Source organism: Harpia harpyja, chromosome 13, assembly GCF_026419915.1.
Source record: "Harpia harpyja isolate bHarHar1 chromosome 13, bHarHar1 primary haplotype, whole genome shotgun sequence".
NCBI lineage: Eukaryota > Metazoa > Chordata > Aves > Accipitriformes > Accipitridae > Harpia > Harpia harpyja.
In genome coordinates this window covers 38972348-39109524 of record NC_068952.1, presented here as the reverse complement: position 1 = coordinate 39109524, position 137177 = coordinate 38972348, and the positions used below count along the sequence as shown (strand labels likewise).

Genomic DNA, 137177 nt, shown 5'->3' with positions numbered 1-137177 from the left:
ATCTGTTCTGTGCCAAATGCTAATTCCTGGGGTCATGCACCATGTCTTTATTAATCACACATGCAGAGCAACTGGCCTTCCAATCGTCCCGACATGCAAGTCACAAGTCACAGCACCCAACAGCCGACTTAACAGTCCCACTCCCGGTACCTCGGTACCCGTGAGAGCTGCCCATCACCTGGGTAACTTCCTTTTCCAAAACCCTAACGTGCAATTGCCACTTTTACTGTCTCAACTTAGAGTGACACAGGCAGAAGCCAGCCTTTGGGGACGCAATGACGTCTCCAACACTATTTTTAAAATCAGCAGTCAGAATATTTCCATCCAGGCTGCACATTTAATGAGCTCATGATGAGGGAGAGGGGATGCTCGTAGGAGGGTGACAGCCCCAGCGGTCTGTCTCTGCTGCAGTGCCAAGAGTTAGTTACTGCGCTGGGGACCACCCTCAGGAACGAGAGGGGGTACCTGCCATGCATTAGCTCATCTCCAACCAACCCAGTGTGCAAAGCACTTCAATGTGCCTCAGCAGCCAAAGTGCACGCTAGGAGACTGGCCGAGCCCACGCGGGCCAGACAAACAATGTGAAAGCCACCGCTGTGTCCAGTCTACGAGCTTTCCAGGCAAACAAAGAAAAAAAAAACAACCCCAAAATGGAAAATAAGAGTCATTGTTCCTTGTTTTAGCTGTGCTAAGGCAGCCTCCGGGACTGCTCTGGCACACCCATGGTGGCAGGGACCCTCGTCTCGCTACGGCGAGAGCCCAGAGCCAGCAGCCATCCCACGCGGGCTGGAGCCACTGCAGCCGCCCTGGGCAGCTCCCACCGGCCACACAGCGCATGTCTGCCAGCCACGTCCTGCCAGCCCTCTCGCCACGGAGGGGACGTTCCCCTGCGGCTCTGCTGACGCCCCAGGCAGGGCAAGCGCTGCCAGCCGTGCGGCGCAGCACGAGCAGCGGCCTCACCCGCACACGCATCCCACGGCCAGGCTGCCGTATCCCTGCGCTAGGGTAAACCCCCCCGGCGTGCCACCCCATGCCGGGAGGACCCCCGTGGCCTGGCGAGTGGCAGTGGGCACCCGGAGCTCACTTCAGTGCCAGGCGGCTCCATGTGCAGGGAGCATCCTCCAGCCCTGCCTCCCGCAGCCCCATTGCGGCACGGACGTGCCTGAGACTATGCCATGCCGAGGGGAAGGGAAATGCTCCTCTCCTACGGGAAACCCCATCACGCCAAGGTCAGGAACACAAGTACCAGGGGCCTGACCAGCTCCCACACAGCTCTGTGCCCCAGGAAAACTGCCGCTTCGTGGAGCCACAGCTACCCCAAAACTGCCTGCCCTCCCACCCCTCCTGAGGCATCATGGCCAACGTCCTCCAGCCCACAGCGCTGCCCAGCACCTCACCTTCCCCTTCCCACACGATCCCAGGCTGAAGGAGCCAACAAGAAGCCCAGCCATGATGCGGTTCCTCCCGCCTCAGGCGGTCCCCGCTGCGGCGGTCCAGCGGCAGCCATGCCGGCACATGCCGGGCCAGACTGCACCCCACGGCACCCCGCCACAGCTCGCAGTATCGGGCACAGTCGCCCGTCTCCTAACCTGCTGCAGTTCAGCTGGGACCCATCTTCTGCAGTTGACAACTCTACTCCAAGCGCAAGCTTAGCCTGCTTCCAGCTCGCTTTTTCCCTGCTGACCATTTTCTAATCCTTGGCTTTAGAGCCAGCTTACTCCAGGGGCAGGAGAAGGAATGTGTAATGCTATATTAATCTGCAACTCCCCTGATGCATCCTGTGGGCCTGCAGGCTTTACCGCCTCGTGCTTAAGGAGAAAGGAATTCAGCAGGTCAGCTCTTTGAGAGGCAGAAACAAATTCCAATTTCGAGGTGTTAATGGGGAAAAATACTGAAAGGGCTCGTTCTTACTAGTGCCCAGAGAAAAGGGGGGACACTGCTGGGTTCTGACCCTCTTTGAATCAACAGGAAACACACCCCAGTGCCCGAGACCGAGGGGGCTCCAGGAGCCGGCGCTCGCGGAAAACGCACAGAAACTGCGGACAGGGTCTCCCGCGGCACAGCCCCGGGCAGAGGGAAGGACCCGGGACGTACGGGGGCAAGGGCTGAACCACAGCAGCACAAGCGTGCTCACCCGGAGGCACCCCTCGTCTGCACGAGGTGGCAGTGCCAGCAGCCGATGGACAAAGCACCGCGCACCTCGCCGGGTCCGGCCCCTGCCGTCACTGGAGACCACTCGTGGATCTTCTGCAGAGCGCGGGAGCAGGAGCACCAGCGCAGGAGACCTCGCCGCGTTGGTTTACATTACGGCAGTGGTCACGATTAAGTTTGCTCTGTTCGCTCGAAGCTGTTTGGGGCAAGAGCATCCCAGCACACGGCGTAGGCGGCACGCGGATCTTCACCAACCAAAGGTTATTCGTAGGAGAACACACGCCAGATCCCTCTGCCACAAACCAGCGTTAACGCCATGAAAGCTGGTGCATCTAAGGGCAGCAGATCCAGCCCAGCAGATTACCGGGGAGCCTGGCCTTATCACCTTGAAGAAGCGTTTTCTAGCAAGATTGCTCATCCCCTCAGAGGAAAGTGCCCCAGCCAGTGCAATGGGCACAGGGAGCTCGGCCTGACACCTCTGGAGCTGCTGCGGCTCAGATACAGCACATGCAAGAGTTTCCTCTTGAAATACTTTCAAGCAGCTGGGGGATGTGAAGATGGCTGCTTATACTTTTCCACTGAATGCTGAAGAGAGTTCACATTTGCACAACAATTTTAAAGACTTACTTTCCATAAACATCCTTGCAAACAAATTGCTCATTTAAAAGCACTTGGGACATAAGTTTTGCAAAGCCATTTAGCAGACAGTGGTTTATCTGAGTGGCTGTAATACTTCCTTGCAATACTCACCCAGCTCCGATTTACAGTTCGCTCAAAGAACAAGTTCATAAACCCTAAAGTTTGTGCAGAATGAGGCCTCTCTGCACCCCAAACAGGATCAGCAATAGGTCCACAAAGGACTCAAACCTGAGCTGCTCTAATTCCTTGTAATAAAGTCAATTTAGCGATGCCTGTGAACGACAGCAAGGTGCCCAAATACTGTTCTGATGGGCACGTTAGCAGCACCAAAAGAAAGCAGTAACATCCCACCCCAATACTGCTCTCAAGACAGGTCTGAAAGGTGATCAGAAAGTTAGTTGTTAAACTACACAAGGGAAAACTTAGCAGATGCTGCTCATCTAGAAGACTGTTCCCAGGTCTTGGGTCATTAACGTCTCTAAAATGAATGACCTGCAAACAGCTCAAACTCTGTTTTGGACCTTGGAAGGGGCAGTTCTACGGCAAGCAGCTCAGACCCAGCTGCCCCAGGAGCATTCTCAGCTGCAAGTCCCTGGGGAATAAAAGCGACCTTTGTACCCGCAACACAGGACGCAACTGCGGTCTTGACCAAGGGTCTAGGTTCACACAGGACAGATGACTTTAGAGCCTTCCTGGAAAACAAAGAGCTTCCTCCAGCAATCACACCAGTAAGCTCATGCCACAGCGAGGAAGCCAGCGTGACTGCACTGCCCTCAGTGCCGCACAGGGAGAGGCTGGGTGCCCGGGAGCAAGAGCAGCCAAACCTCACCCCCCGGCACGGGCACACACTTCACACCCCACCCGCCTCTGGATGCCACTGCTGAGACACGGCAGAGGTTCCCTGTACAGCTCCGGCGGGTGTCGAGCTCAGGTGTCCCTCCCTGCCCACCCCCTGCAGCGACTGCCCCATCCTGCTCAAGCCATCGCTCTCCGCTGCCCTCCGTGTGCCCCCACGCTGGCTTCTGGGAACACCCCCAGAGCGTCACCCCTCTGCTGCAGGATGCACTCCCTTCCTCCCTGTAACTGAAGGGCTCCCTGAAGCAGGAGTCCCGCTGGGATGAGCGGGATAAAACACCGCACAGTCCCCGGCAGGCTGGGCGAGGGCTCCCAGCCAAGCACAACATAAAGCCTTTGTCTGTAAAGGTAACTGCACACGAGCGGCCACTGCACAGGGCGACCTTCCCTCCAGATGAGCTCCGGACACAGCGCAGAAGCCATGGCTCAGCCCCCTGCACAGCTCCCCTGTCCCCGAGTTCCTCCCGAGTGCCTGCACTATCCCGCTGTGAAATCGGGAGCGCCCATCCCTTTCAATGAAGCTCCGGACACAGGAAAGCACTGCAGTCTTCTACAGCCCTCTGCCTTCTCCCTCTACAAATATCCCTCCTGCCAGCCTTTCAAAGTACTCCGATGCAGAATACCGAAGCAACACCAGGATACTTATTTATTTCAAAAGTTTTCAGCAACAAGCTGGACTCACTGCAACTCGCACAAACAAGCCAGTCTGGCACCAGACAGACCTGTCGCACGTAATGGAAACAAACAAGAACCACGTCCGCTTTGCCCAGTTGTTTCTTGATAAGTCTCTTGCCCCCTTGCAAGCACACAGCTCACCTGAGAGGGCATGGCTAGATTTCCACTGCACGCGCAGCCACCGGCTGCTCAGCCTCTTGCCCCAGGACTGCTTGGGAAACGGGGTACCCCACCAGGATTACTGTCACTGTTTACTCCAGTCAGGCAGCCCTTTCTGCTGTGGGGGACCACGCGTCCTACTGCTGCCAAGAACAGCCCTGCTGGAGTCGGGCTTGGGAGAGAAACCGCTGCCAGGGTGGTGCAGCACCTGGAGGATGGAGGGTCGGAGCCCTGGTCCACCAGGGGCTGAAGCCCAGCCCTGGTGCCAGTGCGGGGATCGGAGCAGTCACGCACCCGCCATGCCCCGGCACCGTCTGCCCCCGGGCTCGGCTTCGGGACAGAGGCGAGGAGCTGGCGGGGAGTCCTGCCTTCCTCGGGACAGGAGTACTCGCAGAGTGCTCGGAGGCTGGAGGAGGACTGCTGCCAAGAAGCAAAGTTCAGGTGAGCCTCCTCCTGCTGCAAGACCCCCTTCAGTCCCACACGGCCCCTCCTGGGCTAACGCCTGCCCCATCAGCTCGGACAAAAGCGCCAGGAGCAGGGCTGCAGCCCCGGTCACGCCTTACCTTTGGGCCTGGAGACCTCGGTGGCGTTGGGAGCCGTCATGGCGATGCAGACGTCGTCCTGGGGAAACTGGTCGCACTTGAGCATCTCGGGCCAGAAGAAACCAAAGAACTGCATGACGGGCTCGCAGGAGTCGCGCACGGCCTCGCAGAGCCAGCGGCACGGGTAGACCGGCCGGTCCAGGCAGACGGGGGCAAAGAGGGAGCAGAGGAAGACCTGGGTGCCCATGTGGCAGTTCTTGTTGAGCAGCGGCACCCAGCTGCTCGCCTGGTGCTTCACCTCGGCCATGGTCTCGTGGTCCAGCAGGTTGGGCAGCACCATCTTGTCGTAGCCCACGCTGTGGCAGAGCCGCAGGTCGGCGGGGATGGCCACGCACTGGTGGGGCTTGGCGTAGAAGCGCCCGCCCGGGTAGGGGCCCAGGTCGGACTGGTAGCTGACGTAGTCGTACTCGCTGGCCCCGCCGCACGCCAACAGCCCGGCGGCCAGCGACACCAGCGCCCGCAGGCCGGCCCCGCGGGGCCCCCGCACGCTGCCCATCGCCGCGCCCGCCGACGGTGGCCCCGACGGAGCCGCCCGCCGCTCCCCGCCGGCCGCCCGCTACCGCCGGCCGCCCCGCCGGGGGCCCTCCCCGCGGCCCCGACCCGCTGCCCCTCGCTCGATGCCCGCTGCCGGCGGACCCCCACCCCACCCCCCCACCCACCCCGGCCCCCGCGTCGGACGCCGGGCGCCGGCAGCCGCCGAGCGGAGCGGAGCGGAGCCGAGCCGAGCCGCCCGCTCCCTCAGGCTCAGCCTCCGCCGCTCCCGCCGCCGCCCCGGCCCCGGCCCCGGTCTGGCCCCGCCGCGCCGCGCCGCGGGTTTGTGAGCCCCCCGGCAGCCAATCAGGGAGGCGCCGCCCGCCGCGCGCTCGCCCGCCGGTGTCAATCAACGGCCCCGGCAGCCAATCCCGCCTAAACCCGGCCCGGCCCGCCCCGCCCCGCTCCGCCCGGGCGGGCCCCGACGGCGCCGCGCCTCCGCGGCCGGCCGGCAGCTCCGCGCCCCCGGGGGCGGCCCGGTGCGGGCGGGGGGGGGGGGCGGTCCGCGGCGGTTCCGCGGGCTGCCGCACGGCCCCCGACGCGGCCCCGACGGCGCTGCGCAGCCGGGCTGGCCCCGGTGCCGCAGCGGGCGCTTCCCCGCGCCACCTGCAGCGCTGGCCCGACGGGGTGCCGGAAAGGTGCCGTGGGCGACCGGCGGGGGCACTTGGGCGACCGAGCGCACCCCATAGGTCCCCGCGGCCGCTTCCCTCCAGGGGGGGCCGAGCCCTGCGGGGCCGTGGCAGGGAGCCCACCGCCCGCCTGGCACGCCGGGCACCGGGGCCAGGGCAGCTCCGGGAGGCCCAAGCGTTCCTGAGCGGCTTTTCCAAGGTTGCAGATGTTTCTGAGAACCTGGACTGGACCGTGCAGACCTCATTTCCCTGTGGACAAATTCCAACAAAAACTAAGGTATTTGCAAAAAAAAAAAAAAAAACAAAAAACAACCAGGAGAGAGAAAGAGTCGGTCTGTTTCTTAAAGAGGTATCGCGCCTGGGAAACCTGGCTCCAGTCCTGCCAGGGAAGCAGAAGCTGTGCAACAGCAGCATCCACTGTTCCCCCAGCAGCAGTGCCAGCCCCTCACCAAGCACCCTTTGCAAGGAAAGGGCACGCGTAAAGCAGACCAGCAGCGCTGCTTGCCGCGGGTCCAGAGCTCCGTGGAGGGACCGCTCCCGGCAGCTTCTCAGAGCAGGAGCTAGGCCACAGCAAGCCCGAAAGCTTGCAGCCGCAGCCACGCGTCCTGCTCGGAGACGAGCGGGAGACGCTTGGCACAGCACGGCTCAGCTGAGGAGACAGGACGGGAGCACAGGCCAGCCCTGTTCACCACAGCGGGCAGGCACAGGCTGCTGCGCTCCCGAGGGCCTGCAAAGACTTGCTGCCCTCCAAAGCCGGGAGCTGGACGCGTTGAGGATGGCGGCTGTGAACCTACCCGGGTGCCAGCACAGGCGTGCAGGCCTGCGGCTGCTCCGTGGGCAGAGCAGGGTGCCCCTCGGCACGAGCCAGGCAGAAGGGGCTGTCTCAGCCCCCACGCGCGCAAGATCTGGCCGTCGAGCAGCTCTGCCCCCCGTGTGCCCACGCATCCACGTCCGAGGGAGCTCTCCTGAGCTCCCTCCTTCGGACTCGTACAAAGCTGTTACTGCAGCTGCCTTTTGCTTAAACAGCTTGTGCTGTTTAATACAGGAACTACACCTCATTGAGAGGTAAATGGAAGAGGCTCTGCAGCCTGGAAGCGTGAAGGAGCCACTTTCACCTGAGGGCCAACAGAAGAGAGAAGCCAGTTAGCACCGCTAATGAAGTGGAGAATTCAGCAGTAAACAAGAGAAATCTTTGCCATAAGGTGCCAGTAGCTGAATGAAAGAGGCAATTGGATGGAGCAGGCCCTCTCCTGCTGCTTGGGCTCAGGAAACGGTAGGAAAGCACTGATCACTGTTTGCACCAAGAAACAGCTGCAAAATGGACTTCTCATCCCTTGGGAAATTCTGACAGCCTAGAATTTGCTTTTACCAAACTCAGTTTAGAAACACTGAAACATCTCGTTTTGAGAATGTAGAAAATACTGCAGTGTCCCAGTAGTGTGGTATAATGTGGTACGCAGAACAGAGCACTGATCTGCTCGAGGGCTGTTCGGCTGAATTTCTCTCAAGAATCTTTATTTGCACCCAAGTGTTACATCCTCAGGTATGAGTCTCTGGTCTGGAACGTGACCCCTGCTCATCTGGAGCACTCAGAACCAAAATGTGCAAGTAACTCTCCATTTTCGCTTGCAAGATCATAAGAAAGTCTCTGCGCCTCTCCATTTTCAGGGCGGCAATGGGCGTGTTTTACTTGGCAGTGCTATAATCTTTCTACTCCAGGCTGAGTAGTGTGGCAGAAACATCATAGGTAGGCAGGCAAGATGAGGACTTAAGAAACTCTTGGGGAGCTCTCCAAAGGCAACAGCAGTAACACTGCGGTAAAACTACAGTCAGGATTCTGGTTATCCCCAGCTCAGCAAATACCACATGGAGCAAGGTGAATGTCCTGTCATGGTCACTCCAGAGATGTGTGCCACCACGTACGTGGAGCATCCCACGCTGATTACTGGGCTGGCTGCAACCCTGACACACCGTACAGTTAGTCGCTGAGCTCAAAGGGCTGCCCGCCACAGTTCAGCGCTCTTGATCCAAGCGGGAAAGCTACAAGACAGCATGCCTTGGCTGCTAAATCCATCCACACTCAAAGCCTGGACAGTTCTTGAACTCAGCCCAGGGAAGATTGTTGCTGGCTCCTTTTTCTCTGCTGTATTTGATACCCCCATTCACAGCAGCAGTGCCTGTATGGGAATCCAAGAGTGAATTGTAAACTGAAATACAATTGCCCAGAAGACCATTTTTTCTTAAAAAAAAAAAAAGAGAGAAGGAAAAAAAAAGAAAATAGCCAACAGCTCTGGTCTAGACCACTAAATTGCTTAATATACAGCGTAAGACCTCTTAAATAGCAGCTGCCCCAAGAAGGGCTGCTCTTCCAACAAACGCCTTCCAAATTGGGCATTAACTTTTCTGAGTGAAGCCTGTGCAGCCATTTCCGTTCATAATTATGTAGCCCACTGCTTCTTAAATCTCTGCATAGTCTCTAATGTCATCATTTAACTTTGCTTTATAGCCATTTATTGCTGCCTCTCCCACAGGGGCTAACATATTCTTATTGAATAATGAGATGCTTTGCAACATGCACAATTTCAGCTATCCCCGGTCCTCTCCTACCCTTTCAAAAGCCCAGCCCAATTAACCGTGCTTATTTCTGGCTCCATTGTTCGTCCCCACAGCCTGCGGGACCACGCGCTCTGCCCCCCACCGCCGCTTCCTCTGCTCGCTGCGGCTGCTCTCTTCCACGTCCACCCGCGGCGGGCACTCGGCATCGAAGGGACGGCTCGAGGCGGACGTGCCCCCGCGCCATCGACGCCCACCTCGCCTGTCCGCAGCAGTGCCCTCCCGCCCCGTCGGCCGCATTGCCCGCCGGGCAGTGCCGCGGGGCCGGCAGGGCACGCTCTGCCCCGGCCGCCCAGCGCTGGAATGTGCGTTTCCCTCCACGCCGCCCCGGGGAAACAGGCAGGCGTGGGATAATAGAATATATTAGCCCTGAGCCCATTCAGCCCCAGGCTCTTTACGAACAATGCCTGCTAACTGAGCTGATTTTTGCCAAATGACTGGCTTTCGTGCATGAGCAGCAAAGTGGAGCCCCCAAATAGTCCCACGCAACAATCGGGCAAGCGCTATTGCCCAGGGCCCATTGTTTTACTGCTGCGTTTGAGGGCATGGAGGAGTCATGGCCTTGCCTGCCCTGGCATTTCTTCCCCGGTTTCCCACCGCTGTGCTAGCCCCGTCTCAGCCCCAACAGAGGCAGTAGTGATGGGGGCGATGAGACCGGCGATGAGGCATCCGCTGTCCCTGCCCCAAGCGGGGCGACACGAAAACCACCACCAGCTGCGCCGCACCGGGGCTCCCGCTGCCCCTCGGTGCCCGTGCCCCCACCGAGGAGGGGATGGAAAGTGCCGGTGGAGGCAGCCCACCCCCACGTCCCCACACGGGGAGCCCACCGTGCCACCCCTGCGGTGGCACCCCGCTCCCGCGCCACCTCCTGCAGCAGAACAGCTCCTGGACACCCCCCAGGGAATATTTGCTTTAGATTAGACACCCCCTCAGCCAGCTGAGAGCTGATAGCCCCTGCCGGGGTCGGCCTGCCGAGGAGGATGTTAGTTTTGCCGTGTTTGTTTTCTGGTTTTCTCAGCGGATAGCTCCGAGGTTCCAATAACACTGATGCAGCCAGGAACGCTCCCTTGCCCTGCGACACGGGAATCTGCAGGGGGAAGTTCTGCAGCTGCGGTGACCCGCTCTGCCACCCCCAGCCGGGTGCCCGGCACCGCCTGGGCTGCAAAGGATGCTTACACCAAGAGCCAGCCCGCAGCAGGGCCGGGATCAAGGCACGCAACAATTCCAGCCGATGTCTCCTGTTAGGGTGAAATTAGCACCATTAAACGCTATAACTAAACACAATCAACAAAGGGTTTACTAGCTGAGATAACATATAAAGAACTACAACAGCTAATGCCTTCAGCACTGCTGAAACTCTGACCGTCTGCCCCGAGTCCCAGGAGGGAACTGATGGCAAATATTTACAGGGGCTTATAAATATTTATCCTGTAATAACTTGCTGCATTACAGCACATTCTTCCTTATGAGGCTCCGCTTTGCCCTGGACCAGGTGCAGGCTGCTGAGAGGGTCTGCAGCATATATAAAGTTTGTCTGAATAACACACAGCGAGCGCTGGCGTTCAATAAAGTAGCCAGCAGCTGAGCTGCTTGCGTGAAATGCTCTGCAAGTCATTTCTTACCCAACAAAAGAAAAATGTGGCTGGGGAGCACAGGTGTGCAGGCACCTCGGTGTGGGTGCAAACCCCTTCTGTGTTGCCAGAGTAACCTGGGGAAGTGCTGCAAGTCACCGGGGAGCTATAAATCACACCACCGGCCCGATGTGATGGGGGCCTCAGCCCAGCAGCAGCCCCGCGGTGACACACAGGGAACCTTGGCTGCTTTGGTGAGGACCCCAAAGGAAGGGAGCTGGAGACCGGCCGGCCACAAGGAAACGTCTCCTCAACGCTTCTCGCTCTGTGGCAATCCTCTCCCCAAGGAACCAACCTACCGCACCCCAAAATCACCAGAGATCACCGAGATCTGCTCTGCACACGGCAGTTGGGCAGCAGCTCCCCGCAACGCTGCGCATGGAGGGCTCCTCTCCAGTGGCCGAATCCTGCAACATCAGCAGGAATCACAGAGGGACCAGCCCATCACGGCTCTTCCTTTCGTCCTGCAGACCTGGCAGACCAAACCCCAAGGGGACCACAGGCTCCTTAACGGGGACCCCCATCAGTCACTGTGCGAGTATGTGAATTATCGGGGGGGGGGGGGGGTCCTGAGAGCTCACTGCGTCTCTCAGCCTTGAAGGAAAGCCAGGCTGTTGGCTGAGGTTTTGGGGAGTTCTTCTTTGGACCCTCCGTAAGAAAAACTAGAAAATAAATGGGTTCGTAATTTTTCCCTGGCTGTCCCCAAATGAAAGCCCCTCTCTGCTTCCTCCCAGCCCTCCTCTGTGCTGCGTACCGAAGTGCAGATGGCTCTGATGCAGGCGTCCAGAGCGCAAGCCTGGAGCCGGCGATGCAGCAGCACCCCAGGAGTGCCAGCCGCCCGTGCCAGGCGCTGCCCAAGCGGCACCACGCGACCAGCAGCGCGCAGCATCCCTTCCCCAACCTGCAGGGATGATTTCTAGCCCTGCCACGAGCACTGCACTCTCTTCATTTGCTGCCCGGTGCAAACTTGACTTGCTCAGCAGTGAAGAGAGCCTGGAACCAGCATTTTGTCGTGGTGTTGTTTCATTTGTTTGGAGGCCAGAAATTTATCTTCCCGCTAATATCTGTCCACTTATTTATTTATCTTTCTCGTGCTTAATGATTTGCAAGAGCGTAAGCAGCCTGTGGTTTGGAAACCATGCGACAATCTCCAAGCAGCACCAGAGATGGAGTTCTGAACTACTTTCTACCACGGATAAATAAACAGCGTGGAAAGGCTCCATTGTGTATATTCTAGGTTGCTATTTTCTTAACCCTGTCTCATTAAGATGGATGGAGTTTCTGCTTATTAGTAATTTGGCAAGTTCCTCTTTGTGTACACTCTGCACTTCTCACTAATGACGCTTTGCTTCAGTGATTAACAAAAGAGACTTCCAACATAGTCAGTGAAAACACAGCCACGCACTTGGGGCACTGGGATGGAAACCCAATGTTCTGGAGATGCCATTTGTGGAAGACAAGAAACTGCAGGGAACCCAGAGAAGGAGAAGCTGCTGGTCATAAAACCTTTCCTGACATTCAAATAATTTTGACCTAAGGACATTGGTTCTTTGATTTACATCCACAATTGCAGAGCTGACAGAGCCTATAACAAAGTGATTCAGAGCCCTTACACTGCTGTTCCTAAAACACGTCCGATGGAGATGAAGCTGGCACTGCTACTGCCTGGATTTACAGCTGGCCATTAAAGTATGTTTACAAGCCTTTAGTACAGTGTACACATCTGGTAAATCATTGATTGAACAAATAGCTCCTGGAGTCATGCTCCCTCTGTCAACTTTTTCCACTACTATGTTACCCAGCACAGAATCATCTGCTCCAGACCCTGTTTTCTCCGGCATCTGCCAGCATGCAGGCAGGCGTGTGTGCACGTGCCCGAGCAAGCAGCCATGGACATACCTAGATTTGCACGTGTAGCCTGGATTGTCACTGGGTTCTAGATGCCATTGGACAAACACCTACACAACCCCCCCACACACAGGTCTTTGGCACACGCAGCCGATCTATACCTTACCTACGCGCAGGGAAAGTGGTACCACCTGCACAGGACAGAGTCCCAGCTAGCTACGCGATGGGCAAGAAATCAGAGAGAGGAGGCTGTTTCTTCCTAGGGATATGCATGAGAGAAGGCAATCGGGAGTGCCTTTGCCAGCCTGGCAGCTGCCTTCCAGCAAGCTGGCCAGACGGCAGGCGTTTACCGGCACCGGCACACAGGACGCGCTCAGCTCCTCAGCACCGGCCGGTGTCCCGGCCGGCATCGGGCTGGGCTGGCGGGCACAGCTCAGCGGGGCGAGAGGGATGTGAAAAGCATCAAGAGAGTAATCCTGCAACTGGAGACGCTGCAGGCACACCAAGACTCTGGAGCCTCACCAGCAGGCAAGAGAAAGGTCCTAGACGAAGCCAGACCCAAGAGGACAGCTCTTCTCTGCCTGCAGCCGCACGCCAGCCGAGCGACACACGCCAATGTCCCGTCAGAGCCAGGCTGCACCAGCAGCACAGGCACCATCCTCCCCACGCCGGCTGAGAGCTGCCGGATCCACCCCGGCACCATGGGCTCGCACCAAGGAGTGAAAGCCAGGGCTGGCAGGGCCTCGGGTTTGCTGCATCAGCACAGGCACAGTGGAAGAAAAGCGGGATGGAGATGGGGCGCAGCGCCAGGAATGCGGTGGGAAGCAGCATCCGTCTCCCCTGGCGCTGGGGCGGCACCACGCACAGCCCGTGCACAGGACCCGCGCCGAAGTCTTCCTTGCAGCGGGAGAAAAATGCCGTGTTTGGTGTTTTACCAAGCATGCCAGTGCCCGGGGAGCGGGAGGAGCTGCGAGCCCCCACCACGGCTCATTGTGCTTCTGGGAGAGCATCTGGCCAGCTGTGCAGTGATCTGTGGCCAAACCCTCACTCCCCTGGCCACGGAGCTGGGCAAAGGCCAAAGGGTAAAGGGCAAACCACGGGAGCAGAAACAAAGCTAGATCAGCTCATTCATGCAAATCTTTTCAAAAGCTTTTGGGTGGCTGGACAGACAGACATGGGAGAGCAGGACTTACCATCCGTGTGTGAATCGCCGTAGGGACACACCGGCTGCCGGGTCCCGTGCAGTCATTTTGCAGCGGTTGAAAAGGAGGTGCGGGATCCTGCACTCACAGCAGGCTTTTAAGCAAAATGAGGGCGCAGGGACTGTTCCCAGCTAGAGACAGAGCTCAGAAAAGCAGGGGGAACAGTAAAAAACTGGCTCTCCGCAGTGAAAGGCACTGCATCCAGTCCTGTTCCTGCACAGTTGCGGGGCAGCTCCCGCAATCTGCTCCAAGGACAGCCCAGCCCTCCTCCTTTTTCCTTGGAAAAGATGACCCAGAAGGCAAGCAGGGGAGAGTTCCCTGCTGTCATCCCACTGCGAGCAATGACCCAGGGGAACGTAGCCTGGAGAAGCATTTAGCCAGCTTCCACCCTGCCCGGGTCACTCCTGCAGGCAAAGTCCCCATTCCCCATCCTAGTCTGTGCTCACGGACACTGGGCGACATGGGGACCGGGAAAAGCCAGCGCAGAGAACTGAGGCAGATTCGCTCCTGGGCTTGTTGAAATTACATACGGGACAAGCACAGCTGCTACAAACAATTTTAAAACAACAACAAAAAAATGCAGTCAGATTTCATTGTTAGCAATAACCTCTTAAAATAGCAGCTCATTAGCCCGAGTGCAAACAGCTTAAAAGTGTCGGCATGATTTGTGGGATCCTGTGGGGTCTTCTGGGATTTTCTGGGGTTCCTGTAAAACTAACGCGAAGAAGAAACACAGCCCCTGAGTCCTGAAGAGGAAAAAATGTATTTCACTTCACATTAGCACATGAAAAAGCGGCTCTGGTACATGGTAGGCTGCCATGTTGTTGCAAACCCAGGATTCTCAAGGGCCGCGGGGATGGCAGTGCAGAAACACCAGACACCGCAAAACAGGACAGATCCTTTGTGCCGTTCTCAGCTGGTGAGGAGGATGCTCCGGCACCCGTGACTGTGCCAGGCCCTGGAAGTGGAGGAGCAGCCCCAGGAGGGTGCGATGCTTCCAGCTGCTCTCGGCAGCCAGGCGGGAGCAGGAGGACGAAGGACCTCCTGGCTCACCCGCCCTGCGCCCACGCTCTCCTTCCACCCTGCTGACCGGAGCTTCCCCTGGGAAAAGCCACGGGACCTGCCCCGCTTCCCGCCGTGACCCCGTTCAGCTGCCTGCGTGCAGCGTCCACCAGTGCCTAAATCCTGCCGCACCAGGGGACTTCGGAGCATCCTTGAAGTTAAGGTCTTGCTTAAGCCCTTTCCTGAATAAAAATTTTTCAATTCGCCCAAAAAGTGCCTGCAGGGCAGGAACAGCCCTGCTCCCGGGTCCTCTCTTGAAGGGGTGGGAAAGGGAAGGCAGCTGTGCCTTGGGGTGGGAAGGGAAGAGGCTGGGCACTCTCCCTCCATCCCTATTGCACCCAGCTGGTGCCGGTGCCGGCTTCTGAGGGACACTGGGAGACGTTGGCTTGAGGTTGATTTCCTGGGGCACAACAGCCCCTGAACTTCAGGTTTTTAATGGGCTGGCAGGGCATCTGGGAGGGAGGAGAGGGAAGTAGACTTTTCCTTCCCCCATAAATAGTTTTATGGAAGATTTTAAGAGAGATTTAAAGAAGAACCTCTTCCCTCCCTCCCCCCCTTCTGAACTGTACTGTGCATTTTAAACCTTTTGCGGAAGGGAATTAATTAACGCAGGCAGCAGAGCCCAAAGCTCTGCAGCAGCCCGTCCTCTGCACAAAGGAGATCCTACTTTTTCTCCACTGCCTGAGAAACACATGCCCAAATTCCAAGTACATAAATTTTTTGTAACCTAATTCATTTTGTAGATTGATGGAGAAAATCCATAACAAATATTTATGACTTTGCAATAAATAACCCTCACAGAAGTTACAAAGAGCTCTGGTGAGTCTCAAGGTAACTTTCAGCGGGTTCCAGGGGTCAGGGCAGATCGGGATACTAAGTCTATAGTGTTCGAGCCTTTGGCTCATCTGTTTTGAATTATTGGTATTACTCAGTTGAGCAGTGCTCTCAATGGAGTAGCTGTGCTGTGATTCCATGCCATATTTTATTTCTATGGTGGGAGAGAGGCTTCAATAATTATTAGTTGTACTCTGTTGCAGCCAGCAAAAAAACAGGCCCCAGTGAGCACCGGTTAGTCCTGCTGGTATTTGCAGGCTGAGCTGTACAGGCTGGAGAAGGAAGGTGCCCGTGGCCAAGCAAGACTTGCCCGGGATGCGATTCGGGGCTGGACATTGCGCATTTTGCTGCCAATTCAAAACACGGACCTGCCGAGATGCTCACGGGTTGTCCGGTGCAAATGGGTCTGGTGCTGCCTAAAAGGCGCTTGGGCAGCCACTTGTGTTTGCACGGGCAGTGGCCGATGCTGCTGGCCAGGCTGGCACCAGGCAGAGCTCGGGAGCACCAGGGGCAGCTCTGCCCCGCGCAGGGCTGACCGAGGCAGCCGTCGGCCCCCGTTTAAAGCGATGTTAACGGCAGTTCAGCCGCAGCCTTTGCCGACCGCAGCGATGCCTGCCTCGGGAGATGCTGCACCTCAAACTGCTAAAACCACCGCTCCAAAGCGACGGGGCTGAGGTGCAGCAGTGAGACCGCATAGCCGAGGACCACGTTCCTCAGCCCTTCACACCTGGCTTTCCGTTTTCCCCTGGGATCCTCACCTTTTCACCCGTGCCGACCCCAAAGCACACCCAGCGCTGTGCCGGGGCCCACCGCCCACCTTCACCGCGGTGGGACGGAGCCATCGCCGGGACCGCGCCGCCGCAGCCGCGCACGCTCGGCCAGCGGCGGCCGGCCGATGCATCCGGCACCGCCGGAGCTGGCAAGGGGCAGCGGGCGCCGCGGGAGAGCTCGCCCTGGCCGCGCGGCGTGCCAGCCCGTGGCACCGAGCCGCCGCCGAACCCCGGCACCCGCTTCCCGGGAGGCAGGACTGGGGCGAGCAGGGAGCAAGGCCGTCCCTGCTCCATCTTCGTTAGCTCTTAATCATCACAACGGAAAGAGAAACCGCCGGCAGCGTCACGCTGCTCTCCCGGGCGCAGGCTCCTTTCAGGGCTTTCAGAAAACAGGGTCAGACGTGTCTTCTGACCTGTGACCTGTCGCTTCCCTCCTCGCCATAATTATCTAATACAGCGCTCTCCCTGCCAAGTACAATGAAACAATTTGTCACTTCAATTGTCTGTCAGTCAACACTGGGGCCTTTTCAACAGGCCAACACATGTTTTTTGAGAGCTTGTCAGCAAGGGCTGTCTGGCCAGGCACATAACCATGGAAAATGGAACCTTTGTTAATTCTGGTTCTTAGAAAAGTAAATCCATTCACTTGCTTTTTTCAGGCCTTCAGTTTGGAATTTGCACAAGAAGCTGAATTGCCCCTGATCCCTAAATGATTGGTCAGAGGATTTGCATGAGGAAGCAGAAATTAATTATTCTTTTCTTTTCTTTTTATTTTCTGTAATTGTGTGTTTAGAAATGAGATTACATTCTACACCAGCACGAGGGGCTGGGGGGGGGGGAATTGCTTTGCATTTGTTTAGCTCCTTAGAGTTAAGATCACCTAATCGTTTCAAGCATTTCCTAAGATTCCCTCTCTCCTTTTCTGCTTTAATGACCAAACAAAGATTGTGCTACTTCCCGGGGAACTTTTCTGGCAGCTGAGCTCAGCAGTGGGAGCCAGGGGCTTATCCCTCTGCTGAAACGGTCCTCTTGCTGCTTTTGGCTTGCAGGGCACAAAATGCATCCCAGAGCTCATGGGCTTGGGAGCCATGGTGGCTCCTCACGTTGGAGAAAGGGTGAGGTGGATTCCCACCGGCCCAGGAGGAAGATGCTGGTCGCTCGAGTCGCGTGGCCGAGCAGCACGAGATGGAGCGCGCAGGCGGTCCTGGCTCGGGGAAGGGCGCTGGGAGCATCTCAGTGAGTTCGCCCGAGCTAGGACTGACGCTGTCAGGACATGGACCCGCTGGCCCCAAGCCCTGCGGTCAAGCCCCTGTTCAGACCACCACCAAAACACTGTGGCCCCTCACGAATGCTCCAGGGCCGTCCTTCCTCACAGGCGACAGGAGGAAGGAACGTTGCTGCGGCTCAGAGGGACACTGGGGAGATGGTGGAAACCGAACGACAACGAGCCATCACCAGGTCTGCGCGCGGCTCGTGCTGACGCATCGGATGCGGTGGGTCCCGCGGGAAGGAGCACGCTGGGGATCCACAGACAGCACAGGCAGAGCAGTGGCCCCGTTCCCCGGGAGCTGTGAAGTGCCAGAACCATGACGGCAGCGGAGCTGGGAGAGTCACTCCGAAGCGCGAGGGATGTAAGGGAGGAGGGCTGAAACTGAAAAGCCTGTGGTGCGTTGCGCTGGCACGCCGTATTTTTGCTGTACAAACCGGTAGAGGGTCTGGTTCTTGGGCAGTGGCTGCATTGCACAGAGACAGGAGCAGCCAAAACATAGTACCAGAATAAAGTGGCTGCGCTCCTAATACAGCCTGGGGGACCGTCTTGCCTTGTGGACCCTGCAGTCTGCCCGATAAAGCTTTTTTCCACTGCTGATGTTTCACACAGCAGCTCCCTACAGCTTTTATGTTTTGCAAAGTCACAGACAATAAAACTGATAACCTTGTTAATAGCACAAACTGGTAGAGAAAAAAAACTTCATTAGAGCTTCCTTCTTTTTTTTTTCTTTTTAAAGCAGCACCCCTTGAGATTCCCACTTTGTTGATACACATGTGGAATCTTATTCCTAAATATTTAATATGAGATAGATACCTCCATTTTCAGGTATTCATCATTTTCTTAACCATGCGGAAGCTTGGTTTTTGTGCAGACATGGAATATTTTATTTGAAAGCATTGCAGAAATGCTAGATGGCCCCTACTCGATTACAAACGCCCAGAGTGAAAACCTCTCCAGATCTAGCTTTCCAGAATACCGCTATCCAAACCTAATTCAAACCATACAGGGCGCCCTAACTTAGAATCTTTCAAGCCTATAAAATGAAACAAATTGGCTTTGCAAGCATATCTCCCAATCTAAGCTATGCCTGTAAATTCGATTTGTCCTCTTGGATCTATACTGCATTAGGTGGCCTGAAAGCCTCTTTGTTTCAAAGTCCTTCTGTCTCCTCCACGAGCCCCAAGTTTTGGCGTTTGGTCACGTCAGGCTGGAAAATTCCGTGCTCAATAACAGCAAGGACTCAGTGGCCCTCCGGCATCTCGGCTTCGCCCGCAGGTCTCGGCGGGAGAGGAGCGGGACCGCGCAGCCCCACGGCACGCAGGACCTCCGCCGCGAGCATCCCACGCGTCAGAGCAGCTGCAGAGGGTGCCCAGGAGCACCCGGGCACCTTGGCCGAGGAGCCAGCACATACCCCTGACTTTTCCCAGGGGAAGAGAGATCCCTGCCAGAGCAGGGTTAGAGTCAGCGCCTGGGTCAGCCGGACTTTTCTGAGCCTCGGGCTTTTGGGGTCCCAGCTCATCTACAAACAGGCCCTGGCAGCATCCCCTTCCTCCGGCAGGTCTGCGGCACGCGGGGCTCCCCGTGGCAGCGGTCCCGCCGGGGTCTGGCGATACCCAGCAAATGGGCACCTGGGGGTTAGAGCGAGGGAAGCCCAGCCTGCAGTGACGCGAGGAGAAAAGCGTCCGCAGGCAGCAGTGACGTTCGGTGTTTCTCAGTGGCAGGATCTGCAGCCTTCAGATCACAGCTGGTTTGACTTACAAATAACAAATACAATCCTGTTCTTTGCGCTTGTTTTTTCTTTGCGAACACTGAGGGAGATAGATATCCACCAGCACAGGTTCAAATTGCCTTCCCCAGGCAGCACCAGGGCAGGAGCCTCACTGCCCGCACTGCCCATCCCGCGGGAAACCTCCCAGAGCGGGGCCGGGGGCTCCTGCCAGCGGGGCTGGGGATGCCCCCGTGGCTCTCGGGACCCTAGTGGGGCTGGGGGGCTGCATGGGTTTGCTTCGCGGACCTCTGCGCGCTCCCCGGAGGCACTTTGCCTCCGCCGGCTCCCTGACCTCTCCCCAGCGCAGGGAATAAGCTGCCGCCCTGTTTTGGTGGCCTTGAAGCAATCACCGCGACACTGGGGGGCCGAGGGTGGGCAGTCCCTGAAGACCACCACCACAAGACAGATGTATGGGCAGATAGGCTTTCCAGTCCCCCTAGCTTTATGCATCACTGTTTTCCCTGGAGGTGTGTGAGCTAACGCGACTGTTTAAGTTTCCCAACTTGCAAGTAGACTGCTGCGTGACCTTCACGGGGTGTCTGGGCGAAAGGTCTGGCTTCAGTACAAGCGCGAGACAGGGTTTCCCTTCCCTCTGTTTGCAGCTGCAGTGCAGGCAAGGATGGGTTCCCAAAGGTGCAGCCCTCGACAGCACCGTGGTTTTGTGGGAAGGAGCTGAGCCACTTTGGGTCGGCTGACAGTGTGCAGCTTGGAGACAGAGCCTGGTTCTCTCTTTAACAGAGTAATTTACTACCTTTCTTTATTATTTCATGTACGCTTGCTATATAATTTTAACAGGCTTATTCTAATTCAGCATCTTTGAATAGGAATAAGCCTGTTAAAATTATGAACTACTTATGCATAGAATCATAAAATGCTGTAAGGCAATACATGGATCTTTCAGAAATGGACAGATTACATGATCAACATTTCCATGCTTAGCCTTCATGTTCACATGACAAACCTAAAAGATTCCCAGTGATTACAGTGTTTGCCATCTTTTCTATTCCAAAAGCACAACAGTAGATATCTTTAAATGAACATCCATTAAATTCCATTTATCTCCTTTCTTGATTCAGGTTTTCAGTTAAGCCAGGGAGGAAACACATTCTCACTTAACATCTCTGGAAGCCTGCCTACAAGAGGCTGAAGTCGCCATGCAGGACAGGAGAGATCTATTCTTACACTTGCTGGGAGATAAGCTAAGCAACTTAGTCCATTGAAGAGTTGCCCTGAGCTCTTAATTTGTATTTTTAGTATCTGATTCAAATCCATTCATGTCTGCAGAAGCCAAGCCTTTAGCCCCCAAGAGAAAGCAAAAGAAGGTTTTGGTGCAGAGATGGAACATACTTATTATTAACTGTCCCTATGTTAACCGTTTCCAGAGGTGACCAGATACGGGACTGAAGAATTAGCACATTTACCTAATCATAAAAATTCCAGAGACATCTCCCGTGTAGTAGCAATTACATTCCACTGCAAGGGCTTCAGAGTTTACTACGAAGGCCAGCAGTATCTCAGACATCCTGAAAACATATTTTTATGTTTTTATAAACTCTAGTAAAATTGTAATTGGATAAAACCGTGCATTCAAAAGCACATTCTTTGAGAATATTTTACATGCACATAAAACATCTGAGAAAATGTTAACATTATGATCTTAACTGTTTGCACATTGGAACCAGCTAAAGGTTAGGAAAACGCAGTCCATCTGGTACAGTATTTTAAGCAGAATATTTCTGAGTGCATTTCCTTCAGAGCCTGGGTTCATAATACTGTACGAACCCAGCTATGACGGACCGAGGACATATTGTGACACACAGGCCAAGATGCCGATCACAGCATTCCCGGGAGGAACGAGCCCAATTTGTCTTCACCGCACTTACGACCCGGGTGCCCAAAGAAGGGACAACACCTGACGACATCACGGGGTTTCTGCAGCTTGCACTACGCCGTCCTCACCGGAATACGCAGCCCCGCAGCGTGTCCCCACCAGCCGCGGGTCAGGGCAGAACGGGGAAGGTCTGCACAGCGCAGAACCCCGCTCGTGCTGGGAGCGAAGTCCTGCTGAAAGCACAGTGCCCTGCCAACAAAGCCGGGCGGCTTTCGGAGAAGAGCTGGCTGCCGCCCAGCTGGCTGGCTGGCAGTGCCCCGCAAAGCGGAGGTCCCCCCGCCACCGGGAAAGGCACTGGGGGGGTAAGCAAGGTGTCCTGGCACAACTGGCAAGAGGAGCAAGCACGGGTCTGCAGGGTTGGCGGCAGCCTCGACTGACGGTTTGCGAAGCAGGAACCCCCTTCGGAGCAGAAGCCCGGCCAGAGCAGGGAGCCGGACTGCGGAGCAGCCCAGGCACAGCGGGACGGGGCTGGGGGATCTCGGGCTCAGGTGGGCAGGAGGGGAGAGCCAGGGGCAGCCCCAACCCCGAGCTCCCTGGTCTTCCCCTACACCGCCGGACCGGGGGTTTCCTATGGCCTGTGTGGAGGTTGTTTGTTCAGGCAAACCCATTAGGTGTTTATTAGCCTTCATTATGGAGTGCTAGAGGGTTAATTAGTTCAGGCTGTTCCTGTGGGAGGGGGTGGGGGGCAGGAGGGTGAAGCAAGATCAGCAGCAGCCAAATATCCAGGTTCCTAGGGCAGCCCACCACTTAGCCTGGTTTCTTTCTTTTCTTCCCCCCCCCCCCTTATCCCTTCCCTAAGCAAATTAGGAGTGTCATTATCATATCTGCAAACTGCTTAGCACAAGAAAGAGTGCCTGGGCAAGAGGACACTGGGGTGCCCAGCTCCTTTGCAAAGCCGGGGGTAGGGGATGGGGAGGCAGCACGGCTCCATCTCCCACTGGGGTGGTCCGCAGGCAGGCAGGCATCAAGGGCTGCGGGGGTCCACATCTAGGCTGCGGGCTTGAGCCTGGCTCCAGCTGCCGAAAGCCTCGCGGGGCACAGCTGGTGATGGCCGCGGCCAGCCAACTTTGAGACTGGCGAGTAGCTCTCCTGGACGTGACGCCTGAGCAACCAGGGCATCCTTCAGAGGTGTCCCTTCCCCAATTTGTGGTGAAGCCTGGCCTCTGCCAGCCTGGGCACAGGCCTGGGAGACCTTCCAGGGAGCCAGACGGCGCAGATGTGTCCCTGGAGCGTGTGTTTGGGGACAGTGACAGCACTGTTTATCTTATTATATTGTTGCAAAATTGCTGCTTTTGTCCAGAGCATGACATGGAGACTGCTTATTATATTCTGTAAAAACTGAACTAAACAAATCATTCTTGTGTTTATTTCTTCCCTGTTGAATTGTGGTGCGGTTGGCAGAGGACAACAAATGATTCATCAATCTCAGCACTGGACGGGATTTAAGGATGTTGAACCCTTGCAGATCAGAGCTCACACAGGGCTCCTGCACCAACCCACCACTTACAGCCTCTCAGCCTGGAAAGAGGGAGACAAAGCGTGATGGAGAATGCTTGCTGGCCACCAGCAAGCTGTTTTGACAGTTAATCACCCTTCCATTAAAGCCTGAGTTCATCTAGCTTCTGCTTCCAGCTGACCTCAGTATATATACATGTTTTTATCAGAAACCTGCTCCCTCTGTAAATACTTACAGACTGCGGGAGAGGGGTAACTTACAGCCTCACAAATCCAAATCAGCTATGCTGTCCTGACACCTGCAAGCCCTTGTGCCAACTCTTAGCCAGGCGTAACAGAATCGATGCCTCCTCCCCAGGGAAGGCTGAAATCGACTTCCAACAGCGGAGAGAAATCCAAACCCAGAACTGCTTTGCTAGAAAGACAAGCCTGGGTTCTTCTTCCTTGCTTACAGTAGGGGGCAGTCCATCACCAGCTGCACCTTGCATCTCTCTGAGGTGGCTGGTGCTGGACACTGGTGGGGCAGCAGATCTGGAAAATGTGTCCCTGAGCCTGGGACCACGCACCTTGGGCTGTGCCGGTCTTCACACAGGGACAGCCAAGGGGGGAGCTGTAGACCCCTCCCTGGCAACAGGGAGTCCTTCCACCCCGACCAGGGTCCTCTTACTCCTCGGTGGCCCCCCTAGCCGAGGATTAAGGGTTAATGTTTCTTGCTGCTCCACCGGCATTGAATTCATCTTGGCCATCAAAAGTCCTCTTGCAGAGGAAGGACAATGCTGCACCAGACTCTGGTGTGATGTGAATGAAGCAGCCCGGCTCGGCCAATGTGCAAAGGGAAATTGCAAATGCTAAAAACGTAGGGTTCATGGAAGTCTTAGAAACTCCCAGGCTGGGCCCCCCAGCTCTCTCAAGCCGTGCTCAGCATATGACCAGAGAGGGACGGCGATATCCACCCCTGCTAGATGCATCCCCTCCCAGTAGCCTTCCCAGCCTCCCAGATGAATTAGCGCGGTTTCCACTTCAAGAGCAAAAAGACAAAGGTTAAATGCAAACAGAAGAAGGTATCTTTAAAATGGTGTTGTGCTGCTTCCTTTCCACACACATGGAGACACCCACGGGCCCAGTCTGCCACCCCTCTGTATATTCTCTGTTTAGCCTAGCAGCCAGTCCTGGGATTTATTTGCCCACAAACTCCACAGCCTGACTTGAGGTGCAAGAGCGGCTCCTCTGAAAACAGATTTCTGTATTCCTTGTGATGGGAGGAGCAAACGTTATCAGCTTTTTAGCAAAAGAAAATGAAAAACTAGCAGAAGAGCACAATGAAGTAACCCCTGCCAGACAGAACTCTGGCAATCAGGTACAAGATAACAATGGCTGTGGCCCTGCTTAATTATTTCTGCTCCACCTAATTGTGAAAAAACAGTCATTTCCACTTAAAAGACACTCTGTGTGATCTTTAGGAGGGCGATTCCCCTGTGGAGCTGCAGCTTCCCCAGAGGAGTCAGTGCCGCAGCCCCACGAGGGCTTTGAAGAGGGATTCCCTGGAGGGTGGGCATTAGGCATTAGCATTTTCCAATTACTGTGAGGAGAAGTCTGCCTCGGTAGGAACTCTGCCCTGAAATCAAACCGCGGCTGGCCCGTACCCGAAGAGCTGCCAGCAGGAAGGGAGACATGCTGCGACTGGATCCGTGCACCACCAGGTCTAGGCTCAGCATGTCTCCCTTGGAGTGACCTGGTGGGGGGTCTTGGAGTCCCAAGACCTCCCAGAAAAACTCCCATGGACCTTGGGAGGGCTGGTCCGGACCTTGCTAATTGTACAGCTATTATGCACCTAATGCGCAAGCGCTCAGGCATCCAGCTCCCCTGATACTTCCAGCACAGTTTAGAAACGGCGTCTGCATTTTTGGGAGTTTAAAGGAAATGAAGCTCCCAAGGGGATGTCCACAGAAAGTCCGAACTGTCTGCTCCTCTCCAAACCCCGGCATTGCAAATCCAGCTCCCAGCACGTGGCCAAAGCACAGTCCCCTCCTGCTCCTTCCTCCCCTGGCTAGGGGTGTTCAGAGGTTTATCCTCCTAGAAGGGATAAGGACGATAGCGCAAGGCCATTTACAGCACTGCCTCCAATGAACGTACAAAAGCCTGGCACATACTAGCCTTGTGTTGCAACACACTTTCTGCCACTGCTGTGTTGTATTTTTGAACAATGAGTACAGGTGGAGGTACCATGGTCGTGCAGGCAAAAGCTCAATCCCCATAACCTGAGATTTACCGTTACTACCTGTGTCCAAATTTGTAACCAGTTTACATAAATCCTGCAGGAAGACAAAGCGGTTTTTGGCAGGTATGAAAAAACAGAAGATGTCCAGGGAAGCTGTCAGTTCCCTGCACATCAGGGAATGCCTGCAGTCTCTATTCAGGGGTGGCACTAGGGGACACGCAGTAAGGACAAAAACCATCTGTGTTGACAGGAAATAAACTTAGTCCTGGTTAGTCCGAGTCTGATGTCTGGGATCTCCGTAGCCTCCATACCCAGAGAGACCTATTATCTGTTGTTTCCCTTCATCATCAAAATGCCTCTGACCTGTCGATCTGGCACTGCCGATGCTCCACACTAATCTTTTCTCATCAGCCAGCCGCCTACAACAGCCACCTGCACCACAGTACCTGTCTTCCCCTGTCTTTAGCAAGTCTGTGCTTTCTGGGGATGTTCAGCCCTTACTCCTGGGATGATTTAAATCAGCTTTACCTACAGCTAGAGATAAAGCCACAGACAAAAATCTGGGCTAGGTCAAATTTCTCCGAACAGTTGCAGAGTTGAGAGGCCATCATCACTGAAGGTAAATATGATCAAATGGTTTTCCTCTCGCAGCAGTGTTGAGGTCTGCAGCCCTGAGCCAGGAAAGGCCACCTCACACCACGGGGGGAGAGACGTTTCAGCTGGTCTGGGACTGAAAAGGCATCAGCATCCCTGCAGGCTGCCAGAGCACTAGTGGTAGTACCAAACATGAAATGGCACCTCAAGTAAAAGGCTTTTTTGAAGCGCACAAAGGAAACAAGCAGTGAATAGCAGGGGATAGAAGAGCCCTGAATATGCTGCCGTTATTCTTCTTCCGACACTGGCCACTGAGATCTGTGCAAGTGCCTGCACCCGAGGGCTCCGGAGCCCTTTGCTCTGCTGTGTACAGGGCTGCCCAATTCTGCAAGCCGTTGGTTTATTACCTTCATAAAACAAGTACAACATTGATCTGATGTGCTTATAATCTCACTCTTAGCCACAAAAATGCAGAAAGTATGCTCAGCAAAGGAATAAAGTTGAACCCTACAGTTAGATACTGCAGCTGCTTCTAAACACGGGCCGGCCTGTGGAACAACACACAGCCACACTAAGCAGGGCCAGGTTACCCAGCCGGGAGCATTTTCTGTTTCTAAGAGCATGAATTAGAGACCACATTTTACTATCAACATCTGGAATTTCAAATGCCCCTGCAATAGATAGCATCTGGATTGAATTCTCCTTCTATTTTTTACAGGGCCTTCTTATTTAATAAATAATAATAGTTTATTACTGCACTGTAAAATTTCATAATCCTTTTCTCAGCAAGAATGAAAAAGATTCAGAAAAAACAGGAAGTGTTTTAAACAGGATGATGCCAAGCACTAACGAAGACGGAGCATCTCCTCAAGAGAGGTAGGTCAACTCATTTTTGCATTTGTGGCACTCGGCTCTATGTACATTTGCAGATGTGCCAACAAGTGCACCAACAATTCCTAATAAAATCTTGGCTCACATCAGTTCAGAACAGCAGAATGCACTCCACGCCTGCTTCGCTGCAGGACCAGTACAGGCTGGGTTGCCTCCAAATGCGTCTCTCACATACACATGCTGAAGAGGGACTCACAAGCAAGTTTTGAAACATTGGACATTTTTTATTTATTTCCCAATTCGTAATAATTTCAGACCCACGCTGAAAGTTATTAACAGAGCTCCCATCTACTGAGACAGCAAGAGTTTTGGAGGTAAAATGGAAGACTGACTTAACCAGTAAAATGATGTCTTTTCTCCCAGGCCTTAGTCTCCTGCTTAACCCAAAATCTTTGCTCTCTGGAGATGTGCTCCGTCCCTTACCAGGCACAGGCACATCTGTGTCTTGCTCAACAGCTGGTAGTACTGCTGCGAGAAGGAGCAGGTAGAGCAGTGCTGTGGCTTATGAGAGCCCTAGACCTCAGAGAGACCTTGGCTCTCCTCTTCCTTACGTGCCAGCCCCAAGGCAGCTGGACACCGGGAACACTGGGGCGAAGCCACGCAAGGACTGAGAGATCCTGTGAGCTGAGAGATCCCCGGGGTTTGCAGCTTTATCGCTTCGCTCAAGGTTAGTGTTCCAGGGCTGGGAACTCTGTCATCCCCTTGCAAGAGGAAAGAGGTTTGGGGAGAAGAAGTAGTCTGTACAAACCGCAGCAAGGGCATGAAGGGCACAGAAGGTGAGCCTGTGACCCACAGACTTCACCACAGTGTGATGGGTGAAAGCCGTGCTGCTCAGTGAGGGACAACATGGGCATTGGTTTCTTTTTGGCGCTTGGGCAAAGGAAGACACCCATGGACATCCCTTTCTTCCCCTACAGCTTTGGCTCCAGAAAGGCAGGACTCTCACGCCCACCAGCACTCTGCGAGCCCCATTATGAGTTGAAGTGAGACAGTTTTCAGGTAATGCCTGCCAAGGCAGCCAGGGAATTTGCATCCATGGAGAGGCAGACAAATGCCAGCAAAGCAGTGTCTGAGCAGCCGGCTGGGGATGCTCCACAGCCTGGCTCGGCCCCACACGCCCGGTCCTGCAGGCAGCAAGCCCAGGAAACCCCCTCCCTGCCTGCACGGCTTCCCGGCAAGTCCCGCACAGCCGTGGCACATGGCCTGGCAGCGTGTCCTCCCTCCGTGAGCCTTGCTGAGGTCTGGGGACGCCTCCTCGTCCGGTACAGCAGCCTCAGTGCCCGGGTTTGTGGGAAGCAGGTCAGGCCCTCCAGTCTGCTCTGACACTGACCCAGTAGAGATGGAGCATCGCCCAGGCCAGCGTGTCTGCACTTGAGTTCATTCCTCCTTGGGATGCCTGGGAACTCTTCTCCTGTATATCATCTTCTAAGTGGAAGCTTCAGCAGACTGAGAAGGAGCAGCTGCAGTAAGCAAATATAATGAAACTGAATGTCCCAAATGCCTTGCTTCCCTTTAATTTTTGTTCACCAAGTGATGGTTTCCAATAATTGTTTAAATAAACATGTCACTGATTAGCTAACTTCTGAACCTTGGAACAGTATCTTCTGATCATCTATGATTTCACAACTTCCAGATGAGACAAAAACTCTCAGGAATGCTGAAGGCAAGAGATCAGCTTCATATGCACAAGTCACAGAATTAGGAACAAGGATTACACAGGGAGGATCCAACCAAGACATGTTTCCCAATTCTGGCCGATGGTGTGTCTGTAATACTTTGCTGCCGCTGGACATCAAGCTCCTGCAGTACTTCTGTGGAAGTACTTCATTAATTAATGCAGACACACACTAAACAACTCACTGGCGGCTTTTGCAGAAAGGCTTGCTCCTAGTATCTCTCATTTGTGACCTCAGAAAATACTCGCTGAGGACTGTGCTGAAGCCCAGGCTCAGTAATTGTGCCCATAATTAGTGTCTGCTTTTTTTTTTTTTAATCCTGTGGGCACAGCTTGCCGTAGAGACATCAGAAATCTTCAATTAGTTCCCCTGGTCTCTGAATTAGCTGAAAGGGTACTGGCATTTTTCAGGGGTTTTGTGGAGGCCACGGCACTTGTTATACTGAACAGAAGCATTCCACCTCCCAAGGAGGTTCACCTTCGCCTTATGTTTTTGTTCATTTAAAATGTTTTTAGATAATGTCATTAGATCCAGAGGCCATTTAGCTGCAGCACATGAATTTTCCCACTGTCTAAAGAATTTTCAAACTGAACTATCTCTTTGCAAATCTCATGTCCTGTTGCCCACAACACACTCCGCTGGGCTCCCAAAGGCTCTGGAAAACGTACCGTGCTCTTTCAAGCCCATCACTGCAGCTCTGAAGCTGCTCAGCAATGCAGTGCTCTACACGCAAATGTAAAAGACCTCAGCAGAGGGGTGCTGCTCACGCAGCCCTCGTCTTGCTGCTCCACACCTCAGATCCACGAGTCCAGCCCTGTCCCATGTAGTCCCCAGGCGGGAGGACAAAGCAGCTTCACAGAGTGTTACGTGGAGACAAACAGGAGGAGGCAGCAAAACTCTGCGATGACCAAGGGGCAGGTCATCACCCCAGAACAGTGTTTGGCCCAGAGGCCCAGGTTAACGTGCCAGCTCCCGTACAGCCCTGCAGCCCCCTCCCCGAGCCCCGGCCAAGAGCAGCCCAGCAGGGCCCGGTGCCGGCAGGGCCGGGGACAGCAGGGGCTCGGGGCGGCGGGGTGCAGGGCTCAGCAATGGGGCCGTTTCCCCCAACCGGCTGCCCCCCCCCCCCAGCCCCGTCTCACAACGATGGACCTCAAGCCGGGGAGAAGAGAGAAGGCACAAAATTCTGGCTTGAGATTGTCCGTAATTTCCCCGGCTGCTCGCCTGGTTTTGCTAAGAATGGCGTTCAGGTTTTCCTTAAACTGAACAATCTTCGACCTGGCTTACGCCTCGCAGAAGCAGGACTACCTGAGGTCAACGGTTAACGGGCCTGGAAACGAGATCCGGTCTTTATCAGCACAACCAGGGCGGAATCAAGCTGGCGTGAAGGCCACTTCGTGCCGCCGGTTCCAATTCCTACGAAAACATCGTGAAATTAACACCTGGGCCAGCAAAGGCCGAGGGAGCGGGTGTTCTCTCACAGGCTGCCCCCCCCCGCTCCGCACCACAGGGCCCGCCGGGCCGGGCCGGTGCCACGTCTGCGTGCGGGGGGGGGGGCGCGGGGGGGGGGGGGCACGATGGTACCGTCTGTCTAAGGGGGTCGGGGCTGTACCACGCGCTGTGCACGTGGGGTAACCACGCCCGCGATGGGAGGGGACGGGGGAGTGGCCACGCAGCCAATGGGACGCAGGAGGTGCGCGCACATGCGTGGGCCCCGCCTTTCGGCCGCCTCGCGGAGCTGCGCCTGCGCACTGCCGCTCCCCGAGGGTGAGTGAGGCGGCGGCGCGTGCGCCAGACGGCACTTCCGCCCTTTCCCCAGACCGGAGTCGTCCCGACGCTTTTGCGACAGCCGTAAGTGAGCGGCGGCGGCCGGCGGAGCGGGCGGCGGCGGCGGCCGCGAGTGGCGGCGGCAGCGGCGCGATGAGGCCGCAGCAGGCGCCCGTGTCGGGCAAGGTGTTCATCCAGCGCGACTACAGCGGCGGGACGCGGTGTCAGTTCCAGAGCAAGTTCCCGCCCGAGCTGGAGAACAGGGTAAGGTGGGGCGGGCCCGCTCCGAGCCCTCCGGGCAGCCCGGAGGCCGGTCCCCGCCGCCCGCCTCGCCTCGCCCCGTGCGCGGCGGGAACGGCGTCTTCGAGCCCGCTCGGCGGCGGGGCGGTGGGAAGGGCTGGACCCCGCGTACGCCCGCCGGGCCGTTGGGTGTAAGGGCGGGCGGGGACCGGCTGGCGCCCGGCTGGCGTTCAGGAGCGACCTGACGGAGTGGCGTGGCCGTAGGCCCGTTCCGCGTCTTCCTGGAGCACGTGGGAGGTCTCTTGCACAAACCTCTGCTCCTTTACCTCGGGCCGTCCTCTCGGGTGTGGGAGGGAGGTGGGTTTCTTCCCTCGTGTCCCTGTCCGGGGAACAGTTCTCCCTCCAGTGCACCCCAAGGGTGCTATGCTAAGGTCTCATAGCTGTCTTTAAGTTTAAGGCGGCTAGTGCTTTCTAATCCTCTCTTTCTGTTACAGCCCTATGCATAGTGTGAGACAGGCTTGATTTCAAAGTTTAAAGGCATATTCTGCTTTGGATATTGCTTATTTTTTGGCATAAAGCATTGTTTGTTGTCCAGATGGCATTTTTGATCAATTGCGGTAAGCAAACACTTTTAATTTGCAGTGAAAAGCCACAGGAAAAATAGTTAAAAACGCTTCTCTTCAGTGTTTATGAAATTGCTGGTGTTTTGTGCTTTCTTTAATCCTGAGAAAGGCAGCTGTCTTTTGTAGCAGTAAAATAGAATGTGTTCATTATGTCTGTGAGAATAAAGCAGGCGTTGTTGTACTGTCATGCATTAACACTGTCCTCTCTTGTGGAGTCCAGCCAGTTCTGCTGAGCCTGTTCAATAGCCTCACAAGTACCGTCTCAAGTACTTTCATTTTGTTTAATGCTGTCAGATGTAATATCTTCAACTGATAGCAAAACAAACACTCCCTGCTAAAGCCTTTTCTTTTTCTCACTGCACTTCTCTTCTTTGTTTTTTTTTGTTTTGTATTGTTTTGTTGAGACCTTGTTTGACCAGCACTGCAGCAGCAGCAGCAAGGCATTACTGATATTAAGAGTTAGCTCTGTCAATCCACTCCCTAACTGCTCTTTTTAATCTAGCAGATCTCTTTGCCTGTGAATTAAGCTTCCCCCTGCCCCTCTCCCCCCCCCCCCCCCAGTTGAATTGCACATTGGTTTAGTTATGTTACTCTTATTTGGTTTGTATTCACATTGTGTTAGAATTCAGACTTGGTCTAATCACTTGGCAGATATTTAATGAAGAACTACCGGTCTGTAACTCAAAGTGCCCTTCAGACTTTGGCTCTAAACACAGTGGCTGCAAAGTGTCGAAGTGCAAATAAGCAATAAGTGAAGGTAGATATCTGAAGATATCAGTGAGTTCTGAAATGTGCAGGGCATGACAGCTAAACTTGACTTCTCTTGCAGATTGATAGGCAGCAGTTTGAAGAGACTGTCCGAACACTGAATAACCTCTATGCAGAAGCTGAAAAACTTGGGGGCCAATCTTACCTTGAAGGGTGTCTCGCCTGTCTGACTGCCTATACCATCTTCTTGTGCATGGAAACACATTATGAAAAGGTGCACTTCTTTTGTTTACCTTGTTACTTGGAAGGCAGTATGTCTTACAGACTTCAGTCAAAGACTTATTTCTTGGTAGGTTTTCTGTGGCTTGCAGTGTTGTCGTGCAAATTCCATATAGACTCTGAATCTTACTGCAGAGTGATTTCACATATACATCAGACAGACTTGTCTATATTAGTCAATTTGAGTAATGTAATGGTTGCTTGTACTTCAGAGGAATCACGGAAATTCTGTCTCTGGTTGCATGCCAGGTTCTCCTAATGTTGCTATATCTGTGATATTGCTGGGGCTCTGACTCTAATGTTGGGAAACCTGATGAAGGAACTGTGCCTTCTGTGCTGTTCTGTTACCAGGTTCTAAAGAAAATTGCCAAGTTCATTCAAGAACAGAACGAGAAGATCTATGCTCCTCAGGGCCTCCTTCTGACAGACCCCATTGAAAGAGGACTAAGAGTTGTATCCTTCGTGGTTTCTTACATTTGTCTCCTGGTTTGTCCATCTATGATGTGCTACCTCTTTATCTCAGTGTAGCACACTCTGGTCATGCTTGATCTGTGATACAGCAGAATATGTGATTAGTCTTGTTACTCTCCGTTGTGTACTGTTCTCTGGTCAGATTTTAGTACATTCAGATTTGTCGCATCGAAAGACAATGAAAATGCAGTATTGGAGTCCATCCTTTGAGACTTCCTTGAAAACGCAGTATGCATAAACAGAGTACTCCCAACACTTAGATGCTTCCTCTTTTTCAGTGACCTCTAAAAATGCAGTTTGTCTGATTGGAAAAAAAGTGACCAGCTTGGTAGGATAGAATTTGATGACGTGAAAGCAAGAGATGGCTGTTGTTTAATGTGCAACCCTCAGCTCAGGTTCTGGTGAAGATTTCGCCATATGACATCACTGTAAGTTGATACCAGCCTAGCACTTGCTCTTGGTTCTAGCGTGGCTTATTTCAACCTTTCTTCTTCAACTCTTGAACCACACTGCAGGCATTTTATCTAATTATTACCTTAGTAGTTGTAAAGACCTTGCATCGCAAATCTAGGGGTAGAATGAGTAACACATATAATTTTTTGAGAATATTGAAACCGGAGCAACCTGAAACACAGAATGCCAATTAAATGTGTGCTAAGGCTGATTCCTTGCAGTTGGGTTATCTGTGTATTTGTCTAAATAGCTTATAGCTGTCACCTACATGACTTCATTGTTCTCCATATGTTTTCTGCATTTTTCTGTGCATACGCCTCCTGGAAAAAAACCACTCAACTTGAGTAAAAGCACTTTCAGTTTGGTTAGTGACTTAGTAGCTGAACTGTGGAAGTGTTAACTTTTGTCTAGTGCATAGCCTTTCCTGAAATTTAACAGAAGATGGCAAGGCTCACAAACCCTCCATACACAGCATCTTGTGGTCTTGTTGTCAGAACAGTCCTGGGCTGGATAGACCATTGATCTGACCTGACGGGGCATCTCTTATGTGTACTGTTCCATTTGCTTTGTAGCTCTGAAACTAGCCTTGAAAGAGCAGGTATGAAGCAGAAGGATCAAAGGTTCTAATATCTTAACATTTTTCCACTTTTTTTTGTTATGTTTTCATAATCTTTTTAGAGTATGTTTCCCTAACAGCTTTTCTGTGCAGATTGAAATTACCATTTATGAAGACAGAGGTATGACCAGCGGAAGATAAAACTGTGGAGTCTCAGGTACATGTTAATCTTATCCTAGATCAATCCCAACCTGTTTTTTATGCTCAGAGGGGTAGATTCTGTCATACTGAGACAGAATATTTATCCCACCACTGTATGTAATTAAAGGCTGTTCACATAAATCTTGTGTGGGCTAGCTTTTCTGAATAAGTAGAAATATCAATATTTGGCATTATGCTACTGAGTGTTAATACAGATCAGGTGATACCAGATTTACCTTTAGAGAGATTCAGGTCTTGATTGTGTAAATATACATAAACCTACTTGTGCTCTATTATGTCCAAAATTGTTCTCTATTCTGTAGATAAAAGAATCTTTTTTTATTCTTGTGAACTTTGTCATAAGGTTCCAAGCAGACAAACTTAAGACTAACCCTTAAATCTAGGCTTCAAAATAGGTCACTATTTAAATGCTTATTTTGGATTTCCAGTTTTCGTACTAGTAGCATGAGAGAAATATTCAAGAAAAATCGTTGATGGTGCTATACTAGCACCTGCTCTTCCTATACTGCTGTGAATGATACAACTTTTCCTTTCTAATGTTTTCTGTGGTACCTCAAACCAGGGTCTATTTTAAAAGCCTCTGTGTTTCGAGCACATGTGAGATCAAGGTCATAACAACAGCATGTTAAGGATCCCCTTGTATTTTGCCTAGAAGTCAATATTATTAGCCCCAGAATCCTAAACAAATCAAAGTTAATTGATTTTACCTTATTGGTTCTAAGTATGTAGAAGATTCGCTTCTATATACTGTTGAATGGCAGCTTTTCTGTTCCAGAAGGGACTGAACAGTGAACTACTGTTGCCTGGGGTGACACTTCAGTTTCATGTGCCAAGTGGTGGGATTCTTCCAAACCTCTTCTGCGCCGAAACACTTGATAAGATACTGTATAAATACAGAATATCTTATCTGTTGTCCTGAATCTTAGAATATGGCATATTCTAAGAGTCAAACCTTACACAGCCTAAAGGGAAAATGCAAGTTACTATACTTGGTAGTATTACTAATTTCTTCCAGTGCTTTTTCTAACCTGCCTCTGCTACCTGTCTTTAGGATTTCTCTTTTGGTAGTCTGCTTATGATTGACCCATATTTACAGTGCATATAAACCAGATTAATCTACTACAAGCTGGAGCAAACCATGACAAGAAGTTCTGGTAAAGCAAACCAGTGAAGATTCTTGCTGATGCATACCTCTTTCTAAACAACTCTGGCTTGTAACTTGGCATCACTTGTAGATGCCAATTCTGTCTCAAAATATCCTTCTTTCCCAAGTGCTAATAACCAGATAATCTGTTGTATTGCATGGCGCTTGTGTTCTGCTGTTGGAATAAGTTTGTGTTTTACCAACTGCATCTGCATATATTTGGCACAAGCCATTTGTCATGACTCATTTCACAGCAGTTCTTGCAGGATGTTTTCCTAGGTGATGTGGGTTTTGAGCAATTACATAAAAGCTAGTTCTGTCAGTGTTCAAACAACTGAAATTTCTAAAATGAAGAAAGACTTGTATCATGAATTTCTGGATAGTTTGATGAATTGCAAGTATTTGTGGTCAGTAAACATCTGTTTTGAAAGCAGTATGAGTTACCCAAGTAAGCCTGATCTGGAACTGAAGCTTTTATCAGGTATTCGTCTCCTCCTAGTCATTTGGAGCCTGCAGACTGTCCTGGATGATCTGTTCATGAACACAGCCTACGTGGGCTCTACAAAACGTGGACTGTCTGGCTAGGAATAGGTGGCGTATCTTAGGACTTCTAATGGTCTCTGCAACATCTGTGTAAATTCAGAGGAACTCTTAAGATTTGCTACTGTATTTGAGACTTTATCCTACCCAATAGTTTTAAGGGGAGAAATCTTTGCATGACTCTGTCTCCAAGTGTATTCTAGCATACAAAAACTTCTTATTGCAGTTTTTCAGCTGGATGCTGTTCCAGTTCTCACTCTGGTATCTTTACTCATGATGCTTTCGGTTAACAGTGGCCAGCAACCTCTAGCTTTTTGGTAGCTTTAACTTGAAAAAGTTGCTGAAACACACTTAGTTTTCGTGATACTGTGTGGCAGAGTCACAAAGTGAAAAGAGTGCTCAGGGTACTTGAAAGAGAGAGGCTAAAATAAAGGATCATGCTAATTGCATGCAGTATAGAACTGCAAAATTACTATCCCTAGATTTTCCAAAATACCTATTGAACTTTCATGAATCTTTGCTTTTGAAAAGATCAAATTTGGACTGGCTCCTTTGTCTTAGGTACTCTGCAGATCCTGGGATGGTAGTCTAAGTCTAGGTTGTTGGCAACGTGTACAGAAAAGAGATTGGAAATATTTATGCCTGTTACGCAGAAAGAAACAAAGAACTAAAGGTCTTTATTTCCTGTTAAACAAATGAAATCCAGAGTGTTGGTTTCTGTTCCTGCTACTCTCGCCACAGCACGTGGTAACCCTACCTTTCCTGCTACATACCTCCTAAGATAACAAAATACAACTATGTAAAGGTTTGTGTAGGGTTTTGTTGGTCTTATCTAGTAATAGTTTCTAATGATATGAAACTTCTTTTCTAGCAGATAGCTCAACAGTGGACTTGCTGTATCCCCTACCTCCTACTTTAGAGCATCATTCCTTTCTCTGCTGCCAGATCCACAGTGCCATCTACTACAAGGACTAACTTCCTAAAACTGCTCCACATGGGGTGACCTAGCTGGTCAGCATCCATTTTGTGGCAAACTTTTAAGCAATGAGATCACTTTTTAGTTTTTTTCAAGAAAAAGCAGAAGTGGTAGAGCTACATACACTTCTGAAAGAAACGGGGCACTTAGCGCAACAGAAGTCTAGTTTTAGTCACGTAAGTGCAGTGCTGTTCCTCCCTAGTTCTTAAACCCTTCTGTACATCAATCGGGCTTTGGAAACCTGCAAGTCAGAGTGGGGAATTTTCCAGAAACAAGGCCTTCCCTCCAGTTCGGTATTGGAGTGAGGGGATACACAGTGCCTCTGCCTGGCGAGAAGTGACTCAAGGCAACGAGCGTTTTGTGTTTCCTGTGCTGATTCTCGTGGAAAACCAGAAGGCAAAGTGTTACTTGTTTTAATGTTTTGGTTGTTCCTAGAAGGGGGAGGAACAGCCAGACTTTAATACTGGTGTTTTTTCTACTGCTGTATCTGTGCTGTTATTGCATCTGTCAATGCTCACCAGAAGAGGGGGTCTATTCATTCATAAAACAGTAAGTACAATAAAATGGATGCTGAACCAATAAACATAACAATTCCTACTCTACTCTGATTAATATGTGAAGTGTAAAACTGTTTCTTTATGGATTTATTATATATAATTTATAGGAAAACATTGATTTGACAAACTGTTAGATGTTGTGTAAGATGGTTTTTTAATTCTGTCTGCTGGCACACCTATTGAAGAGTAGACCTGTGCATTATTTAGTATCCCCCATGCATCAACATTCCTCGGCAATACCTGCAAAAGTAAAGTTCCTACAAACCAAGCTGGCTTAATATTTTTCTCTTACATCCTTTTCCCTTATCAAAGCGAGGATGTCCTGGCTTAGGTTCTGAGCGTCATTGTCCAACTGTAGAAGGAATTCCAAAAATTTAGAAAAGGAGAAGACTTACACAGAACAGATTGAGTGTTTTGGCTTTTGGTGGTACTGTAGGTGCTAATACTGGATCTGAAATTCCAGGCTTATTACTCAGCCACTGATTTTTTTTTTTTGAGATTTGTTTAATATTTGAATTGTATAAAACTTGTTTTTTCTAAACTGTAACAGTGTTTGCCTTTCACATCTGTTGCAATATTGGCAGAAGTACTAATGGATTAGTAAATTTTTTCTTAAACTGTGTCTGTGTCATACTTGATAGCACTGCTTTGCATACAGTAGCACTAGCAGTGAGATTTTTTTACTCCTACCGTAGCAGGGTCTCGGTTGTGAACAAACAGAGCCAGCATCGCTTCAAGATCAGTTGCTAAGCCGCAACCGTTTTGTCCGCTGTTAATATAGCTTTGTTTTTCAGCAGCTTTCCACGGCTCCTGACCGCACGCAGCTGTGCTGTTGTCCTCCACCTCAGCGCCCCCGCCATTTTCTTGAGGTTGGGCGCGTGCGCGGTGGGGCTCACCCGTGCCGCGCCGGGCGCCTGCGCAGTGCGGGGAAGAAGCTAGGCGGTGCCGGGCGCCTGCGCAGTGGGGGCTCGCCTGGGCGGCGAGGAGCGCCTGCGCGGCGAGGAGCGCCTGCGCGGCGGGGCGGGTCGCGCATGCGCGGAGAGCCGTAGCTGTTGGCGGGAGGCTGTGGCGCGATGGCGGCAGCGAGCGGTGAGGGGACGGAGGAGGACTCGGATGGCGGCAGCGAGGAACTGGTGCTCACCCCGGCGCAGCTCATCCGCAGCCTGGAGCAGGTAGTGTGGGCCGGGGAGAGCGGCTGAGGGGCGGGCCCCTGGGCTCTCTGGGGAGATCTGGGGGCGGGGGGTGGGTGACTGAACGCTGGGCTCTGTAGGACAGATGTGGGGTGGTTGGGGGCCGGGTCCATGGGCTCGCCGGAGGAGGTGGGGAGGGCTGAGTTTCTGGCCTCTCTGGGGACGGGCGTATAGGAGGTGCATTCCTCGCTTCTGCTTACAGTGTCTTCTTTCAGGCCTGGCTGAACGAGAAGTTTGCTCCAGAGCTGCTGGAGAGCAAACCTGAGATCATCGAGTGTGTTGTGGAGCAGCTAGACCATATGGTAGGTTCTGCTGGGCTAAAGTGGTGGTAAAGGCAGGCCCTGGTTGCAGGCCCTGGTTGCAGATACATGCATAGGTCCCTCTGGGATTGCCAGGATTATCTGCTCCTCTGTCCCTGAGATAAGGCTGTTCTGAGTACCTTTTTTGAGCTTGTCTTGGAGGGGGGACTGGGAGATACAAGGAAATAGCATGCTTGGTGTCCCCAAAAGCAGTCGCAGTCTGTTTTTGTGGGCCCTATGTACAAAACCTGTCTTCCTCTCTGTTTGACATTTCAGTCATTTAATTTCTCATTGCCTTTTGTTGCAGGAGGCAAACCTGAAACGGGCAAAGAGAGGAGACTTGAAGGTCAGCGTTCACCGCATGGAGATTGAAAGGATCCGTTACGTGCTCAGCAGCTACTTGCGGTGTAGGCTTGTAAAGGTAATACTTGCTTCTGCTGCCCAGGGGGTGAAAAAGGGTGACTTCAGGAGTGATTTTTACCCATACAAGGCCTCCTGCTTCAGCAAGGCACTTAGTTAAAGCCCGTGCTCTGTGTCCTCTGAAGTCCAACCCAAAGGAATTCATTCCTTGGACACACTTTTCTGTTGTTTTGAAGGAGGATCACAGCATTGCTATGAGTGGTTTCTTACCTCATCTAAGCCCAGGATGGCACAATTGAATGCTTGCATGTTCTGCCTGGGTCCTGCCATGTACACATATGGTTGTGCAGCTTGGAGACCCCAGTTGGCCATATTGCTGTTAATTCAGGAGCAGGTATTTGGGCAGGCCTGCAGCTGCTGCATACACCCATACAGCAGTGGACTGCTGCTTGCAGGGGAAGCCTCTGGGGAGTGGGGGTTGTAGGCACTGACCTACTGGGAAAAGTCTGTTTCAGTCTTTAGCATTGTGTTCCAATATCAGATAGAGAAGTTTTTCCCCCATGTCCTGGAGAAGGAGAAGTCTCGAGCCGAAGGGGACCCTTCCATTCTGTCACCAGAGGAGTTTGCTTTTGCTAAAGAGTGAGTATGTTTTGGATGCATCTCCCTCCCTTTTTATAGGTTATAGAACTCGGGTTTTACCAGGAGGTTTCCTTATGGACAAGGAAAGAGCTGAAATAAAATAACTCTGGTAACTCTGAGGCAGTTACCAGGGCAAGCCATTGGGCTTGTCTCTGGCCATGCCTGTGGAACCAGGAGGTGTCACTTGCTGGCGTTTTGAGTCAGTACTCTCCCCACAAATTTGTATTTGATTAAACCAGTAAATGCTCCAATGATTTGTTTCAGGTACATGGCAAACACAGAGACTTATCTGAGAAACGTGGCCCTAAAACACATGCCGCCCAACCTGCAGAAAGTGTCTCTCCTAAAATCAGGTGAGTACATCCAGACTCCAGGGCAATCTGAAAATTGCAGCAGGAGGGATGTGGGGAAAGCTCTGAGGAGCATGAAATGTTATGGGCTAGTCCTCCAGCTGGTGCTCAGCAGAAGCAAAGATGACGTGATAACAGTGTCATAACGCTGCTCTGCTGTGTGGTGTGTGCCTTGATGCTGCTGTCCCTTGGTGCTGCTGTCAGAGGATCGTGCTTGCCCCTGCCGTTGAGTCTTGTCTTACGTTGAGGCAGCGCACGCTACATCTGATCAGAAGTGTCTAGCGTTCCCTTTACTGGCCATGAGTTTGCTGTCCCTCCCACCCCTCTATTAGCTCGGTGTCCTGCAGAGGAACATAAACAAGAGCTGAGCTTGTGCTCCGAATCCGTTGTTTGCAGTTCCAAAGCCCAACCTGGACTCCTTTGTGTTCCTGAGGGTGTTGGAGCGGCAGGAGAACATCCTGGTCGAGCCAGAGATGGATGAACAGAGGTAGGTGGGCGCTTCCCCGTGCGGTGCACGAAAATAAGCTTGTTTCACAAAAGCATCGCGGGTTACAGCAAAGCAGGGGAGGCCGTTTAACTTGACATCCATCTCTGGCAGAGAGTACACCATCGACATGGAGGAGGGCTCGCAGCATCTGATCCGGTACAAGACCATTGCCCCGCTGGTGGCCTCGGGAGCGGTGCAGCTCATCTGAGCGGTGAGCGGTAAGTGCAGGGCCAGGACGGCCGTGACGCCGGGGGGCGGCTGCTGCAGCCGCTGCGGACCCCCCCCCGCCCTCCCGTGGCCGGCAGGTGGCGCCGGGGCGGAGCGGGCCGGGGGGGGGGGGGGTTTGGGCCGTGGGGGGGGCCCCGGCCGTGTCCCCTTCGGCCGTGGCGTGGCTGGGCAGGGCAGCAGCAGCAGCAGCGTCGGAAGGGGTACCCTTGAAAGCACGCAAATAAACCAGCAGGACGTCTTTCTCTCTCTGCTGATGCCGAGGGGCTCGTTGCCCCCACAGCTCATCAAACTCCTAATTGGTTATGACATGCCTGGAATATGGCCAGACTCCTTTCTCTGGTGCTCCTGAGCAAGGGCAGTCTGTGTCACGGAGCGTATCCTATCCTCTAAGGTGAATACAGCCTTTGTAAATAGTAGGGTGCTCTCTTTTAAACCTGCAGCTGTGTGTTCATTCCTGTTCCAGTTTAGCACTATTCTTTAAATTAGGCCGTTGGGTGGAAACTGACTGACCGAATGGTGTGGCAACCAGCTATGTGAACTCCGCCTTCCCCGTCAGCTTTGATCTCATCACAGGGTCTGTGCAACCCTGGATGTTGCGCAAGTGGCCTGTTGCTCTGAGGTGAATCAGGGGGATACTTCTGCACCATATTTGGCATATGGTCCATTGAGCAAAAAACCACCACACGTGAAGATATTTGATGGCAGAGCAAATCTTAGTTCTTGCAGAAAGAGCAGGAGGGGTTTGGAACACATTAAGGATGGAAACTGCAGTTCAGAGCAAAGGGAGTGTCATGAGCGAGCAGGGGAGAGCCATAGGGTCCTGTGTGTGGTGCTTAGCACCAGCTCCTTACCTGCAGTGGGAAGGGAGGGTGAAGAGTTTATGAAGTTTGTTCCCTTTGTCTTTCTGACTATCAGCTGGGAGACGGCCATGAGCTTAGGAATTCAGGGTTTCTACTAGCCTGGAGTTTCTCCCTTGAAGCATTGTTATGCGGACCAAACAGCAAGTCTGCCCTGCCTTTGGGGAAGGCAAGCTGCACAAGCTTTGTTCTGCCTATGCAGCCTGTGTCCCAGTGTGGATACAGCTGTGTCAGTACAGCCCTTTCTAATATGGCCAGAGAGGAGCTATGCTGCTTCTTCCTGGCATTTTGGCAATAATAGCCCTATCCTTGTAAAATGCCCACCCTTGCCATTACAGGTGTCTGAGGTTTGCCTGCAGAGTAGGCCTGGATTTGGAATTGCTACCTGGACCTTCTGCTGATAATGGCATTTCTTGCCCTGGGCCAAGGAGTGAGTGCTTCCAGGAGCCATGGGCAGCTGTGTTTTCTCTGATCAGATTGTGAATGCTGCAATCACGATCAAAGCTTTGGAAATGTCAGACAGCATTTGCAGGCTTGTCACAAACCTCCTCTTAACCAGAGCAACTGGTTCATGCTCAAGGGTGTTTGTGCCACAGCCATGGGGTCTTTATACTGCCCATGTAAAATTTGTGTTTCAACCTGCAGTTCTGCTACATGCGCAGACTTTGCGTAAAGCCAACACTAGAGCGGGTCCTGCACAGAGGGTTTAAGTGCTGCTATTTCATCTCTTGGAATTCTGCATGTAGATCAAGTCCAGCGAGGGGGGTGAGAAGCCTTGCTGCTTTTCCAGCCTTTTCCAACCTGCTGCTTTGGACTGGCTGACTTCAGGGACATTGCACCACTATTACAGCTAATCCTCAAGCTCAAGGCTGCCTTCGAATAGTTTCCTTTGTGCTGGTCACGCAAAGGAAAAGCTCCTCTGGCCCTGGTGACCCGTGCATGCCTCTTCTAGTCGGTGGAGAAGCCAGGGTGTCCCGTGCTACTTCAGCTCAGTGCCTGTCAGGTGCGTGGACTGACAGTGGCTCATGGACAGACAGTGGCTCGTGTTCCTTCAGGGCAGGGTCTTCCCTGCACGGTGGCCTGTGTGAGGAGCAGCCTGGTGCTCCTCTGACACTCCCCAGCCAGGCAGAGGGTAACACAGTGCATCTTGTAGTGTGAGTGGCTTTGCATGTGTGGTTTATAGTGTTCGTAATGAATCCGTTTAGATAAAGAAGATTCTTTTAAGTATAGATGTTAAGAGGAGGCTGGGTTTAATCCTTTGGAATCAGTAGCACATACCTCTGCACAGCCCCCCAGGAAGGGCTGTGGATTGTGCCCTGCCTGTATCTACAGCCCAGGCTGCTTCACAGAGGTGACTGAAGCTCCCAGCCAAAGTCATCGTTAATCCGCTGCTGCAGAAACGTGCTATAGAAGGGCTGCCTGGAGAATGTCTAGGTGGCACGTCTGAAGACTTTCTCCTTGGCCCTATTAAGTTTGACTGAAGAATTGTCCAGACAGCTAGTACTTGCCTTACCGCTGCATCTCATGTGGCTGCAGCAATGTGGGCATAAGGGGCACCTGTCCTCTTCCAACAGCTGAATCTTAACTGGATCTGATTGTTTCCAGACTGCCTTCAGTACAGCTCCTCTCTGGAGTCTGACAGCTGGCACAAGGCAATGTTCATCACAGGCTGTGCAGGATTTTTGAAGGTGGCTAGTAGGCTGAAATCAGTCAGGCTCATAGTGAGATTCAGTTTTGGCATACCTGAAAATGCTGCTGTCTGCTTTTTGTGTCCTTCCATGACTAAATACCGGGACACTTTTGGGACTGGCTGCAGCCTTAGCTAACACTGTGCCTCTGTTCTGTCTGTGTTGGGAGAAGGGGAAGTGTCTGCAGCTTTGTCAAGGAAGTGATGCCTTTGGCTTGTACTTATAGGTGGAGGAGAAGACCCAGCAGTCCATCCGCCTTAATCTGTGCCTCTGGAAGAGAATGTGCAGAGTGGGAACAGTTTTTCCAGCTTCCATGGGGTCTGCTGCAAAGCTTGGGTTCAAATACATCCCCTGTTCTCTGCCCCTCCAAGGTGGAGATAGCTTGGGTTTACTGAGTGATTAGCGCTAAACGCTAAGTAGGTGGATGGTGAAAGAGGTCGCAAGGAGGGCACTGATGGTGAGCTGTGATTTCCCAGCCTGAGCCGGATCTGCTCTCCTGAGTGCAGGAGAAAGGTGGGGCAAGTGGTTTCATTGCTAGGAAGACTTTCATGTCTGTGTCAGTTGCCCAAGTCACTGAAGTGGGGGGGAAATGCACTGTCAGCACGAGAGGATGTGATGAAAGGATGGTTCTCTGAAAGCAACTGCTGAAAATGGACTCATCGCCAGCATTGTATGTGCTGGAGGGCATCTGTCCTTGTAAGCATACGTCTAGTATGCCACCCATCACAACAGTGCACAGGGGGACTGTCTTCCATTAGACCCCAATCATGTGTGAAATGTGGAAAACCTGTTGAGGGATTTTTCTGCAGGCTTTCTCTTCCACTGCCCTTGTTAACCCTGGCTGCAGGCTGCTGTGCTTCTGGGTGACAGTAGCTTTCCCAGAATCGAGAAATATCTGTGTTAGAGCTGGTATCAAGGGAGTTGTTCCTCTGAAAGTCCTGTCTAGGAAAAGTAATCCAAAGGTGGTTCTATTTCTTTTCTCCTGGGTATCTACAGGAAAATGATCTCAAATAAATTACATGTGATCCAGTGAGGATGATGACTACCTATACAAACTTTCCTACACGGTGGGGAAACAACTGGAAGTTCTGCGGGGAAAAGTTTCAAGTGTTCAGAGGTTCAGAAGCAGACAACTTGCGAGACCTTGAGCAAGAGCCCTTAGTTCAAAACGGGGCGGGGGGGGGGCAGTTTGCTGTCATGACCTCAGGAGATGTCGCTTGGGTTTGTAACTTGGGCAGTTGCAGCCACAGTTAAACCTTGCAGGGTAGCTGATCCTCCAGCTGACCTCTGCAGAAGGATGTGGTGCTGACTGTCTCCGAGGCTGGCCTCAGAAACAGGGAGCGCTGCTTCCAGCTCGGGCCTGAGCATGGTCACCAGCCAGGGCTTCGGCCGCAGCGTGCAGGCTGCGTGCTGACAGCGGGACGTCTGGTCTAGGCCCAGCAGACGGATCTGCTCTGATGCTGGGGGTACCCAGCAGCACTGGCCACCAGCAGACACCTCCAGCTCCTGCAGGCCCAGCCAGGCAAGTGCGTCTGGCCCCTGGTCACCCACAAAGTTCTCTGTCCTGCTCCTCCCCAGGCAGGAGTGTCTGGCCAGCAGAGACACGAGTCCCACACGTCCTTCTAGGGAATGGTGCTGCTTTGACTCTCTTGCTTCTTTTTCTGCTGGTTTTGCTGACTGAGGCCGGGGCTGAACTGCAGGTTTTTGCCAGCCAAGCACTGGGTTCAAGCTCACTTCTGGCCATCCTGTGAGAGGTGTCTTGTGTTATGCTGGAGACGTTCAGACACAGGGGTGAGGGAAAGCTGTGTATAAATACTTGATAGGTTGTGTCATGAGCTGATGAAAATCTGTACTGTCAGCAGGAGCAATCAGGGCTGCTTAACATAAATGGCTAGACAGCTCTGGAGAGATTAGCAGGTAGTACAGGGCAGGGGTGATCTGATTTAGGTGACGGTCTTTTCTGTCAAGGAGTCACATGTGAGCTGAACAGAAGGTGATGTTGAATATAGGTGTCAGGGACACCAGTGTCTCTTGCCTGCTCAGGTGCAAGTGAATCTCTTTCTCAGGCAAGGAACTGGGGTCAGAAACTTCCGAGTTAGATTCGCTTTTGGTAGAGGATGAGCCTGGAGTCTGGGATTTTCTTTGTGCTTAGACACCTTGGAAGTAGCTGGTTTTGGACCTGAAAAGGGACATAGAAAAAGAGTTCAAGCCTCCCACCACTAAAGACAATGTGAGAGGAACGTGCTTCTCCCTCTAGCTCCCGCTGGGCGTTGACAGTTCAGTAAACGCCGGTCTTGTAAAAAGCACTCGCCTTTTTCTGGCATTCAGAGCTTTTTCTGTGCTGCTCCTCCCGTCAGCCCGCTTCACAGCTGAGCTCCGTAGCAGGGAGCTGAGCTCCCGAGGAGAAGGCCGCAGCCAGGAGCGTCGCCCGGCAGAGAGAGGATGGTCGCCGGTACCCGGGTCGCGGGGCCGGCTCGGGCTCTGTGCTCGTTAATCGGCCTCGCCCGAGAGGGCTCCTTCGCGGCACAGCGTGGGGGGCAGCGCCGCCCCCCTCCCCGGTGTTTGGGGAGGTGCGGGGCCAGCGGGCAGAGCCCGGCCACGGTGGTCGCAACCGGGCCGGCGGGTGGTCGCGCTCGGCGGGGCCGGGGGAGACCCGGGGGCGACCCGGGGGCGCGTTCTCAGCCCGTCGGGGCGGGGCAGCCCCGAGCCCCTATTGGCCGCTCGGGGGTGTGTCTCCGGCGCTGATTGGCTGTCGCCGCGGCCGCGGGGTGTCCCGGCCGCCGGCGCTCCCACGGCTCCATTGACCGCGCGGAGCCGCCGGCAGCGGGACCGGAGCGGGCGGGACGCGATGAGCTGCGGCGAGTGAGAGCGGGGCGGGGGCGGGCGGAGGGAGGGAGCGGGGGGGGGGGGGGGCACTCGCCGCGGCTGGAGGTCCGGCAGCCGGGGGCAACGCCGCCTGACCCCCTCTTTGCTTCTAGGCTTTTCCAGGTGTATAGGGCGAGGGCCATCGCCCCCCCGGCCATGCCCGTGGACCTAGCCATGCGGCTCTGCCTGAGCCACTCGCCCCCCATCCGCAAGCTGCTGAACTCCTACGAGGAGCTGCGGGGCAACCGGGGGCGCAAACCCCTCCGATCCTGTCTCAACCAGAAGCCGAGCGCAGAACCCGAGCCTGAGCGGCGAGATAGCACCAAGAGCTCCAAGGGCCAGAAGAAGAAGAGAGTCGTGTTTGCCGACACGAAGGGGCTCTCGCTGACGGCCGTCCGCTTCTTCTCAAAGATTGAGGAGGACCTCTGTGACTTGCAGCATGCCCTGTCTGACCTCGCCTGCTTCCGACCTAGGCTGTGGGACTCATGCCCAGAAGCGTGCAGGTATGTGCTGGACTTCCCACAGCCCTCTGCGGACTACGTGACTTTCCGCAGCCGCCTACACAGCAACCTTGTCTGCCTGGAGAACTGCCTGATCCAGGACCGTGCCCTGTCAGGGACAGTGAAGGTCAGAAACATCGAGTACGAGAAGAAAGTGATGGTCCGCATCAGCTTCGATGGCTGGAAGAGCTTCCGGGACATCTCCTGCCAGTACATGCATAGCACGTACGGCTCGGCCGACACAGACATCTTCTCTTTTGAGCTTGCCCTGCCCAAGCCATCCGTCTCCCGCAGGCCCACAGAGTTCTGCATCTCCTTCCAGTGCGGACAGAAGACCCACTGGGACAATAACCACGGGAGAAACTACAAGATCTGCCACGTGGGCGTGATCCGCCCTCCCTCCCATGCCGTGAAGGGTGCCACTGGGGCCTGGGAGCATCTTGGCACCTCTCGGGCTGCTGCCCTGGTCCTTTCTCACCTGCAGACCTGGCGGCGCTCAGAGACCCAGGCTCCTTATTGGTAGGAAGGCAGTGTGCGGAGAGGTGTAGGTCCCTTCCATGTCCCGACTACAGTACAAGGGTCTTTGGGGAGGGGTCAGCTGCAGAAGATGCTGCTCATGGTTTTGTTAACTCCTCCATGTGTTGGGCCTGCTGCTGTACAAGCAGCTCCTGCTCTCCACGGAAGCTTCTTCACTGCTGGCTCCTGCCGTACAGGCTGGAAGCCTGCGTAACTCCTGCCCATAGGTTCTCGAGGCAACACTATTGCGAGAGTAGGGGAGTGACAAAGGGACGGCTGCGGCCTGCGGCCGTGTCCGTCGGCCGCTTCGGGTGGGAGCCAGCCCTGTGAGCCGCGGGGGTCCCGGTGCTGCCCAAGTGCCTTCGGTGGGGTCTCAGCAGAGCTGCCGCTCCCGGGCTGCGGCAGCAGCCGCCAGCGGGGCCTGCTGCCCTGGGGGCGGTCCCGAGGAGGGCTCGCCGTGGGGGTGACCGAGCGCGCAGGCCACCGGGCGGGGCCGCCTCCGGTCGTTGTTGCTGTAACGGGGAGTTAATAAAGTGACGGCGCTTCGCGAGTCCGGGCTCTGCCGCCGCCGCCGCCGGGGCGGGGGGGGGCGGGGGAGTGGGCGGGGCCGGCGGGCGGGTGGGGCTGGGCGCCCTCTGCCGGCGGTGCGCTCCTGCGGGCGCGGCCCCGCGGGCGGCGCGCTGGCGTCAGCGCACGCAGCGCGGGGCGGAGGCGCGCACGGCACGTGGCGGGGGCGGAGCCGGGGCCCGGCGGCAGTGGCGGCAGGTGAGTGCGTGACCGGCCCGGTTCGGTTCGGCCCGGCCCGGCCCGGCCCGGCGTGTCCCGCTTCCCCGCCTGGGCCTCGGGCTGTTGTCCGCTTCCCTCTCCCGGCGCGCTCGGCGGGGTCGGGGCGGCTGGGCAGGGCCCGGCCCGGCCGCGGACCGTTAACCGGGGAGCGCGGCCTCCCCGCCGTGGTGCGGGCCGCGCCGCAGCGCCGCCCCGTGCCGGGTGTGATGCGGACCGGACCGGCCCCCCGCCGCTCGGCCCGGGGCGGAGGAGCGGAGCCGGCCCTCCGGCGGGAGCATCCCCCCTCACACACCCCCGCCGCTGCTTGGCGAGCCCCCGCCGAGGACCGAAGGTCGCCGGGCCGAGCCCCGGGCCCTGCCGCGATTCGCTGCGGTCGTGGGCCGTGTCCCGCCGCGTTCCCGGTGCACAAAGCTGGGAACGGCGCTCGCCGCTGCCGCCCCCGGCCTCGCCGCAGCCGTCCCCGCCCTGCGTGCGCTGCGGGGCGAAGCTGCGGGTTGGGGCGGGGAGGGCTTCGCCCGCGGCCGCCGGGCGGGAACGCGAAGCTGCGGCCCAAGAGGCAGCCGGCGGGGGATGCGATCGCTGTGCCCGCCGGGGCCGCGGCTTCGGCTTCTTTGGCCCTGGGGCATCGGCAGCATCGTCCTGGCGTGAGCCTCGGAGGTTGTAGCCAGCAGGCAGGGCTGCCTACGCTTGCCCAGCGGTCATCACGCGTGGGTGCCGGCCACGCGTGCTGCCCGGTGTGTGGCCTGCCCTGACGGGCCACAGCTGGGTGACACGGTGAAGGAATGCAATAACTGAGCCCCTCTTAGGGCAGGGGCTGCCAGCTCAGGGGGCCGGTCAGACCAGTTTGCCGGCACGAGACCTGGTTCTTATGGGTGACTGCTCTGGCATAATGGGCAGTTACACGCGTGGCTGTAGAGCTGCCTCTCCCAGGACGTGGTTTATGCAGGCATGTGCCTTCCTTTGAAGCGCTAAAAATGTTCTTGGCGTTACAGGTGTAGCAGTGCTAAGCCAGCAGCTGGAACACGCTGTACAGGGGAGCAACAGGATCTTCCCAGACCCTCTTCTCTGCTCCTGTGTGCTTGTTGGGTACCTGTTAAATCCTATCCTCAGGTTGATACTCCGTAGCCAGGTGAAGGCGGTATCCCGAGGGAAGTCTCCCCCGAGCAGACTGGTCTCTTTTTACTAGCCTCAGCTGGCCTTGCGCATACCTGTGCTGCGGAGGGCATCCTCCCCCAGAAGGGCTGTAATGCCGGGTGTTTGACCTTTGACTGGTCCCCGTGCCCCAACAAGTTCCACTTTGGCTAATCATCAGCAGTAATTTGCCCCTTGGGCTAACTTCCTGTCCTGAACTGTTTGTAAAGCTGCCCTGTGCGACAGGGAGGCGAGATGTGTGTATAGTAGTAGAGGAAGTGATGCCTTCCCAGGAATCTGGGTACCTGGCTAGCTCAGTGCTCTCAGATGCCTCTGAAATGAGAGAGGCGATAAGATCTTCGTCATGAGGAAGGGTTTTCTGTCACTCCATTGGCTCCTTTCCGGTACTTGGGACCTGATTGCAGTGTCCTGTGCTTAGGTGTGGTTCTGGATGAGTCTGCTCAATCTGAGGTGTGGATGGTATGAAAATACAGGACAAGTGGCAGCAGGGGGTGATTCCCAAGTCTGTGACAGTGCCAGGCGGTAGCTGGAGTGCCAGTCCGAGTCTGCTGTGTTTCAGGAGCTGCTCTGAGTGATGTGACCTCAGCCTTCCAGGTTTCAGAGCCCACTGTCCCTGGCCTCCTGCCACCCTCTGAGTTGACGTCTCTCCGAGCTGCCTGACTTCCCTGACTTCGGTTTCTCTTTCCTCCACTAGTGCTGGTGGCATGTGAGTGCCTCGTCTGCCAAGAAGCCAACTCGCTGTTTGAAGAGCTTTCCAGGGACACAGGCTTCATTCGTGTCTGTAACGACCCTTCAGCGTGGATGGATGCCAGGGGCCTCCGGAATTAAACTTGTTCCAGGCGTCATGCAAAGATCTGTGCTAGTGCCTGTGTCCTCACGGAAAGAACAATAATAGCTCCACATACGGTAGGCTCCGGCAAGTGCCAACTCCCTCGATCTCCTCCAATGCAGGCTCAGGGATGGACTCCACCTTGTCCCTGTGAAGAGACTCTGCATGCTCTCAGCAGCCAGAAGGGGATTCTGCTGCCAGCTTCTTCACAAGCTGCCCCACAGCAGGACTTGCTTAGCGGCGCCTTGGGAGGATATCCGTTCACGCAGTTGTGTCACTGCAGCGCCCACTGCACGCCCATGGAGGAACCTGTGTGCGTGTTCCGTCGTCTTTGAGCTCCTCAGCCCGCCCTGTCTGAACTCACCTGGGCTCCTGGCAGACTGTTTGCTTGCTTTCCCAACTGCTCTCCCTGATCCCGTTGCGTTCCCTCTCTTGCAGAGCCCAAAAAGGATGTGAACTTTGGAATGGGGTCTGTGAGCAGGCTGCGGACTTGGTGCATGTGCAAGACTGTTGCTGAATAACAGGAGGACTGGTTAATCGCTGCGGGCAGCCCTTCTGTCTGGCTGCAGGGCACCAGCCTTGCCTGGCCCTTCACCATGTTCCTCCTTCTCCCCTTTGACAGCCTGGTTGTTAATCTCTTGGGGATTTCCATAACTGTCCTCTTCACTCTGCTTCTGGTTTTCATCATTGTGCCAGCAATTTTTGGAGTCTCCTTTGGCATCCGCAAGGTTTACATGAAAACTTTATTAAAGGTTTTTCAGGTAAGTCAGTCGTGTTTTCAGAATTTTCTGTGTGTTTACAGGGGTCTTGTCAAGCGTGGTCGTGCTAGGAAGAGAAGCTTTTGCCCCTCAGCAGAGCATTGCAGATGACTGGGGTGGAAGGTTGGTTTGTTGGTGACGTGTGGGTGCCAGGTGACCCGTTTGGGTCATCTCAGCTGAATGCAGTTTACTAGATCTCTGTTCCTAGGCTGTTTTTTTCCCTGTAATTAATCCAGTAAGTCTTCAAGTAAAGTAGTAGGATAGTGTGGCCCGTAAGTATGCAATAGTACAGCAGGATCTGTAGATGTGCTGAGAGGAGGTGTGTGCTTGGATGGGTTAATGTCCCAGGCAAGGCAGAGTGCTGTTACAGTTCGATGTGGAAAGAAGCCAAAAGGGGTGTAGGGTGTGATGGGGAGGGACAAGGCTGCAATCAGCAGCCTGCTCCTCTCCAGGACATGTTTGGATGAAGCAAAAGCAGGAGGTAAGGCAGGACTTCCTGTACTGCAAGCCCTGAGCAGTCTGTGGCCAGAACCCAGAGCTCTCAACACCTTTCTGTCCCAGAGTGCCGCCTGCTTATCTGCTGAGCCCAGCAGCCATGTCTGGACCTGCAGCCTCTGAGGATGACCAACAGCCCTTGCTGACCCTCTTGGCACAGAGAGGCCAAGTGGAATTTTCCAGCTTGGGGTCATGCTGTTCCCTTGCCTGCCTTTGGCAGACTAATTTTATGGGCTGTCTCACAGCCAACGCCTCTCCTTGAAGCAAGCCCCTGGTGAGACCAGAATTTTTGCCAAACTCCTAGTAGATACAGCCTACGCCACCTTACCCTGGCAGATAAGCAAAAGGAAAAGGGGCGTCCACTGCTTGATAGGGAGGTTTTAGGCTCTAAAACGCGCAGTTCAAGCTGCTAAAGGATTTATGGTACAGCAACTGCTGTCTGAACAAGGCTGGTCTTCCTCAGGAGTATCTCTGTACTGACTGGCTTGGGAAGGCAGCCCTGGAGCTTGCAATGTTCAGCTCTTTAAACTCTGAGTCCTCCCCAAAGCCTGAGGTGTGAATGGGAAGACCCTGGGCTTTGTGAGGTGCTTCATTAACACAGATGTCTGAAGACCTGACTTCAAATTTAGTGACTGAACTGGGAGAAAAAAATAAATTTGGTTTATCTGAAATGGAACTTTTCACCTTGTTTTCATTTTTTTCTTTCTTCAGTTCAGGAACATTTAATCTCAACACCTATTTTGGTGTTTAATCTTGAAACTTTTTCTGACAAGACTTTGAAGTCTATTTCAGCTTTTATCAAAGAATCTTTGTGGTGGGGGAGAGGAGCACTCTGGCACAACGGCTCACAGATTTGGTGGAAAATTCACTCACTAGGTTTGATCATGCAGAATTGTATTTTTGGGGAGCGTTACTTACCCGAAAGATTTTCCCAGCTCTAGAGGCCAGTGTTGTGAACCTCGCCCGGAGGGGCAGCACTCGAGTCTGGCAGCTTGTGGGACACAGCCAGAGCTGCGGGCCCTGGGATGGCAGCTGCACATCTCCCTTGGTGGTGAGGGACACCTGCCTGGTGCTTCCCAGCTGGGAGTCTGGGTTTTCCGCTACTGCAGTCAGGATAGAGACGGGCTGGGCTTGCGAGGAACGCCTTCTCTGTGGGCTGCCCAGCTCCTGCTGGGTCAGAGCTCCTCTTCTGACTTCTCCTGGGATGGCAGTGTCTAGACAACCTTCTGCAATCCTGCAGTTCCTTCTGCTGGCAGAGGAGGCTGCTAGATGAGCCGGACACTCTATATGCAATTAGCGTTCCCACATCGCTGCTTCCTGATCTGATGCTGGCATGGGCTGAGACCGGGATGCCAGGAGTTCCCAGCGGCTTCCGCTTCTTCACAGATCCCTGATGGAGCAGGTAGCCTGGAGCAATAAGCATGTTGCACCTTTAGAAGCTTGTTCTCCCAGACCTGTATAGTGCAGAAGAGCATGAGGCTGAGAGGGTTACTTGGAGGGCAGGCAGGAAGACTGGCCAGAAATCCAGCCTGCAGTTTTTGCTGTTGCCCTTGAGAATTAGCTGAGAGAGATTTCTGTGGATAACAGGTAGTCCGGGCATGGGATTTGGCAGCCGGCTGCCAGAGTGCTGTCTGAGGGTGCTTGCTGCTGCTGTTTCGGACTGACTGGTGAGCTGAGAAGCAGCAGCAGCTGTTGGCTGAATCGGGGAGGGAAGGATCCCATCCCGTCATCAGCCTGATGTTTTTAGCAGCAGCCTGAAAACACAGTCTCTGCTTTGAGCTTGGAAGAAATGAGGATTGAAAAATAGCACCGGTCCCATGATCAGCTTCTTGCGTTGTGATGCGGACCACACCAGCAGGATACACGGTCCACCCAGAAGCTGTGCAGTGGCAACCACGTGCCAGGTCCAGCAGAGCCTATAGGACATGGAGTCTGCAGAAAATCTTGCTGTGCCATCTCACCACTGAGCACTCTTCTTCCCTCTGGCACTCCCTGCTTCCTGCTGGGTCTCTGCTGTGCAGAATGGCACACAAACTTGTGCACGTTGTGGCCGTCCTGTGCCTGTGCTAGTCACCTCCCCATCAGTCTTCTTGTCCCACTGCAGGCAGATCTCTGCTGTAAAAATGTTCCTCCCAGGCCAGTCTCTGCTTCCACCTCAGTTCAGTTGTGTTCACTCGCTCTCTCAGTTCTGTATGGAAGCCTCCTGCTTTAGCCCCATTTTCTCCCCTTAACCATGGGTTCCCTGGAAGTCAATTGTAACATAAGGGTAGTGTATGACACAGAGCTACCTACAGGCCTTGTGAATCTTGCTTGTCATGTGTGTCTCTTGCAGTGGGCGACACTGAGAATAGAGCGTGGTGCCAAGGAGAAGAACCATCCATTATACAAGCCCTATGTCAATGGTGAGATCCTGCCCTGCATGGGTACATATGAAGTTCGAAATTCTTTTTGGGAGATGGGGTAAATGTGGTGTCTCTGAGCAGCTGAGGTATGCTGGGAAGCCTTTTCCATGTAGGTGGATTGGGGGGAGCTATGGAGAGGTCCATTTCCTGAGGAAGGGGAAGGAAGCACCCAGGGAGTGCTTCATTTCTAGATAGTTGGGAGGACTGGTTTATGCCCATCTGGACTGGAGAAAGGAGGGGGGCCCTGTGGAGGGCAGGCAAGTAAGGGCCCCAGCTCTCAGCTGTCTTTGAGCGGGCAAGTCGCACTTTGCTCAGAGCTGCCTGCGACGTGTTGCAGGTATCATTGCGAAGGAGCCAACGTCACTGGAAGAGGAGATCAAGGAGATCCGCCGGAGTGGCAGTGGCAAAGCCCTGGACACCCCTGAGTTTGAGCTCTCGGATGTCTTCTATTTCTGCCGCAAAGGCATCGAGACCATCATGGATGATGAAGTGACCAAGAGGTTCTCAGCTGAAGAGCTGGAGTCCTGGAACCTGCTCAGCAGGACCAACTACAACTTCCAGTATATCAGCCTGCGCCTCACTGTACTCTGGGGACTGGGTGTGCTCATCCGCTACTGCTTTCTTCTGCCCCTCAGGTGAGTGCTGCTATGGGAATCTGCCTGCTGAGACGGTGCTGATGGCCTGTTCCCACTGCAGCAAGTGCAACTGGTCTCCAAGCCCCACGGACCCTGTTCAACATGATCAGGAGAGACAGGCTACTTGATGAGTAGGGCCTGTGGCCTGGTTTTGCTAGCGTGTAGCTTCCCTCTTTCTGCAGGATAGCCCTGGCGTTTACTGGCATCAGCTTGTTGGTGACTGGTACTACAGTGGTGGGATATTTGCCAAATGGAAGGTGAGTTTGTCTTTAAGGGAAGAGGGGATGGGAGGCCCCTGTGCAGTTTGAGACCTGATAATCCTGAAGTTTTCCTGCAAGGCCTATCTGTTCTGCCTGCTGCAGACAAGGCAGGTGGTCCTGGCATCTGTAGCCTCTCAGGAACAGACACCCTGTAATTGTAAACAAAGAGCCTAGATGTGAGCACTAAGCCTGTGGAAGAGCGCTCAGCCCTGGGCTCTGAAAGGAATAACAACAGAAAAGAGCAAAGGCCACATTTCGTTCTCATGAGTTAAGAATCAGTCGTTGTAAGCTGATGGCAAAACCCAGGATGAGATGCGTTTCTGTGGGAGAGATCTGAAGTTTCGGTTGGATCTCATGGCTGGGGCAGCTGGGCTGAGTGGCATCATTACAGGGGAGACTGTAGAACTGGGAGGTGATGGTCTCTGTCCTGGGCTGCAGGTGTAAGGAGTTCCTGAGCAAGCATGTCCACCTGATGTGTTACCGGATCTGTGTGCGTGCCCTCACAGCCATCATCACCTACCATGACAGGTAAGGAGGCACTGTCTGCTGCAGGGTGTCCCTTCCCACTAGCTGCTCCATGCCATGCCTCTTGCAGGCCTCACGCTTCGTTCCTTTGTCCTCATCTGTACCTTTGTTTTGCATTCAGAGAAAACAGACCCCGAAACGGAGGCATCTGCGTGGCCAATCACACATCTCCCATTGATGTGATCATCCTGGCCAGTGATGGCTACTACGCGATGGTAAGGTCTGCACCCCAGCCCCAGCTCTGCCTGCTGGGCCTGGCCACGTGTGTGGTGGGAGCAGCAAGCCTATTGCATGCGACACGGATTAGGCAGCAAGAGGCTTTTGAGCATGCAGAACTACTTTTCCCTGCATGACATCGCAGGGCACTCTCAGACCCTGTGCACAGATGCCCTGTTGTGCATGGCTTTCCAGCAAGCTTGGCCTGGGACTCAGAGCACCGGGGGTCTCTGGGCACTGCTTTGCAAGTAGAGCTCTGGGCTTTGCTATCCACGGAATAGCAAAGCACTTCCCCAACTGCACCTCCTGCAATGTGGAAAGCGCTTGGGGCTTGCTACATCTGTCCTTCCAGTCAGAGCCTGGGGCTTTTCCTCTCAGCCTTTCCAGGGCAGGGCTAGAAAGACGAACCTCAACTTGGTTGTGAAGCTAGGAGCTGCCTTGGCCTTCACGTGTCCCCAGGTCTTGTAACTTGTGTCTTCTTGCCCTGTTCAGGTGGGTCAGATCCACGGAGGGCTTATGGGTGTGATACAGAGAGCCATGGTGAAAGCTTGCCCCCACGTCTGGTTTGAACGCTCTGAGGTCAAAGATCGTCACCTCGTCGCCAAAAGGTGTGACAGTTGCTAGCTGCAGCGGGAGGTCTGGAGGCTGGGAAGGGGGAGGCTGCCCACTTCCCTTGGGCGAGGACACTGCCTTGCCTCACGGGTGCTGGGAGACTGCGTCACTGTTGCTGGCACCCAGACAGTCCCCAGTGACTGCAGGATAAGGACTGTATGCTGTGGGGATTGCTAGTAATAGCTTCTGTGCCCTGTGCTAATGGGTGACACTCTTCTGTTTAGGCTCACAGAGCACGTCCAGGACAAGAGCAAACTGCCTATTCTTATCTTTCCGGAAGGTGAGTTGTGGAGCAAGGCCAGACAAGCACCTGGTGGAGAGGGCACACTGGGACAGCACCACGTCTCTGTTCCTTCCCTTCTTACGCAGCCAAGGGCCTTGAGACCCTTCACTGAGGCAAAGGGGACTTTGCATCTTCAGAGCTGACTGAACCCAGAATGTGGAAGTCAGATATATGACGTCCTGGTGACACATCCTATGCACACAGAGAACAGGGTTTGGAGCGTTAGGGGACAGTTGCTGGGTGCCTGTGGCCTAGCCCTTAGGTATATAGCTTAGACTTCTGAACTGACTTGCAAAGGGAAGCTGAGAAGATTGTGCTTGCCTCTTACAGGAACCTGCATCAACAACACATCTGTGATGATGTTCAAAAAGGGGAGCTTTGAAATTGGAGCCACGGTTTACCCTGTAGCCATCAAGGTATGAGAAGGCAAACATTCTTACAGCACAAGTAGCCCTCTGTGTGTGAGCTTAGTCTTGGCAGCCCAGTCTTGGCACTGCTGGGTCAACAGCCTGGTCTGAGGGCCTGGGGAAGCTGAGGTCACTCCGTGTAGTGCTCTGGGAGGGCTGGCCTATAGCTGCAGTTGGGGTGGAATTTGGAGCCTCAGGGAGGGTGCAACCACCGCCTGACTTTCATGAGCTCTTCTGCCTCTCTAGTATGACCCACAGTTTGGAGATGCCTTTTGGAACAGCAGCAAGTATGGCATGGTAACCTACCTCCTTAGGATGATGACCAGCTGGGCCATCGTCTGCAGTGTCTGGTACTTGCCCCCAATGACCAGGCAGGTAAGTAAGGTGAACGTGGCCTATCTAATCTGCTACCTGTTTGGCCCTTTGCTCCTGCTGAACAGTGTTATTTTGCCACAGCCTGAAGAGGACGCTGTCCAGTTTGCCAATCGGGTGAAGTCAGCCATTGCCAGGCAGGGGGGCCTCGTGGATCTGCTCTGGTGAGTCCAGGCAGGCTTTTCTCTTCCTGGTGCCAGGGTTCCTTGGTCCTGGGTCCTGGTAGGTGCTCGTGGGCTGTAGAGCTAAGTTTGTGTCTCGCGTTGGGCAGAGTAGGCCTATGGAGAAATGGAGATGCATCTTTGCCTGTGACCTCCAAAACTGCTCTTCGGTAGCAGGGACCAAAGTCTTTGCTTCTGCTGTGTGTGTTGGGCACCAGGGCTTCATTCTGTGATTCCAGCTTGCACTGGGATGCCCTGGTTCTGACTTTATGCCGCTCAGCAAAGCGGGTTGAGCTTAGGAACTTCCTTTTTGAGGCACCAAGATCTTCAGAGCCTGGGAGGCAGAGGGACTCTGGAAGCAGTCTACTGTAGTAGTATCGGAGCAGCTCACGCTTCAGACAGAGCTGCCGTGTTGAGCACAGTGCGGGGCCATGGGTGCAGCCCCTGGCAGAGCAAGGTGTGAAAGTAACTCCCCTTGGGGAGGGTTGGTCTGCAGTGTGTGTACCCTGGCAATGTAAGGTGCAAGTATAGCTGCCCAACTGTTGCAGGAGCTCTGACCTGCTCTGAGCAGCCCCAACTGAAGTTTCAGACAGTGCACACCTGCAGCCACTCTGATGGTACAACTCTCTCCCCAGGGATGGAGGACTGAAGAGGGAGAAGGTGAAAGACACATTCAAGGAGGAGCAACAGAAACTCTACAGCAAAATGATTGTAGGCAACCATGAAGACCGGAGTCGCTCCTGAGCCCTCTGCCTCCAGCACTGTTACTGGGCCTGGCCAGAGCCTTCTGCCTCCAGCACGAGCCAAGTCTTGCCTGAAGCAGCTCCGAATCTTTGGACTTTGGCTACTCCAGAGCTGCTTGGACTTGCTCCTTCATCCTCTGGCTGTTCCTTCCCAGAGGCACTATTACTGCCTAGAGTCTTTAGGCCCTGGGCAGCTCTTGGCAAAGATGCCTTCTTGTTACTGTTACAGTGAAGCCCCTTGCAGGGGCAATATTAAATGAAACACTTATGGTGTCATATGCTTCCATATGGTGTTTACAGGCCCAGGGGGAAGACTGGCGTGTTGATGTGCATGTGTGTGTCAGTCACAAGTCTCCCACGGCACAGAAACTGGTGAGCTGCACTGAAATTAGCTGCCTTGACAACCAAGGGAGTCTTCATGAGGCTGTGCCTCTCACGTCTGCAGCACAAACCCCTTAGGAGCAGTATGTGGTCTCTCGGGCCATTTCCAGCTTTACCTCTGGAAGGAGAAACCTTTCCTTTTCCTTTTGCCACCCTCCTGCCATAGCCTGACCCAGACCATTGCTTCTCCAGCATCTGAGTAACAGTCTCTTTGCTGGGGTTCCTCAAGCGGTGAGGATCGTCCTCCTTGGAAGCCTCCCGCTATCCCCTGGAACTGCAAGTTGCCAGGCAGTTGTTACTCGTGTGGCAGATGGGGCTCTTGAGGAATCACTATGTGCTATGGTGGGAGCCCAGTGCGGGTGGGAGAATCTGAGACTCCGTGGCCAGGGCAGGAGATCCCCTTTCAAATGTCTAGTGAGGGAAATGGTGGGATCTGATCTTGTTGTGCACCAACACGCACATACATAATCTCAGCTCGTTGCAAGCAAAGTGAAATCTTGTGCTAGAGGTGGTACCCCTTTCCCTTTCAGCTCTGCAAGTATATTATTCCGTAAAACAACTTGCATTTGAGCATTCATCCCATGAACTTTCCAGTTATCCTTATGTTCCTACAAATTTTAGCACTTTCATTGAGTCCTCTGCCTCCTCTTAATAAGCAAATGCTGGTTTTTTGCTACCTGCAGAAGCTTGCTTGCGTTTTCTGGAACGCTAGAGAAGGCAATACTTAAGTGCCTCCTTTGTACCCCGAGTGGTGTTTGTTGGGGGAGGGCATCTGCTACCCCCAGGTCAGGACAGCTATTCTGTGTAAGTGTCCTTAGATTTGAATTTCCCTGCACTAGCTACCAACATGGATTCAAGGTAGTTTACTTCCTGCTTGTTTTTCTGTGGGTAAAACATGGTTATATCAAGAAAGAGAGACAGAGAAAAGAAAGTAAGAGAGAGAGAGTCCAGAAACTCCCCTAACCTTTCCCAGGAGACATAATGCACGTATCCTCGCCGACATTATTCAGTTCTGTGCGACCTCCCTGCTTTGCATTGTTAGTGGCTTCAAAACCCTTTTGGGTCAGTTAGGTCGTCCCTAGCTGTGCACAGATAATGCGCAAGCAGGGTATGCACAACTTGTCCTCGTAGTTGAGGAACCCCATTTTCCACCGTGTGCTATTTTCCACCTACCCCAGGACGATCAGCTTACGTACAAATAAACTAAAGTGTTTCCAGTACAATACCTGAGAGGGGACAGTCTTCCTTACTCACAGTGATGTAAAGCTACACTTAATAGCATATGATCTATTAAGGTACAGTTATGGGAAATATTTCTATACTGAATTGATTTACCTTTGCTTCTTGTAGTGCTCAAAATACGATCCTTTATAAATATACACACAGAGACACGTTACCTACACAAACATTGCATTCAATTATCAGTGATTTGTTAGACATGATCACCATTACCATCCAGCCTCACCAAGAGAAACCAGGCTGTTCTTGTTTGGTGATGGAGACACCCTTATTGGCCCTGTGCTTTTCACTGTTACCCCAATTTCATGTTCTTCTCTTCTGCCCAACGTCAGCTGTGGCGATTGATCTAGGGCGGGGGGGGGGGTGGGAGGGTGGGAAGAAAAAGAAGCAAAGCCTGGTGTCTTTTCCTTTCACCTAAGATGATAACAAAACAAAAGCAGCTGAAGCCAAGTAGGAGATGATAGTTAACAACATCCACAGGGTTGAAGTGTATTGCTTACCCTCCTGTGCTACTGATAGAAGACAAAACAACTGCTTGTTACTAATAGGTATCTCTATCACCCAGGCGAGGACCCCTCCTTCATTAGGAGTTTATAATGGCATTAAGGGTCTACTCACCAGCATGTTGGTTTACTTGTTTTACCCAACGTACTAGGTACAGCTCCTAACACCAGTTCATCAATCCTCCATCTGTGTCTGTTAACTGATGGGGCTCTTGCTTTCCTACTTTAAAAAAAAAAAAGAAAAGAAAAGCGCAACCCTTATCTCCCTGCCAGTTGTTACATTTGTGCAGAGTTTTTGACCATCAGCTTTTAGTTGTATAAGAAATGCTGGGTATAGCACATGCGTTATGGGCATTAACCTGTAGCATGGTTAAGCTTCAGTTACCAAGCAGGTGTGTATTACCCTGTAGTACTTGCCTATACCATTTAATCATAACATTTTATGAGCTGTATTTGCTCCAGTTCCTTCTTGAGTCACCTGCTTGCCCAAAAAGCTACTGCTGACCTCCATGGCAGCCTCTGGCCAGGGGTGATGGCCTGATCCAGCCCCAGCTTTGCCTGCCTGAGCTTTGCTGCTCTGTCCCCAAGGCTTGCAAAGCTTTTCCCTCGCTCAGGGGACCGTTTGGACTAAGGACCACCCCACCCCGTACTGTGCCATGGTCTGGCCATCTCTGGGGGGGGTGCCCCGGCCCCAGAGAGCCGTGGGGTGCCCAGGCAGTGCCACGCTCGCTGGGTGCTGTGGGTGCCCCTTCCCCAGGTGCTGAGCTGCAGCTGGGGACACAGCCCAGGGTCTCCAGGCTCTCCTTCGCCTTTCCCCAGCCAGCAGCATGCTCTCGAGCACTCACCCACACCCTTCCTCTCCTCCAGGGCTGTGCACCCAGAACTGTCACCTTGGGGCTGGGCAGAGGGGGTACAGCATCACCTTTGGACCATGCGAACATGCCTCCGCAGCCCCTGCGAGTCTTTGTGGGTGGTGGTCTCCCCGGGGCAGTCCTCACATGTGCTCCGGTGCCTGCAGCAGCACCTCCCCGCATCCCCGGGTGCTCAGAACTGGCTGTGGGTGCCCAGAACAAGTCTTCTGCCCACAGCTCGCTCCCCCAGCCCTTGTCAGAGATGCCGTGGTGCTGTGCAGGAGCCCTCCCTGCTTCCCCAGCTCTGCAGGACCTCCAACCGCCACACCGTGCTTGGGGACCAGCCCCAGCAGCCCTCCTGCTGCCGGGATGCTCCGCAGCAGGCAGGGAGCTGGCTGGACAGGTTAGGAGGCACGCATCCATCTTTCCTCGGCTCCCCCTTCCCATGCCCCCAGTCAATATGTCTCCCTCCGATGAGAAAGTTAATAAATTTAGCTCTAGATTAAAAGTATCGATCATTTCATTTGTAAGCGATAAATAACCGGGGGGAGCACTGGGCGGCCCACGGGGTAGGGGCTGCTGGCTCCGGCTGCAGCAGCCATGCAGCCCGCTGGGGCCGGGGGCCCTCATATGCATTCTGCCCGGATGCTGGCATTGATTTGCTATTAGTCTCCACGCACCACCCAGTAGCACATCATTCCCAGAGCCGCTATTAATGGCCTTTTGATAAATAATCACTTGTAAGTCAATAAATTTTTATTAAACAGTGTGGCGCTTTGATTTATGAAAATCCGACGGGGTTTGTCTGGGAGAAAAGGGATGCAGAATTGAAGCGGAGCTGCTATCCATCTGCCTGCCAGGCCGGCCTGCCTGCGCTCGCACCCACACGCCCCCGGAGCAGCTGGCCCCAAGCTCTGCCGAACACTCGACCGGGAGACCTGCCCGCATGCCCCAGGGCTGCCCAGACCCAGGCAGACCCCAACCACGGGGCACGAGGCAGGTTTGGGGAGGGCAGCGTCGACGCTCGCCGTCGACCGGGCTCCGCGCGCCCTGTCGAGACCCCAAGCGCCGGCTGGGGACCGCTCTGCTGCAGCGAGCCGCAGCGGCAAGTGGCTGGAGCCGTGTGCGTGGGAAGCGGGACCGCGGCAGGAGAGGAGGGTGGCCCTGGCCACTGCTCGGGGGACCTGTCCGGCTGCGGGGAATGCACGGGGCAGCCAGGCTGCGGCTGCGATTTGTCACTCTCCCCGACTGCAGCAGGCCCTTTGCCACCCGCTTTATTTGTCTCCCAGCCCTGACGTGGCATCAGACAGGTGTTAAACTACTTAATCACTTTAAAATTGTTTTAATTTTCTGTTTTGTATTGATCTCCACAGCACCAATTAATCAGCTCACTGGACCAGGCAGTTAGTACATTAAAAATTGTCAGCCACGCTGGGCAGCTTAGAAAATGTCAAAAAAATATCCCAACAGCAGCCCCTCACTTCTCCCGCCGTGCGGAGCCTGGTCCTGCCGAGCGCTGGCTCTGCCCATGGACGGTGACGTGGCTCTCCCAGCCCTGCCACAGGGCCGGGGCCCGTGGGGCACACAGCCTCCACCGAGCCCCGTGCACCGCGCTGCCCGTGGGACCTGGCCTCCCGTGTCCTTGCAAAGGGTCCATCAGCTCTGCCACCCGCTGGCATTTGTCCCATCGAGGCAGCAAAGGGATTGCGTGGCCGAGGGGGGAGCGTTACGAGCCCCACGCTCGCTGCAGGGCTGGACAGGGAGATCTGGGGGGAGATGAGTGTTCCCCAAGCCCTGAGAAAGTGCTGCCGAGCAGTCAGGGCTCCTTGCAAAGTTCCCCCAGCCCAGCATGTGGCGGAAAGTGACAGATTGGAGAGGACTCGAAGCCAAATGTGGGCCTTGGGGGCTCGGGCAGATGGGTGGCACGGTGACAGTCTGCAGCCCCACACCACGGCTCCACACCGCAAGGCTGGTGCTCGGGGCTGCTGCAAAGCCCCAGTGCTTTGGGGGCTTTGGCCGTCCCCAGGGGTGGACTCGGCCACCAGCCTGTCCTCAGATGCTGCCTGTGGCTTCAGGGGAGGGCAGCTTGGTCTGCAGCCGCCAGCACCTCCTCAGTGCCTGTGCCACGCTCCTAATCAGTATATGATGGGCCGGCAGCACCTTATCTCCTATCGATTTCCTTCCCAAGAACAGCCAGGCTGTTTGCTCGCACCTGACTGGCACTTAGCTCCCCCTCAACTGAACAACCGCCGAGTTTGCCAGGCCCCCAGCAGTGTGCCCGTGCCAGCAGGAGTCCCTTTGGCATCCCGAGCGGCTGGGGAGAGATGGCCCGATGCGGCCCCCACCATCGGCGTGCAAGGGCTGAGCCATGGGGAGCCAGAGCAGGGGTCGTGCAGACCCATGTGCACACACGTGTGTGTACACGCAGCTTCTGCTGCACAGGGAGGGGGGGGGCCCACCAGGTTGGCAGGCAAACACACCGGGGCTATTGACGCCACATCAATCCTGCAGCCCTGACAGGTGAATGGGCTCTCACTCACACCGTTAAGATAAATGATATTTATTTGCTGCTAAGAGGTTCCAACAAGAGGCCCCAACAAGTGACTTTTGAACCAGCACCTCTCGCTGCCGGTACACGCCCAAACTGGGGAAAACCCTGGGAAATGTCCCCAAGGCTGCACCGCTCCTGTGGGCTCTTCCTGCCCCACACGCAGCACCACAGCCACGGCCCCTTCCCCTGCCTGGCACGCAGACCCTGCCCCATACGTGCTATCCCAGCCCCTTCTCCGGCCCAGCCCCATGAGGGCACCCTGGACCGCACGCCCACGAAGCAAGCGCTGGGACTTGGCTGGGGCCGGGACCTTTATTTCATCAATGCCGACAGCACGGCCGCGCCTGACGCTGCCCACGCATGCTGCTCCCAGCCCCGCAAGCCGTGATCCCTGGCCAGGAGCCACCAGGAGGGGGGCAGCAGCCGCCCCGGCCCCACAGACGGGCATCTGCTGGGGCAGGGGGGGGATGTCACCCCCCTGGGAGGAAGCAGGCAGCCGGGCCAGGCACCCCAAGACCCAGAGGGGCGGGCTGTGCCGGTGCTCAGCCGCTGTGCGTGCCCAAGCCCAGCACTGAGAAGGCCGCACGATGCTTCCTCAGCAGCAGCCGGATCTTCTCATCATCCGAGTCTGGGTCCAGGGGCTTGTTGTACTCGTCGTCCTCGGTCTCGGAGGCCGCCCGCTCTCCGCCAGAGCCCCCCGCCCGCTGCGAGGACGAGGAGGGCTCCAGGGCGCTCTTCTTCCTCCATTTGGTCCGTCGGTTCTGGAACCAGACCTGCCGCCCCACGGGCCCGGCTCGGTTAGCAGCCACCACGCCACGCGCCCCGTGCCACGCGGGGACCAACACTCACCTTCACCTGGGACTCACTCATGCCAAGGGAATAGGCCAGCCGTGCTCTCTCCGGACCTGCCAGGTACTTGGTCTGCTCAAAAGTCTTCTCCAGAGCGAAGATCTGGTGCCCCGTGAAGGTTGGGCGCGTGTGCTTCTTCTTGTGGATGCTGTCAGCCAGGTGAGCAGGGGCTGCGGGAGAGGAGGAGGGAGGCAGGTGAGCACCTGGGCTCCCCGCAGCGCGCGGCTCTGGGCAGCTCTCCCCTTCCCGAACGCGGCACCGGCGCGCCCACCAGCAGCCGCAGAGTCCCTCCACGCTGGCTTCCCTCCAACTTAAAACCGTATTCGGGCTTCAAGGCTTCAGCCCCATCCCAGGAGGGCTGAGCTGCCCTCTGTGCGGGCCCCGTAGAGCCAGAACCGGGCTGTGCATCTCCTGCTCGGGGACAGCGCTAATTTGTTGTGCTGAGAGGGGAAGGGTCGTTAGCAGCAGTGCATGACCCCAGAGGCACGCGGCACCGGGAACACCGTGCCCCTGTGCCCCACACCTTGCAGGATGCACGACAGGAAGGCAGGCAGAGCTGGTCGGCTCGTAGCTGTGCCAGGAGCGGATGGCCGAGCTGCCTGACCCGTCTGCTCCAAGGGCATCACCTGGAGAGGCGGGAAGGGGACCGTGGCTGCAGGTGCCGAGCAGCTGCACCCAGCCCCTGGCCCAGAGCCTCCTGCGGCTCCCCACGGGACAGCGGGTGCACCCACCCCATCCCACCCACCCTCTGGCACGGCAGCAACGTGCTCTGCAATTCCCCCTGCCAGCTCTCCGGCCATCCTGCCTGTCTCTGCCCGTCTCTGCCCCGAGCCGGGCTGGGCACTGACCCCAGTGAAGCTGCCGGAGGGACGGGGAGATCTGCGGGACGGCGGGCTCTGCCTGTCCTTGCCAGGACAAGCCGTGGCTTGCCTGGGGGGCTAAGCAAAGAGTTAATCTCTGCCATTGGAGCTGCCCCTGCTCTTGAGCCGAAATCTCTATGGCAGGTTGAGGTCCAGCAGCTCTGGCTCCGGGGCCATTCCCACCATCCTGGGGCAGCCCGCGGGGCGACCAGCCGTGCCTCGCGCCGGGCGATGGAGAAGACGCGGCCTGGGCGGCTGCGGGGCACCCACCGCCTGCGGCACCCACCCACCCACCCGCCCCCCACCCGCCCTCCCTCCCCGGCCCCGCTGTACTTACGGCCGCCGCACTGCCGGCCGCCCCGCCAGTCCGGGGCCGCCTCTGCCCAGCAGCTCCGGCCCCGCGGCAGGTACTCGCCGCCGGCCTTGGGGAGGGCCCCCACCTGGGGCCCGTAATAGACGCCCGGGGAGCTCAGTCCGTTAAATCCGCCCGCGTGGGGGTAGCCGGGGAGAAGGCCGCCGTTCGGCGTCGCCGCCGGCCGGCCGAGGATGTCGGAGATGCCGTGGGGGGTGCCGGCAGCCAGCTGGGTGCCAAGCCCGGGGGGGCCCAGCTTGTAGAAGGAGCTCTGCACCGAGTACTGGCAGACGGGCGCCTTGGCCTCGGGGAAGGGGCCCAGCGAGGGGCCGTTGAGCAGGAAGGTGCCCGGCAGGTTGGCGTCCATGGCTCCGGCGCTTGGGTGACCCTCAGAGCCTGGCTCCCCGCCGGCGCGACGGCCGGCCCATCACCCACCGGCCCCGGGGGGGGGCTACCGGGCCCCGGCCGGTGGGCACCCAGCTTGGCCCCGGGGAGCCCGGCAGGCTGGCCGGGGGGCCACGGCCCCGGGGCGGGAGGGCGGCCACGGGCAGGGCCTGGCGGGGCGGCCCTGGCTGACCCCGCCGAGGTGGCACCAGCACCGGGCACTCAACTTGGGCTTGGGAAGAGCCAACATTTCTCTGATAAAGATGAGGGCCATTAGAATACAGGGCTCCCATTGGCCGGGAGGCTGCAGGTGGCGCTCCCATTGGCCGGCTCTCCGCGGCTTCGGCTGCCATTGGCTGCGTCGCAGGACCAGTTTGGGATTGGCCCGGCCCAGACAAATTGCGCTTTGAAAGCCGGCGGCGGCGGCGGCGGCGGGGGGACGCGGCGGGCGCTGGACAGCGCCGGGCACGGGGGCTCCCAGACCCCCCCCCGGGGCTCGGAGACCCCCCCCGGGGCTCGGAGGATCCCCCCCCCCCTTCCCCGCAACCCCGCAGCGGCACGGGGCGCCGGTGGCACCGGCTGGGCGGCCGCTTGCTCGCTGCCGGATCGGTCCCGGGATCCGCTCGGGGGGGTCCGCGTGTTCCCGCACCCTTTGGCCTCCCCCGTGAGTGGCGGAGCACAGACTGCTGCCAGCCCCCGCGACTGTCCTCCTGGCAAGGGGGGGGATCCCCACCCCCCCCCCCCCCCCCCCAGCCGTGCACCCCGGAGGCTCAGTCTTCCCCGCACCCTTGGAAAAGCAGAGATGAGACGCGGTCTGTGTTGGTTTCTTTATTAATTCATAGTCCGATAGCTGGTGTACAGGGAAATGATCTATACATCAGGGGCTAAGACAGGGAGATCCAAAAGGCTTGTTTCCATAACAATTAAAAAAAGGAAATAAAAGTAATTTTTAAAACTTCTAAAAAGCTTCTAGTGTGCAGACTGCAGCATTCTCTAGGCTCGATGTTGGGTGCAGCCTCCCCCTACCAGCCCTACGAGCAATCTGAGCGCAAAGCAATGTCACTGCAGGTGCCTGGCACGGTTGCAGCACAGCACATTCTCTAAGGCGTATACAAGGCCAAAGCACAGGACCCACACACAACTCTACGGTGATGCTACGGAGTCTGCTGTTGCGGTGGGTCTGGGGAGGTTATTGTACACAGCGAGGGTGATGGATGGAGAGTCTGTGCCTATATGGCTCAACTTTGGGGTGGGGAAGGGGTTGCTTTGCTCTCCAAGGCTAAGCTGGGTCGTTTGCTTTGCTGCAGCTAGGCTTCTTCCCGACCGCAGGGGAGCCAGGGGCTTTCCCAGCAGTTGCGCGCCCGCCACCAGACAGGGCTGCCCCGCCAGGGCCGCCATCGCATGGCCTGAACCTGGAGGTGGGCTCGTTCTGCACGCGGCCACAGAGAGCAAACCCAGGCCCTGCGGAACAGGTCCGTGGCCACCTCCAGGGGAAAGAGCCGGGGGGTCCCCACACCACTGTGCTACGAAGGCCAGGCCCCCACGTCGGTTAGGTAAAGGACAGAGTCGGGGACACGGCACCTACTGCCACTACCTGCGTCCTGCCCTCCTGGGGTCGAGTACTGGAGCAGATTCAACCTACTGCACACCTCAGAGTTGCCTGGGCAGCTCTGCCCATCTCTGCTCTCCTGCTAGAGCAGCTGGCCCCGGGGGCCAGGCTGCTGCAGCAGGGTGTTTCACCTGGCCAAAGCGCTGCCACCAGGGGAGCAGCCCCCCCACGTCTCCGGGATTGGTCCTGCGAGGGTCAGCATCCACGGGGTCACCCAGCTCTCCTCATTTGTGCCCTTGCAGGGAGGCCAGGGGACCCCGCAAAGCCCTTGCACGGGGCACGCGGTGCGGGGCTGCTGGCTCCTGCCAGCTCCTGGCTCATCTCCTGAGCAGATATTGTGCTGAGTAGAGCTAGGCACAACCCCGTGCGTGGCACAAGCATCCCGTGCTCTGTCTCGCTACCCATCCTCCCTGGGCCCCAAGCACCTCAGCGCAGGCTTACGGCTTCACGCCAGCTGGAGCCAACACAAACTGGGGCTCGCACCGTGGACAGGCCTGTGGGACTGCACCTGTGGGCCCCTCTCTTCAGGCCAGGCAGGGACCAGGCTCAGCCGGAGGGGCACAGGGCAGGGGCAGTCTGCTGCCCTTTTACTCCCGTAGCCTCCCAGCTCCATTCACCAGAGCTGCTCACGTACTCCAAAGGTTTTGCCCGTCCTGCAGCCTGAAGAGGTATTTGGGAGCAGAGCTGTTAGTGCTTTGTACATACTGCTAGAGTGTCCCTAGGGGTTTGCATAGTATTTATTGGTTCATATACACAAGGCTGATTGCTGTACAGTTTACACTTTCGACACAAGCAACGAGCTCAGTGCTCAGCCCAGAGCCCTGCCCTGGCGGGAGACGTTGCAACGTGCTGGGGAGAGGAAGGGCAGCCCTGCACCAGCCCCTCTGCCCAGGGCAGATGTGCTCCCTGCAACCCTCCTCTCGCACACCCCCCTGGCAACTGCTGCCCTCCCCATAACCCAACACTCACTGAGAGGGATGAGAAGCGAGTCCAGCAGAGGCAGCACGGGTGACGGGGGGGGGTCAAGCCCCCTCTCCTTCCTCGGTGAGCAGCGCCGTGCCACCCCAGCTTCCCTCTTGCAGCTGGAGCGCGGGCATGGGGATGCGTTTACACACACGAACGTGCGAGGGTGGAGTCTCCTTCCCTCTGCCAGTGCAGCTCTTGCCTCCCAGAGGAGGTGAGAGGATGCCCCCGGTGCGTGCTGCTGTCTCTGGGCTCCTGGCAGCAGTGGGGCAGGGACGGAGGCCCCTCCGTCAGTTTTAAGTACTGTAGCTCATGCGTCTTGCAGTCAGTCAGTCATGCGGATAGGACGGTAAGTATGTCTCATACAGAAATCATGCCATTAGCCTATAGAAACATGTACAGCCAGCCCTGCTCCCCTCCACTCTCTGCTTTCCTCTCCTCTCTTCTCAGGTATGTGTCAGAACATGTGTGGAGTTCAGTGGTTTGGTGTTGAGGTGAGATCCTGGAGAGACACACGGAGAGACAGAGATGAGGTTACCAGGCATTCATGGTGGCACAGCCGGGAGAAAGGCTGGGGCCAGCCAGGCGCGTGGCAGTCCCAGCCCCTTCTGCACCCTGTGCTTGTCCCACATGCACCCATCCTGCCCAGCTACCGCGAGACGAGTTTTGCGGGGTGTCAAGAGAGACAGTGACAGAGCACCTATGAGTGCCTGCCTAGAACCAGCAGCAATGGCATAAATATGGTATTAGTGGTGCTGTCCCAGCCCACAGAGAGCAGCAACAAGCGGAAGCTGAGCTGCACCAAAGGCAGTGTGGCACTGGGAAGGCGCTGGCAGGGCTGCTGTAGGCTCTGGGATAGAAAAGGCCAGCCCTGAGCCCCCATCCAACTAGGGTGACCGACTGCACCGCACTCTCACAGCAGTGGGGCAGACCCCGTACATTCCCAATGCACACCCTTTCACACCCTTTCAAGCACTCTGGAGAACAGCAAGAGCAAAGCAGCAGGAGCACTGCCCCAGAGAGAGGCCGACGCAAGGACCGTCTGGGGAGTGAGGCAGGCAGTAGCTGTGGGGACACGGTCTGCATGAACACGTGTCCACAAGCACAAGCCTCTTGACTGTCGTGCACCCGCAGAGAGCCGACGGACACAGTGGAGATTGGAGGGAGAGGGAGGAGAGACGGACGGACGCAGCCATGCATGTACAGCAGAGGCCAGAGGACCAACCGCCGCTGCAGCGCCTGGCAGCTGGGGAGCATGCGTGCAGCCCCTTCCCCCGAGTGCTGCACTGCCAGCTCAGCAGCGAGTGTGCAGAAAACAATGATGCAGCTGGGTCCAAGTGTGCTGTGCCGAGCACCCTGCCCGGAGCCTGGTCTAAATCCCACTCAACAGGGAAGGCGGGGGGAGCAGGGAATGCGCGAGACTCAAGGGATGATCCAGTGCTCACGCTGGGGATCAATGGAAGAAATGTCCTGAGCCAAAGACGGGTCCCCTGCCCTCAACCCCTACAAGCGTCACGTTCCTACACCCTGCCACTCCTGCATCCCTGATGTCCACCAGCAGCATCCTGCCGTGGCCTGCACCCCCTTTCCCGGTCACGGGAGCTTCAGCAGACCTCACTGCCGCCCTCTCGTGCCACGATGCATGGCTGGCAGCGGCAGCCTCTTGCATCTCCCAGCAGCAGTGCTGCGAGCGGAGGCAGCAGGCCGTGGCCCAGGAAAACTGTGACACCCCTCATCTGGCTCAGGGCTCTGCCGGTGCCCAGCTTCACCCCGTGGGAAGGGAGGGCAGGGGCACCACAAGGCTGCAGGGTTAGTGCTCAGTGCACGAAGGGGACAGCTCTGCTCAGACCCCACGCAAACGCTATCCGCTCCCTGGAGCGGTTTTGGTCAAAGAGCATCCCTCTGCTGTAGCCCAGCATAACCAGGAATAACAATCCCGTGGCTCTGTCACTGGGGACCCTTACCCCGAGCACCCAGGATGCTGTGGCTGCAGTAGCAGCCCCTGGCACTGTGGCCACAGCGGAGCGGGCACCCCGCGCCCATTGCACCCGGGCCCGGGAGCGGGTTAGCAGCAGGGGCCCGCCGCTGCCCACCCGCAGCATTTTGTGGCAGCGCAGCAACCCCTCTCTGCAGGCTGAGAGCTGGGCACAGCCCTGTTACACTTTCCCCAGGAGGATGTGCATGACCAGCAGCTGAGTGCAGGCAGCAGCATGGGGAGCCGGGATAGAAGGAAGAGCAAAGGTGGGGTTACCTCAAAAGAGGCCATTTGAGGGGTCACTGCTTCCCCCTTTTCAGGCTGGCTCGTTTCACTATCTGAGCCCCCATCCTGCCCCCGGAGACCTCTGGTTTCGGGACACGCGCTCGCACCTCCTCCTGAGGAAGCCGCAGGGGCAGGAAGCAGGACATCACCCAGGTGAACAGACAGACATACAGAAGAGGACAGGAGAGGGAAAGGCAGAGTCAGTTGGCAGAAGACACCGAGCAAGAAGACTGGTGCAGTGGGCAAGAGCTGCCCCTGGAAGCCTTAGTGGGGAAACAGGAGAGGAGAACAGGGCAGAAGAAAGGACAGAGGGTGGCGGAGCCCCAGAGCCTGCGAGTCCCGCAGAGGTGGTGCTGGCCCTGGGCAGGGTGCCTGCAAGGCAGGGCTCTGAGCCACACTGTACCTTGGCCCCCAGACCGTCTCGGTGCAGGATGGAGTATTTCATGAAGTGATCGTCCTCAGCCTCCAGGTCTTGGGGCTCCTGCAGGGAGCCCTCCAGAATCAGCTCCTCCTGCTCCTGCCTGTCATCTGCGTCACCAGGGCCCAGCTGATGCACCACCTTCCGGATGACCTGCGGAGACCCGCGCAGCTGGGCATCACAGCTAGCCCCGGGGCGCCGTGCCTCCCTCCTCGCCCGGTTTGGCCCCGAACCCCGCACGGCGTGCAGCCTCTGTCCCGCGCGCAGGGTCTGGCCGGAGAAGCGTTGTGACCGTAACCAAAGACGGCGGGACGCGGGTGCCCTGCACGGGCCCCTGGGCTGCAGGGAGGAGCGGGGCAGCCGGGCGGAGGGGAGAGGACCAAGGCTGCGGCATGCCCTTGATCACTCACCTTCTTGGTGATGATATTGCCTTGATCATCTGTGAACTGCTCCTCAGTCACCTGCTGTCCAGGGAGATGAAGGACTTCGTTCCCCTGCGGTGACAGGAGGGACATCAGGGCATTTCAGCGGGGTGAGCGGAGCCCCTTTGCAAGCAGAACGGTACACCTAACCGTGCACCCCACGGCCTCTGTCTCCCACCCTGCCCTGTCCCCTCACTGCTCTCCTCTGCACCTGCCCCGGGGCTGGTCTCTCAGCTCCCTGCTCATTACCTTCACAAGGACGCGCCGGCGGACGACCCTGGTGGAGAGAGCCTCCTCGTCATCCGCCAGCCCCTGGCTCTCCCCGAGCTCCTTGTCCAGCTCGCGGTGGGCGTGTTTGAGCAGAAAGCGAACAGAGCCCCTGACGATGTGCATGACGTTCTGGCAGCTGACCAGAAAGAAGGCCAGCAGCACCAGCGCGATCAGCAACTGGGCCAGGAAAGCCCACATCCTGCCTTAGCGTGCGCAGCTGCACGCGTGCCCCGCGGGTCTGAGCCCGCTGCTCAGAGCCAGGCCATGCTATCCGGCTGGAACGGGCAAAACCCCCGGGGCAGGAGCAGCCCTGTGGGTCTGCAGCCTGCCCTGCCTGGTGCCCTGGCTCTGCAGGAGGACTGCTGTAACCCTAGCTGCTGCAGCTGAGCTGGCTGTGGGCGGCGAGAAGGGAGCGGGCAGGTGGGGTGTCCTTTGCGCTCACAGCTTCTGTCAAAGTCACGGGGCCAGGACTGTGACAGCACCACCCGTCCCCAGCCAGGCAGTTAACGGGGACAGCCCTGTCCCCCTTCTCCGTCAGCTGTCGGCTTGCCAACAACCTGTCGTCCCCGGCTGTGCTGGGAGGGCAGCGTGCGGTCCTCTGTCACGGGACAAATGAAGTCCCGGGCAGGAGCCAGGGGTTCGGAGTGTCGCTGGAATCGCACGTGACTCGGGAGACACGCACTGCAGAGCTGAGCGACCACCTCCAAGCATGGCCGTGCGTGCCCGGAACGGGGAAAGGCGCTTGCCCTCGCCTTGTACCCGCCGGCTCCATGCGGCCGTGGCGGGATGCCCACCACCCAGCCCGGCCCCCAGACCAGCTCTATTTCTGGCTCCAGCGGGCTGTTGGGCTGGCGGCCAGGGCAGATCCTCAATAAGGAAGCAGGCAGGGAGGCTGGCTGGGTTATAAATGGAGAGCAAGAGCTCAGGTATCAAGCACGGCACGGGGCTGAGAGGCACCCCCAGGGGCAGGGGGCACGAAGCGTGCTAGGGGACTTGTGCCTCCACCAGCACCTAGTCTGCTCGGCTGGCCTCGCGGCAGGATCGGCAAAGGGTCGTCCACAGGTTCTCCACCTCCTGTGGGGCCAGGTCCCCCTGCTCTTACCCTCACCTGCCCAAAGAAGCCGCTGTCTGCCTCCTCCTGCCAGCCGCCCATGGGGTGCTGGGGCTGCCAGTCGCTGTCCTCTGTGGAGCTGACCCGCATCAGCTCCACGGCCGGCACCAGGACCTGCTCTTGCTCCTGGCCCTGTGCCCCGGAGGCCGTGGTGTGCGTCAGGAGCAGCCTTCGGGTGACCCCCTCCTGCCAGGAGCCCGCTGTCAGGTCCTGTAGGCAGGAGATAAAGGAGCCTTCTGCATTCCAGTCCCTCAGCCTGGGCACCGGAGAGGGACAGGGACAGGGAGAGAGAGACAGAGAGAGAGAGGCAGTCAGCTTTGCCATGGAGTGCTGCACCCTGAGCACCAGCCTACCTCCGGCAGGCACACCGGCGCAGCCTGCACCCCGCCAGGCGCTGGGCTCCCCGGCTCACGGCACTGCCAGGCGCCCGGCACAAGCAGCGCAAAACGCAGATGCACAAAGGGCACGGGTCTCTTCCCCGCCACGCTCCCTGCCCACCCCACGGCCTCGCAGCCCGGCTGCGAGGGTCTAAGGCAACGCTGTGGAGAATCGCGGGGCTCTGCCAGGGACCTCACGGGACCTGCGCCACCGGGAACGTGGGAGGACGCAGCACAGGCTGAGATGGCTCTGGTAAGCACAACCTACATGCGGGGCCTGGCTGTCTGCCTGGGGTCCCTCCCGGGTGCTCTGCAAGGAGCCCTCCAGAGCATCTCCAGAGAGGTGCGAGGCACTCGGCCCAAGCCGCTGCTCTGTCTTGCCGGGGATGCCCGGGCTCCAGAGCTGGAGACCAGCAGAGAAGCAAGCAAAGCTGGGAGATTATTGCAGCTGGCCCAGCACAGGGCAATAGCTGGCGAAGCGGTTCTGCTCCCCTCCCACGGCCAAGCCGGTGCCCCAGGCCGCAATACCTGTCCGCGCTCTTCTCCACGACGTGGCTAACGGTAGGCGATGCCGTGATCCTGGCTTGCACCTTCTGCTGAACTGAAACAAAAGAGACTTCACTCTCTGGGTCCTGCGCCCCGGTCCCTGGCTGGCGATCACCGGCTGGCATCTTCCCCTCTGGCCTCTGCCCCTCCTCCTGCTCTAGAAGGTCAATCAGGCCGTTCATGGCATCTGAGTCCACTGTGTCATCCTCAACCAGGTCCATGGAGCCCATGTGGTCTGGGCCATGCGCGTCTGCTAGAAGCTGCCCCGGGAACCGGCCTTCGCTTGTGGCATCCGAGTCCTCGGCCTTGCTGCACTCCAGAGAGGAGTCCTCAGCAGTCACCAGCGAGGGGGTGAGCCCCGAGGACCACACCTGTATGTCGGACATCTCCATCAGGGCATCCTGCTCGGTGGCAGCCATGGGGATAGCATCCATGATGGCCACCTCATTCCAGTACTGGTCGGCACGCAGCGGGGATGGCAGCGTGTAATGCAGGGAGGCGGGGGACAGCAGCTCGTCCTGCAGCGAAGCGTAACCTATATGGGCAGACAGAGGCAACATGTCCAGCAGCCGTCTCACGCACGCACAAGCACAGTGGGGCGAGAAGGGAAACAGCCTCTGGGAGGGTGCCTGCCCCAAGGACAGCGATGGTCGTGCCACGGACCCCAGTGGCTGGGCTGAGCGGGGCTGCGCTCACAGCCAGCTGCTGCCTTTGCGTGATCCCTGCAAGTGCTGCCGTGCTTCCCTTCGAGTCCTGGGGCTGGTTTGGGCAGGCCCTGAGGCTGCCCGCTCCCTGCGGGGAGGACTGGCCTGGGGTCCACAGGACCATCCATGCTGCAGGACACAGTGCCCTCTTCGCTATCCTGCTCCCTCAGCCCCCAGGTCCCTGCCCACAGTCCCCATCCAGCATCAGCTGGCTGACGGTCAGCCTGGAGTTCAGGTGGCCAAGCCTGGCAGGCACTGACTCCCAAAGTCAGCCCCTCTCCGCAGCACAGAGGAGCAGGCTGGAAGTAGCACCACGAGCAGAGAAGGATGGCCCTGGTACGTGTCGTGCAACCCCAAAGCCCTGCGGGATGCAGCCGGGGCCCTACAACCCTGTTAGCGTCTCTGGGGCTACAAGCAGTTGTCATGTCCTCATCCCCCCCGGGCCACGTGCACAGCCCAGGCACACCGATACGGACTACAGCCAAGCCAGGCACTCCCACCCACGCAGGTGGCTTTGCTCAGCCTTTTCCAGCCTGAGCCACTAGCCCCTTTTCCATCCCTGGAGATCAGCAGAGAACCTGTTCTGCTCTCCAGGCAGCCGCGGGTTGCTAGCCACAGCCGAGGCTCGGGGGACAGCTGGGACCCCCAGCACAGAAAGAGCACCTCTCCCCTGTGCGAGCGCCTGGCCGGGGGCAAGCAGTGCAGGGCCAGCGAGGGAAGGAGCGCAGGGCAGTGCGGGAGGAGAAGGCCTGGGCTGGCCGCCTGCAAGCACGGCAGCCACGAGAGGGGCAGTCCCTGGTGACATGCAGTCGCTGGAGCAGGACGCGGCTCCCGGAGGGCTCAGCTGAGGTGGAGACAGTGGAGCCAGGCAGCGGAGGAAGATGAGAGAAGGAGAGGCCAGGATGAGCTCAGAGGAGAGAGGTGACAAGAAGTGACCCGCGCCCGACGGCGCTAGGCGGCATGTTTGAGAGAGCAGACCAAAGGGAGACAAGAGAGGGAGAGAGCGACGAGCCAGCGCTGCACCGAGAGCTCCGCGGCGCAGGTCTGCAGCCGCCGCACACAGCCCGGTCCCCGCTGCCGCTGACCCCGGCATTGTCCCCGCACCCGGGCACCCTCTGCCTGGGACCGGACAGCCGGGGCTCCGGGAGCTCCCTGGCCACCGTTCTCGCCGGCGTGTCGGGATAAGGAATGTCTGTCCACCCTAGCTGGAGAGCTTTGGACACGGCGGTACGGCAGGGCCAAGCTTCCTGCAGCGCACGCCCCAGCAAAGAGGCCGTACCTGTCGGCAACGCCTTCTGCCCGCTGAGCTCCCAGCGGGCCACCGGCGCAGCCTGGTCAGGCAAGGTATCAGCCCCGATCCGTCTGCCCAGGCTCTGCCCCCGGGGCCCTCCTGCGGTCCCTGCCAGAAGCCGAGACTCACCATTCATCTGGGACGGCGAGAGGGAATAGTCTCTGTCCGCGTAGCGCCAGCTGCCCTTCAGGCTGCGGCTCTGCCGGCCAGAGCCCTCCAGTGTGTTGACAATCTCGCTGCGGTCAATGTTCCTCAGTGCCGTGTACAGATTCTCCACTGCAGGGGGAAGCCGCTGTCAGCAAACCGGTCGCTGGGATCACAGCCACGGCCCAGACACCCTCCGGGCGGGCAGATGTGCACGAACCAGGAGCGCAAAGCCAGCCGGTGACCCCTGAACACGCACGGGCTGCTCTGCGCAGCCAGCCCCGCCACCTCCACACCTGTAACAGGGCACCGCAGATACTCACTCTTGACACTCTTGCCCTCGCGGCTGACCCAGAGGTTGAGCAAGGCGATGCTCTGCTCCAGCAGGGAGTTGGGGTTCTCCACACGTATCCTGTTGATGTCATCGACCCCAAACTGCAGCTCACGCGCCAGCTCTGGGGGAGACACAGCATCTCAGCACCACACCCTCCGGTGCCCGCCGCCAGCTCCCAAACCAAAAAGGCTGGGGATGTTGTGAAGGGCTCGGCCAGACCCAGCACAGAGTCCCCCTTGTCGCATACAACTGAGCACAGCAGAACACGCAGGAGCATGGGATGGGGCAGAGGTTGAAGCCCCTCTGCCCAGGCTGGCTGTGACCAGCGTAGCAGCGTCTCACGCTAAGGAGAAGCGCGGGTACTGCCGTTGGGCGCGTGGCTGCAACAACAGTGCTGGGCCTCCACGAGCAGCAGCAATACGTATGGCTCAGAACAAAAACCCTAGCCTGGTATCTGTGCACGTGCATGTGAATGCACGCACGGCCGCAAGAAGGTTCGTTTCAGTGCCACGGTACGCTCACAGTTTAGCAGAAGTGCTGGGAGGCAAGGCCAGCCTGCCAGAGGAGCGAGTGCAGACTGCATGCATGTCAACTGCATCAGGGCCCAGCTCCCTGGACAGCGTAAAGCATATTCACTCCATCCTGCAACATGTTTCCAGCCTTCCTAAGTCTCAGCTTTCCGAGGAGTGTTGTGCATCCTCAGAGCCATCAGGTATGGACTCACCAGCCCAGCTGAGGCCCAGCTGTTCTGCTATGTCAACCATCTTCTGGTCTGCCTTGTCCGTGCTGCTCAGAGAGCCTGGAGGAGAAGAGGGAGCCACAGCTTCAGCTGCGCGGGGCCCTGCACTGCGGCGGGGAGGGGGAAGGGGTGCTGGCTGTGGGGGTCTCGCAGCCCCGTAGGCACGGCACTGCCCTGCAGGCAGGACCAAGGAAACCCTCAGGGAAAGGGAAGCTGCCACGAGTGTGAGTACGACAGGGTCAGCGCAGCCTTTCCACCGGGCTTGGGCACCCCAAGCGCAGGCGGTAAGCGGGCTTGGACAGTCCCAGCAGGCTGCGTACCGAAACTGGTCTCGCTTAGGATGCTGTATCGCTCCCGCAGAGACAACGGCGTCAGTGTCCTCCTCCGCTCCTCGCTGCCGCTTCCCTGGGAGAGTGGGGACAAACCAAGGGGTCACCAGCTTGAAAAGAGGGCAGCAGCTCTGCCCTGGCACCACTGCTTCTCCTGCAGCCTCAGAGCAGCGCGGCATGGCCACAATGAGCAGCTGAGGAAGAAAAGCTGACAGCGAGGGCTGTCTCCTGCAACTGGGGGAGGGATGGGCCCCCGCTGCCCCCTTCCAGAGGTGCCAGAGACCCAGCACTGACCTTGGTGCAGGGTGGTATGCTGATGTTCAGGTGGCAGAGCACATGCTGGAGGTCCTCATATTTCATGGCCTTGCGCAAGAAAGACAGGGAGCCGCTGGCTTCCCGGCTGCTGTCCCGAACCTGAGCACCGAGAGCCTGGTTAGGTGGCCTGGCACAGGGCAGGCGCAGGGGTCCCAGCTGCAGCCCAGCCCTGCACCCTGCCATTACCTTGATGGGGATGGCGAGACGATTCTCCTGGAAGGACTGGAAGAGGAAGGTGCGTGGCTGAGTGGCCTTCTTGACAGGCACCAGGTTCCCTGAGAGCTCGACGTGCAAAGGCATCCCCTCTACCACCTGGCAGGGAGCAGAAAACAGGCTCAGACCCTGGGCAGAAATGTTTCTCCTGCCCCTGGACACGGCAGGTAACCCCAACTCTCCTCCGCGGGCCAGAGCCAGGCCCCTCCACCGGCATCAGTCTCCCCTCGCTTGGGCAGCCCTCTCCCTGCTGCCCCCCCACGCACATTGCTGGGGACAAACCTCAATGTCCCTGCTGCGGGCCACCTCAGTGAAGTTTTCATGCTGCTCTAAAGTCTTGTCAACCTTGTCATCAGTCATGCAGTAGCAGCGCAGTCGGCCTTCCCGTGCATCATTCATCTTGGCAAACACCACGAATTTGGCCATGTAGGGCACGGCCGTCAGCTCCTTGTACAGCATTGTGGCAAAGTGCACGGCCTCAGCTGTGCGCGGGCAGTCGGCCAGCCAGAACCTGTGGGAGGGCTGGGTCGGGGCGCTGCCGGGCAAGTTGCCCAGCGGCACCGGGACAGCTGCCCCCCCAACAGCAAAGTGCACCGCAGAGGGTGCCCCAAGAGCTCCCGGTACAGGAGCAGCCCCATCCGTGAAGGGGATCCACCCAAGCACAAAGAACGGTCCCTTCCCTCTGCACACCCGGTTGTGAATGTTTCCTGACGCACGCCGAGGCAGCGTGGGGGTCTCAAGGCTGGAGGCAACTGCCTTGCACGTGGGAACGGGGCAGCACCCCAACGAGCACAGGGGTGGGAGGCTCCTCCTGGCACAGGCTGCAACCCAAGAGGGCCTGAGGAACAGCAGACGTCCCCAGATGAGCACATGCTTGCCCACGACTCACCTGGCAGACACATTGGTGGTAAAGTTAGCACACTCATTTTCATAGACCAGCTTCGTGGTGCCTGTTATGTCTTCCCACTGGGCTTGGGCTGTTCCTCCTGCAGCAGAAAGCAAGGGTGAGCACGCTGCCTTTCCACAAGCCTGGGGTCTGCATCGCTCAGGCAGTTGCTCTTTCCACTGCGGTGACCTGTCTTTAGCTCCCAGGAGCTGGATCCCACTGAGGCAGCCCAGCCCATCCCGACCAGAGACCATGCTCGCCTGCGCGGCAGGGGTTGGTAGCCTCACCGATCACACTGCAGAGCAGGCGCAGGCTGGTGGTGTCACCCTCGCCGCTGTCACGGGGATTGTCCTTCCAGGACGGCGGCAGCGGGATGCGGAGGCCGATGGGACGGTGGAACTTCCTCCGGCGCGGCTCCACTGTGACGATGGGGCTGAAGGTTGCCTGGTTCCCCAGCAGCTTAGTCACCAGCTCATCGGGCACGGGCTGCGCCTGCGGGCAGCACGAGCGCCGGCATCAGGGCCAGTTTCCCTCGGACCGGGGCGCAGCCTGAGCCTGCTGCCTACCCCTGCCCGCAGGAGCCCAAGGGGCCAAGTTCTCCGGTGCTCACCTGCAGGGCCAGCCTCACTTTCTTGGTGACAGCGGTGTCTGGGAAGGTGGCCTGTACCATGGGCACCAGTGTGCTTTTCAAACACCCTCCCTCAGGGCCGATCAGATCGCAGTCCTGGCAAATCCGGGACATGACCACGAAGTAGAGAGGGAAGTCGGTGGTGATGATGCGGCAGACCCTCTTCTTTTCCAGCTCCTCCAGGCTCTCCAGCTCTGCAAGGGCAGCACAGCCACCAACGCTCACCCACCAAGCCTGCGGCTGTCACCCACCACCCCCTGCGAGCTGCACCAACCACGCCAGGCTCAGCCCCATCCCACCACCCGGGCCAGCTGCAGCCCTGCCTGCGGGGAGCCGCACGGTGCCGAGCCCCCGCCTGCCTGGCACGCTCACCCTCATCCATGCCGTTGAGCAGCTGGTCCATGTAGCTCTCCTCATAGCGGTTGCGGTGCTCCTTCCAGACAGAGCCGTTCTCGTTGCGCAACACCACCAGCTCGCGGTCTCCGCGCCCACACGAGGCGAAGTGTGGGATCTCCACGATGACGGGGCTGCAGACAGCAGAGGAAGGGCGCTTGCACCCACGTGCTGCCGCTGGGACACGCGGGCGGCAAGGTGGCCCCGGGCAGAGCACCTGCCCATGCTGTACAGCCGCCGGAGGAGGAAGGCAGGACTGCTCGCACCCCGCTGTCTGGGAAACGGGGCTCTGCGCCCAGCGGCACCGTGCTGGTCAGGTCTTTTTCTACCACAGCATAGCCACTGCTCCGTTAGGCTGGAATGACCCACCCCAGAAACATGCTGCGCCTGGCTGGAAGTGGGATCTTTTCTGCACCAGACCCCCAGAAGCAGAGACGGGCAGAGGTCTTGCCTCAGCTGGCAGAGGCTCCAGAGGAACCTGGATCCGTCCCCAGTCCTGAGGGATGGCCCCGGTGTGGGCAGCCCCATCCGCTCTGTTCCCAGCTGTGCTCACCTGAGGAACTGGGCGCCAGCGGGCCCCAGGGCGATGATCCGGCTGGCCAGACCCTCCTCCTCAGCCAGCGTCGGGGGTGCAGGCAGCTTTTGGGGCTTCACCAGGCGGCAGGTGATGCGGGTCGGCGCGGCGCAGGCGCGGGGCGGGATGACCACACGCAGTCCGTGGTGCCGGCTGCCCCGCATGGAGCCGCCGCGGGCATCCACCATGAAGCTCACCAGGAACCTGGAGCGGGCAGAGGCATGGGCATGTGGGCATCTCGCAGCCGGCTCATGCGCAGAGCATGCACGTGCCGCATGGGCTGCGCACTCACCCTGTGTGCACGGGGCTGGCCACTGGGCTGATGTTATCCGAGGTCTCGGTGGCGGGGCTGCTGGGGATCAGGGAGTCCTCATCGAACTCCTTGGAGGGCTGTGTAAGGCAGGGAAAAGCCCCCATGGGCACAGGATCCTATCTGGGGGTGCTGAGCCTGCCCACTCATCCGCAGTCTCACAACCCTCCCTGGGCAGTCCCGTACCGCCGGGTCCATCCCTACCACCCATCCCATGTTTCGGCTCTGTGGTGATGGGGGGACTCCCCCCGGTAGGAAGTGCCTGGGGGGGCCGTGGCAGGCTGTGTCTCATGCTCATCTCCTGTGGGGACACTGAGGGTGCATGCAGCCGGCTGACTTGCTCAGATTCTGTCTCCACAGGTCCTACCTGCTCAGTCTCCTCCGCTATGGTCACCACAGTCTCGGGTGGGACGCAGGGGACCTGCGGGACAGCTGGAGACTCCGCCCTGGTAGGAGAGGGCAGTGACAGCCACTGAAGTGGCAAGCCTGGGCCCCTCAGCCCCTGGCTGTCCCCAGGGAGTCCTGGGGCCGCTGGATGAAGGCAAACTCAGCAGCGGACTCATGTCCTGGTGCAGGAACACCACCAACGAGCTTTGCCTGCTATGCTAGCCGGTGGGGGCTCAGTGATCCACTCCTTGCCCAGAGCTGTCCCTGCCCCACTGGCATCCCAGCCCAGCACCGGGCTGGCCCCGTGCCCTGTACCCACTCCCTCCCCACCATCCAGTGCCTCTTACGTTTGCTCCAGTGTCGTCGTGGTCATAAACTCCAGCGTCTCCCTCTTGCCGTCCTGGTCCCTGGGATCGGGTGTCCTGGGCGTTGGTGCGATCAGCTCCTCCTCTGAAACCGAGAGCTGGCTCAGCATGCAGAGGCAGAGGGACAAGGGAGCACAGGCATCCAGCCCTTGCCCTCATCCCTCCTCAGGGCTGGAGCCAGGGCCCATCTCTGCTCCCACTGCTGGCCACACACACTTGTCCCCTGGGTCTCAGCCAGCCACGGGGCAGCTTTGCCCTCTGCCAGACGGGGTCCGCTGGCAGGGGCAAGCCCCGTGCTGCGGGTCGGTGGGACAGGAGCTGTGGTAGCTGTCAGGAGCCTCGGCTGCTAGCTGACCCCTTTCCTCCAGCATCAAGCACAGAGCAGAGCCCGCCAGGGACACCCTGCCGTCGGATGCTGGGGACAGGAGTGTAGGCAGGGCTGGGGACGTGGGAAGGATGCCCTAACGCTGCCGAGTGCATCCGCGCACCCCCCTTGGAGGCACAAGCCCAGCCAGCGTTGCCTGCTGGCCCGATTAATGCCTGCTAAGGAGTTCACCGGGGTTCAGCTCTTGCCAGTGCCCTCTGGGAGCGAGTCCAGCACCCCCCAACGCAGGGACAGAGCCCTAGTGATGGGGAGGGGACCGCAGCAGCACAGAGACCCTCGAGCACTCAAGTCCATCCCTGCCCTGGCCAGGACGGCATGGGGCGGTTGTGGAGGGGCATCGGAGTTTGTCTCAGAACCGGGCTCTTCTGCCTACCGGGGACAGGACCTGGGGCCGACAGGGAGCTAGGGATCCCCCGCAGCGGGGGGACAGCCCCATTCATGCATTCACACCACAGCAAGCAGCACGGACACAGATGGGCAGGGCGGGATGGCAGGGCCAATGCTGGATAGCACCAGCCCAGCAGCAAGGCTCAGCAGATGGATGTGGCGTGCGGATGGTTAGTGGCCATGGGGTGAAATGGGCCATTGAGCTGGGGCAGGGGGACACATTTCATACCCATTACTGTGACATGAGCAGTGCCTGCAAAGTAAGAAGAGGCAAAGGTGAGGTCTCGGTGGGAGGGAGTAGGAGCAGTCCAGCTGCAGCCGGGCTGGGAGCTGGTACTACCCGCGGAGCAGGGCACGGTGGGGGGCTCTGCACGCCCAAGGGCTCTCTGCACACTGTCCCTGGGGCATGGGACCGTGGAGTGGTCCAGGCATATCCCTCCTGCATAGCGCGGGGAAGCACCCGAGCCAGGAGGTGCCACCCCAGGAGTCTGGTGGGCTCCCCTCGTCCTCTCTGCAAGACCACTGTGGGGCCACACAGCTCCCCCACCCTGGCCGGCAGGAACACCAGTGCCCATCCCCAGGGCTGCTGCCTGCCACGCTGGCCCAGCCAGCAGATATCTGGGATGGAGCGACCCAGCTCTGGCCCCTCACCTTCATCCTCTGACACGTCCAGAATCTCGTCTACGGTCTCCGGGAAGCTCATGCGGTGCTTGTCACTGACTGACTGCGGGAGTAGAGCGGAGTCAGAGGAGGCCAGCCCTTCGCTGCGCAGCTACCTGCGGCCCCTTCCCCACGCCGGGGCTAGCCACCCCGCTGTCAGTGCTGGCCCTGCCCAGCTGCGCTCGGCGGACCTTTGCGTGGCTTCTCCCAGCCCCAGCCCTCCTCCACAGGGTCCTGGTCCCAGTCCCCAGGGACTCACCGGGATGTCCGTTTCCTCTGTGACGATCTTGAGCACGTCCGTGACGGAAATGTAGCCAAGCCGCTTTGCGATGGCCAGGGGAGTGGTGCCGTTCTGTGCAAGGAGGAAGGACTGGGGGTCCGCGACAGCCACAAGCAAACCCGGGCGGGCGCCCGAGCTTGCCGTGGGGCAAGGAGGTGCGGGTCAGCGCCATACTCACTGTGCTGATCTCATTGGGAGAGGCACCGTGCTTCAGCAGCAGTGTCACAACGTCCGTGTGGCCCTGCTGTGCCGCTTGGTGCAGAGGGGTGTAGCCCAGCTGTGGAGGAGGACAGAGGGTGCTGCCATCAGTTCTGGGAGTCTGCTGCCCCAGAAATGTCCCCGGGCCTCACACTGGGCTTCATGCCTGGAGCACGAGGGCAGCTCCCTCCTTTCCCAGGTAAGCAAAGGGCTCTGCAGATCCCAGCTCTTGCCCAGGGCTGTAGCTAGACTACAGCAGCTTCCAGCCATGGAGACAGGAGGGCTTGGAGCAACGCGGAGGTGAGCAGTGGAAGCAGGGAGGGAGGCTAAGCCTTCTCCATCAACCTGCATACTGTTGCCCAGGGCAGAAGGGTCCTTGGAGCACGGGACGTTTCTGTACCTTAGTCTTGGCATTGACATCAGCCTGGTGCTGCAGCAAAAACTTCACCAGCTTGATGTTCCCATAGTGGCTGGCCACATGCAGCGGGGTATAGCCCATCTGAAAGATGAGATCGGGTCTCAGAGTGCCCTCCGTGGTGATTCCTGCCCTTCTGGCTTGGGCATGCTCATCCCATGGGGCAAGCCCCCGCGGATGAAGGATGGGGCACGCGTGCGGGTGCTGTCTGAGAGCCCAGGACCAGGGCAGAGGGCACGCTGCAGACCACACCACGTTGTGCCCGAGGGCACAGGGGTGAGCTGTGCGAACAGGCAAGAATCATCCCTCCAGGGAGAGGGGGGAAGAGGACGAAGAGTCCCCAAGACACAGACAAGAAGGTAAGACAAGAGGGGAGACTCTTGCACAAAGAAAAAGAAAAGCAATGGTCCTGGAGCAGGCCTAGAGGTAGTTCTCCCACATGTTTTTCACCACAGCCATGGCCAATGCACTACTTTACCCTGGTCGTTGCATCCACCGTGACTCTGTGTTTCACCAGAACATCAGCAACCAGCACATGCCCCTCTTGGGCCACAAGATGGAGAGGAGTCAGGCCACTCTGCAAACAAAGGAGGTCTCAGCACAGTGGCGATGCCATCACTGCAGCAATACCAGCAGAGACTCTAAGACATGTCTCCAACCTGGCAAATTGACCGACACTGTGCTGTTGCCTGAATGCAGGGAGGCACTGGGGCCTGGACTACCACCCTGTCTGCTACTCCCTGCTGGGGTGTTCGCCTCCAGCCTGGCGGGATGCGCCGGGACAACTTACCTTGTTTCCTAGGTCACCATTGGCTTGTTTGGAGAAAAGCAGTGCCACCATGTCCGCATGCCCCTCCTGGGAAGCCAGGTGGAGGGGGGTGACTCCCTGCACAGACTCCGCATTTGCAGAAGCCCCGTACTGCAGCAAGCTGCTGGCCACCTCCATCTGGTTCTGCTTGGCAGCAATGTGCAGGGGGGTGTACCCATTCTGCAGAGAGAGAGAGAGGCTCATTGCAGTGCTCAGCCCCTGCCAAGCAGACCAGCAGGGACAGAAGGTGCCACCTTGCCTCTCCAGGCCAGGCCTGCCCTTCCTAGTCGCCTCCAGAGCTGAGGGATGCACGCTCACACCCAAACCATCTCCCTGACAGCAACTAGCCCTGACGCTGAGGCCAAATCCTGCTCTTCCAGCCAAGTCAGCGCAGGGGTTTCAAAGACCACCCGCTTCAGGTTTGACTGGTATCGCCTGTCCTGGAGTTTCCCACACGTGAATTTCTACAGCAGTATTCAGCCACCTGGAGCTGCGAGAGGCCAGGGCAGACAGACACCTCCTAGAATGCATCTGCCTGAGGTGTGGAGCAAAACTCACAATATGCAGGATTAGTATTCAGGCAGAGACCGCAGGCCCTTGAGCACCGCCTTTGCTGCCACGCTGCAGGAGCAAAGCAGCTGGCAGACACCCTCTGCCCGGGCTGACGTGCAGGCTGTCAAGTGACGCAGACCAACGCGGGATTGGCACCGGTACCGGCCGCTCCCGATGCCTGCCCAGCAAGGCTGCCGGCAGCCTGTGCAGGGGGAGAGGGGAATGCCAGATGGGGAGGGCCGGGCACCAGCGGCCACTTGTCCGTTCTGAGGATCCAGCTTCTGCAAACAATGTGGAAACCGAGGCTGCTGGTCTGCTCTTTGGGGAGATGTTCCCCATGCTCAGGCAGAGTGGGGTGACTCTCACGAGCTCGTGGGTTTTCTGACTCACTGCTTCATAGCTGCATGCAAATATTCATGTGTGGTTTCCCAAACTGCTAGACTGCAGCGCTGCTCCACAGGGCTTGCCATGGAAACACGTCCCCAAGCAACAGCCACAACGCTGCCAGCAGGGACTATCCCTGACATAGCCTGTCTGCTGGAACAGGACGACTGCCCGGCACCCCTGCCTGCCCCACGTACTGGTGCGAGGGACAGGCGTGAGCAGCAGGTGTGGAGAGTGGCTGGTGGTGACTGGTCCCCTGTACGTTCCCCCAGTGTCAGGGTTGAGGGGCAATGCTGGCCCCAGGCTGACAGGCGCTGGACACATGACACATCCCCACATCCCCAGGGACACCCAGTCCAGCCTTACCCAGGCTGAGCTGTGCGGGGAGCTCCCCTTAGGAAGCAGCAGCTTGACGATCTCCAGGTTGTTGTGGTGCACAGCCACATGCAGCGGGGTCAGGCCATTCTGGGGAGGGGGAGAGGGCACAGACAGGTGAGACGGAGCCTCTCCCCGTACCACACCACTCCTCCCGCTGCCACGGGAGCAGCACTCACCTTCCCTGCTGCATTGGGGTGAGCGTCACGTGCCAGCAGCAGCTCTGCCACATCCACCTTCCCGTACTTGGCTGCAACGTGGAGAGGGGTAAATCCTTTCTGAGGAGAAAGGCAGCCCATCACAGGGTGTACAGGGACGAGAAGGAGAGCACTGGCGCGTCCTGTGCCACAGGGAGGAGGCTGCCCCTCCTGTGACAGGGACACTGTGCCACCAGCCTGCCCAGCCTTTGGCCCAGCCAGGTCACTCCTTTGGCGGCGGTGGCCACAGCAGCCTACCTTGGTCATGCAGGTCTGTGAGGCCCCCTTCTCCAGCAGGGCCAGGGCCGTGTCCACATGCCCCTCTCGGGCAGTGATGTGCAGGGGCGTGTGCCCCGCTGTCGTGGCCAGGTTGGGGTTGGCGTTGTTCTCCAGCAGGAGTTTGACCATGCCGGTGTGGCCGATGCGTGCGGCACAGTGCAGAGGAGTCTGGTCATCCTGCAAGGGAGGCAGAGAAGCTGTTTCGGCAGATTTGGACCAGACCCTTGCTTGCCTTGCCGAAGGGGTCCTGGTCCTGCTGTTGCGCAGCCCCTGGCGGGCCGAGCTCTGGGCAGGCGAGAGCAAAGAAACCAGCACCGGCTGTTCCCAGAGCTGGACTATCACACAGGTTCTCTGTACCTACCTTGGCCTTGGCATTGGCTTTGGCTTTGTTCTGCAGCAGGTACTTTGCCACATCCGTGTGCCCAGCTCTGGCTGCCATGTGCAGGGGCGTCTCCACTTTCTGCACCAAGGACAGGATAAAGCAGTGAGGCCATAGGAGGGGGTATGCCTTCCTGCAGTCATTCCTCTGGTCTGAGCACAGGAGAGCAGTGCCCACAATCTTTTCGGGCCCCTACCGGTTCCTCCTGCCAGCACAAAGCGGGGGGCACCAGGGCTTGCTCGGGAGAGCAGAGAGAGCAGGATTCGGGGAACCCCCACCTCCTGCCGGACCCCGCCACGCTGAGTTCCCACAGCCCCAGCCAGGGTGGGACTCACCACATTGGACACATTCGGAGAGGCTCCGCGCTGCAGCAGGGTCTTGACGATGGGCAGGTGCCCCATGAAGGCGGCCACATGCAGGGGGGTCAGGCCGGACTGCGGAGAGAAAGGGGCCAGGAGCCAAGATGGGGGCTGAGGGCCTTGCCAACATCTCCTCCTTGCCCCCCTTGTCCCCCTCCCTGGGGCAATGCTCCAGCACAGAGGCAAACTTTGGGTCCACAGCCCAGCCCCAGCAGCCTGGCAGCTGAGCTGAGGGGAAGACGGAGAGCTGCTGCCCCCCCTGCAGCCCCCCTGCCCTGTAGGGAGCAGGCTGCGGGGAGATGCTGCCAGGCTCAACGGAGCTGCAAAGAGCTCTAAGCCACAATGAAGAAAGTGCCCGGGGGCCAGCAGAAGCGCCAGGGCCATCGTCCCCTGCAGCGCTGCCCGCTCTGCACAGGCACCAGCAGGAGAGCCGGGGCTGGGCTGCAGCCCACCTACCTCTGTGACGGCATCGATGGAGGCACCCGTCTTCAGCAGCAGCTCCATCACCCGGATGTGGTTCTTCTTGCAGGCGATATGGAGGGGTGTGAAGCCATTCTGCAGACGGAAAGATGGACGGCCATTTGCAAGAAGGCTCTCCCTCTCCCCTGCCCCAGCCCTGCCTGCCCCCTCCTCGCTCACCAGGGCTCGGGAGTTGGGCTTGGCCCCCTTCTCCACCAGCAGCTTGGCCACCCGGTGGTGCCCGCAGTGCGCGGCCACGTGCAGCGGCGTTAGGTGGTCCAGGGTGATGTCGTCGATCTCGGCGCTGTACTGCAGGAGCAGGCGCACGCAGTCCAGGTGGTCGCCCTGCGCTGCCATGTGGATCGGCGACAAGCCGTTCTGCGACCGCGGAGCGAGGCCTCAGGGCTGGGCTGGGAGGGGGGACCAGGCATCCCACCCAGCCCCTGCCTCGCTCCCCCGGCCACAGCTCCGGGGCAGAAGAGATGGCATGTTCCCCAGGGTGCTACCAGAAAGGAGCCCCGAAATCCCTCACCGAGACTGACGGGGGAGCAATGCTGAGCAGAGGGCAGGGCCTGAAGAGCTGCTGCCATGGGGCAGGCTGTCCCCAGGCTGTCCCCTTCTCAGGGCTGGTCCCTTTGAAGCCCTCAGGCAAAAGGCAAAGGGCTTCAGCAAGGGCCAAGGAGGAGGTCAGGAAGCTCCTCATCCCTTGGCAGGCCAAAACTCAGCCCCAGCCCAGCCACGGGTGGCATCCAGCAACTGTGCACAGCTTGTTACCCCCCCCCTTGTGCTGCCCTGGGACCTGACACCAAGCACAATCCCACAGAATCCCGTGGGTACCTTGGTTTTGGCTTGAATGGGAGCCCCATGGTCCAGCAGGATCTCTGCAATTCGCACATGTCCATTGCGAGCTGCACAGTGGAGAGGGGTCAGCTCATCCTGGGGAAAGAGAAGGGTTCAAGGGCTCAGCATGGGCAAGGAAGGGCAGGAGGGTAACAGGGACTTTGGACTCGTTTGCAAAATAAGGCAAAAGCGAGCCTGCCCTCAGCCTCCAGGGCATACCCACTGTAGCCACTCAGCCTCCTCTCACCTCTACATGCACCAGCAAAAAACCTGGTCCATCCCCTTAGTGCACCAGAGACCTTCCCTCACACACCCAGCGAGACGTTCACAGGGTATGCACTGGGCAGTCCAGCATGGCAGTGCTCCCTGGATGCAAGGAGCTTGGGGAGGGAGATGGCCCGCGTACTTGCTGGTGATTCAGAAGTGGGCTCACCTTGGTCCTTGTCTCTATCTGGGCCCCACGGTCCAGCAGCAGCCGTACCATGATGATGTTGCCCCGGCGGGAGGCTATGTGCAGGGGAGTGATCCCATTCTGACAGAAGGAACGGCAGTCTGTTAGAGGGAGCAACCCCTTCTCTTTCCCCCGTGGGGCTGCAAGGAGGCATGGGGCAAACAAAGGACAGGGGAGAGCTAAATCCCTGCCCATGGACAGCGCAGGGGAACGGCTTGTTTCACGGGGCTGGGAGAGAGGGTGAGCACCTGCTCCTGCCTGCAGCTAAAGGGCTGTGGACAGAAGCTAAGCAGATCTTGCAGGAAAGCGCCGGCTCATGGATTTGGCTGCACCCACGGGACTGGAAGAGGCACACCAACTGCAGGGGCTATAAGCTCTGCCTTGCAGCGAGAGCACCAGCTTTCCCGCAGCCTGGACAGAAGGTCCCAAGAGCTTCCAGGGATGCATGGCTGCATCCGACAGAGGGGAGACATAGTAGAAAAGGCCCACGCTGATTATTAATGGCAACTCCCCAGACATGCACCAGTGTGCTACCTTCTGCGTGGTCCCACCTCACCAGTGTACCCTGGCAGCTGTGGCTGCACCTACGTGGAAAGGAGGCACAGCATCCTCCTCTGGTGCTGGAGCAGTACCAGTCCCAGCAGTCTTCCCACTTTGCACTCACCTGGGGTGTGAAGTTGACACTGGCTCCACGGTTCAGCAGTAATTGGGCCACACTGAGATTCTCGTAGTGGGCTGCAATGTGCAAGGGGGTAAATCCAGTCTAGGGGAAAGAAGGAGGGATCAGCCCAGCCAGACACATGCTCCCTGCTGAAAGGATGGATAAATACAGCATACCAAGCTGCTGTTCTCCCTGGGGACGTGGGAAAGCTCCCAGAGACAGGATGGGAAAGCCACACACCTTGGAGAGGACGTCAGCATTGGGGTCATTCTGCAGCAGCACAGCAGCTGTGCGAGTGTCATCGTTGCGGGCTGCAATGTGCAGGGCGGGCAGGCGGACCTTACCCTTTGTCCCATAGTTGATAAGGTGAGCAACCACGTTCTCGTGCCCTTGCTGCAGAGCCACAGCTAGTGGAGTGAAGCCGTCCTGCCAAGGAGAGGTAGGTGAGAGGGGGAGAACCGAGGAGCCGTGGCAGCACCTGGCACATCCAACGGCAGCCCCAACAAGCGGGGCCCTAGGGTCCTCCTCAAGGATCTCACCTCTGTGGCTACATTCTGGTTGGCTCCATTTTCCAGCAAGAACTTGACAACTTCCAGGTGGTTTTCCTGTGCTGCCATGTAGAGGGGCGTGAAGCCTTTCTGCAAACACAGGGCCATGCACATCAACACAACTCTTGCTCGAGCTTCTTGCAGACCTACACCCACACCCCCAGCTCACTGAACTGGGGCAAAAGCATACATGGTGTGGGTGGGAAGAAGGGAAAAACTGGCAACAGTGAGGCAATCATAGAGAGCTGGAGCCCAAGGCTCCCCACATCCAGAAAGAACCAGGGGATGCCTCACAACAGTCAACCCAGGAGACACTGCCTTCCACTCACTACCACTACGCTCCCTTGCTTCAGGAACGTTTCTCCCATCAGGCAAAAGTTGAAGAGCTTGCAGCCCCACCAGGCCCAAGAAAGAGAGAACGAAGGAAGCACAGTGTGCAGAGCTGCAGGGGTTGCTGGAGACCTCACGGCTGTGCCAGGGAAGCACTGGCCATGAGTCCTCCCAGGATGAGTTTGACGTGTTTGTGTGTGCTGCCATGGACTCCCTCAGCAGAGAGATCATGCTGGTCTCCCCATATCCCTCAAGACTCCCTCCCCACCACTCGCACACTCGTCTTCTTTCTGGCAGAGCAGTCCTTGGCCCTGAACGGGACTAGAGAGAAACTATAAAGGGCTGCTGAAGTGTCCGTACCGGGCACAGTTCCCACCATGAGGACACCACCATCATGCATGCTGGGTGCTTTTCCCACCCCAGCCCAAATCCCTCTACCTGTGACTGCGCATTGACGTTGGCCCCGTAGTTCACCAGTTCCCGGACCACGTCCTGTTGTCCAGCCAGGGCAGCAATGTGCAGGGCTGTGTTTCCTTTCTGAAAGACACCACGGGGCAGCATTCAGGGGCTGGAGCAGCCCGGGATGCTGGGGAAAGATGGGCCTGACATGTGCTAACACACATGCAAACACAGCAGCTGGCCAGGGGAAGCCTGTGGGGCCGTGCAGCCCTTGCTCCATGCCCCATCCCTGCCGTAGACCAGGCAGCTACCCTTCCCATTTGCTGGCCAGGGAAGACAGTGATTTCATCTTTCCCATGAAGTTACTGGCAGCAAAAGCTGTATGCATTGTCAGGCTCTGTGTATCTCCAGCACCGAGAGATGAGGCGGGGGGAGGATGGGGGAGCTGAGCTGGCAGTCTTCAGGCAAAACTGCAGTGTGCACCCTGGTAGCCAAGGCATCCCAGCAGAGCTAAGGGATGATAAGCAGGCTGGAAAATGCAGACACAGGCTCTTCCGACTTGTGCCTTTGGGTGGTGTGGCAGAACGCCAGACTCTGCTCTGCGCCCCAAGCCCTGCCAGAGCACTGGGGAGGTGGCAAGCCAGGCTCCCTCCTGCTCTCACAGCCCTTCAGATGGTGCTGGAGGCTGCTCATTTGTCAGCCCTGCTTGCTTGCGCCGTTTTCTCGCTTGTCACCCAGCAAGAACCACACCCCGCCATGGTGATGCAAGGAGAGAGCGGTACATTATTTACGGAGCACCAGAGCTCTCTAGGCTTGCAACAACGGTACCAAGGCCATCGCAGTGTTGCAGCATGCAGGCGCTGCCCTGGGGCAGCGAGGGCTGACCTGAGCTGGCAGCCAGCGCTGGGAGGAGATGTGAGTGAAGACAGCACTAGCACACGTTGTGACTTCTGTTACTCCCCTCTTGAGCTCAACAGTGGCCCCCTTGGCCCCCAGGGGAGAGAGGCATGGGTGGAGAGGAACGTCCCACCCACCTGGAGGCGCCCAGCATGGCTTTGGCTGTGCTGAAATCAGAGCCTGGTCCCCAAGCCCCAGCCCAGCCACCAGCACAGCCTTTCCAGGGACTGAAAGCAAACAGCATGATTCACTGCTCAACTACTGCTGGTGCGTCTGGCAGCAATGGCAGGGTGCCGAGTCATGACTAATGTGACCAGACTCCCTTGTCCTCACCTTGGTCGTTGTCTCCAAAACGATCTCCTTGTGCAGCAGCTCCACCACCATTTTCACGTGGCCCTCCTTGGAGGCCAGGTGCAAGGCGTTCAGCCCATTCTGGAGGGAGCAAAGGTGGGAGAGGGGCATTAGTCACCTGCTGGGGCTGGGGGCCTCCAGAGAACCCCCTACTCTGAGCTCCTGTGCAGCCACGACTGCGGGCACTTGGCCCGTGCTGGAGAAGGTCCAGGCTGGTGGGAGCAGGAGCCGTTGCCTTGCCCTCGAGCCCTGCGCTGGCATCCAGCACGACAGCCATGGTTACCTCCACGGTGCCAGGGCAACTACACGCAGCTGAATGCTGAGTTGCTGACTAATGCTGGAGGTTTCTCCATCAGCAAAACACGCAGCACCCATAGACAATTTCCTTCGGATGGGTGGCACCGCAGCGCAGCGTGTGTGCGTTTGGTGCCACGGGCACTGTTTCAATCCTCCCTTCTCATGACATCCCTGATGACAACTCCTGTCTTTGCTCAGGTGACTTTCCTTGGGGTGCCCCTCCCTGCGATTTGCTGCCTGCAGTCAGGCTTTTCCAACCTAAAGCACTGAGCTGAGCTTTGTGTATGGCCCAGAGTGAGGATACACCAGAGCTGCTGTGTAAGTGCGCAGACAAACCTTAAACTTTAACACAGACAGAAGTGCAGCGAGAAGGTCTTCCTGGGACAATGATTTTATCAAGCAGCAGCCAAATTTAATTCACAACAGTTCAGGAGCTTCCAGTCCAGCAGCTGGCTTCTTCCTGGCTTTGCAGACTGCCTACCAACAGCCCCATCCTGCAGCCCATGCTCAGCAGAGGGTTGGCTTTTCTCCCTCAGAGTTCAGCTGCAGCAAAGGGTGTGGAGAAAGCGTTGGCTGTGCCACTGCTAAGCAATACCAGTTCCAGGAAGCTCCCAAACAGCTGAAGTGACTTCTCAGGAACAGCTCTGCATGTGCCCCAGTTTACCTCGCCTTTTTCCTACACGTGGAACCTGAGCACTAGGAGCAAAGGGCTGGCCAGTGCCCTTTTAGCAACCTTGGGCTGTCAGAAGGAGGTGTCAGGCCAGTCAACACCCTAGAGGCTGCTAAGGCGGCTTCTGCTCCATTATTTCTGACACCCTCTTCCACTTCCCAGATGTGAACGAAAGGGCTGCGATATTTGCCGGCAAAGAGGCTAAATACTTGCGGGCAATTTCAGATGTCACTTTTTCCCCATAAGGCAATCTTCCCTTGTCCCTCACTTCTCCCAGGTGGACGCACTATGTTTATTCCCCCCTACGCAAAGCTGTCACATGGCAGAGAGACACCAGCTCCCCGGGAGCACACAGTCCTGCCCAAGTACTCCACCTCCCAACCATCTGTTTCGGCTTCTGTAGAGTACTGGAAGGTCACTTCACAGAACTGCTTCATCCCCACCTGAATATAGGTAGGGGAGCAGAAAATGCCCAGGGAGGCTCCAGTTCCAGCTCTCAAGACTCCAATTAAACTTAGAACAGCTCCAAGAGTGTTACCATACTGGAAAAAGGTTTTCCAATCCCTCTCCCTCAAAGCACCGGCTATCCAGGATCATAGTCAAAGAGCCACAGATTCTTTTGCTTAACTCCAATTACAGCACAAAGAGCAAAAACCTAAAAATCCACAGGCTTCCTCAGCACACCAACTCCAAAGTCCCCTAGAGCCTCAAGCACAAAAGACCTGCCTCCAAGGGAAAATGAAGTGGGAATGCTGCAACAGCCACAGAACGGAGCCACCAAAAGGAAACGCTCTCCAACCAGGCTTGGCTACACTGAGCTCATTGCCTCGGTCAAGCCCAGCTTCTTTGACTAAGACACATGTACACAACTCCATACAGAGGGTCACTGACACCCTTACCTTCGTGAGCTCACAAGTTGGATATGTGGCCACACACACACTCTTTTTCTCAGTTACGCTCACGCAACACATGCCTGGAGTGCAAGACCACAGATGCTTGGTTGCTCTCCCCAGCACATAAGGCCTTTTATGCAAGGGATTCATAAATAACCTTTTGAATGCTGAAAACCTGTGAGGGATCATTATTCTCTGGTGTCCTGGTTTTGGCTGGGACAGAGTTAATTTTCTTTCTAGGAGTTGGTATAGTGTTATGGATTCAGTATGAGAAGAATGTCGATAACACACTGATGCTGTCAGTTGTTGCTAAGTAGTGTTTAGACTAAGTCAAGGATTTTTCAGCTCCTCTTGCCCAGCCAGCAAGAAGGCTGGAGGGGCACAAGAAGTTGGGAGGGGACACAGCCAGGACAGCTGGCCCAAACTGGCCAAAGGGATATTCCATACCATGTGATGTCATGCCCAGTATATAAACTGGGGGGAGCTGGCCTGGGAGGATCGCTGCTCGGGAACTAACTGGTGATTGGTTGGCGAGTGGTGAGCAATTGCTTTGTGCATCAATTGGTTTGTATATTCCAATCCTTTTAGTAGAATTTTGATTTTATTATTGTTGTTATTATCATTATTATTTTCTTCCTTTCTGTTCTATTAAACTGTTCTTATCTCAACGCATGAGTTTTACCTTTTTCCTTCCGATTCTCTCCCCCATCCCATGGGGTAGTGGGGAAGCGAGTGAGCGGCTGTGTGGTGCTTACTTGCTGGCTGGGGTTAAACCACGACATCTGGCCTTACAGCAATAAGTGCAATGTTTGCAGAAGATTGTTTCCCAGCGGCCCATCGATATTTCTGCTCCAGGAACAACACAGGCTGTTTTGCATATTTGCTTTGGCTTGACAGCTCATCTGACCCAGAACCGCCACAGGATGTGCTTAAATTGAAAGGTGCCGTATTCCCCTCCCTAAGTGCCGCAAAAGCTTCCCAGAAATCCTAGTTGCTGGCTGTCAATGCGACAAACCCAGCCCTACAGGAAAACACAAGAGGTGGGACTTGGCACTTAGCCTGTACCAAAGCAGGACCCTGCCCTGGACTGGCCATCAGGACTGGGACTGGCCATCCCAACAGAGACTATCTCCTGGCACCCCTGTGCTAGCACAGCACTATTCCCTGCTGGTGAGGGTCCTGGCAGCAAGGTGCACTCATCCTCAGGCCTCCAGCTCCTCATGGATGAGATGGGAGCATGCAGGAATTCGAAACACGAGAGAGGTGGACGATGAAGACACTGATGCAGATGGCAGCAATGAAGGGGATGAAGTCGGCGGGATGACGATCAGATGGCATGTCAAGGTCTCTGCACTCGAGTAAGAATACAGGGCCTGTGGGATAGGTCTGACCACATACATCCCTCTTTATTCTATACAGGACATGTGAGGTTGGACCTTTCCCACAGGTCTGATATTCCTCAGAAGGAAACCCCAAAGTGCCATCTAACCTCAGGGAGATGGCAGGAACCAGTGCAAAGACGTCACAGAAAGAAGTGCCTCATACTGTTGTAGCCACGTGCTCCCCATCAAGGTGTTAAATCCCCTCACCAGCACCAGAAATCTGCCTGGAAACAGGACTCGCAGCCGGTCAGTGGAGACAGCTGGTGACTGACCCGTCTCTCTGGGTGAGGAAGAAGTTCAAAGCCATTGTCTTTAGCTTGTGGCTGGGTCTCCCTGTTTAATTCTTTGCAGAGCCCTCTCCAGAACCACATATTCCTCTGCACTAGAGCGGTACAGGAGCAGCAGACGTAGAAATCCTCCCTCTGCTTTTAGGCTTCTCATCGGCAATGAGGGAACATCCGTGGTGCGCTCCGCTTGTGGAGTCTCCCATCTCAGAAGGCGTGGGCCAGCGTGGCCAAACACAGCCCCCACCTACTTTTGCCCCTCTCCTCCAGACACCCACAGAAACTGGCAGGAGGGAATTCTCCAAGCCACTTGTGAACAGGCAAAGTAAGATGATTTTCCCTGCTAGGCTTTGCCCCAGCCTCTGCACACACAGGGCATACACGAACATGCCACACGTGGCAGCATCCCCAGCCCTTTCTGGAGAGGAGAACGGCACAGACTTCAGCAGCAGGACCTCCCTGCTCCTTGTGACTTGCTTTCCCAGAGGTCTGGAAGGGAGCAGTGGGTGCATTAAACACCCATTTGTCTCTGCTCATTTGTAGCTACGCATTTGGAAGCAGGAGCAGTGTGACTGCTTCCAGCAACTGGCCAGCTGCTGTGGCTCAATTACAGGGGCTTCTACTCCCCCAAGAAAGACTAAGGGAGCAGCAGTTGGGTTTAATGACTGGGCCAAATTCTGAAACTAAGCACAGCGACTTGGAATATCCTGCCAGGTGCAAGCACGCGATCTGCTCAGCGCTGAGCGCAAGCCAAGTCCTGCAGCCCAGTGCTAAGACTGTGTCACATGGCCTCTCCTCTTTTCAAACCCTGTACATCTCCAAAATGGTTACGGGGTCAGAGCCTCTAACCCACCAACAGGACCCCATGGAAAGCTCATCTTCAAAGGACTCTGAAACTGAAAATTTTCTACCTTTTCTCCCTACAAGACCCCTCTGATCTAAATCCCATGTGCTCCCACACAGCCCCAGGATAGAAATCTTTGAGAGTATCCAGATGCTGATTATGAACTAATAATCCAGATAAAACAGCGATAAACAAAACAAGCATCTCCTGAGCTTTCCCCAAACCTCATCTAGTGTCCCAGAGAGGAGAACGCAAGCTGCAGTGTGCCCCAGGGGCCTGCAGAAGCCCAGCATCCCTGCACGGTTCCATCAGTCAGAAAAGAAAACGAGATGGTGACATTTCCTGGGGGAACACGTCTGCAGTAACTGCGCTGGCCACTGCAGTGCACAAATCAGTAGGTCTGAACTACGCTTGGTTTGGGGACTTGATACTGAACCAGGTGAATACACATTCGTGCTACCTGCTGAGTCAGCCTCCCCAGCATCACTACTGCTCTGGAAAGCAGCCGACAGCGCAGCCTCTCTGTCCCCCCTGCTCAGCCCAAGCCCCCTGAGTCTCTCCCTACAGCACCTACTCCAATTCAGGCTAAGCCACTTGCATTTGGCAGCTACACAGATATGAAATGTTCCATTGATTATGTGCAAACAATTCCTCTGTGCCTGCAGCTCTCCTTTCCTGGGGCAGACCTGTCTCTGCTCTGTGCTAGGAGGGGCTCCACCTGCCCAACACCTCCCAAGCCCCCAAGACTGGCATTTTGCAAACATCCCCTGCTTGTGTTAAGCTGCAGCTTCTGGGAATCGGAAAGCCTGAGCATTGCAGGCAAGGGGAATATCCCCAAGAGTGATTCCTGCAACGTCCCAGCCACTGTGCTACACTCTTCACAGCTACCTGCTCTGCCCTCTGATAAGCAGCTGAGCCCCTTCCAGCTGTCCCAGTTGCTTGTCACCCTAAAGGAGCCTCAGATCTCCCTCTCTGCTCACCTGTTAACGCCCTTTGCCATGCTCCAGCCAGTACTGCCAGGCTCCCCAGGTCTTTATAGCTATTACTGCCCTCCCTGCCCCAAAGACAACTGGTCCAGATCTGCCTTCTGGTCAGCCATTTTTCTCCCCAGCATAGGACCCGTTTCCACCCAGCTCAGCTGTGGAAGCCTTCCCAGCAAGGGACCGCTCTCGTGCTGCAGCCTGCCTTGCGTGGCCTCACCCCTGAGCTCAATTCTGGTTCGGAGCTCCTGTGCCAGCTGCCTGGCACAGGCAGGGACAGGGGGCTGTGGGTTGCCTGCAGCCTGGCAGGGGATGATGAAGCTGAGAGGAGGATGGGGTCTGCCAGGACTCTCGACTCCGCACCCCAGGGATCCCCCCACCGCGCTGGCAGTCATGGCTCCAATGCTCTGCCAGGGTGATGTGCACCTACCCCTCAGCCGGGCACACCACAGCTCTGGAGATACGTGCCTGGAAGCTGCACAATGCCTCCGCAGAGCAGATCACCCCCAGGAGATCACCTCCGCACGGCAAAGCTGCCGCCGCGCTCCACCTAACACAGCAGCTCTTCTGTCTCACCCTCCAGGCTTCACCAGGAGCCAGGCACATCAGGCAGGGCAGGGGAGTGGGGTCAGGACAGGCAGCCTCTGCCACCAAGTTTTTAAACTTCTTCTACCAGCCCACTTAGACTCTGCTCCACGGCAGGCAGGACTGTGGCATCGGGGCAGGCGCTCCCGATCAGCTACGCACAGCAGAGCAAGCGAGCGGCCGTTGGGAACGTCCCTGCCTCCATCCGATGGGATCAGCGTAAGGAAGGGGAGCAGTGACTGTCACTGGGCCTGGGGGAGCCACCGCGTGGCACATTTTCACGTGAACTCCAGATGGGACCAGAAGCCCTGTGGGTTTCACCTACCTGGTTACAGGTGTTAATATCTACCCCATTCCTGAGGTGATCCAAGGCTTTGTCCAGATTCCCGGATCTTGCAGCTCTCAAGAAACTGGTTGCAGCATCGGCCTTGGGGGAAGAAAAGAAAAAGCATGAGACTCGGTGTCCCCCCTGTTCTCCCCTATCACCAGCACAGGGCCAGCTCTTCACTCGGTCGCAGAGAACATGACGGCAGGGACCAGGCAGAAAAGGCAGAGACTGGGCAGGTCGAGGTGCCACGGCTGGGACGGACCGAGGTGCCCCAAACCAGACAGGGAGAAGGAGGGCTGGGACTCGGACTCAGAGTGAAGAGCATCCAGATGACGGGGCAGGAGAGCCACGCGAGGTCCCAGCGCCGTGGGCAGGGCAGGGAGGAAGCTCTAAGGGGACTCCTGCCACGATGGCGGCCTCCCTTGGCCGAGGAAACGCCTCCGTGTCCTGGCTGAGAGACTGCAGCGATGGACGAGGCCTGGACTGCGGCGGTGGTGAGCCCACCCTGCTGCCCTCCAGAACCCGCTGGGTAGCCGCGGCGGTGAGTTTGAGGGCCGGCACCAGGGACAATGACCCTGGCTGAGCACAAGGCAGTGCCTCCCTGCACCGCTAAAACACAGCCAGCCCGGGCAAGGCACAGCAATACTCCGAGCGAGACTATTTAGCAGTGGGCGGCAGCGAATGAAGACCATGGGATGGCTCACCAGAAGCTGGAGAACAACAGGGTGGAAAAAGGCAGTGCTGTGGCTCTGTGAGGCTGGGACCTTGGACCAGTGACTATGAGCCGGTGCCTGCCTGCTAGGTCCAGCCCAAAGGGGTGTCTGCAGCAAAAAGCCGTGAGACATCCATGGCAAGGGTGCAGGACACGCTCCTCTGCCTTCAGCTCCAGTAGAAAATCAGAACCCCTCCTGCACCACTCACATTGGGACCCACTGAGGGACCTCCAGCGCTAGGAGAGCCTACAGCCTGCCGTCCCAGGCCATCCTGTAGTGCCCACAGCCTGGCTGCGGAGCAGCACCCGGGATTAGGAAGCTCCTGGACAGGAGCTGGAAGCAGCATGGCCACAGAGGACGGCACTGGAGGCAGACCTAGGCAGGATGACGCACCGCGTGGGTTCAGGGCTCCTCTCTTCCCTTCTCTTTGCCGCCTCAGCCGTCGGACTTTGGAGCAGCACGACTCAGCTGCCTTCTGCTCTCTTCCATCTGTCTCCCCCAGCCCATCCTTTCTGCCCGACCCTTCCACCCCAGAGAAACGTAGCCATGGCCTGGACCCACCGCCCTGCTACCCCCTGCAGAAGGAAGGCCCGCAGACAGGAGGGTGTCCTGGCCCCCGCTGTGCCGGGCATGCCCTGCAGACCTCAGCCCAGGCTCCTGCAGCAGCGGCCGGGTGCCATGGCCCCCTTCTGGGGCAGCCCACGGGGTCAGAGGGACACGCGGTGGAGGGCAGCAGCACCATGCCCTGTACCGGTGCGCAGCCTCCGCGTACGGGGGGGAACACGTGCTGGTCGCCTGACCTCCTGTGCCAGCTTGGCTCCGCTTGCTACCACCTCAGAGGAGAGCCCTGCCCATCTGGAAAGAGCCCCCAGATTCGCAGCAGAGCTGTCGGCTTTGTGGAGGGCTGTGAGCACAGAGGAGACACAACGTGGCACCTCCGCGCTCCGCTCGTACAGGATGATCTACTGTAAAAGGCAGAAGGCAGCGCCAGCACTGTGCTTAGAAGTGCACGCTTGTGCTCTGAGCCCTGCGCGCTGCCTGGGGTCTAGCAAGGAAACACCGACAGCTTCAGGCAACAGGTTGAACGCGAAGAGCTTTTCCAACTCCAGACCCTGCTAGAAGCCTCTGCATCTCAGGCCGGGATCAATGACAGGGCAGCACCTCAGCTATGCTGCCGGCATGCCAGCCACAGCACAGACCTTCGCCAGCAAACCCCTCGGAAAGTCAAAGCACAGCTCAGCCAGGCTCTCCCACCCATGGGACGCACATGGAGCTGCGAAGATTAAAATGGTAAAACTCTACAGGCTCCAGCAGCGAAGGGGCTGCCAAAGCCCCAGCACGCCCAGCAGCAGAGACTACAGGCAGAAAGCAAGCAGAAAAGCAAAGCGGAGGTCTCTGTGGGCACGACGGAGAAGTGCATTGTATACTCACAGCCACGTCTGGACCGGACCTGCCCTTTCGCGCTGCCATAGTCCAGCACTTCAGCTGAAACCTGAGCCTGGTGTCCCCTCTCTCCCTCCTTGGTTATCTACTCCCCAGCTTTGAGAGCGCCAGTAAGTTACATTGCATTCTATCTAAAAATACAGGCTCCCTCCTCGCTCCAACACAGACCCTGAAGGGATCGCCAGCCGCTAATGGAATTTGTTCATTTTCTCTCCATTATTGTGTCAGACAGGATATTTAATACCAAGCCGCCTCCGGAAAGCGGATGACTGCTGCCAAAGTGCAGGGAGTGGGTCAGAGCTGCAGGTACCACCTCGGGAACGGCAGAGAAAAAGCAGCCCCACAGACATGCCCAGGAGCCTGGCATTTCACAGGTAAAACCTGCCACAGAGGAGAGGGGTCGCAGTTCCCTCCTGACCCTCTGAATGCTGGGGCCAGGGCCTTGGAGAATGTGCTGAGGCTTGAGTGTTTCAGAGGTACTGCCCTTCTGCTCCCCATGCTCAGCATGCACCTTTCAGAGATGATGCAGGACATCAGACACCAGCAGTCAGAAAACACATGCAGCCAGAGAAGCGATAGCTCAGCTCAAACGGTAAAAGCAGAGGAAATATAGATCTGCAGTCACATCGCCCTTCTGATGTCAGCGTGCATGTTGGGACTGCCTACCTATCACTCAGGGGGCATTCATTCACAACAGCTTGCTTTACTTTGGGGTGTCACAGAGATCGAGACAACACTAGATTAGCCAGGGAACTGAAGTATGGATTGGGTCACTGCCATCTCCTGAATTTCAGCAAAAGGGAGCGGTGACAGCAAGAAATGCAGAGATCCTACGGACACAAGGAGATGTGCGTATTGAAAAGATACACACACACATCCCCGTCAGCACAACACCAATGTACCTAAATACAGACACACACGCACACATTGCACAGTTACCATCCACTAATAAGCACAAAGCGTAGCATGGGCATGCTACATGCACCCCCGGGGTATTTGTACACACACACACATGCAGTCACTTGCTATCCATGTGCCCCAGGATATACAGCAACCACTTCCAGATGCAGAGACTGCCTCTACTGGTTTTCCTTTCTTTGGAGTTTGTAGCGTGTGTTTCCCTTCTCCTTTGCCTTCCTAGCAATTTTCCAGGAAGGAGCTATTCTAGGGGAGAAAATAAACTGCCACGCTTGCCGTTGTGTACCTCATGCTCTCTTACTGCTAAATACTACATACAGGTGTTGTGCTCCACAGACTTGTGGACATTCAAGCTATGAAGTGGCAGGAGGCTGCTGCCAGCAATTCCCTGAGGGAGAAACCTCAGATCTGGACTTTGCAAAGTGCTCCAAGACCTTCTAAAGGAAAAAACATAGCACAGCACATCGGACTGTGCTTCTGTTCTCCTTCCCTTTCTTTTCTTTCAGGAAAAAGCTCCCCTTGTCTGCTGACAATCTAAGTCTTTCCCTTTCCCTCTCCTGGGCCTGATTAGTGGCTTCCACTGTTCCTATTCACAGGTGTCTTTCTGCTCTCACAGCTTCGCCCCGCAAAGCGTTACTGCCGCTGGATGCATGTCCTAACCCCTTCACCCCAACGTGAGAAACCTGGACCTGACCAAGCCCATTGCATTGTAACTGTGGCTAAGGCAATAAGCAAAGGGGAAGCTCTGCCAAACCAGAGGCTCAGGCTGGATTTCAAGGGCTCCAGTCAGAGGTTCAGTAATCCTGCTCTGTCTTCTGGCTGTGATGGGAGCCCTGCTCTAATCAATTCTGGCAGTGCTTTTCTCTCACTCCCACCCAGGGAGGAGGTCTCTCCAGCTCCATCTGCACATCGCTGATAAGGAAGGGAGGGTCTCACCATTGCCTCCTTCTGTGAAAGGTGGCCACGTTTGTCAGCAGCCCACTCTGTACAAGCTGCTAAATGCTGCAAGTAGATGATTCCCAAGTGCAAATGAGTTCAGGGACTTGTGCTGATCTCACAGTGTTTTCTGGGACACAAAGACAGGCAAGAAGCAAGTCGCCACACTGTTCCAGACTGGCAAAAGGCACATATGCATCCTGCTACTCTGTCCTCTTTACCCTATCTGCCCACTTGTCTCTTCTATCTGCAGGTCTTCTGCTGGAGCGATGAGGCAGCCTGAGCAAGGACTGCAAGTCCTTCTATTATTTATATAGCACCTGACATGAGGAAGGGCTTAGCTGGCTTCTTGCTGAGGAGCTCCAGAGGAGGTGGGACCCCTTCACTGCAAGGATGCGCACACAGGTCTGTGGGACTGCCTGGGAACATGTCCTGCTATGGCCAGGGCCAAAGGTGCCAAAAGAAAGTGACTGGGTGCCCTTTCCAACAAGTCTCTGACTCCAGCAGTCCCTGGAGCGCAGTCCTGCCTGTGCTGCACAACCAGCGGGCCACGGTACGGGCAGGTGAGGGGCAGCACACCCCGTCAGAGGCTGCTAGCATCCCTTAGACCTTCTCACTGCCTGCAGAAACAAAGTGCTTTGATGCTTGAAACCAGCTGATTCCCTGCTCTGTTGGAGGAGCTGCAAGGACTAGTTACAGAGAGGGAAGAGTGGGGGAGCTTGCGGTCACTGTGAGCTTTTTTGAAATGGGCTGTATTTTCTTCACTCTCTACCCAGAGGTATCGCACAGCCAGAGCTGCCCTGCAATTGAAACGTGGAGTGCTACAGGGAATTCCCAGAGTCTCAGTTCTCAGTCACATCATTCAGCCCCTGCCTTTCCCCTTCCCTGGTCTCTGCCACGTATCTTCAGAGTCTCTGGTCTCACTGAAGAACAGTGCTGCTCTTACACCAGAGGAAAGGAATTGCAATGCAGATTTTCAAGTAACGAATTACTTCCCATACCTTGGGGAGCAAAATGCTTTCTGCCAAATGGCAGTCAGACCCAGTGGCCGGGAAGTTTGGGTCTGCTCTGCTGCTGAGCCACACAGCTGATGCCTGCATGGGAAGAGAGGAAAGCTGGCTGTGTGGCGGCTTTCCCTTAGTCCCTGCATGCCAGAGGCAGAAGGATGCAGACCAGGCCCATGTACAGCATCGTTAGGGCAGGCACCCTACTGCCAGCACTGGCACTCGTTCAGTTTTGTTTCTTCCAGGCCTACCTACTGGAAAACATTGCCAGTGAGGAGCAGCAGGCTTTGCTGCATGAAAAACTTCCTATGGCTGTTCTATAGCAAAGATCTTGAAAGCAGTTACGCCCAGTACCACCACTACACAGGTTTCTTGCCGTCTCCTGAGTTTTGCCACTAATGATAACTCTGCATCTTCAATCTCTTTTGTGTTCTTTGGAAGCCATGTGCTCCTTCCAGCAAGGAGCTTAGCAGCTCCTGACCCCTTATCAGGAGCAACGTGCCATCCTTTCTCTGGCAAACATTAGGAGCAAGGTCAGCTGAGGCATCTTGCAAACTGGGATGTGCAAACTGCGTGAACAGCAGAGAAACAGCAAAAGGAGGGCCACAATCCCTTCTGAGATTCGTGTGCTGCTGCTAAGGGGAAGGCACAGTTTTACCATTGGCCCACCTGGGGGAGGCAGCAGTGGCTTTCGGCCCTGCCAAGCAGACACAGTTCCTCCTGTATGTGGCCAGTCTGCCAGTGAACAGGCAGAAAGAGAGCCAGACTGACACGGGCTCATGGAGCAGAGAACAGAGGAGGTCCGGCAAGGAAACACCTGGCAGGCTGGGCAGCACACAATCACCCCAACAACCAAAGAGCCCCAGGACCGGCAGTGACGTGCAAACCTGAATCCTGGCACCAAAGCCATGTATTGCTGTGGGTTCCCTACCTAGATGGTGTGGAAAGGTCCAACTCACATCTAGGAGGTCATCCAGTCATTTCCAGTTGCTAGCACCAGGGTGCTGGAACCTGGGTCGGCGCTGCCAGCTGGGGAGGTAGCGCAATAAACCTTGCAACAGCCCTTGACGTTTGCTTTGACATTTCTTTGCTCACCTGGGCTTGTGTCCAGTAGTGGGCATGATCCTCGCCTTTGAGGCATTATTTCCAGCAAAGACAGCAAAACCTTACATCAGTGTAGTGGTTTACTTTTAAGCAATTGCCCAACCTAGGGATTTCTCTGGATCCAGAGCTCATTTGGACCTCCCTGCCTTGCAGACATCGAGTGCCCAAGCCTGCAGGTGACAACCTGGATCCTTTCTCATCAGATGAGAAGAATATGTCAGTCCTGGAAACTCACTAAAACAGCTGCTAAGATTAAAAGCAGTTAAAGATGGCACCTAGGGTCTCTCTAAGATGATCAGGAAAGATCAGGAAAATTGAATAGGAGATTCAACTCAAAATGTCCAGAAACAGAAATCACACTGTCCACCTTACAGGAACATTCTCTCCTATCTGTATTGACAGAAACGGGACACTCTCGGTGGGCCCCGCAGTGGAAACAAAACCTACTGGCAGGTTTCTGCTTTCTGAGTAGAAGGCAGCATTCAGCAGAGCACAGCATCTCCAGAGAGGCCATAGTAGCAAAGCCTCAGGCAGGCAGCCAGCAGAGCACAGAGAACAGGCTACCAGGCACATACTGCAAGCCCAGATGAAAGAGAAGAGCAAAAGCATCAGGAAAATTAGTCAGATAAAAGGATAAGTCCATATGCCCAAATGCTATTCTCTCATCATCCTCATCCCTGCCCACATGATTTAAGACAGATAAATCTGTATGCCCAAGTTCTATTCTCTAATCATCCTCACCTCTGCCCACATGATTTAGGACAGGTCTGCAGATCTTAATAGGACTGATAAGAGTCAAGGCACAAGAGGCAATCTCTGGAAGGCATCTGCCAAGTGAGTTTGTTCTCATTTCATGCACCAGCCTGAGTAAACCCTTCGTCCGTGCTCCTTTCTGCTGAGTGGAAATTTCATGATAGCCCCAGGCCTCCCCAAGGCAGGTACCACAGAGGCCGATGGCTTATATGCCCGGCAGAGATCCCCAGACCAGAATGCAAGGGAGAGCCCAACCATCTTGCAGCAGGTGAATCTGAGCATGCAGGAAATGAAAGATCTGCTCATGTTCCTGCAGCAAGGAGCTGTTAGAGCTAGAAGAGAACTCAGCACAACTGGCAGAGGAGAAATCCCAAAGCAAAAGAAGGAGGGCCCCTGGCAGGTTTCGTGGGAAGGGAGGCAACTTGTCAATTAGCGTTTTGAAAGTACTGAAGAGGGGGGAAGCTTTCAGGCGCAGGCACCAGACTGGCCCCTCCATCATGCACAATCCTCCATCATTACACAATCATGAGTAACTAGCTTTCGGAAAGCCCATTTTTATGCACTCTTAACAGGAGAGGTAGTTCTGGACTGTCACTGGTAGTACGGTTCAGGGCCAAGGTTAACTCGGTCCCTGCTGAGCATATTCAGATACAGACAGCATCTGTGTTGCCATTTGGCTCCCTCCTTCCCCCCCTCATAGGTCCTCTTTGCTAATTGCTGAAGCTGGAATAGGTTCAGGACAGTGAGGATAGTGCGTATCAGAAGCAGCTTAATCTGTATTTAGCAAAGACTTGGGAGTTGCCCCTACACAGCTGCCCCTTCTGATAATGGTCCCCTCGGGCTACAGCCTACAGCTCTATGAAAGCTTGCCTCTGTCAGTTCCCACCTGCTACTAATGGATTTTCTAAGTAGTAGCATCAAGATCTTGTTCTGTCATTTGCAAACCGTCACTTCCCCAGTGAAGTACAGTGCTGGGTCCAGCAGCAATGAGCGGAGAGAGGAACAGGGGCTGATCCAGAGGTCTGAACAGGGAGCTGGAGACCAGGACATTGTTCCTTTCACACAGAGCCAAAGCAAGGCAAGAATTAACACAGCTACTGCTCCTGCCAGCTGAGGCCACGCGCACCCAGGGGAAAGCTGTCACTCTACTTTGATGTTAGCAGGAGCCTCTGCTCTCTGCGATATCCTGAAAAAGAAAAGCTATTTTTACCTCACCAGAAAATACATAGACTGTGACTGAAGACAATACACGAGAGCTTTTTGCTCAGGCACTACACCTCTTCTAACAACCTAACAGGGTTTACAGCTGCTGAGAGAGATGCGGCAGCCCTGTAACTGCTTTTTACTTCCTACTGTCCTAATACACGTCCTTCCTTGGACCATGACATGTCTCAGGCAGGTGTATGCAACGAATGATGGGGAGTTGAGAGGGTCTAGCAGGTTGCCAGTGCAAGAGGGAAAGCAGAGACGTGCTCTGAGCCTGCCTGATGCAAGCCAGGGACTAAGGCACAACTTGCAGACCAGCCTCCAGCCTGCCCTGGGCTCTGGGCAGTGCCCTTGCACTCAGGACACATGCTGGAGCCCAGACCGTGCCATCAGGATCTGCCCCAGTGCCTTGCGGAGAAAATTCCTTCTCTTTTCTAGCGATGCTTATAAACCGCTCCGAGTTTCTGCAGTCTGTTCCGACTCATTCTCTACCTCTGCTTCGGCAGGGCTAGTCCGCACCTGCCGTGCCTGCCTGCGCGAGCGAAAGCGCCGAGAAGGGGGCTTTCTCCTAGGATTTGCACGCTGTGAGGAGTCGCAGTACAGTCCCCGCGCCACGGCTGCAATAGATTTACTGCTAGCAGCCTTCCGCCAGGCTGGTCTGGCCAGCGCTCGGGGTGCAGCCTCCGGAAGCCATGCAGGGAAGAAAGCATTGACAGGAAAGCACCTGAAGCACAGGCCTGGCAATATATCTCTGCCAGCTGATCCCTGGCGAGGACATGCGAGCAAAGCCGTAACAGCACAGCCACCTGCTCCTCAGCAGAGCTAGTGCAGCACCGTGCCTAGAAAGAAACGTCATCCTGTGCACCTGTCCCAGAGCTTCGGGTGGGTAAAATAGGAAAGATGCTAACACAGAAATCAACATTTACCATTACAATAGCGCAAAAAAACAACACTCGCGGGAACCTGCCTTCTGCCAACAAAGCAGTGGCGAGAAGGACGAAGCGAGTACAGCACCAGGGGGGACTAGCCATTCTGGATTCAACACCAGGCTCTGCCACTGGCTCCCAGCACGATCTTAGGCAAGTTCCCAGCAACCTAAGAAAGGCAGCAAACCCTTCCTGCCATTCTACGGTCCATTTTGCTGCAACCTTTTGGGGACAAGGGCTGTTTTCCCTAGACAACGCTTGAGTCCTTGTCACTGGCCAGGATATACCTCAACTCCCGCGTGCAAACCAAACACCCTGAGAACTGACCTGATTCCTCTTGCCCTAGTGCTGCCCAGCGAGCCCCTTACCGTGCCCAAATACTCACCCTCAAGTAACGCAGGCACGTCATCACTGCAGGAGAAAGTCAGCTCACCCTGGACAACCACTTACGGCGGAAGGCTACAGCCAAACCAAGCGTGAGCGGCCGGTCTGGAAGAGGTTTATCGGCAGGACTGCACCCTACAACCTGCATGCCATCATAACAGGGACGCTCCTGCCTGGAGTCTGGAGATTAAAGATTGCCCCACCCCAGGGGCTTGGGGAGGGCCACCAGGCTGGACACGATGCATTTAGTATCATGCCTGAGGCACACTTCATAAACATATCTGTGAGCTGTAAACGGGGAGGAGCCCACGTGCGTGAAGCCTGCTCTTCAAACAGTACAAGGGAAGGTAAAACTTCAGAAATACAAAGCAAAATGAAAGAGCTCTGTGGCCAGAACCACACCGTCTCTTGGTTTTGTGCTGCACAAAGCAGGCTGGGCCAGAGGCAGTCGGCAGAAGACCCCAGATTGTTCACTGGTCTCTGCAGACCTCGGCTGGGCACAGTCCCAAATGAAGGACACCGAGATGGAACTGACGTGGCAAATGAGGTCTAGCGACAGCAGCTCCAGGCCCTTTGCAGGGCCTGGAGCCTTCTGCAATATAATGAACGCGCCCCTTCCCCCCTTCTACCTGCACAGCAGACTCCTGCTCCAGCATCCCTTCAGGAGATCCTTGCTTGCAGCAAGAAGGCAAGGGGTCCACAGTGGTTGGTGCATGCCCTCTCTGAAAGACACGCAAGGGAGTCACACCGATCGTTCAAAGGAACAGACCTCCTGGAGACCGCTCCCGTCCCACCCGCTCCTCCTGCTCAGGCTCGGGGTGACACACCGCAGAGCGATGCTCACCTGGCACTCCCGGCTGGCAGGAGGCATCCTTCTGCTAGCGTTTTGCTAACCCCATCTTGGATCCAGGTGCGAAACTGGGGCCATCTTGACAAAGCACTGGGGGACTGCAGGGGAGCTGCGTGGCTTGGTTTCTATTTCTGGCTACCATTCACCTGGCCCTTTTTTGCCAATTACAGGTTCAAGAAGGCCAAGGTTCAAGACCTTCCTCCAGGCACTGGGGCCAAACCAGTGAACGCAAGGCCATGAGGTGATCACACCTGGAAGGGCCTGGGCAGCATACAGATAAATACGGCTTGTGACACTTGCAGCTTCAGAGAGAAAAAACAATAGTTCTGCCAGCTGTATCTCCCTAGGGAATTCTATGAAACAGCCCAGCCCGCCACTGGGAAAGCGTCTATCAGCTGAGAGGCAGGAAAAGTAGATCAAGAGAACCTGTTAGGGTGGAAAAATGCTTTGCATTACACAGAAATTGAGATTTTTTTATACTGAGCAAAGGCCACGTTGAAGTATTAGAGCAAAGCGGAGTCCTTACCTCAGTCTAAGGAAAACACCTTCCCATCGTCCAGTGCAATTCAGCACTTCCCTGGAAGTCTGGGATCCCTCTGGTATTTGAGCTTTAATAGACTCCACCTCCAGTTCAGGTAGAGCTCAAAAGTTAATTGTCAAAAGGATGGGCACTGCAACTGCTGGCTGGCACACATTTGCTGTAAAAACTGTTGCTGCTCTGAACCTACAGAGCAACAGCATCAATGTCTCAGATCCTGCTTTTTTTTTTTTTTCCCCCTGCATAACTGCATGTCATGAATGCAAATACGAGTCCTCTGCACCCTGAAGACAGGACCTTACCAGCCAGAGCTTATGAGCCTCTTCAAAGTTTCTGCCTCAGAATAATGCAAACTTTCTCCAGGTCCTGCAGCCACCAGGATAACATACACACTTGAAAAAGCCCTAGAAACAAGACCTGTGCCCTCCAATCCATTTGGGGTTACCTCCGACCACACCTCAGGAAAAAGCAGTGTAAAAGTGACTGTGAGATTGCCCCACCTGTCTGCTGAATGGGTGCCCCCCACTTCTATTGCAAGAGCTCTCTCAGGCAGGGACTAGGATTTAGCTCTGATTTGTGCAGCCTCTGGCACCAGTGAGCACCAGCAGCGGTGACTTTCACAAACCCATTACAGGCAAAATCAGGGATAGGATAATCTCTGGGGTGGCAAACCCTTCGGCTGCAAGGGATGAGCGGTCTCAGACTGGCTCAGTCCTACAGATTTCTAGCTACCCAGTGATGCCGCATCCTCCCCGTGAGGGTGGAGAGGTGAGCCCTACACAGCACAGGAGGGGATGCGGTGCTTACCTTTTGGCTCCAGCCCAGGATTCCCTCACGCACATCACAGACCCACAGCACGGCTGAGGGAGGGAAACCCTGCGACTGTGTGCAGAGCAGAAAATACCTGTGGATCCTGTGGGGTACCGTAATGGTAACCGCGGGGTGCTTTGGCACATGCCTACAGGCCACATGGTGGGCGGTAAGAAGGAATCGCCCCGGGTCCCCACCACTGAGGCAGAGCTTTTCTGCAGCCGTGAGAAATAAGAAAAGTGCCTAAATTCAAGAACCCCTGACAGGGATGTTTGCAGGTCAGAGCTCCTCCGAGGGACAGAGAAACTTTACTACCAGGCACGGTCCTGGCAAGCCTGACCAAGCCACGAAGCCTTTGCTCCCCCACTGAGACCTGGAGTTTTGCCTGCAAACAGCCTTCCAGCGACTTCTTCATACCTCAGAGGTGCTTGGAGGCAGCAAGAGCTCGGGTCACTGAGGTACCCCAGGCTATCAGCGACATCCACATGGGTTGGCAGGTACCGGTCTGTAGCCGACCCGTGGATCAGCAGCTGAGGCAGATGGTCATATCACAGGGCACCAGACACCTGTCTTGAGGCAACTGTACGGAGCTCACAGAGTTAACTCTACTATCAGTCACGTTTCTATAGCTCTAGAAGAGAAGGCGATTGCAGGAGCATGAGCAAACAGGGTCCTGTGAGGTGGCAGGTACGTGCCTGCTGCCTCCCTTCCCTGGAGAAGGGGGAGAACAGAGCACTTGGCCTTGAAGTGTGTAATACACTAATAACCATTTCTTTCCTTGGCTGTTTGCGGAGCTGGTGCAGGCTCCGTCTCTAAGGGAACTGTTCTCTTTGCTACATTAATTGCTGTCCCTTAATAATCATATTTTTCTGAACACTTCCCACAGAACCCTCTACTAGGTCTCATTCACTCATTACCACCTCACCTGAGGCATCTCTGAAGTTCCCCCTATCTAACTGCAGACAGGTGAGTTGATGTGAGTTGCATGTATCAGTGCTGAAAACTAATACTCTAGAGCAATTTGCTTTACTAGCAGTTTGTCACCATTATCTTGCCTGTTATATCTAATGAACATCTTTGACAGAGCTTGCAGTTCTGGAGAAATGAACAGTATGGGCACAATCCTGTCTGAGGAACCAGAGCCTGGGACAGCTTGAAAAATAACAAATACAGCTCTAATAAATTAACAGCTCTTAATCCCAAGAGCTCTTTCCAATTCCATGAAAACACCTCAAAAGACTAAGGTCTCAGGCAGTTCCTTAACACTTTCTTGTTTCCAGACCCTGAACTGAGATTGGCTGGGTTGCTCATTCCCTAAGATTTTATACTGTGTCCTCTCCTTCGTGACATCTGAGCACATATACCCTTAAAGTCCTCTGAGGTTGTACAGGTCAGTGTCATGTTGCACCCACAAAAGCTAACACAGAGTTAAACTGGAGCTCTGCAAAGGGAAATTATTTACAATGGACACAACAGGAATACTCTCCCGAGAAAGAGCAAACTCAGGTTGAGAAGAAGTGGCCAAGAGTTACAGCGAATAATAGCTGTCAGCTCCCACTTAGGCCACTGTGCACCCCCGTGGGCTTCAGGGGCTTTTTGCGAGCCAGGGTTCCAGTAATGTCTTAAGTGCTGTTCCCTGGATGCTATAATATCTATGATACCCACAGGAAAAATAATTTCTCCCTCTGCTGTCCTGAGATGGCTCCTGGGATGAGACTCAGCAGCCCTGAGTACCACTGCATTCCAGGTTTACATCTGAGATAAAAACATTGAATTGCAGCAGCAACTGCAGACAGAGTTGGTGGGGCGGAGAGAAGCTCTCTGTCAGAAATTTAGAAGGAAGAGGAGGTCTCTAAAGAAAACTACTTCTTCAGCTACAAAGAGTTTTGTTTTTTTCAAGATCGCAAGTTCTGCCTCTGACCTTTGGAGAAACTCTTCAACTGCACTATGAGGTAGCTGTGAAGGAATGCAAGGCTCCTTCCTCTGTGTTGTTTTCTTCCATGTAACTAGAGAAGTGATCTCCCAGCACCAGCACCAGACACTTCGCTGGCTGCTGCTAATCTGTCCTCAGCTGTTCTTTTCCTTTCATTTAAGGGAACAGGGAGTGTAGCACACGCAGCAGAGAGCCTTAAACACATTACCTTGGAGAAGAGTAAATAACTTTCTTTAATAGCGGGCTTCAATATTTTGAGGAAGCTGCATGTGCTTTTGCTCAGGGAATGAAGTGCAGCCCTTCCTGCTGCTCACCCCGAAGAAACGATGCCAGGACGGGTCCAGGGCTGAAGTCACGGGAGGAGAGCTGCTCCTCTCCCAGTGCTTACTGTGCCCTCCTGGTACGAGGGCAAGAGTACACTCCGGGTTCACCTTACTCCAGCATGTCCCCTTTCTGCTTACAGAGGAAAACACTCCCCGTGCTCCTGTCCCCCGCTGAGGCTCCGAGGACCAGCCAGGCTCCCTGGTTCTGGTCAACAAGCTGTTATCTTAGGAAACGTGAATGCAGTTTTAAAGCTGAGTCAGCAACAGAAGCTGAATAATTTAGATCCTTAGCAATTCTGCTACTGCTGCCCAGCCATGGATAACGGAAGGTACTCAGATTCATGCAAGGAGAGAGCTGGGATGAAAAACAGTGCCACTGTCAGGCTGCTTCCTCCTGTTAAAAGAGAACAACAGTGATGTAGGCATAAATAAGCAGATAACAATGCTCTGCGGTGCTGAAGTAGACACTGCTGCTCAGGGCAGGCAGTCCTCTGAGCATACAGCAAGGCTGAGGCTTGCTTTCCTTTTGTGGTTTTTGGCATGGATCCATAATTTCGCATGAAGTCCATAAGAGCTGCTGGTGCCTCACCTCTCAGATGGCTAATCCCTCAGTTTCTAAAGCCCTGGAATCATCAGTCACGAGCAACAGAGGAAGCATGTGAAAGGCTCACACTAACACCTGCTCTTCAGCTTTCTGTCAGACAAGGAGCTATGCAACGTTATGTGGTGGGAGGAGGACAAAGATTTGCTACGCACAGATTTTCCAGCCCTTGCTCTCTCCCTAGTTGCCTCTCCATCTCCTTTATTGTGGGGGGCAGAAGCCAATTTACAATTAATTCTCCCCAAAGCAGTCTAAAAACCAGCACCCAGAAACACAGGGCAAATGAAAACTTGCAAGAAATCCAATGGACTGGGTTTGCAAAGCTCAGCAGCTAATACACAGAAGAAATCTCTCCCCATCATACCCCTGATCCAAGAAACCGTTTCACAGTCATCCATCAGTTCAGAACTATTTGAGCTGTGAGATTGCCAAAAGAAATCCAGAAATACAAATTGAACAGATGTTCTTCGGGTTGTGTTTCTTGAACTGTGCACCGTTGCCTCCGAAGGCATGATTTTGGAGATGAAGCAGCCTGCTCTCTTAATCCAAGAGACAGCTGCCTTGTGCCAGCATAACCACAGTTTAGTTCCTGGAGAGGAAGCAGTCTGAGCCCCAAATCGGGATGTTTAGGCAGCCCTTTGCCCCTCCCTGCACGCGTACTGAGCAGACAGGCAGCTTCATAGCATGTGCATCTCTGGCATCTTATGACATGAGTCATTAGGCGTTCTTTTTGCTCATCATTTGGATGAGCCAGGCAATGCAACTGAACATTTCATCACGCCAACTTATCTCATTTAAACTCATTCAGGCACAAAACCTCAGGAAGTCAGATTCACAGAATGAAGACATGAAAGACTTGCAGAGCTCCCAAAGGAAAGGAATATTCATGGCCCATTGTTTATGCTATGGCTTAGTTCTGTGCTATCCTGGCTGCAAAGAAGATTTCTGCACAGATAGAAAGTGTTCAGCAACCTCTGCATCCAGCTCTCCTGGCCAGTGGACCAGAAGACATCTTGCCCACAGGACTAACATCCACTGTTTTTCCCCGTTAGAGACCAGGCAGTTCTGAGAGCAAAAAGCATCACCTAACTCAGCCCGAATCTGAAAAATCCCAGTTCTGGGAACACAGAGTTTGGCATTATGCCGACAATACAGGCCAAGGGCAAATCACTTCTTAATTACTGCTTACGGTGCAGATTTCTGCTTTCACTCAGGCAGGTACCAATCTGAAAGACGTAACAAGATCCTTAGCAGGCTGCAGTTAACCCACCCCAGCTATCGATCCTATTGGATCCACTGGTCCTGCTGTAACTGCAAGATTACAGATCCACTGAGATGCCTAAATGTTATGCCTATTTGGGAATCTCAAGACAGAGAGATATCCAGCACTTGGCTGTAGTGCATGCCTGGAGGCAGTGCAGACTGACCTCCTGCGAGAGCAGATGAATGCATAGTCCCCACCTGGCAGGCTGCACTCTGCTCTTGGAAATAAATCTTCTGCTCTGCTGCTGAGCATCGAGCAGGAAAGCAAGAATTCAGATCTCACCCCACACTTTCAATGTACCTTTATTCTCAGCCGTCACCTGGTTTCTGAGGTCTGCAACGTACCTAGATGCCATGGTCTGCACCAAGATCTTCTTGCTCGGTCATGTTAGTTCAGGCAGTTTAACAAGAACTTAGAAACCATTTCTGTAAATCTCTTCTCTTCAGATTTGTCAAAATATTTTCTTCTGGGCTTGGACCAGCAAGAAAAGCCTTCAACCTCCAGGCACTCTGTGAGGTATGCAATCCTGTCACCTGCTTCTCCAGCAGACCTGCCAGGTTCCCAGAGCTCCGCATGGAGCTCACAGAGAGGAGGAAGTCTCTATTTTAATATTCACAGCAAGAAACAAAACTAGCTGTACACCTGTGATTTGACACAGACATTCTCTGGAGTCTGATGAAGGGCTCAGGTATCAATAACAAGACAGGAAGGTTTGCACCAAAAATGAAACTAATTCCAATCGATGTTCACACCACAGTTGGCTGCAACTCGTTCAGCTTTTTTTCCTCTGGACAGACCTGGCATGAAGCTGGGCAGAATTAACAAAATGAGGAGGATCAGCAAGAAGCTTGGTGGAATTATAAGTGCAGCCCAGCCATTTGTAGGCAACATCTGTGACAGTGCTGTGCTGCAGGTTACTGTGAATTTGTGGTCACAGAGTCACGGTACAATCAAAGGAAAACAAGTCATGGGAAGTCTCCATTCTCTGTATATCTCTAATTGATCTGGGTCTTCAGACTCCCCCGTCCTGGGAGCTGGATAAGCAACAACAACGGGATTACACCATCAGCAACAAAGTCCATAAGAGGCATTGCAAAGAATATGTGTGAAAACTATAAAGTGCTAGCAAAACCTGTTTGTCACTAATATTTGCTCCTGGGGATTGTTCAGAGAGAGTCATTGAGATTATGATGAAATATTCATACTACAGCAGCTCACAGAGCAGGACTTGTCCCTGCTCTTCTGGCTCCCATGCAAAAACCCCACCAAAACCGAAACACACCCCCACACCCAAACAGAAAAAAACAACCCCAACCAACCAAAAAAAACCAAACCAAAACAAAAAAGCACTAACTCTTCTCCCAGGAGCTCAGAGCTTCAGGTTCCACCGAAAGCAAACGCCACACTCACAAGGTCACTCCTCTCTCGCTTCTAGAGGTGATATCTAAAGGGATCGTGATAAGGTTAGTACACTCATACTGGTATAGAGCTGCCCTACATAAGCAATCCCCTGCCCCAGTAACCAGCTTGCAATGTGTATAGAGCTGCCCCTGTGCATAAGGGCCCGCTTAACTAAACCCAGTTGAGAAGAGACTTCCAAGAGAGACCACTGTTGTCTGGGCTGAGGTGGTGCCAGGGAAGAGTTTCATGGAGTGGAAATTGGGCCCTGAGCAGTAATCAGAGCTGAATACTGCTTCTGCTTGTGGAAGGGACAGAGTGCCAGGGACAGGCCCTTCACAGCCACAGATACAGAAAATAAAGGTTGCAGATTTTGTCTTGGCCCTACAAGACAGAAGTCGGGGACAGGGTCCCCATTTCCCATTACCTTCCTTCCAGCGCTATTTTGGTGCTTTACTATTTAGCAGAAGCATGTGCCATGTGTGGTTGTTTTTACCCAGAGGCAATTAATACTTGAACAGAATGAAGTCCAATTTAATGAGACTTTTGAGAGGGATGAAGGTGGAAAAACATTGGGGTTTTACTGTTTCCCAGACGATAATTGAAGCACTTCATATGTGACTATCTGAGCTCAAGGCCATGTTTTAAACCACCGCAGGAAGTTGCAAATGAAGAAAGCAGAGAAATTTTTATGCTCAGCCTCATATGCCTACTGATTACACACCTTGCAAGCAGCAGGAGTACGTGTCAGCTGTGTCTCAGTGGGCAAGGCACACATACGGCTTGTCTACCTGCAGTGCTTGGCTCAGAGAAAGGTAGTTTCTGCAAGGGTGGAGCAGCTGACTCTGAGCAGCTTCTTCTCTCCACCAAGAAATCCACTCAGAGCAGTAATCCAGCTCCTGAGTGACTGTGCGTGACATGGCAGCAAGGCACACTGACCAGCACAACAAATGCTGCGATATTAACAGGCTCAAAAGATGCAATTGTTTGCAGAGAGCAGCTCTGCAACATGTTTCCAGCCTCTCAATCCTGCTGTCCTTGCTCTTCCTGAAGGCTTAATCCAAGCCTTCTGAACTGAAAAATTAATGCCCCGAGGGCTGGAGTGCAATTGCACATTCCTACGCCTTCCCAGAGTCTAATCCTGTACAGAGATCTAAGAGCTTGGAAGCCTGTGCCTTTTGTTCATCACCTTGCTGAGCAAGCAAAGGAGCCAAATGCTTTCTTGGATGCATATCCATCCATGTTCTGATGACTACATGCAACTTTTCGTCATGATTAGCTCTTCCAGATACCATTGATTCATTTATTTCTTGAGCACTCTTGGCATGCCTGGACAACCTGATACGAACATTACAGCAAGAACAAGAGCCCACACCGCTGCATCTTGCTCACAGTACAACAGCCCGCACCTTTCTCCAGTTACTGCAAAGCTCTGAAGAATAGTTTGGCAGATCTGCAGAAAATCCACTTGAAATCTTGAAATCCATGAGTTCCATTTAAGGGTAGTTAATGAATGATTCAGAAAAGATGTGCACATTTGTTGTATGCCCACAGCCCTGCTCTCGCTGATCAGCGTTTAAGGAAGATTTCATTGCACGGTAGCTTTTCCTAAGGTCTAATTCAATTACATAAGATGCCTCTGGACGAGAAAAGCACAGTCCCAGAAACACTCACTCATACACTACTTTGGAAAGTGAGCAATTCTGCAGAATAGGAGTGAGGATAGAGCTCCACTGACCTAGCAGAGCTAATGGGAGTCTCACTATTGTTCTAAAATTGAAGGAGATCAACTATTTTATTTCTCCCAGTGGACCTTTTTCACTGAATCACTGAATCACAGTATCAGCACTTTTCCCTGGCCTCAGCAGTAAAAATCCGGGAACAAAGCCTCTCTGGAACCTGCCCCTCAAAGCTCTGTCAGCTACCATACAGGATATGTGGGGGTGTTTACTGCTGGAAGTGAACTTTCCTTGCCACCTGCAAAACACCAGTGCAACTGCTCCTCTTCGCAGCCTAGATGAATCTTTCTCTGGAGAATAGGATCTGAACAAATCATACTCTCTCCAGCTCTGCTCTTAAAGGTGCCCACCACACACCTGCAACTTGAAATCTCCCAGCAGGACAAAGCTTCTAGCAGTCACCATCACTACAGCACAGGTGCAGACAAAACTGTCACATATCAACTGTGCGCTCTGCAACACAGCAGCCAGGAACCAGCCCTGATATATTTGCAACAGCTTCACAATGGCTCATTTACCTGCTGCTTAGGATAACGTAAGACACTACACCAGGAAGGCTGGATCTCTGGGCTGCAGCACTTAGGTACCTACACCAGTGCTAACCCCCCCATGCCACAGAGGGCTTTTCCAAAATCTCTCCTACAAACCCACCCTATGAGCCTCACTTAGGCAACTCTTGCTAAGAAGTCACAGAGCTCCCAAACAGTTTCTCTTACCACTGTTTCCCTAACCCAGTCCCCACCATTCCTCCCCCAACATGTACTGTAAAAATGCAGCTCCACAGTGTGTAGCACTTAGGACACTGGACTAAGGCCAAAGAAAATAGGGGAAACTCTTCCCATAACTCGCTTAGCAAATGATTCACTGTTGCTCTTCTTCAAAGTCATGCAATGCTGGAAAACAAGCTCTGGGCTCCTGGAACAGCAGCCTTTTTCCTGCAACATCAGGCAAATGCTTCTGAACTCACCAGCAGGATAGTGGGGCCATTTGGAGGCTCAGCCTGGACAGCAACATGAAACAGAGAAGAAATTCCGCGTTTTACTTCAGAGCAAGAGATCAGGGATCACCATTGCCAGGAACGGGCTCTCTGAGGGATGCTGTGAGCCTGATACGGCGAGGACCTCGTGGTACAGGGACTGCACATCTGACCTCCAAAAGAGGCCAGGGGTCAAGTTCAGACAAAGGCACAACAGCGATGAGAAAAGATGGAGGAATCCCAATGACATGCGTACTTACGCACCACGCACAAACTCACATAACCCTCCTTAACCAAAGGAGTCAAACAGGCCCCTGCAAAGCTAGCTCCTCTGTGGCCTTTCCTAAGGCAGTCTGTTTGGTGTTCACACTTGCCCTGCAGGCTAATGTGCCTATAGAAGTATACATAGAGAGACAGAAGCAAGCTTTCAGATTTCTGGGCACGCTGCCTTTGGCCACATCCCCCCTTGCTACCCCAGGCAGGATTCAGACCTTTTGCAGTTTATTGCAGAGAGATCATGCATCAGACAGACCAGGACATGTCCTGAAGTGCCCTTGCTGTGGGGAGTTCAGGACAGCAGGTTTGGCTCTCGGAGTCACGCTTGCTTGAAATTTCCTCCAGCTGAGACGTTCGGTGAGTCTAATTCAGCATCTACAGAGGCTAAGCCAGCTTCTTGGAGTATCAGTACTGCCGTACCGAGGCCCCTCCAACTGCTCCAGCAAGCGCATTAGGCTTGCCTACCCAGGAGGATGCAGGGTAGCAGCAAGGACACAGGAGCAACCCAGGAGGTAGCCTGAAGACATCTGTTCATTCCCCTTCACTGCTCTGCCAGTTGTGAGATGTTGCCAGCACAGCAATGGGGAGCAGGCTGCTCTCGGGGCTGGCAGGAGCTGGTCCCCGTGCTTTGCCCATCCTTCCAGAATGCGCTGAAACCCACTGGCCCAGCGTCGGCTCGTAACCCTCGCTGAGAACCACCCCAGCACTACCTGTAAATGAAGGAAGCCTCGACGGAGGGTGGCGAGGAAGGACATCACACACTCTCTCACATTTTAATCTGCTCCTGAGCCAGTAGAGTAGTACAGACTGAACACATTCACCCAGCTACCCCCATTTTGCCCAGAGAAGTTGTGGATGCTCCATCATTGGAAGTGTTCAAGGTCAGGTTGGAGAGAGCTTTGAGCAACCCGATCTAGTGAAAGATGTCCCTACCCACGGCAGGGGGGTTGGACTAGATGATCTTTAAAGGTTCCCTCCAACCCAAACCATTCTGTGATTCCATGATTCTATGATTTTAGAGACAGGCAACTAAAGCACAGGTAGAAGTGAAAGGGAGCAAAAATGGGACCAGAGAGTAGTGGTTCCTGGATCAGCTTACCCTGATCTAAACTCTGGAAAACTTGTGCATGTCAGCAGTGGACGACAGTTCTTGCTCTCAGTCCAGCATCCAATTCTGCATTGCAGAGCAGGACCAGGCAGAGTTTAGGGAATAGGCACTGGCAAGTCACCACCCCGGCAGCAGTGGAGAACCCCAAAGTGCCCCTATGAATCCATGCTACAGAATAAATCGGGTTTCGTTCTCCCACAGGTCTCCTGCAGCCTGGCAGCAAAATCAGCTCAGAGTTACTTCAGGGTAAATGCAATAAGGGAAAATTGAATTTATTATAATGACTTTCATGGTCTTTGCTCCACTCCTGTGAACAACATCCTTTTGCCTGCCTTCCTACTTCTCCGATGTGCACCCCAGCTCCTTTGTCTTGCACCTGCAGGCACAGGTCAGAACTGCGACAATGTAAATACAGTCTGGGAAAATACTGTGACATGCTGCAATAAGGAGCTCCGGAGAGTGGACCCCCCACACACAGACGAGACATACCCCAGATCCTCAGTTAGACCTTCTGCAGGAAATTGCTATTGAAAAAGTCCAATTATGCCCTAAGACAAGCCTGTTTATAGGCCACAGCTAGTACTATGGAAGCCCTTTGGAGACAGGACTTTACCTGATTCTCAGAGACGGAGAACAGAAGTGCACTTCTTTTGCACTTATCATAGAATCATAGAATGGTTTGGGTTGGAACGGACCTTAAAGATCACCTAGTTCTAACCCCCCTGCCATGGGCAGGGATACCTTCCACTTCAAGAGCCTAATTTCAGAGATATTACAAAGAAAATAGATACTTCTCTTGGAATGCCCCCGCCTGTAGAAGCACTGGCTCCCCAGCTCTGTTAGGGAGTCTAGCCCAGCCTTGGGGAAGCAGAGAATTTAATATTATGTACATGGAGGCAATGAAAACAGAAAGCACCTTTTGTTGCAGATGAGTTTGTAAGTAATTCAGGTGATTGCACAGAAACTTGACAGTTTGCCACACTCACCACAAACCACGGTACAGCAAATTACTACCACCTCATCAGCTCCTTTAGTCTCCAGTGGCCAACAGCACTGAGGCCACAAGACTGACAGTTGGCTGTCTATGCTGTGGCAGCACAAGGAGCAGACAGGATGCTCAAAATCACCTGCTTTCCTTCATGAAACCACCCAGCTGTTCCCGAGTGCCCACCACCACACACCCAAAGGACATTTCCTATGTGCGTGTGCAAATAAGTCACACATGTGCCTGTCCCCACGGCAGACGTTGGCTGGAGATGCCAGGATCACCTAAAAGAGAAATCCTCACAAAACAGCACTGAATTCCTGGGGGCAATTTCACAGCACACAGTAAGGAGGATGGGGCATTTTGCCAAGGAAACACAGCTTGCCAGACTAATAGTGAGGGCCAGCAGCAGACCCCCTGATCACGCTGCTGTAGCATGCTGCCTAGCCCGACCGATGTCATATTTTCACCGTGTTTAAAGCTCAGCTTTATGTTGACTCCTGGAAATCCACTGTATCCAGCATGCGTGGAGCTGCAGGGGACAGAAGAGGCACCCGAGGCAGACATCCCGAGGGCAGGCTCACTGTGTGACAGTGTTAGGCACCTACAGAGTCAACACTTAAAGCAGGGCTTGCTATCTCGGCTCCCTTGAGAGCCAGTGGAGAGAAACAAGCATTTCTAAGGGTATAATTCAGCTGACCTACTTCCACGTGCGGTGCAGCATGGGAAGGACTCCCTCCTTCTCTCCCAGACTAGAGGGAGCCGAGGTGAGCGGTTCAGATGCGGAGGTCTGCATCACAGCACCCCTAAACTGGGGCAGGCTGTCCTGTTACACAGGAGGAGACCCACATGCCACTGGCAGCACCAGGCATGCTCGGGTCCACGATGAGACTGGATGCTGGTGTGTGGAGAGCAGCCCTGCTCTGCCCCAACACACCCAGTGACACAATCCCATCCCAGAAACATCCAAATCCTCTCAGCTGCTGCTGCCATGGCAACGCCAGAGAGAGGATCCACCAGCCTTTGATGTGCTGATCTGTTTAAAGCATGCAAAATGCTATTCGGAAGCTGGGGAGCTGCCTGGAGGAGCACCTGACTGCCCTGATGATGGAAGACTCTCCAAGGAGCAAGGATTAATGCACACTGGCAGGCACCGCTGCCATCTCCTGCCACAGCAAGTCATTACCAGCATGCTGTTGTTTCTGTGCTCCGGCTCACCCACTTAGTGGAGTTTTAATATTTAACATCAGACAAGCTGCTGTTTCACGGGGTAATTGCGGTTATTAACAAAAAAATCCTCCTCCCCCCCAATGATTAAAAAATAAGATGCTGTTACTCCAGGTTATCAGTGCCAGTAGCAAGTGCTGGGAGCCGAGTACCACAAGAGTGCTAGCCACAGAGCAGGTAATGGGGAAATCAGGAAGGGCCGTTACAGGCTACAGAAAAGCCAGCAGAGCCAAGTAACACGCAGCATAACGCCGTCCCCATCTCCCATTGCATCACAGGTGGAAGAGGAGGAAGTAATTCCAAATGACAAACAGGCTGTGCAAACCCCAGGAAGAGCAGGCTGTTTGATCCCCTCTCCAGCAGCTCACAGAGATCCCCTGCATCACAGGGACACCTCCAAGCTCAGAAGGACTGCACAATTGCTTACCTTCAAAGATGAATACTCTTGTAGCATTTAGCACTAGGATTCCCTGAGGCTTTGCAAAAAACCAATGCTGTCAGTGCCAGGAAATGCTAGACACTGACCCCTGCGTACTATGTGCCCTGACTGAGCTACCAGGTTAGAGTGGTTCAGTACAACCCAAGAAGCTCTGACATGCGAGGGCACAGAGGAAGATTTGAAACTTTTGAGGGGGGGTTATGCTAGGCTTCGGAGAGAATTTGCTTTACAATATGAAGCACAGAAACCTGAAGTAGTCTTCTACAGAGAGAACATCTATGTCCAGCACTCTGTCATTCTCACCACTTCCATTTCAAGACTCAGCCTACTCCACAATTGCAAAGTTTCCCCTATATTCATTCGCTCTCTTGCTCAACTAGTGTTCCCCATACCCAGAGTAAGAGGAGGCAGCCTTCAGCAGACCACAGAAATGCTACAGAGAACTCCAGGAACTGGAGAAACAAAGGATTTGAAGGAAGCAGAATGCAATTACCTGAGAAAGATTTTGGCTGAACAGAGGAGTCAGTCCACACACGTGCACATGTGCACATACACACACACACACACACACTTTCTTGGGAAAAGCATCACAGGATCTTTGACAGCAATTATAGAGGATGCTGGATACCAGGCTCACAAAGGCAGTTCAACCTAAAACCTTTAGATTTCCTCCTTTTAACTTCTTGGAGTATAGGGGGAGTCTAAATTCCTGCTTTACAGTGAATACTCTGGCTGTGCATGCCCATGAACGGAATTAAACAGTAAAGAAAATCCTATTCATTATTTCCTCTTTTGCCTTCCTCAAGATCTTTTCAAAAGAAGAGATGACCCATTTCCACCTGCCAGCAGGCAGAGGTTAAGAAACATGTTTTGGCCAGGATGCCCACTGTGGCAGAGACATGAGAGCACACCAGTTTCATTACAGCTGCTTTGCTGCATTACCTGCTGACCATGTTTTGGAATGTGGGCCTGCTGGAAGCCTCCAGCATTGTAGTCTGTTCTCCTACCTCTCTGCAACCTTTAGTGCCTCTTCAGAGGCACAACATCCTCCAAACAACATGTTTGTTCATGCTGGTCTTCAAAAACATAGCCAAAATTAGCTCTTTGTTTTCATGGTTGGGCACCCAAAGAGATTCCTTGAGACTCTGTTGTTTCCTGGCAGCTCCCAATCAAATCACTGGCACGTCATGTACCTCTTTTAATTTAAACATAAAAATCATATATGCATATTTGCCAGGCACTTTTCATCATTAAACAAGCCTAACGTTATCCCAGTAACCTCCTGGCAAAGCTTGGCAGTAAACAGCAGACAGCTTGGGGCGGGGGGGGGGAGGCAACTGCAGTGGCTGCAGCTCCAGAAGGAGGACAAAAAGCACGTTACCTGCTTTGCTTGGTTTTTTTCCAGAAACCTCACAAGAACAATAAAGGAAAGTCTGAAGCTTCCTCCTCTGCTGAGCTCTTTTTTTTCTCCCAGTATGTTACAACAGATTCTTTCTGTCAAGAAAAAACTACAGGTTCGTATGTTATTACTGGGCACCCTCCATTCTGCTCCTCTGTGTGCAATGCTACATTTATTTCCAGCAAAATGGACCAAACATACCACCTCTGCAGAGACAAAGTCTGTTCAGACTAGAACTCCCAATATGCAATGCCCCTTCCCAGTGCATGGACCTTATCTCCAAGCTTCATGGGAGAGTTGCTTCACTACTGCAGCTGTGAGCAGAGCCTCTGGATCAGCTTGCTCCAGGTGTCCTCACAGTACTCTTAGCTCTAAAGCATGACGTTAAAGCAAAGTGAATTAGTGAAAGATGCCGGCTCCTCTGCCCAAATATCTGCAATTTACCCACGGTGTCTGTGGCAGTACAAGAAAGGCAGGATAAATGTCCCTCTTGTGACCCCTCTGCCGCTGCTGACGGTGGTGCCACGTAGGGTGTTGAGAGGCCCCATGAGGAGGTGCTGCTGATCCCTGCTGAAATGGTGTCAGAAGACACTGAATGCTGCTGCCTCACATTTTGGAAGGAGAGAGGGTGATCTTGTCTATGCCTTATTGAGCTGCTGCTGGCCTCGGAGAACTCCTCTGGCAGGTCCGAGAGGCGTATCTCACCATTGGTGGGGGTGAGTTCACAAGTTTTGAGAAGGAGTTTTGCTGATACGGTACTGATGGGCAGCAGATATTTTATACTTTTGTCCTATGATACTGCAGCTCCTCTTACTGCAATCTCAGCTCCGCAGCCATTTGACAGTGGGCTTGACAGGAAGAGTTTTTCCAAGCGCTTACAGAAAGGGGGTCAGCCTGCTGACCATCATGTTGCTCTTTAACAGGAGCACATTGCTATGCATCAGTGCGGTGGCACGTCCAAGCTGCGTGGAAAGAGAGCTGCCACGCCATGCTCCGCTGAGCAATTCTTGCTTGGACCAAATCTACTGTCACTGTGAGCTGAGATGATTTTGCCAGGAAAAGAGCTGAAGAATGAAAAAGCTTAGAAAATTAAGCCTGCAGGCCAAATACAGACCCCATGCAGGCATCTCCTAGAGCTGAAATATCCCCATGCCAAAGACAGTGGCCCACAGATATAACTTCTGTTTCAGCATTAAAGATGGGAAGCAGAACCATAACACTTCCCAATGCAGTAAAAGCAAGTCCAACAGCAAAAGCCAATTAGGTAAGTTTTCCCTTTCCGAGAACTCTCTAGCACACCACCACCCCACAATCCACTCACCATGTCCACTGCCAGCTTGAGTACTTTCATCCACCAGGCAAATGGAAGGGGGAAGGAAGGGAAAGGGAAAGGAAAAGGGAAAAGGGAAAAGGGAAGAAAGAAAAAAACCCCAACTCCCCAAAACAAGAGAGACTCCATGCAGAGATTCACAAGTCAAGGACACTGGATTATTGAAGTTTAGCACCTTATTTAAGAACACACTATTTACTCCTATAACCAAATCCATGGAAATAATTTACTATAGAACACCATTGATTCAAATAGCAGAGTAAGAACCTAGAAAAGGAAGAGGTGTGCATATGATTACAGCACACAGCAAAAGCTCACACTTCAGTCATCAACAGAGTACAGCTGATTCCCAGGCAGACCAACGGAAGATCCCTTTTACTCTCTCCCCTCCCCATTCAGATGAATGGAAGAAAGAGCTTGGTTGCCATCTCTGCCTATAGCTCTGACAGATGCTATCCAGTGGAAGCAAGGTACAGCCCAAAGCAGCCGTTTCTCTGCTCCATCACTACAGCTTGCGTGACACCTGCAAAAAGAGGGACAACTGACTTGTAAGAATTTGCCTTGTGTTGCAATATATTTTCACAGTTTCGGTATGTCACATGTTAAGATTTTGCTTCTCCCAGCCAACTAATACGTGGTGTTAAAAAAGGCTGGTAGTTTCTGAATCTTTCCACACGCTGGTAACACCAGCTTAACTTGCGTTTTAAAAGATTATAGAGAACAATGGAGCAAAAGGGACCGGCTTGTTTCGGACTCTCCAGTTCCAACAGCAAAGCCAGTCGTGTTCAATGTCCACCCAAAGCACCAGCACAAGAATCTCTTTCTTTGCAAACTCCTAAGTCAGAGAGACCAGGCACGCGGCAAAGCAGACTATAGTAGCTTCAGCAGGATGGCCAAGGCATACTCCAGGAAACAGCATGACAATCTCACCCCAAGAACCTCACCAGCACGTTACCCAGAAGGCTGCTAGATGAGAGGAGCTAGCAGGTTGATGATACATGCCTTATGAAATTGCCCAGGACCCTCCGTGTTTGCACAAGAGATTTGAAAGTCTCTGGGTGCCGTTCACAACAGCTAACCTGTAAACGACAACTTACAGCTGGGCTATGGAAGAAAGTAGCATCTACTGCTCAGCAGAACAGTTTCTCCAAGCAGAGCAACGTATGCGTGCTAGGACACGGGTCTCAGGTCTGACAGGCAGTGCCCGCAGCTGGGGACAGAGGAAGGGGAGCAAGCTGCTGAAGTATCTGAGAAGACATTGAGTTTAATAGCAGCACGTTTGGAGGTGGAAGGGTCAAATGCTTGGAAAGCCTAGTACAGCATTTCCCACAACACTCGCCCAAGGCAAGGCTCTGAGACCCTGTGTGACCACAGGCTGGTTCAGTTGATCAGAGAGCTGAGCGGACAGCTTAGTCCCTGTAAGGTGACAGCACAGTCACTACCCTCTTCTCTTTGCCAGTATGTCCCTTAAAATAGATGATGGACCCTCAGAGCACATCCCATCCAGTGCATTAGGATGCCAGGCATCTGTACTGCCTCAAGGTCCATGAAAGTGCCAGATGACGTGGGGGTAGAATTGGAATGAGATCTAGATGGAGCAATCACACTGATAGGTCAGTGTCTTTGCTGCCTGTGACAAGCAGTCAGATATCTGCCCAGTGCTCATGGGGGCATACACAGAAAGGGGAAGCATTTTTCCTGTGTTCAGAGATGCTCTGGGCAAGTCGGGAAGTACACTGTTAAAGCTGAAACTGTCCTTAGCTCACCCCACACCTGTCTGTCTCACCCACCAAAACAGCACATTCTCATAGCATTTATCTTACTCTTTGCTATGTGCTGTAATCAGCAAGTCCTGGGAAAGACACAATGCTCCCCATTCCAGGCATGGCATCATGACAGAACTAAATGGACTTTGAGTATACTATGCATTTCCTGCAGAGTATCTGGAAGGCTTAGTTTTCTGGACAAATGACACTGTAAAAACATGAAAATATTTATTTTACCTTTGCAGAAACCATCAGATAGTTAAAAATCTAACACAGTTTATACTCTGCAAAGGATTTCAGCGCTCTCCTATCTGCATTTCCCATTTAAAATGGCCCAACATATGCACGTGAATGCACCCTACAAGCCCTGAAAAGTCCTGTCACCACAGTGCGGTGAAGGACCATAGCCTTCATTTCTGCTTGTTGTCTTGCTGCAGTACCTTTTTGCTTAAACAGGAGTCTTCTCAGTGACCTGGACACATAGGCACACACACACACACAAACACACACGCGTGCGCACCCTCTCTCCATCTTTCCTCATCTCTGTATAAATATAGAAACCTCGTCTGTTTTCTAAATGCTCTCCTGCTGCTGCATTCTCTCCCTCCGCCTCCCAAGACACTTCGGTGAATACCTGCTGCTTTGTTTCTGCTGTAGATTTTTCACTGAGGCTGCAACATTTTGAAGCCGTAGATTTAACAGAGTCCCCTACATTTGCAGCCCCTACCCAGAAATGTATGGCTCTGGCTTAATGTTTCACCCAGTCAGCAAGATTTGGTTTGCAAATAGGAAGGGAGCTTGAATTTTGCTGCTGTTTGCAGCGTTGTGGCTCAAAACATGACATAGTTCAGCTGTGAAAGGAAATGTGAATTTTCAGATGGTTTTGCTGTACTGAGCGGTCCCCTTATAGAGAGGTGTCAGGAACTTCCCTGCACCCAGGAGGCTACTCTCTACTGATCTAAGATTTCAACAAGGCTGGTCTATCCAATCCAGGGCTAACATTTTCAGAGCCTACCCTCATGGCATTTTGAGAGTTGGAGGTGAGGACTGCTAAACAGATATAAGTAGGGCAGGGGACCCAGAAATCTCTGCAATCCTTGACCCATCCTTCCATTACGCCCCCAGTGATGCTGCACCTTTCCAGACCAGCACAGAGGGTACATTTCCGAAGAACCTTGACATACTTAGACAATTAAAACAAATTAGCATAATTCAGACTAAACTTCTAATTTTAGCACTCTGTAAAGCTGCTTTCCTTTGAGCTCAGATCTAGCTTGCTGCACCTCAGCTTCAGCACACTACAGGCGGCTTCCTACCGTGAAGAAACCGAGCCCCAGAGGCTATCAGGCACAGGACTTTCACACAGGGCACTGTCCTTTGCTTCTTATCCTCCTGAAGGCACTTGCTCTAGACAGGGCTCGCTCCCGCTACACAGCAAGTCCCCTGCCTGGGCAGACACCTTGGCCAAGGGACGAGGCGCTGAGGATAGGGCACGGTTTGAAAGAACTTGCTTCCGAAACAGATTTCTGAGTGCCACAAGGCTTCAAACGTTGCTCATCTCATTCCAGTACCTTGATAACTGGTGGGCTTACCAAACACACATAGATGCCGTTATTAGCTAAATAATTTAAAAGCCTGCAGAGCAGCAGTGCAGAATGGCACCAGCTTCCCCTCAGTGCCTCTTCCCTCATCAGCGAGTCCCTGCAGCAGCAGGGTCTGCTCTGACCTGACATCCCTCACATCCAGATGCCTGTATTCTGCTCATGTTCTACCCGCCAGCCACTCCTCCTCCCATCACGGCGCTGCATTTCCCTCCCGCCTGGAAATGTCAGGAAAGGACACAGGCACAGGCTCTAAAATGCCTTGCTTAGCGAAGTACCGTACACGCTGTTCTTCACTTACAGCTGACTTTAGTATTTGTGGACAACTATTTACCGGGAAAGGGATGGACTTCCCAAGTCAAACACGGTTCATTATATATTAGCTCACATCATCTGAGAGACTAGGCTCTCTTGGCACCACATCCTGCAAAGGGCAAGGCAGACAGTGAAAGAAGAAAAAGGTAAACACCAGAGAGGAACTGCTACCATATAAATGTTCTGATTTTTCTAATTGGGCCATCTGAGAGAGCTCTTGGTCTGTGCCCATTGCAACAAACCGTGCTCGTCCAGAAACTCCTGTTACCTCCCCACGGTGAAGGAACGTCGAGATCAGTATAATTTCTGCATTGCCATTTTCCTTCCTGCACACAAATACGCCGTGCACTGTCCTCTGCCATCCCTCCCCCATACTTAATACAAACACTGGAAAGAAAATGCAAATGCTGGGAGCACAGACACTCCCATTATAACCAGTGCATGCTGCATTGCAACCTAATAGAAAAATGCTAGAGGGTGACTGTGAGCAGCGGTGAATGAAATTGGACAGAGTTTAGTCAAAGGTAAGTTTGAAACAGCTTCTTCTTCCTGCTGACTGCATACCAGAGAGACACAGAGAGAGATGGAATGGAAACCTTAGTGGGTTGTGAGAAAAATGCCCCCTTATAGGCCTCAGACAGCAGAGCAGTACAATATAGCACAGCACTGATGTTTTTTTTTAATCCTGACAGCATTTCCATTCGTACAGGACTCCAGTGGCAGGTCAGATAAACAGCATCAGAGGAAGTCATCATCACACACAGCCCGTGTACTTCCCAACGCAGCCTAAAGCAAGAACTAAATATTTATTAAGCTTCTATGAATCAGAGGTCTGAATCTCCTGACAGTGCAGCCAGCTGACGTAATCCTCCCCAAATCCTGATGGGACTTGCTTCCCCAACAACCTTGACAGAGCTTGGAGGGTCACAGTTACCTTGTAGTCACACTAAGCGGTTCCACACTGGCACACTGGGCAGAGGTGGGGTGCAAATCCTCTGCAATTGCTCCATTCCTGAGTGCACTGGATCACCTGTAAAGGAGCTCATGCTTTGCCCCAATTTGCCAGCAGCTGTGTATACAAAACACCCTCCCAGCTTTACACACTGGGCATTTACAGCAGAAAAGATTCAACTCTGTACTGCTGCTTTGAACCTAACACACACACAACGGCACAGAAAGATTTAAGATGGCCCTTTGATTTGCAAAATCCTTTTGAAAGCCTGCATAATAGCTAGATAGCTAACGATTTAGCCCATTCCTAGTCACACAGCTTAATTCTTTGTCTACACTGTCCCTCCGGTTACGTTCAGAGTGGTAAAAGCTAGGGCTTCCTTGAGTCTCAAAGGCTTTGGCTGTCCTGATATCCCATGCCCCTTCTCGCTGCCACTGCACAGTACCATCACCTTCCAGGCAGCAGATACCAATTCCTTTGCAGAAAAAGTGCCTCAGACAGAGAAAGAGTACTGGAGTCCAGACACCCAATCCTGGCTGCAAAGAGCTGCTGCCCATAGCTGGAGCCTGGCTGGAGCACCCGGTGTCCTCACGGTGTCACCTAGTGCTGATCTCACGTGGTCCTAAGGGTGACTTCTTCAATGCTGTGCCACACCACAAGCTGGTTAACTTCTCAGGGAAGGTGCCTACATAGTCATTGCTCTTGCAATGCAAGGAGACGCAGGAGGAGTTTTGGCTGGTGGAACCGACAAAACTTGCAGCGGGAGACAACAGAAGTTGCAGCTGGAACTGTTGCTCTAGGAGCAGGCAGAGAAAGGAGACAAGGCAGCTTCGTGCTCTAAGACTCTGCAGGTGGCATGGTCCTTTCTCTTGCTGATGAGCTCCAGCTTGCAGGTTAGATACCAACACAGCTCCCAGCAGCCAGTGAAGCCCTGGGTGGCTGACAGCCATGTCACATCTTTGGCAGGATCTTCTGCCACTGAATGCAAGAATCCAGGCAGCCCAATCCAGCAACTGTACCAAGCCAGACATCCATGGGAGGAGTACATAACAGTGCTCGGAAGTCCAGTTATCGTGGGGAGGTTCTGAGCCATCTGCAGCCCAGGTCTGCTGAAATCCTTTGCTCTCCTTCTGTCCATCACTCTCTTCTCCGCAGCCCCTCTAAACCCAGCGCAAGCTGAAGGCTGCTGCTTAGTGACAGCCCTTGGAAGGGATGAAAGCCACTTAGCCCCAGTGGCTTCTCCTTGGCAGCACTCCACCAGTGATTTCTCACCCCAGTTTCCCGCGTGCTTATTGCATAATTCTGACAGAGGCGTCTGGATTTGCCATCTCAGGGATCCTAAGCTTGGACTTAAGTTCCACCCTGATACAGCTCATCAGTGAACAGCAGGTGAGTGAGCACTTTTACTTGTCACACAACAAGCACAAGCATGGTCACCTTATGTGACTGTTCGATTGTCCTACTAAGGGATAATCTCTAATTGCTCCTCTGTCTGATTGAGCTTGTGGCTGTTGTTCCAAACCCTACTTGACTTGTTCTATTTCCTACATTTCCCTAGCATCCTAAGCATGCAAAATTTCTTTCACGCAAAAGCATTCTCATTAGCATCCTCCACATCGCCTTAATCTTCTCAGAGCTGCCCATCCAGGATCTAGCCCCTTTCCCAAATCACCTCACACACCTCAGCTTGGAGTTTCTTCTGACAGTTGATATCAGCCAGTTATGTTCACATTTATTCCTTATCCATGCTTGAGAATACAAACGGGGTCATTCGATCCTCTGTGCTCCCTTTGCCCTTTCCCACCATTTTATTCTAGCTGGTGGAAGAGCTTTCTCCGCCACAGTTCCTGCCAAACAGAAACACCTCTCTCTCTCTCTTTCCCACCTATTTCAAACCCTTTCTCAAAAATTCCTTGTCTCCCTTCTCTGAAGCACACTCCCAGCCACTCCTGCTGGGATGTATTTCAGTGTGTAATAGCGAGCACTAAAATATTTCTTGCTGCAGTGTGCAGAAGAAACACTGCACCAAGCATGGGTGCCAGCCTATACTGTGGAGAGTCATGAACCCTCAAACTGGTCTGTGTGCTGTTTCCAGGAAATGGACAACTAGAAAAAAGGCAAGGAGTTTTATGCAGAGAGTTTCTTATTAGGAATCATTTTCTTTTACCATTCAAGACTGCACCGTGTGAGATGCTCTGCAAATCCATAACAAGAGACTGTCTTACCCTTGGACACTTGCAAGACAAAGAAACTAGACAGGAATGGAAAGAGAAGAGCAGTCTGTTCCTCATTACCTCCCCCCCCCCCCCCCCCCCCCAAAAAAGAAGAAGAAAAAAGTGGTAAATTCAGGCAGCCTTGTCCTCTATTCCTTAGATGTCCAAGCAAAACTTACTCTGAATTTACTGAGAGGATGTATCACATCTTTCATACTAATAATTTGTCATTTAAACATTGATAGCAACTATCATACGAATTTCCTTCTGAGCTTTTGGTTAGATTGTTACTTAATCCAGTAGCCACAGTTATGCTGCAGACAGACTGCACATGCTCTCACATGTGCACTTGAGGAGTTCTTTGGACATTATTAGCATTGCTGCTGTTACCGAAGTGCTACTGGTCTTATTTGCTGCATAGCACTCGTCATAGATGTTTTAGAAGTTCCAGCTTCCTGCTCCATGAATCCCACATGCCCACCTGCCAAATGAGGAGCTCAGCTGGTATCTGCCTCTTCGTACTCCTCAGATGAAGGTCTCTGCCCCTCTTCATGCTTGACAGGATATTTGGTACCAGAATAAGTATACTTCAATAGGAAGAATGATTTTCATAAAAGTATTAACTTTTTATTTATTAGTCTCAGTCAAAGCTTGTCAGGCTGCAAGGCACTGCAGGCACTAGCAACCTATCTTGGGGGCACTTGGTACAGATGCAAGTTGCTTGTAGATGCGTGTTTGAAACAAAGGGCGAGCCAAGTATTCTGCGCCCCAGTTTGGGGGTTAGACATTTTGGGCCCTTTCTAACAACCTGCTTGGTGAACTCTGCTGATGCTTTCAGAATTCCCGGAAAGGGATTTGGTCCATTTTCTACCTTTCATATATAACCACAACAACAAGCCACATGTGACTCAAAAAGGACTCGATAGCAGTGTGTTCACATAACAAGTTACAGACCTGCCTCACCAATTGCATCAAAACATCGCATTCTCACAATGCGTTGTGCTGCTCCCCACTAATCCTGCAGAAGGCAGGAATGTGTCTTTCAAGTGCGTGACTTCCAAGTGAGGGCTTTCTGCCTCTCGAGGTAGCCTGACCACAGCACACCTGCAGTGAAAGGAAGGAAGCATTCCTGACTATCACTGCTTCCCAGAACCACAAAAAAAAAAAAGACAGATAGCTGCATCCAAAGCACAGCTATTGCTACTGTCTGTCACCACTTGCCTGTCAGTGCAGCTGGCCACATCAGAGACTCCCCATGCAGCCCAGCAGCTGTAACTGAGTGGCTCTGGTCCCCTGTGACCTGGCCATCTAAGCAAAATGAGAGATTTGAGGCTAGGATACTGCGGCAGGAATAGCAGGAAGCCAACCCAGATGACGCTTGGCAAATTCTCTCATGGCAGTGAACTTCTATTATTCAATTCACACTCTCCTTTGCTCAAGGGCTGCTCTCTGTCACACCTGCCTGTCTGCACGGCACCCTGAAAAGTCACCAACACATTATGCTAGACCTCATAATTCCTCACAATTCAGGACTTACACGAAACATGGGCACGGGCATGACTATTGAAAGCTTGCTCCCTGGGGTCATCCTCAGACTGAGGCAACCTCCAGCCATGCTGCAGAGCCCACGGAGCAGGAGCACTCTTCAGGACATGTCTGGCTGTTTAATGGACAGCTTGGCCCAAAACACAAGTCTGGCTAGGCTGCACAGAGAGCAAGGGTGAGTGACAAGATACCATTCCTTAAATCCTTGATGCAGCCCCTGTCAAACGAAACATCGGCTCTCATCGTCTGAGTTACAAAGGTTGGGAGCAGGAAATACTGGAGGAGCAACAAGGTTATAGACCTGGACTGTCCCTGTGCTGAGACACAAATGAGAGGCACACAACACAAAAACAGACAGTACAAGGTCAATCAGGTTCTAGTTACATGCACCTAATACAAAAGCCAAGAAATTGCTACGGAAACTAAAAAACAACAAATATAATCACAGTCCAAGGAGAAGGGTTTTGGGCAACACAGCGTTAAGTAGCACAACTCACTGCCTCCAGGTATCACAGGACACAAAGTTTTCACAGGATTCAACCGTGCATTTCACCGGACACGCACAACCACACAAAAATGGCTAGAAACACTAACAGATACAAAGCTCTCACGCCCCAAGACATAACATCAGCTTGCATGGGATGAGAGGAAACTTGTTCTGGGGCTGTCACCTCCTTCCTCTGGCCATCTCCACTGCTTCGTGCCATGCTAGCACCTCCTTGGATCATAGGTTACCCCTCTACTAACAACTTGCATTGCAGCAGTGCATGGTGGGCTCAGTCATAAATCAAGGCACTGATACACTGCACTGTACAAACGCAGAGCAAATAAACAGCCTCTGCCCGAAAGAGCCTGGATCTGTATACGAAGCAAGAGACAACAGGCAAGCCCAGGTGGAGGAGCAGAAGGACCCCGGGACACAACAGTGGTTTCAGTCCATTTCAGTGGCCAGTGCAGGAGCCTTTCGAAAGAGAGGACTTTTGCATAGACATGACACGAGTCCCATGCAGGCTCACAGCGTGCTAACAGACACCCAGGCTAACACGGATTAAACCCCCACAACTGCTGCAGCAAAACAGAAGGAGAAACTCCAACACATTCCGGTAGCCCTCAGCTTGGCCCCAAGGAGACTTGTGCAGTAAACCACTACCACTAGAGACACTCAGGCTTTGAGGGCAGGGGATAAGAAGAGAGAGCTTGCCCAAGAGCAAAATCTCCTGGTTTGGTGGTTCTTCACACCAGAACCCCTTTAGAGCCTTCTGGCAACCTAAGAGACAAGCTGCTCTGTCAGCCTCGAGTAAAAGAGGCTCTGCAGGGAAAAGCCTTCGGCCCGCACGCAGTTAGCAGTTATCGTTGAAGAAGGCAGCATTTGACACGGCAGTGCGGCAGCTGAAAGACCCCACACCCAACTTCCTAGCTGCTGTCTGCAGACTTCACATCTGTCCTGAGTGTGTCCACTGATCGTCCCCTAATGAGCTGCTCTCTGCAGACACAGACCCCTCCTGGGCTGCCCTGGCATTAAGAAAAGCAAACATCCTTACACCCAGCTTTGGTCCCAAGAGGAACAGGAGGGTGAGCAGGGGCTCTGCCCACCCTGACCGCAGTCACCGAGCTGAGAGGCAGGCAAGCCTCCCTTGCCAGCGCCTTCTCTGGATTCACCGCTCAGGAAGGGATAGCTGAAGATGAACTCCTCCTCAGCACGCCAGAGCCCTGCTGATTTCTGCAAGGAGCCCTTGCTCAGCGCTCCCCGTGCTGTGACAGTCCCAAACAGTGTGCTACAAAAGGCTTGTTGGTCGCTGCAAGGTCTATCCCATCCCAGGGAAGCAGACCCCTTCCAGCGCGCTTCTTTGGTTTTCTCAAAGACTCACGCAGTAAGCCTTCACCAGAAACAGGGATGAATGAAATCTAGGAATTCCAGTGTTCAGGACTAGCCCAGACAGCCTGAACCGGCAGTTGTCCAGCAGTGTGGCAGGAACAACAAAAGCTCGAGGGCTGGTTGGTGGTGCCTGTCCCCAGCATCTCACAAGACTCTTCTCAGGACTCTCAGGGTGCAGCTATTGGGATGCTCCAAGCAGTAGAGCTCTGCTGTGAGGCTGTTGCTTAGAGGGGGCACGCAGAAGTCTCCAAGACTTTTGCTAAAGGCAGAGGAGAAGCCCACCTAAGACTTCCCTGTATTGCAACCTCCTCTCACGTATATCCTTGATTACCCTTGGTTTCACCTCTCTCCTCACCGCCTCTCTGCATTGGTGCATAGCACATACACCCTCAGGCCCTGCTGTGAGAAGAACATTCAGTTCAAGAGGTCTTCAAGGGGCAGCAAAGCTATCTTAGAAACATGCCTGCTCCTGAAGTGGCGGCAAGAAAAAACTGGCAGTGACTTTCCAGAGAGGAGCTACAGCTTGGATCAGCTGGCAGATCCAAGGCTCCAGCACGTTGGTGTCGGCAGAGGGGAAAGACACTTCTTCTTGGTCCTGACCCCCCACTCACCTGCTGCCAGCAAGTAACATGCCTTTGCTGGGAGGGATGACCTGTGTCCCGCTCACAAATACAGCCTGCCCTAAGCAGCAGCAGAGCTCACAGTCCCCTGCACAAAACTGCTTTCTCGGTTAGTGGTCTGCTCCCGCTGTACCCTGGTTGCAGTGTTCTGGCAGAGATCAAGCAGGGCATGGAGTGGACATCAAAACTGCTCCTTCGCTAGAGAAAGGGGTGGGGGTCTCTTGCCCCTTTGCTCTGCAGACACAGAGCAACTCTGGGAAACTGCTTGAAGCTAGAAGCCAGCAATTTTATCTTAGAGATCAAATCTTTTACTCGGCTGAGCGAGTCTCTTTAGCTGCCTTGACAAACCCCTCGCTTCCTTTCTCCCTTCACCTGGCTGTTTTTTTACCTCCCCTCCCTAAGCTGTCAGGGCAAACAGCAGATTCCTGGCCCCGAAAGTTGTCCTCTGTTTGGCAGACTGTTTCTTGTGCTGACTGCGCATAGATTTGTACAGGGACCAGACTGCCCCTCTGGCATCTCCCCCCTCCCCAAACACAAATAGCACTCACTGCCACGAGCACAGGCATCTGGATATAGGGCTGCTTGCCCCAGTGCTACTGACCTTTTTCTTCCGGTCCCGAGAGCGGTTCCTGCGCTTGCGATTAGATTCTTCCTTCTCCTTCTGCTCCTGCAGAGCCTGAGCCTCAATATCTTTGATTTTCTTCAGCTGCTTAGCTGCTTGAGCCATGGCCGGTCAGACTGCAGTTCCCTCCAGAGCTCACACCTGCCCTTTCCACACAGCACCCTCCAATTCCTGGCCAAGACAGTCCCTTCCCCTAGCTCAAAATGCTGTCGACCCAGATGAGTGTGAAACCGGTAATGAGAGGAAAATAGAAAGCAGTCAGCAAGCCCCAAAGGGCAGCCGATGTCTCCAGCTAATTGCTAGATGGAGTCTGGAACACCTTTATAAAGCATTAATAATCGTAAATCCAGCTGTTCCAGAGGTTCTGTGCACCATTGCAGCAGCCCCTGACTGCACTGGCACATCATGTAGAATCCTCCTTGTGGGACAGGACACCAGGCTGGTGCTGTGCTCTCTCCCTCCCTGTCTCTCCTGCAGCACGAGAAGAGATGCAGCCAGTCAGCCACAGGAAGGAAAATAACTCTCAGCAATTAATGCATGATGACAATAGAGAAGCAGTGAAAAAGGAGGCTGATGCATTTCATCCCCACTTCTGGGTTCTCTGTAGCAATGCATAAAGAACAGTAACCTGCATGTAGTCAGTCAGTGGCTTTACCACTGCAGTGCTGCTGAGGCAGGCACATATTCCAGTCTCTCCAATTTTCTTCCTCTCAGTCACTCTCTGTGCAGCAGCCGCATCACTCGCTCACTCTCTGGGTTGTGATTCCAGCTCCTTTCAAGGGGAGTAATAGGGAATCGCTGCATCGGTTAGGAGGCAGGCAGCATCTCTGCTCAGAAAACAGCCGATACTGCAAAGGACGTGCCAAGTACTGGAGCAAAGTGCAGCTTAACAGCATCCTTTCCTCCTCGCATCTCTCCGCTGAGTGAGCAGCAAGGGGAGGGGAGGGACCTTGGCTGTGAATGGGAGACAGAAACCGAGGGCTCAGTCTGCTTTTTGACTACACAGCACCAGAAAAGTAAACCAGAGCCACCAGCTACTGCCCATCCAGGCAGAGCTCAAGTCCTCTCTGAGGAGCCCCAGTCAAGGCTCCTGGAGAGTCAGCCACCCCTTCTCCACACGCATCCGTACATTTCACCTGCAGCTGCCTTCCAAAAGCACAAACAATTCCATGTTGGAAGCCAGGGGTCAGGCCTGGAGGTGTAACTCGTTCCTGCACATGGCATCAGCGTGTGAGGGGGCCAGGATAAAACTGCCGCGGACTCTTTGGTGGTGACCACAACATGACCTGCAGCAAAGCGTGCTTTGCTATTCAGGCACTTCTGAGCAGCCCTGCCTTTATCAGCTCAGTCCTCGTCCATCAGAAAAACTGTCCCCCGTGTGCAAGCCCATGGGCAAAGCACTGGGAAAATTATCTGCCCAGGCAGAAGTCCTGCACACACTGCATTTTTCTGGCACAGTCCCCCCAATTCTAGACAGAAAGGGTCCCTTTTGTGTCAAAAGATGGTGAAGCAGGGATTAATGTCCATTTCTCGGCAATTACTTGACAGTCACTTACA

The 137177-nt window shown here is 54.8% G+C and overlaps 7 protein-coding genes across 22 annotated transcripts in view; 4 read left to right on the top strand and 3 right to left on the bottom strand.

Moving 5' to 3' along the window:
* The window catches only part of SFRP1 (secreted frizzled related protein 1), a 24235-nt gene extending 18603 nt beyond the window's left edge, over positions 1 to 5632 (bottom strand). The window contains exon 1 of the mRNA XM_052806297.1: positions 5043 to 5632. Within this exon, the coding sequence (XP_052662257.1) occupies positions 5043 to 5577 (535 nt within the window). The 5' untranslated portion in view covers positions 5578 to 5632. The remainder of the gene's footprint in view (positions 1 to 5042) is intronic.
* Positions 5633 to 29832: 24200 nt separating this feature from the next.
* On the top strand, positions 29833 to 37117 carry GOLGA7 (golgin A7). 2 transcript variants are annotated; one of them, XM_052806026.1, is made up of 5 exons: positions 29833 to 29992; positions 31421 to 31573; positions 31930 to 32031; positions 33212 to 33275; positions 35839 to 37117. In XM_052806026.1, the coding sequence occupies exons 1-4, from the start codon at positions 29882 to 29884 to the stop codon at positions 33257 to 33259; spliced, it is 414 nt and encodes a 137-aa protein (XP_052661986.1). In that variant the 5' UTR covers positions 29833 to 29881; the 3' UTR covers positions 33260 to 33275; positions 35839 to 37117. The 2 variants fall into 2 exon arrangements, with proteins under 2 accessions (XP_052661986.1, XP_052661985.1); XM_052806025.1 differs by having other exon boundaries at positions 35836 to 37117.
* Positions 37118 to 37520: 403 nt separating this feature from the next.
* On the top strand, positions 37521 to 40030 carry GINS4 (GINS complex subunit 4). Its single transcript, XM_052806024.1, has 7 exons — positions 37521 to 37669; positions 37903 to 37989; positions 38294 to 38407; positions 38888 to 38985; positions 39250 to 39338; positions 39732 to 39822; positions 39934 to 40030. Exons 1-7 carry the CDS (start codon positions 37571 to 37573, stop codon positions 40028 to 40030), a joined length of 675 nt encoding a protein of 224 aa, XP_052661984.1. The 5' UTR covers positions 37521 to 37570.
* Positions 40031 to 45335: 5305 nt separating this feature from the next.
* On the top strand, positions 45336 to 47026 carry LOC128150116 (protein phosphatase 1 regulatory subunit 3C-B-like). Its single transcript, XM_052806023.1, has 2 exons — positions 45336 to 45457; positions 45574 to 47026. Exons 1-2 carry the CDS (start codon positions 45444 to 45446, stop codon positions 46481 to 46483), a joined length of 924 nt encoding a protein of 307 aa, XP_052661983.1. The 5' UTR covers positions 45336 to 45443; the 3' UTR covers positions 46484 to 47026.
* Positions 47027 to 47130: 104 nt separating this feature from the next.
* On the top strand, positions 47131 to 57388 carry GPAT4 (glycerol-3-phosphate acyltransferase 4). 3 transcript variants are annotated; one of them, XM_052806095.1, is made up of 13 exons: positions 47131 to 47241; positions 49109 to 50004; positions 52829 to 52898; positions 53236 to 53533; positions 53716 to 53790; positions 54232 to 54321; positions 54440 to 54533; positions 55027 to 55142; positions 55371 to 55426; positions 55760 to 55845; positions 56083 to 56211; positions 56293 to 56372; positions 57005 to 57388. In XM_052806095.1, exons 2-13 carry the CDS (start codon positions 49840 to 49842, stop codon positions 57111 to 57113), a joined length of 1368 nt encoding a protein of 455 aa, XP_052662055.1. In that variant the 5' UTR covers positions 47131 to 47241; positions 49109 to 49839; the 3' UTR covers positions 57114 to 57388. The 3 variants fall into 3 exon arrangements, with proteins under 3 accessions (XP_052662055.1, XP_052662057.1, XP_052662054.1); XM_052806097.1 differs by lacking the exon at positions 47131 to 47241 and adding an exon at positions 47942 to 49008 and having other exon boundaries at positions 49109 to 49320; XM_052806094.1 differs by lacking the exon at positions 47131 to 47241 and adding an exon at positions 47942 to 49008.
* A 5272-nt stretch (positions 57389 to 62660) lies between these two features.
* Positions 62661 to 65092, bottom strand: NKX6-3 (NK6 homeobox 3). The gene is made up of 3 exons (XM_052806163.1): positions 64684 to 65092; positions 63487 to 63656; positions 62661 to 63410 (listed from the first exon to the last, which is right to left on the bottom strand). The coding sequence occupies exons 1-3, from the start codon at positions 65063 to 65065 to the stop codon at positions 63180 to 63182; spliced, it is 783 nt and encodes a 260-aa protein (XP_052662123.1). The 5' UTR covers positions 65066 to 65092; the 3' UTR covers positions 62661 to 63179.
* Positions 65093 to 65895: 803 nt separating this feature from the next.
* ANK1 (ankyrin 1) lies at positions 65896 to 135791 on the bottom strand. Of its 13 annotated transcripts, none has more exons than XM_052806607.1 (45): positions 135600 to 135791; positions 107544 to 107636; positions 97525 to 97626; positions 91247 to 91345; positions 90056 to 90154; positions 89279 to 89377; positions 88980 to 89165; positions 88743 to 88841; positions 88061 to 88159; positions 87625 to 87723; positions 86968 to 87165; positions 86785 to 86883; positions 86305 to 86403; positions 85952 to 86050; positions 85570 to 85767; positions 85294 to 85392; positions 85106 to 85204; positions 83786 to 83983; positions 83474 to 83572; positions 82981 to 83079; positions 82561 to 82659; positions 82362 to 82454; positions 82094 to 82166; positions 81672 to 81695; positions 80653 to 80755; positions 80286 to 80364; positions 79901 to 79998; positions 79588 to 79812; positions 79014 to 79168; positions 78624 to 78835; positions 78301 to 78505; positions 78017 to 78113; positions 77410 to 77638; positions 77101 to 77226; positions 76894 to 77013; positions 76591 to 76675; positions 76256 to 76330; positions 75521 to 75652; positions 75183 to 75329; positions 73041 to 73593; positions 72133 to 72391; positions 70743 to 70826; positions 70318 to 70485; positions 69906 to 70027; positions 65896 to 68156 (listed from the first exon to the last, which is right to left on the bottom strand). In XM_052806607.1, exons 1-44 carry the CDS (start codon positions 135723 to 135725, stop codon positions 69929 to 69931), a joined length of 5928 nt encoding a protein of 1975 aa, XP_052662567.1. In that variant the 5' UTR covers positions 135726 to 135791; the 3' UTR covers positions 65896 to 68156; positions 69906 to 69928. The 13 variants fall into 13 exon arrangements, with proteins under 13 accessions (XP_052662567.1, XP_052662565.1, XP_052662574.1 ...); XM_052806605.1 differs by having other exon boundaries at positions 79901 to 80000; positions 80219 to 80364; positions 135600 to 135790; XM_052806614.1 differs by lacking the exons at positions 107544 to 107636; positions 135600 to 135791 and adding exons at positions 105285 to 105584; positions 106916 to 107046 and having other exon boundaries at positions 79901 to 80000; positions 80219 to 80364.
* Positions 135792 to 137177: the final 1386 nt, after the last annotated feature.

Excerpts from the sequence above, each read along its gene's own strand:
- GOLGA7 (XM_052806026.1), top strand. The coding sequence starts at position 29,882 with ATGAGGCCGCAGCAGGCGCCCGTGTCGGGCAAGGTGTTCATCCAGCGC. Across the intron at positions 31,574-31,929 it reads TGGAAACACATTATGAAAAG|GTTCTAAAGAAAATTGCCAA; the intron begins GTGCACTTCTTT and ends TTCTGTTACCAG. Across the intron at positions 32,032-33,211 it reads TTGAAAGAGGACTAAGAGTT|ATTGAAATTACCATTTATGA; the intron begins GTATCCTTCGTG and ends TTTTCTGTGCAG.
- GINS4 (XM_052806024.1), top strand. The coding sequence starts at position 37,571 with ATGGCGGCAGCGAGCGGTGAGGGGACGGAGGAGGACTCGGATGGCGGC. Across the intron at positions 38,986-39,249 it reads GAGTTTGCTTTTGCTAAAGA|GTACATGGCAAACACAGAGA; the intron begins GTGAGTATGTTT and ends GATTTGTTTCAG. Across the intron at positions 39,339-39,731 it reads AGTGTCTCTCCTAAAATCAG|TTCCAAAGCCCAACCTGGAC; the intron begins GTGAGTACATCC and ends CGTTGTTTGCAG.
- GPAT4 (XM_052806095.1), top strand. The coding sequence starts at position 49,840 with ATGTTCCTCCTTCTCCCCTTTGACAGCCTGGTTGTTAATCTCTTGGGG. Across the intron at positions 54,322-54,439 it reads ATCATCACCTACCATGACAG|AGAAAACAGACCCCGAAACG; the intron begins GTAAGGAGGCAC and ends TTTTGCATTCAG. Across the intron at positions 56,212-56,292 it reads TGCCCCCAATGACCAGGCAG|CCTGAAGAGGACGCTGTCCA; the intron begins GTAAGTAAGGTG and ends ATTTTGCCACAG.
- NKX6-3 (XM_052806163.1), bottom strand. The coding sequence starts at position 65,065 with ATGGACGCCAACCTGCCGGGCACCTTCCTGCTCAACGGCCCCTCGCTG. Across the intron at positions 63,657-64,683 it reads CGGCCGGCAGTGCGGCGGCC|CCCCTGCTCACCTGGCTGAC; the intron begins GTAAGTACAGCG and ends CCTCTCCCGCAG. Across the intron at positions 63,411-63,486 it reads TGAGTGAGTCCCAGGTGAAG|GTCTGGTTCCAGAACCGACG; the intron begins GTGAGTGTTGGT and ends GTGGGGCGGCAG.
- ANK1 (XM_052806605.1), bottom strand. The coding sequence starts at position 135,725 with ATGGCTCAAGCAGCTAAGCAGCTGAAGAAAATCAAAGATATTGAGGCT. Across the intron at positions 88,842-88,979 it reads ATGCTGACGTCCTCTCCAAG|ACTGGATTTACCCCCTTGCA; the intron begins GTGTGTGGCTTT and ends TCTTTCCCCTAG. Across the intron at positions 72,392-73,040 it reads GTGGAGAAGAGCGCGGACAG|GCTGAGGGACTGGAATGCAG; the intron begins GTATTGCGGCCT and ends TCCGGTGCCCAG.